General features: G+C 41.6%; 1 protein-coding gene across 1 annotated transcript; it reads left to right on the top strand.

The window, feature by feature from the left end:
• The first annotated feature begins 19184 nt into the window (after window positions 1-19184).
• On the top strand, window positions 19185-94181 carry ARNT2 (aryl-hydrocarbon receptor nuclear translocator 2). Its single transcript, XM_010074061.1, has 19 exons — window positions 19185-19294; window positions 25471-25518; window positions 31257-31470; window positions 33642-33855; window positions 54013-54115; window positions 56087-56152; window positions 56618-56703; window positions 65646-65722; window positions 67848-67982; window positions 68426-68500; window positions 72624-72775; window positions 79591-79663; window positions 79821-79944; window positions 84063-84162; window positions 86547-86685; window positions 88907-88985; window positions 89032-89127; window positions 91447-91583; window positions 93974-94181. Exons 1-19 carry the CDS (start codon window positions 19185-19187, stop codon window positions 94070-94072), a joined length of 2127 nt encoding a protein of 708 aa, XP_010072363.1. The 3' UTR covers window positions 94073-94181.
• The last annotated feature ends 22393 nt before the right edge of the window (window positions 94182-116574 follow it).

Genomic DNA, 116574 nt, shown 5'->3' with positions numbered 1-116574 from the left:
TAATGAATTAGAAGCTGTTTTCAAGATAGGTGTAACTCCCTTTTTGTACCCAAAGCACGCTGGCCTTCCTTGGGCAAAGCCATCTGCGCACAGAGAAAGGGAAGTGTTTCTAAGCTTTCTGCTTCCTCTCTTTTTTGTCGGCTTTTACTTCCATTTTGCCTATCTTTAGTATTTCTGTCCTATGGTTTCAATCCTGGTTTCCACTTGCTTGCCTCAACCTTTCCTACAACTCTTGTAAGTACTGTATGTGGACTCTGGTGCTATGCTGAGGTAGGTGTTGACATCTCAGTTACTGTTCTTTAAACGTAGATGAATCCTGACATTGTACTGGTGCTACTCCCGAGTCTTTCAACAGCTTATATAATTGGGATGCCATTCTATAGGTAGCATCTGAAGTCTCCCTTAAAGGAAAGCGGTACTTTTTCTGTTAGAAGTAGCAGCTGCGCTGCCTTCCATGTAACCCAGCAGGTACTGCAAGGTGTAATCAGTTGGCTCAAATTAGAAGCCTCTCTTAGCTTACATCTGCCCTAGATGTTTGTATGTTGCTGTTCTGTTCAAGGACATCTCATAACATTAATTTCAAATGTTTAGATTTGGGCTTTTGCAGTTTTTCTCATCTAAATGTCAACTGCATGTGACAAATAGAATAATATAAAATAATTATAATTTTTTCTCTAATTAAGCAAAAGGGATGTTGAATTGTTTAATTACTGGCTTTGCTAGCATGCAGATGGGAAGGCTTTTCAGGTGAGTTGCTCGTACAAAATGCCTGAAATGGATAGTAATTAACAACTGGCTCTTCATTGGTATGTTAATTACACTGCCATTTGTCCTGGTGCCTGTCCTTGTTTAAATGCTCAGTTACACTGAACCGAAGCATTCACTTCCTGGCAAGCACCGAATGTATCCGAACAGTTTGACTCTCAGATATATGCAAATATTTTATGGGAAGAGGCATGCTAGTAAATCACTGAGCTGCAAAGAACAAAAACACTGCATATTTGTATTCCTCGGAGGAAAAAGCAAAACCTGTTTCTGTGGAATATACAGGCCTGATTTTGAAAAATGGTCTCCGGTACTACCCAGTAATACTCAAGAACACAATTTCATGCAGGTCGATCATTTTAGGCACTTGTTACTGCTGGCTTTTTCTGTTGGTAAAGGTAGGTGGGCATCTGGGTGCTGTTAAATGCCCTTGCAATGCATATATTTTTAAAAAGTTATTGCCTGTAATATCTGGTTGGAAGATCAAACTGAACTGGAAATGCTTTTAAAACTTGGGATAAAAATGATTTTTTTTGAATGCAAGGAGAATTAAAGTAACTTTTTACGAGCAGATCCCGTCAGTAGTCTTAGATCTTATTTAATTTACAGTTTAATTTTTTGAAAATGCAGATTTTCTTCTGTTGTTTGGATGGTGCTTTGCGCAGTGCATCTCCAATCTCTGGATACTCCTGCAATAAATAAAACCAGACTGCAGCTGGCATGAGTCTCTAAGTTACTCAGTAATGTCCTGCAGAGGGGCAGGCTGGTAAAGTTATGTGGCTGACCAGCATGTCAGTATGAGGCTGGTATTTTAATTTGCTAAGCCTCTGTCACATGGAAGGTGGTTAATTGGCCCAGCGCAGTGACCCTCATCGTGTGGCAGAAGTCAACCCCTGAAATTAGGTGCTGTTGGTAACAGTAGCTGTGGGAAGTGGATTATAAATCATAAAATTAGCTATAAAATGGCACTAGCTGCTGTGTGTCACTGCCCTCTGAGTCATATTTGATCTGTTTATTGACCAAAGATTTTATTGCTGTTGGTACTGCAGGGCCGATACAGCCATGGACGAGCTGGATTTCCATTGTTTCATATCCAGCAGGCGAAGGTGCTAGCTCAATTTTGAGTCCAACGTTAAAGATTTAAAGTATTGTTAGCTAGAAAAGCTTGGTTTGGAAATGCTAAATTCTCGTGTTCCCAGCCCCTGAGAGGCAGCTCATTTAACAGCAGGCTGTGGAGGCTGGCCCTGTGAGAGCTCAGGAAAATAGAGGTCAGTCTGGTGACTGTTCCTGTGAGTCATGTTCATGTACATGGGGACAACGGTTTCCTCAGATTTATTTTTTTTAAGCATCTTTAAGAGATTGGCCTGGCCTTATGCATATAGCTCTTGTCACCCTGAGAATATTCTGCAGTTTCTGTAGTGAGTAGTGGTTTGACCAGTAGAAAACAAGGCTGTATAATGGAAGCTTCCCTTCATTTTTATGAGATTTTCAGCAGCCTTAGGAATACAATGGCAAATTATTGTAGCTGTGTAAAGGTTTTGGTGTTTCTGGGATAAATATTCCTCTGCTAATTTGTTTTGTTGATGTTTTCATGTAGGACAATTTTTCTGTTTTATGTAAAAAAAAAAAAAAGAAAAAAAATCAAAAGTTTAATTTGCTGTGCAGTGGGGTTTGTGGGAACCGCAATTGCATCTTAGCTGCATTGTATTTTTGCTTACCATAGAAGGTTTGAATTATGCATTTTCATTGTTGAAATTAAAGTAAATGAACCATCACTAAGAAAAATAGAGGAGCATTTTCAGACTCTCTTATGAGGGCTGGAAAATAAGAATGCTTTCTGAATGCATGGGCACATTTAAAAGGTGGACTAAAGTCCTAATAATTATTCATCACCCCCTTTCTTGCAGACATCTTATCAGACCAAAGTTTCTGTGAAGATAACTTGGGGGGTGTTTCTGAAGCAGAGTTTGGGTGGAAGGTGTCCCTCTGCGCTGCGGGAGGACCCAGCGCTGGCTCCTGCGGCGGGCTCGGGGGTTACCATCCATGGTGCTGAAGGGCCCAGGGCTCCGGTGGAGGTTGGAGGCTAATGGGCGTGGGCTGGGGCTGCATCCCTGAGTGATAACCCTTAGCAGTTGAGGTGTTGAGGACACGTACTGTTTTCCTGGCTTCTCTCATCGTGGCTCTCCAGCAAAGAGGACAATGAACTGCTGGAATGAAGAATGTCCTAAGTGAACATAACAATCTTGCCCAAATGCCACGTGTTGACACCTGCAGAATCCAAATTTTGCAGTTCTTACACAAGTCCTTAAAATGCGTAACATCTCCGCCAGCAACTCTCTGGATTTATGAGTTAAGGTTGTTCCCAGTGAAACTGTTTCTCTTTGTTACATAGGTGAGGCTGGACTGGATTCTCACTAAAAACAAAACGTGCTGCATCAGACTTGTGCTACATGGAACCCCTATCCAAAAATAGCCCATCACAGACATTTTAGGATAAAGTTTAAAATTTCTTAAAGAATAGGACAGCAATAGAGAATTTTCTTCCTTCTTTTTGTTGATGGGCATCATGAAGTGCTGAGGTTTATACAAGTCTTTGGAGATCCTTGTAGTTTATTCAAGCTTGAGACTTGGTTCTTGAATGATCACAGCTGTTGGTTTTATTTCTTCTAAATTAAACTGAGTGTTTCTGGACTTCGTGTACTCTGTGATGTCTTCCTGATACAACAAATGAACCCAGGCCTTTCTGAGATGTAATAGTCTTCTGGTTAAATATATATTGATGCTCTGTCACTCTTCAAACAGGCTAACATTGTACATTTCAAAATTGTTTCCTGACTCAAGAAGTAATCTTATGGTTTTTTAGTGGTGTCCTCCATAAGCCATTTTGTTCTGAACTGTAAATAGGACTGAGGCTTGTGATGGTTTTTAACATTTTAGTGGAAGCTACCGGTCTGAATAGCTTTTGGTCTGCAAAGTTTTCCCTTTCGTTACTTGTGTTTTTCCCTCCAGGTTCCGTGCATGTTATAAGAAAGGAGGCGATGTAAATATGTAAGTAATGTTTGAGGTTAGGCAGCTGTAGGATGGCACTGTAAAACACAATCCCAGTGCTGGGTACAGTAGCTGAATTAAAAGATGGGTGATTTTACTTGTTGGCATTTTGGTTGAGTAGAATCATTTGGAGATGTGTGAGTGGGTGGAAAGAACGTTAACATGAAGTTCATGCAGAATTATGTTTTGCTTGAGGAAAACTATTCATTAGTCTCATAGCTGGCACATGCCTTTTTATTCCTTCTCTAAAGTAGTATCTGACTACTTTGATGAAAAGGCTGATATGACATTAAGGAATTGGTTCTGCCTCATCTACTGATGATGTGCAAAAGTCTTTCTGCCCTTGGCAGAACTGAATAAGACATAGGCAGCGCGCCAGTCCTCGCTTTGCTCTAGGAAGGGCGTACATGTGGTAAATGTTTCAGGGTAGGCAGAGTCATGGCTCTGTCTCTTAGAGTGTTGTGTGTGAAGGTTAATAATGTTGTATCTGAGTTCAGCTCCAGAGCTCATTGTGTCTCCACCTAAAAGCCCTGTGTTGGTATTGGTTTTTCAAGATGGTCTTAAGGACAAAATGTTCTTTTATCATTGCTAAATTTAAAATGACTGTGGTAATTATGAGTAAGAATTTCAGAGACCAATAAATTCTCACTGTGCAGGAAAATTCTTGGCTGCTACAAGCTGCCTGCATTTTTCACTTTTATCGCTGGCTGGCTATCTCATGTCTGAGAACTGACCAGGGAAAGAAGACAGAAAGTCTTGTGGTACAGGCACTGGACGGGGTTCAAATTTACTACAGACTTCCTACTTACCCTCTGACAAGTAATATCCCTGTGTCATCTGATTTTTGTTTCCATTTATCTTACCTCCAGTTTGCATGTCCTGTTTATAAGACTGTGTGTTCTGGGATGCTTTTTTCTTGTGTGTCTGCTGTAAAATGACGTATTTGTAGGAGAGTGTGGAGTGCCTATCCTGGAGCAAGTGGAGGTTATTTTCTTTTTATAGAAATGTACTAATTCATAATGTTTTAATAACAAAGTTTTAATTCAATCTCATTTATGTTGGATTAGCAAAGAATTTTTCTTCCTTTGGGAAGAAGAGGAGATAAAAAAACAGAATATACAGCTTCTTTCTCCTTGGAAACTGCAGATATTATTTATTTCAGGCACATGAATAACCATTAATTTATATTTTCTTCGTATAGTAGGTGTGATGTTAGATAATGTGCTTTTTAAGTGTCTTGGCAAAATATACACATGAGCATAGATGGATAGCTATTTCAGAGCAGAACTACCAATGATCCACCTAGCTTTAAAGTCCTAACATAGGCTTTACAACTTATTTCTTGCTGTCTTGACTTATGCTTGCTTTTGTCACTTAATTTGCCTTTGAAAACACGTTAGTTCATTCTCAGCCAGTGACAGTTTGAGTTAAGATTGAGAGCAAAATATTAATTGCTTCAAACACAAAAGAAACGATCAAACTATATGATAAATACAGTTACACAGAGTGAAAATTGAGATAGTTTTCAAGTGTTTGTTGTATGTTGGAGAGTTGAATGTAAAAAGTAGGGAAATGCATTGTATGGGGGTCTTTGATTAGTACATTAACTCAAGCTGCTCTTTAAATCAACTCAATGAGCCGTCACTGGAAGTAAATACATTTTCAGAAATCAAATCATGAGTCTTTCTAATATTGAAATATAATGATAAAGTATTTGTAGTGATTTCTTGGTAACTGCATTTGGCTGCCACTAGCTGTTTGCTTTGTTGTGTAGAGTCCCTGTAGTAGCTGGAACCTGATCGTCAAGTTTGGCATTCAGGCCAATTTTCTGTGTCCTTTGTACTTGTCTGTGCTGCTCTTCAGTCAGCAAATGTCAAAGCAAAAGACGTAGTTTGGTCAATATTTACAGACAAATACTCACCTTGTTTTGACAAACATCCAGTTTGTGTAGAGTGAGTTGGTTTTTTTTTAGTATGGTTCTTCACCTCTGTATTTGATGTATCCACAGAACTGTCTGTGTACATTTGGAAACAAGTGGCTTGTAATGGATGTTTAATGTGAATATGAGGTCATGGAAAAAAAATGTTTTGCTATTAGATGTTTTCATTTGTTTAGTAGTTAATTCATAGAACATCGAGTAAATTCTTGTATTTTGTAATTCTGAAAAAGCAGTAAGAGCGTGGCCATTACAGCTGATCACTTCTTGAAAGCCTAGCAGGGTGTACCTGGAAACAGCATTGTCTCTTGTTTTAAAACGGCTAATTTTAAAAAGCAAAGTATGAGACTCAGGATTACAAAAGCTGCTCAGGAAATAGCTTTGTGAAGAAGTTAAGCAGAAAAAAGTGTTCCAAAATTAATGACAAATTCTTGGGTGTGTAGTAAACCTAAAGTAACACCAAGAAGTCTTCTGCAGCAGAGCAGAGCAATATTTTGTATTTGTTGTATGCGTATGAAGGTTTCCCCTGTGCCATAATGTTGGAGTGTTCTATTTGGAGAATTTGTGGGAATGAAAAAATCTAGAAGGTCGTGCAAAAAATGCAAATGCAGCTACCTTTGAACTTCCAAAAGCCTGTGGGCTTTTTAAAATTTTTTGTTGTTGGTGGTTTTTGCAGACATGAAAGATATAACGTGTGAAATTACCTAAAAGACAGAATGTTCTAAAAAACATAATTAACGATCCTGGGTCACTGAAAGGTAGACAAATCACTAAGACCTTTTTTTGTAACTTTTTTTTTGCTTGCAGAAGAATTCAGGTTTTGGGAAACTCATCTTCAAAGATAAGGGTAACTGCTAATATGGGCTGGTGTGTCAGAGCTGTTCAGGTGTCAGAGGATGTTCTGGAGGTTGTCCTCTGCGGGAGGTTAAACTGAACACACCCAGAGCTCTGTAGGTGCCAGCTGAAGGTTGTGGGAAGACTGGTGTGCTCTTTTCAGGTGGCTTTTCAAGGTCCAGTTTGATTTGAATCTGGAATTTTCTTATCCATAGCCCTGTTGTATGGTCTGAAGGTTAGACTGTAGTGCTTCATGAACTGGGCCTGGAGTTTGGAACAGTGCTCGTCTGGAGTGATAGATCACACAAGCAGTCTGTTCACTTGTGCGCCTCGTTTGAGTCATATGGAGTTTTTGATCCCTGTCACTGCTATTGGAAGGTGACGTTAGCTGGTTTTTTCCATTTCTAGAGAACAAAAATAAAAGAAATGTTAATCAGAAAATCTCCTTTGACTTCCTGGAAGTTCAATAAGAGATAAAATTAACTGAATATTTAATATGCAAGGCTCAGGCTGGGTTGTTGAGATGGAGTTAAATGTGGTTTTTTTCCCCCCACAATTTTTAGACAGAGAATGTTGCATTGAAAATTGTGAGGAAAGGGAGAAGGGCTAAACCACACCCTATCTTTAGAACATGTTTTGTGATGCATAGTGATATTCTTTTTAGGGTGTTCCACATAAATATTATTATTGTTGGTAATAATAGTTGGTAATAATCTTGGGATGTGGAAACACCTGAAAGGCCAATTAATTATCATAACATCAAATAAGCATCATTTGTTTGTTGATCAAGCGGAACTGAAGTCATTAGTGGTATCAATAAAATACTGTTTAATGAAAACAATAGCATTCTGATTACCCAACAGTACCCAAGGACACTGTAAACGTACTGATAATTAAGTATTTGGTAATGCAAGTTGCTGTTCTGAATGAAATTCAGAATTAACATACCCTTCTGAGGCACGCTTAAAAAAAATCTTTGTAGTAAATAATAAAGGCATTTGAAGGACACGAGTAAGTAATTTTCAGTGAATAATTTAAATTGGAGTGGTCTAAATTTTACATCTTTGTAGTCGGACTGTGCTGTTTCTGAGCTTTCTGCAGCTGGTGGGGAGTGGATGGCTTGAAGGGCACCTCATGGGCCACCACCAGAGCAGCAGTGGTGGGTTTGGTCTGATGTAGTTTGATGGTCACCACTTCCTCAGAAATACTTTGTACAGATCTTTCATGGTCTTCCTTACCAGCCCCTGCATGACCTGGCTCAATAAGATGACCACCAGATTTCTCCTGGTGACTGACCCATGCTCACTTGGAGTAGGCAGGTCAGGTGCAAGGTACCACTTCTGTCTCGGTCTGGCTCCTTGGATTTTCAAATTTTTAAATTTAGGATAAATTTTATAAATACTTTCACCTGTGAACTTGGACAATGCCTACTGTGCTTGTCCACCTCAATGAAAATGGATTATAAGAATATTTATGTGAAACAATTATAAGAGGAGACCAGGAATGAGTTAATTCACAAAAACATCTCCGGTCATTATTTAAGAAATATCTTGTCAGAGTTCTTCTAATGTGAACCAAAAGTTATAGTCATAATGCTCATGAAATCTGTCAGCTGACTTCTCTTGTAGTTAACAGAAATTATGAATAAGAATCAAGTGATGTTGGCTCTCAGGTCACATAAAATGACTAGTGAATTCTGCGAATTTCTCGGTCGAGGGGAAAAGGAAAATATTTGAGAGAAGGCTTTGCCTTCCTGGGAGAGCTCAGCTACCCCAATCTGCACTTGGTTAAGATCAATTTTAGTCAACATTGTAGGCAGATTTATTACCCGTTACCTTTATTTCATTGCACATTTACAGCTTCTCGGTATGCTTTATGTAGTTGACAGGAGTTCAGAGCACTGTCATCTGGTTATGATGGAAACTCTGGAGAACCACAGTATTGATCTTGGTGGGATTTTTCTTGTGTGTACCATTGTAAGTATTTTAATAGCAGTTTCAAAATAAATTGACTGTTGAACTTCTATATGAACAAAATACATTTGCAGTCAAGCACTGATATTTGTTTGAAGTCTAAACCAGTTTCTATTGCTGGAAAATGCTAGATAGATAGTAAGAAGCCAGACTTCTTGATAGAAGATAATAGAAATATTATTTTAAAATAAATAATTTGAAGATGGATGAATAAAAATGAAGTCTCAAATGATGATATAGTAAGTGCTTAATAGTTTATCTGCACTCGTTATTTATTCATCATAAAACTATTGCATAAAGGGACATTAGCTTTTAAACAGCTTTTGACATTTACCTTGTGGAACAGGGAAATGAAACAAGACGAGGAGTTTGGGGAAGGACAAATAGCAATGATATAAAGCTAGTAATCAGTGATCTAGAGCAAGGGCGTACTAAGGAAAAGGCATGATTTGATTGTTAGTGAAATAAATTAATAGTGATAGTTGGCTAAGTTCTTACCTTTGCAGAAGCAGCACACTTGAGAAATGTTGTGTCCCCTGCTCATGATGTAAAAACTGGCTGTCCTATTGCAAAAAAAAAGATTTTTTTTTTTTTTTATTTTCAAGCCCAGCATGAAAAATTCCAGCACTGGCACCAAAAGCATATGCTTGAAGGACTATAAAATCAGAGCAAGCATGTATGTATGGTGCTTCCCCTGAGTACCTTCCCACCCTCCAGCCGTGTGTGACTCAGAGGCTTCTTGAGCCAGGCGTGACATTTGTATTTTGCAGTACTCGGTGGATTTCTTTTCCACAGTTTTGGGCAGGTTTTACTAAAACCCAAATAAACTTCTAGCATCCACAGCTTCCCATTGCAGGGAGTTTGGGGCATCCAGAGATAGCCGTGACTGGTCAGGGAGGCTTGTCAAAAGTAGTAAGGGTGCAGGAAGATAAAAAAGGTGAAATGAGGCGAGTTGTGGGACAGTTTGATGGTAGCTGGAACAGTTTTGCATTTCCCTTGAGGAGTGAACGGGCTTGGGGGTGGCTCCCAAGAGGGGACAGGCAATGCAGTGGGAGAAGGAACCTAGGTTTGTCTGTTCTGTTTTATACATGTAGTCATCAGGATGGCCAGCAAGGGACATGACGGAGGAAGGCAGGAAATGAGGAATGGTTGCATGAGAGGATTTTTCTTTCTGTGTAGACAGAAGTCCAATCTCAGCAAGTTTCAGCAGTGCAGAGGCAGATGTGACAGAACTCAACCATAACTGGAGTCACAGTAAAACTGATGGTACGGTGTTGTGGGTTGTTTTTCTAACTTGCACTGGAACAAATTGAGAGTTACCCAGTTGAAACTTGCACTGGATCAAATTGAGGGTTACCCTGTGGACTCTTTGCTTTTCTACTGAGCAACAAATCGTACCAAGCCCTTTTAACAAACAGTGCTAATCTTGTGGTGCGGGGCCCTGTGCAGGTGTTTTGCCTTATTCAGTATTATTGTATGTGGCTTTTGTGTAGGTCTAGCTTGTCTTGCAGCTTCCACTTTACCTCCTGGTGTTTTACTGGATGAAATACAGCAAGTGTTCCATTTTAAAAAGGGAAAAAATGTCATGTACATGAATTTCTAATTGAATGCCAACCAAAACAAGCTAAATGAAACTGACTTGTTAAATGAAGAGTTAATGGACTGAGCGTGATCTGTGTCTGAGAAACTTGAAGGAAAGTCATTACACGTTATTATTTTTTCATCATGTTTGTTTGCCCAGGCTGGGCGTGTGCTTCTGCAGTTTTTTGTGAGTTCATTAATGGGTTAGCTTTGGCTACTTCTGCATCACAGAACAGCCATATATGGTATGTGCTAGTTCTGATGCTAAGTAAAAATTATGGAAAATAACTTTGAATGTTACCTTCTGTTTCTTGCACACAACTTATGATTATACAGTTACTTTTGGCAATTACAAAATGTCAGAGGAGGAGGGAGGATCACCATTCAATTCAAATGGAAATGATGCATAGTTTGGGGAGCCTCATTTTTTTTGTAATTTATTTAGTACTTTTGTCATGTGTCACTAGTATCAGCCAAAATAATGTAAATAAAACCAGGGCAAATTAAGGCAGAAAACAGTTAAGTGAAAAATTATGTTGTATCTGTGCATGATCATGTATGTAATGGTGTAAGACCAGGTAGGGTCACATTCAGACAGTGTAAATGATCCCGCTGCTGTTGACTGCAGTTTCATTGTGACCCTTCATGTAAGCGAAGGACCTGCCTCTCTTGTTTTAATAAAGGTTCCATCAATCCTGAAACAGCCTTTCAAAGCTAGATTTTCATCCTCTCTGCAAACTGGCCATTTACAGTAGCTGCCCTACTTCCCTGCCCGATTTGCATGTGCACTTTCCCACTTGTGACTATTTATACCTGAGAGACTTGCCAAGTGGTGGCAGCTTAGGTTGTGTTCTCAACGCAAGGCTAGTCCAGGTCCTTGGATTTGCTTCTGGCCCACTTTTTGGTGCACTTCCAGACTTCAGATGTGAGAAGTGCTTTTCTTCTAATGCATCCATCCATTGTAATGGTGACGGAGACCTAGGCTCAGTTCTGCTTGAGTTAAGGCCCCCACTTCTGTAGTAAGAAATATTTATCAAATTTTAGAGGCAGGCCAGGCACTTAGGTTCAGGTAACAGTCTTCAAGTTCCTTCTACAGTGCAGATACAAGCCTTGTTTTAATTCCGAAGGGGTTTATTGTTTTCCAAGACTAGAGAGACACTTTAAGAGCAAGACCCATTAAGGCCTCTTTTTTAATCTTCCCTCCTTATTTTGAATTCCAGCAACCTCTTTCTCTTGAGGGGAATGGTCATAGTTTGGCAGGACTTGTCAGCAGTTGGATGTATGGGCTTATTAGAGGGAGCACAAGAAATAGTTCATCTAAGCCAGAGGCTGAATAGGTTGAGAAGAGATAACAAGGAGTTATGAATGAGAAGTGGAAGAAGAGCCAGGGAAAAATGCATGGACATATCTGAGAAGGTGAATTGGTGCCATGCCATTTGTCGGGAAGATGAAGAAGCAGCTACCCTTTCCCTTCTTCCCAAACGAACCTTAGTTAGTAATGTGCGTCTTCTGTCTGTGCTTCAGGTTTAATTTTTAGTCGATAACAATCTCTGCAGTAGGTGCAGAGGTGTGACTCCAGGTCTTCTTCTGCGTCATGCTAAAGACCATTCTGTGTTTACTCAGTTTTATACGGGTTGTTGGTCATTCAGGCACAGAAGGCATAGGCTGTAAACATGAATGCGGTCCACATGCCTTTCTTATGCCCTTATGTCTGTGGAAATTGTTGTGCCTCGACCACAGGGTAGATCTGGATGAATGGAATTACCAGACATGACTGGAATGAACAAGGTGATTAGCATGAAAATTGGAAATAAAAATAAGATGTATTGTCAAAGTAGCATTCAAAATCACTTAGGAGTACTGCATGAAATAATTGTTACAGTAAAGTGTTACAGATCATAAGACTGACATTTCCACAACTTTTTTTTTTGGGTGCCATGCTTTCTGCATGCCTAGTTTTGGATGCTTCAGAGAGAACCCTGATTTTCAGTGTCGGCTGCTCATCATGCAGGGATCTGTCTCTCATTGTCCCTCAAGCTGAGCACTTAAAGCAAGAATTCCCCTAAAGTAGACCAAAGCTCTCTGTCAAGGTCTACTTCTAATTCTGTGTCTGCATCCCACGTTCTTTTGCACATCCCCATGGTGGTGTTGAACTACAGGGCACGCAGAAAAGCGTGGTTTGTACTGAGATTGCAGGATTCCACGAGTGGGTTGTCTGGACACAACAGTGAAGTGTGGAGGCACTGCAGAGGATTTCACCTCTTTGGCTTCAAAACCTGCTCTCCCAGTCTACTGATGGGACATATAGTAGATATCTCCTAGATCTGTTACGTTGCACTAACATTGGCGTCTCCCCCAGAGTCACAGCAGAAAAGGCAGTGGGCAAGATAACTGGGTCTGGCCTCTAGACCACCAGTTTGGCCACACTCTGAAATGGTTGGTCACTGTCTCTGCTGAACAGTCAGTCCCCTCAAAACAATCAGCTTAATCGCATCATCTCTCCCCCCTTCATGTATATTGAACATTCACCTGTGATTCAGATGGATGATAAAGCTCTGATTTTAATTTTAAAATCTAGTAACCATTTACAGTATGTCCTGATTTTTCTTCAAGATGATGGGGGGGGCACCCACCTCCCCCTCAAAGTACAGGACATCGTGGTGGAGGGGAAATTTTTAAATTAGGAAGGATTTATATGTTAGTCATAAAAGCCCTCCCTATCTTAGTAGCTCTTTCCAGAACCTAAATGGTTAAAGTAGAAAATGTTAGTAATTTTGCTGCAAATAAATTGATCAGTATGCAAGACGGTTGTCACCGGCTGAATCATGGTCCACAGTTAAGGTAAACAGATCTGTGATGACATTTTCTGAGCAGAATACCAATGCTGCTACATTTCTTCCCAGAGGTTTCTGACACTTCTTATATGCGGATAAAATTTCTCTCCGAGAAGGTTTTGTTCACAGGAAAGAAATAGCGTCTTTGCAAGAATCTTCCTTAAAGGTGGGATTTGTTATATTTCATTATTTATTTGTTGGTGTAATTCTGTTAAGAGCATGGAAAGGAGTGTTTTTGCTTTTCTGCATATCCTTTCTGTACTGTAGATCTTTCTGATGTGGAGTCTATTTAAAGTATCTGGCGATGGAATGCAAGTAAAACAGTATTAAGAGTGTTGTCAGCAGCAAGGAAAATGTTTTATTTTTGATATTCTCTGAGAGTGAGCTCTGTTTTATAATCTCTGTAGTTAACATGTAAAAGCAATGACTGAATATACAGCTAGATTTTTAGCATAGGTGTTTCTGTGAAATATTTTTGGCTACATGATGGCTTCATATTTTCGTTGGCATATTCTAAAGAGTTTATTCTTAAATTACTCTGTGCTAGGCAGAAAATCCCCTCTACAACTGACTGCAATCAAAACCTTTTTGCTGAGACACATCTAACTCTCGTATGACTTCAGGGCATGGAAAAATACAGTTTCCAAATAAGTTTTTGAAATCTGCTTTCTGAGAACATTTAAAATCTCTGTGTACGATGCTGTTCATGGGAGAGGGCACATCCGTAGTTCTGTATTTAGCCTTAAATCCACATTTATTTGGATGTGATTGATATCTCAGTCATTCTATGGATTAGTGGTTAGAAATCTGTCACATTTGTATTGATAAAAGTAGAATCTCATTTGTTTAATCAGATGGTTGTATCTGACTTTAATCCTGTTTATTACAGCAGATACTGAAGGATAAAAGCCCTACAGAGAGCATGTTCAGTGCTACCTGACATGTAACAGCAAACGTGGAACTGGTCATTAAAGTTCATGTCGGGGATTCAAAGTCTGTGGAAGTCATTGAAAGCATTTCTGCAGTAGGTTTCAGATTTAAACCTGCCCCTGTCCATGTCTGGTGTGTGTAGGTGATGCCCAAGTGGCTGAAAATAGTGTGGTTAACAGGATCTTTTGTAAGATGGACTTACAAAGTCTTGTCATGCACAGCGTCTGCTTGTATTTCAAAGCTCCGCAGCATGATGTAGGGCTGTGGTTTCTGGAGAGGAGCGGGCAGGAGATGCCATCTCCGGAGCTGTGGGATGCAGGCTGGGAAGGTGCCTGGCCAAAGGGCTGCTCTTCTCTGGGGGGTGTCCCAGCAAGTCGCAGGTTTGTGTCGGAAATTAGGGATGCATTTCAGGCGGTGGATCTGGGGTGGGGCTCGAGGTTTGAAGTTTGGGTTTAAGAGCCATTGGTTAATAATTCTCTGCCTAAAAAGAGAGGTCCAGGTTCATCCTGGTGTGTTGCACTGTCCATGAATTCTTGCCGTGACTGTGGTTGACGTGCACTTTCAAGGTATCCTTGTGCAGCATTTAGCTTGCTCTTTGTGTTTTGCTTTGCAAAGTGCACAGCAGCAGTTTTTTGTAGTGATCTCTATAACAAAGTTTGAGATGAACATGGAATATATTGGCAGTAAATTTTATCCCCGTATTTTTAATGTACATTTGCAGATTATCTTTTATGACTAAGTCACCCCTGAATATTTTAGGGATGACCTACATGTGGTGCTGGAGGAAGGTGTAATATCCAAGCTTGGAGTGTTCAGCAGTGAAGTTAATTCTGGACAGAAATGGAGAGACTGATTCTGCTGCTTTTATGTTGAGCACTGACGTTGTCCCTGGAGTATTGTGGCTCCTCAGCGATCCCCAAGATGAACATGAGTATTGGTGCCCAGGCATGACAGCAATAAGACAAGAGCTGTTAGGTGTCATGTAACTGGAAGAATATCCACTCAAGTTTGTGAGTGTTGTGCTGGGTTTTATTTTAATAGCGTTTCTGTGTTCTTTGGCAGATCTCTAGGTAACTTTCTAACTTTGAAATTAAATACTGCATGTATTTTTGCATCAGAAAAGTGATTTCTATTTGACACCAAGGAGCTTCTTTTAAACAGTTTTCTTCCAGAACACTGCCTTGATGGTTATAGATTATTTTCATGAACATTCAGCCTGACCTTGTTGTGCTTTCTGAACATTATACCCATATGCTCATGTTTTTCGATTTTGAGTAAAGTAAGCAACACCTGTTTTATTTCTGTTGGCAGAAGGAAAGTCCACTCTCAGAAGGTCCAGTCTCAGAAAGAGAACAGCTTGTTTCCTGATGTTCATTGCTGCTGAAACACTTCTGTGAACATCAGTGTTAACATCTGTCTGGACGTGCATGTAGATTAGCCTGGAAACGTGATCTTTGTGATTGTTGACCCAGAATGTCCTTTTTTTTTTAAAATATGTATAACCAACTTGACACCTGCTGTGCTGGGCTTTCGCACTAGTTTGTGCTACAACAGAACAGCTTCATTTACTTTCAAGGGGCTGCCCTAAGTTTATGTTGATGTACCTTCACACAATTGCAGGCTACCTTTCTGATTTTTTTGTATTTTTTTTCTTTTTCTTTCATTGTGTCCAATGCACACTCCTTTTTTTTTTTCATTCTTTTTTTTCTTCCTTTTTCTTTTTTTGTGGTAATAGCCTCTCTGGAGTACCTCTCTACCACAATATTTCTGTCTGAGATTCCAGTCTATGGGTGTCTTTTTTCTCCTGTCTCTCTTGTTTTCTTCCTGGAGCATGCACAGGCAGGTAACTTCTCGGGTGCTTAGTCAGAGAAGCAGCTGACTGTTCCATCAGATTTTTCTTCGGGCATTGCCTTCCCAGATTGACCCTCATTTTTTGAGATAGCGTGCTTCTACTTTTCTAACCAGCCCTTTTTTATAAATGTAAAACTATCATCAAAGATCTGGTCCTTTTAGGTGTTTGCAGATGAGTAGAGATGGAAGTCATTTGGGAAGCAGCTCAGATCCATCCCATCACCTCCCCAGAAGTTCTTGCAGCCTGCAGTAGGGAGCTGCTCTCTTTGTGAGTAGAGTTTTTACAGCCACAGTCCAGTGCTTGTGTTTCTGTCCAACCATCCAACTGCGATACAGCTTCCAACACCCAGCTGGCCGCAGCTGAGCCACGGGGTCATTTTGTCAGGTCTTCTCCCTGAAGTCCTCCTGTAATGCTCTGTTGTCACTGCTTGTCACACCTGTGAGAGGTGCTTTGCTGCTTCTCTGGCTGCTCTCGCTGAGGCAGGTCAGCTTTTGGGTGCTCCATCCTCCATGGTGGTGTTGCCCTTGGATGGCTTTCTTTGCTTTGTTTGCTATGTGGCTTGGCAGAGACCCAACCCTCTTGCTTTCTCCATCTGCAGAACTCTAGTTCTGTTGTGTCAGGAAAGAAATCTTGGAAATCTGGCTGCTTTTGTTAGCAGTGAATGTCCACCCTTGAGGGTCTTATGAAAGTTGCAGTAGGTCACACAATGGCTGGTGTCTCTTTGACATGGGAAAATCTGAAGTGGAAAGGTAAATTAGGTGTTGTACATATTGATGTTTGTGCAGGTCTGGCACACCTTCAGACTTGCATAATGGATGATTTGAAGGGCCTGAAGCTTTCCTTCCTCTTACTTGAGCTTTGTGGATTAATGTGTGTGGACCCCCTGATTTTTTTTTTTCCCCCTTCTTGTGCTTGTATCTTCAGAATTGAAATATTTTAAGACATCCTTTTAGAGCTTTCAGCTCAATGAGCTTGGTTTCATTCTCCCAGGACTGTGAAGACATTTGAAGGCTCTTTTGTGTAAGAGGTTACTTTCTTTATTGTGCTGTTTTTTGATGCGCCATTCTAGAGATTCAGGATACCTTCACAGTAACTCTTCAGCTTGTTCCCTGATAGACAGATGATCTATTTGTTGCAGAATGTTTTCTTTCAGGTAACTGATATAACTGAGCCTGTGGGTTGGCTATTCCTCTAGCCTTTGTTTCTTTCTTTTTTCTTATTAAAAATACACAGTTTCTGGTTTTACTTACTACTTGAAACTCGCTAACTACCCTTGCCTCTCATGTCTTCATACAATAAAGGCTGAACATAAGAGCAGAAATACAACTCATTCTGCCTAGCCACAACCCATACATTGGACATCTGATCAAAACTGTCTGTCTAGGTCTCCCTGAGTCATCAGTGGTGAGAACAAGGAACCTATAGAAAAAGGTTTACTCAGCCTATTTTGGCTGCACCTCTAAGCATGGGATGCATATCAGTGCGAGGATGGTGCTTTGTTTCCCTTTTAGTGATCTATAAAGTTTTCTTGAGTAATTAGCTTTGGCTTTTAGACTTTTAAGAGTAGATTAATCCAGCCCTTGGCCTGGTTTTTCATCATCTTCGTTTTAGGTTGAGGAAAATGAGGTTATAAGAATTTCTCAAAATTATTAAAAATACGATATTGTTTTTATTCTCTTAAAATACTGCTCAGAGTTGATCTGAAAATGTTTTACAGTTACTGCTTAAAAAAAATCTGATCTCCTTAATGATCTATATTGAAATGTGTTTCCAAGTGACAGGGACACTTCACAGATAGATTTGTTATAGTTTTTACCATCTGCTTTAAAAACCGAGTGAGCAGAGTGTTTCAGAATGACCTTCAGCTCCATCCATGAAATGTGAGCTTGAATCTTCCAAGTGAACCATTGGCATTAGACCACTAAGGGCACTTATTCTGGAAATAGTGATTTACCAGTTGTTTGGATGCTCATGTTTTTGTTTGTATGTAAATATACTCATATACATTAATGTAGAGTTTCCACACAGCAGCAGCTTTAGACACAGCGGGACTTTGAGGTGTGGTGTGGTAGGCAGAGGTCTCATTGTTTGTCCTTGAACACTTTGTTGAAAAATATTGGATGAGTACTTCATGCTGTTGCTTTTTAGTTGAAAAGGAGTTAATAAAACTAACATGTTCTAGAAGAAACTGATTAAATCGGTGAACAGATAAAATGTTATTGTTTGAAATGTATAATGTTGCATAATGGATTTATATAAAGTGTGGCAGAGATAAAGTGCTTTCCAGACTTAATGAAAGAACATGGACTCCTGTTTCCATAACTGAAGTTCTTTTGTACTTATCTGTTTGGAAAAAATAGCAGGATTTTTTAACGGGTTTCCTTTCCATTAGGAAATATATTTATTTGTAGTGCTAGATACTCCGCCAAGTTTTAAAAAAATGTTGGAAGGAGGATACGTTTTCTTTCAAGGTAATTAAATGTCGTGGCTGTAGATTTTGCCTCCAGAGTGAGTGAAGTATACATGCATTTAAAAAGTTTTAATTGCTTGCATAGCTTACAAGAGTTGCAGGGGCAAAACATGCTCAATCCATGGGATAGGAGGAAAGGGTATAAATACATTTTGTTCCGCTTTTCTTTTTTGAAGTGTAATTAACTGTTATTAATAAGTTGTAAAAGTACTTGCCATTAGCGGTCTGAAAATGTTGCATAAGGTGTGCTCTTGCTGTTCCTCAAATCAAAGTTTTGAGGTTGAAGATCTCATTAATCTGTGGCTATACCCAGAGCACTGGCAGAGGGATGAACATCAGTCTGGATTCTGGGGCCAGTCCTGCTCCTCAAGGCACCACACAGAAATACAGGCGGCCTTGGAGCTCTGCTAAGTTCAGTCTGGTCCTCTGAATGCCACCAGAATATAAATAATAAAAACCAGTGTCACCTAATAATTCATCCCTGCTCTAAACTCTTGACCTCCCTGGCAAACTGAGAAGTTTTTGAAGATTTATTTTTCTTGGTACCCTGGTGCTGTGATCTGCAGCTTCATTTGTCTTGGGAGTTCAGCTCTGCATTTCTCTACAGGGCAGTTTAACTATTGTAAAAGGTTGTTAGCCTTCATCTGACAGCTCCTCTGAGAAGTAATATTAAAACCGTTAGGTAAATTGAAATACAGAGGTACCTGCCTGTGATTATCTCTGTCTCCCGAGGCACTCGTAATTGCTATTGACAGAACTGGGCTTCTTTAAAGGGAGCAGTGAATCTGCTGGGCTTTGATACGAGAGCTTTACTTTTCCTTAGAAATAAAAAGGAAAGCTTTCTCTGCTTATATTTGAAAGCATCTTTCTCTAATGTTGTTATCACAGGTTTCTTCTTGAAGGTAATGGACTACAGGGTTATTTCTTTTTCTTCCTCTTCCCCTGCCGCTGCATTACAGAAATGGCATCAGATATTCCGGGCTCGGTGGCCTTACCAGTGGCACCCATGGCAAGTGGGCAAGTGAGAATGGCAGGATCCATGTCTTCCAGAGGAGGAAAGCGCCGCTCTGGGTAAGCTGTTTCTTTTTTTTTTCAGGTCTGAGACTGGAAATGACTGGTATTGAAAAACTGGAAATGTACCTATATGTGTATGTTTATTGTGTAATGTTTATGTTTGCAAACTACATTATGGCATTAGTCACCGGAGTTTTGTTTTTCTCTTCAATATATCTGCTCTTCCTGCAAGATCAAACTTGCTGTTAAGTGTATTGTTTGTTGTTTTACATGCTTCAAAAGACTTTCAGGTTTGGCAAAGCATCCAGAAACAGAATTTGGATCCTGTGGCTGTGGTACATGTAATTAATATGTACTGCCTACGTCTGTTTAATCTCAAAAGGATTTATCATGTGAATAAAGGTAGCAAGATGTGTTCTTACTTGCCCATGCAGACTTATCCAACTTCATCTGAAGTTTGGACTTGGACTCTCTCAAATAGAAGCCTTCCGTTAAGAATGTTTTCTTTATAGTCCCAAGTACAGAAATAGCACAAGCAGTCAGTCTTCAGGGATTGTAATCTACAGTATTCTAGGTCTCACGGGAAATGCAGCATAGTCTCTCTGATTCTGGGAGAAAGGCCATGAATCATGTTCAGCCCTTGCACTAGCTTGAGGGCTCTGCTAAAGAAGAAAATTTGTTTTATCCAACTACAGAGGTTGGTGTGGTGTAGAGATGGTTTTTCCACATCAGATTGCCCTTTGGAAACTGATACTAATCCTCTGTGTTAGAAGAGAAATGTATCAAGAACTGCAGAAAGGCAGAAAGCTACTCTCTAGTATTAAGAAAAAATACCAGTTTTTATCAAAGGTTGATCACAAATAACAGTCTTTAGGTGATGCCTTCTCAGAGATTGATCCGAGAGTGCCTGCAAAAGAGAGTGATAAGTCTTACATTTAGCCCTAAATATGACAGTGGTCAAGCTTAACAGAATCGATAGTGTGAGTAAAATCCACTGGTGGGCACCTAAGGAAAAGATGATATTCTTTGTGAGAGCTACTCTGGGGATTGCTTGCCGAGGTATGTTGCCCATTTTAGGTGTCTGCTCAAGTAACAGTGCTGGAGTCTCATCCTGGAGTGAATTAAGAAGGGAGAAAGTGGACCTTGCCGTGGACGTGGAGTCAAGTTGGTATGATGTGAACTCTCAGGACGGTTGTTCTGAGGGGGGTGCCTTCAGAAAGGACAATTTGGAGATTTACCATCACTGAGTGTGCTTCCATATGCTGAGCTAACTCTATGAAATTGAGAAGCTCCTGGAATCTGTCTTTGACAGGCATCACAGTTTTATTTTGAAACGCTTCAAAGAAAAAACCTTTTCAAACTTGCACTCTACGGAGAAGACAAACCATTAACATTTTTTCATTGCTACATAATATAGATAAACTTTTGTACTTTTGAGTTGCGGGATAATTGATCTCTTTTTTTGATCATGAACTGTGTCAACTGAAAAAACAGTTTGCAAATTACTGTTACCAAGGGTTCATGCTGCTGACTGTGAAATCTTCTGATTATATTAAATACTGACTTGATGTTAATTGAAAGCTACGCTTTATCCATTGCATTTTAAGTGTCACAGTCTATTTGCAAGAAAGTGGAGTGAGGGGAGGTTGGGAGAAACATAAAATCAAATGATTTTAAATGTATTTAACATGCAAATTCAGTGACTAAGATAGTATAGATTTCTCTTATACCCAGGCGGTGGTATTTCTTCTGTGCACCATAGCTCTAAACCTAATAGCCTTTCTCCAAATCTGAGCTGAGAGTGCTCTTTTTTTGCTTTTTGTTCAGTGTGTACGTATTCAGACCTTGAGGGAAAGAATGCCTGCTGTGTCTAATTCCTCCTAGCTTCTCTTTGAACAAAGTTGCAACTAACACTTGGTCCTTTCATTACTGTCCTGGCGTTACATCTTTGTACACCTAAATCCTTGGGCATTTTAGAAATGAATGCTATGTGTCAAACATAAAGGAATGTAGCTAGTGAATGCAGTCATCTTTTCCAGCTTCGATTATCTCAGAATATTGTTTCTTTTCTCATAATTGCTGAGGCAAGCTGGCAGAATAATTGCTGCATGGACTTGAATGTAGATCAGTTTAAACTCATTGGTTACCCAGAAGGTGTTTCTGCTGTGTAGGCATTCAGCTTCATTGGCAGCTTGGAAAAATATTTTTCCTTTCTATAAATTATACCAAGTACTTTGTAGAAAAAAGTGACAGCATAAGATAATGCACTGCAGTGGTCAATGACTATCTTAGGTTAATGCAATGTCAGTTCTTTATTTAATGTGGTTTTTCTTTAGGCTTTGTTGTATTAAAGGACACGGGGCTTTTTCACCTTCCTAGGTTATCTGTACTTGGGGAGGGAGGGTTGGTGGGTTTTTTGATCGATTGGTTTGCAGTTGCATTGGTTTTGTTTCAGTTCAGCGTGTAGTCTTGTCTTTTCTCTGACCCAAAACTGTAAGATCTGGGGAGATACGAGGAGGAAGAGACCTCAGACCACCAGCTTCCCTCCGCAGTTGTACCCCCCGATATTGTGCCGAACAAAAGGCTGTAGTACAGATCCCCATCTGCCTCTCAGCTGCGTCTGCTCCTGATCATTCTTGCCTGTCCACTTCCTATGCTGTATAATCATGGCAAGCTATCTTTTGACACTTCTTGTGAATTTTACATAATAATTTTGTTTGAATGTTCAAATCCTCTCCCATCTCAATTTTTCAGCCTGTGCAGGACCACCTTCTTGGAGGGGTTTTCTTTATATGAAAATGTTTCTAATTAAAAAGAAATAATTAAAAAAATATTTTTTTCACAGTATTTATGGTACCTCCACATCTTTTGAGGAAAATATATTCTAAGAAGTACCTCATACATCAGGCCTTTTCATGATTGACATGAATACTATGAAAGAGGAAAACAAGATTTATGCTGTCTCTTCAAAACAAAAGGGCATAGTGCAGCTCTTTTTTTAAAGTCTCTTTTTAATGGGAATTTTAAATGAAGATAAAAGGAACACTTTCTGAAACTTCTGAAATTATGTCATTTGTCTTCTTGGAGGCTCCTTCCACTGTTTTGCTAATGTGCAATATATTCTATCTGAACAGAAGATCTTATCTGTCAGGGTATGAGGAGCTGTTTGGAATATTATTTTTATGTGTTCTGCTGTGTTCTGCTAACGGTTACAACTGATTTATCTTTCACTCTGCTTTGCTGTAAAGCAGAGACGGTGGTTCAGGCTGGACATTGGAATCAATGACTTTATACTTGAGATTTTTTTTTCAGGTTTTGAAAGGGTTTTTCCATTTTGCACAGTGAAATATCAAATTAGGAAATGTGTTTATTAACAAAGATGGGGCAGAGATACATTTGCTGTTGCATTTTTCCAAGTATTCACATTTTTAATTAACTTTATGTTCAGTTTCTTTTTAATAATCTTGCATTTGGAATAAAGTCAAGGTTTTTAGGTAGTTTAACAAAGCCAAGACATTCAAAGATTTAGTCTGCTACAGTCTGATATTGCACCCTAGGCACTCAGATGAGCCCACTGTAAATGTGGATGGATATTAACCCATCGAGATCTTATGAGAAGCTGATATGCAGCCATCTAGGTAAATAGGTGTGTTAGTCCCACTTATTCCTTTGGAAGTAGGTGTACAGCTTGGGCAGCAGGATCGTCTTAAACTGTCATCAGCTTCTCTGTAAGTCTCTGTAGATTATTCCAGTAATATAAACTAGACTAGTTGCAGCAGAGGTAATATTTGATTTTGCAGGGAAAATCCATCTCTTAGCACTCAGCTGGAGTATTTGGCTGGAAGCTAAGAAAATCTACCACAGCATGGGATCTCAGTGTATTGGAAGGGAAGGAAAGGAGTTACAAAAATTAATCCATCCCAAATTAAAGCAATGTCTTATTAAATTCCTGAAGAAAAGGCTTTTCCCCATGGGCATATGTATTTTCTGAAAAAGTTCCCAGTGACACCAGTGAAGGATGTGTCCGATGTGATGCTTTTGCGAGTGGTTTCAGATGGAGTCAGCCCAGTGCTGGCCTGAGCGTGCCCTCCTCTTGTAAGCAGACAGCTCTCCTGTAACACTGCCTTTCACCTTTTTGGTGTAGGTATAAACTTTGCAATTTAAATAACTGGGAAGTTTGTTCTGGAATGTCACCTACGGGGACGTTGCTATAGGTGGGGAAGAAGCAGGTGTGTGAGAGAAGGCTTTCGGCTATAGGATAGTGCATACATACATGTTCGATTGCTGGGAGTATTGTATATGCAGTAGGTCTGGGGAAGTTCACGCTGCTGGTGCCAGCGGTGATGGCCACATTTGGGGTGACAGGCTGGGTCCTGGCTGAGCCGCAGGCCTGAGGCCCCCGCGAGGGCGCTGGCCGCCGGAGGTCGGTGTTGTTCTGCGCAAGGCAGCCGAGAGGCGCCGACTTTGAAACCGGATTCGGTGATAATTAGGTGAGCAGAAATGTAATTTATAGTGAAAATGATGATTGGATCAAACTTAAGTTAAATACACATCTTTTCTTAAGACTCTTTGGGGAAAATTATTTTCCTTTTGCTTCCTCCAGAAATGAATAATCACTATTACCATCTGGAAAATATCATTGTGACTTTTCTAATACTGTTTCCAATTCCAGTGCTTGTTTGCTGCCCTTGTCCTGATTGTACGCAGATTGCTGTGACTCGGGAAGATCTTTCATAGACCAGTCTGTCTTGGTTATCAAAGTTAGGAAGCAAGGTGGTATTGCTGGACTAACATTGATACTTTTCTGTGCTGATGTAGTTTTAAAGAGCATTTTTACGTCATTGCTGTCATACTCTGAATATACAAATCTCAGTTTTTAACTGGTAGGGTTTCTTTTGATACTGAGATAAAGATGGTCACTTTGAAGGGTTTTTGCCTTTAATATGACTTATATCTGTTGTTAATATGAAAAGTGTTAGAGACAGGGAGTCTGTAATTGTATAAATTTTCTTACACTGAAATGTTAGAAAGCTTAGAGTGTTAAAGAAACCCGACAAAATTGTTTGCAAAACTAAACTATGATTTCCTATCTAGACAAATTAAATTTATGTGACTGATCAAGGTCTGTATATCATACTAATGTATTTTCCTATTCAAATAAATACATTAATACAATAATTGTATATGATCACTTTATATGAGCTTGGTTCTTAATCTGCATTAATGGCAGAGTCACCTCCTTATAATTGGTATATGTATTTGTCCACCTCTTTTTAGAACTATAAAAATGTATAAAATGCTTTGGAAATTATACTGTTGCATGACTTTGTAGTGACTTAATATCAATGGGAAGGAGACAGTCAGGCTGCCTAACATAGGAACCTAATTTAGGTGGGCAATTTAGGAAGCTAATCTTCCTAGTCTCTCTGTGTAAGAAATGAAGAAAGAGGTTCCTGCTTTTTATGGTTCCCTGGAGGAGTCTAATTGGAAGGCTGGGATTTGACCCAAGGAAGAGCTCGTCTCTTCCATTAACTTAAGAAGAAGGTGTGGAACATAAACCAGGTAAGTCAGGGGCGTGGAAGACCCACAGGTCATTTTAGTAGTGACCGGAGAATACCACAAAGTAGTTGCCATTGTCAGCCTGGCTGGTAATTTGTGTGGAATGGTTGGTAATGTAGGGCAAGTCTAAAGCATGTACCACTGTTGCCGTCAATAGTGGTGATGTAGGTAATCCTCTTAGCAGGGAGGCTGGGAGTTTATTCTGCTCTGTCTTTAATGTGCTTTGTTTAGACTGGGGCAAAAATAGTGGCCTGGTGTTTGTTATGTGTACAGCTTTAGAACTTTATTTTCTTTAGTCTTAATTTCAGTCCTCTAACATAGAGTCCCCACTGATTCTGTAAACTTCTACCAGGCCTAGGAGATATTACTTCTCACCATCTCCCAAGAACTGCATTTGTTTAATATTTCCTTTTATTTGTTAATTTTAACAGTGCTGATTTCTGTGGAGAAGAACAGTGATGTATTACTTAACTTTTTTTTTTTAAGCTTACATTCTCTGGGTTACTGGCAGCTGATGAGCTACTTTTAGGGGGTCTGGAGAATATGAGCAAGACTGGAATCTACAGTCGTTAACACCTCCAGTCAAAATAGAAATCAAACAGGGTTGAGAACCGCTGGCTTGAATGTTCATTGCCAACGTCATGATTACTGATTTGGAAAACTTGCTTTTACAGAATGGACTTCGATGATGAAGATGGGGAGGGACCCAGCAAATTTTCAAGGTGAGCATTTACAAAGAGTTGGCCAAATCACTGACTTCTTTCAGTGGAGAAAGACTGCTGTCTCGCTGCTGATGTTTTCAAGTCGATATGCATATGGCTGAAGAACTTGTCAACAGCTTGACCTAAATTGTAGTTACTGTTTCTATCGGCTTCCTCTGCAAATTAGGCACCCTGGCAGAAATCTGCCTAATGTAGTTATTGGTTTACAAAGCTGACTCTGTGTGTGTGTTGTAATTTTTCTCTGCAGCATGTCAAATGAGAAAATTTGTGATTTTTAGCTTATTATTTCAACTGCTGTAGATGAACTTCGGTTATTTGACATTGCTGAAGTTGTCTTTCTGCCACTGAAAATGAATTTCATTTTGAATTTATTTCAGATGTTAACTGCTTGTTAAGACAATATGACAGATCCTAGAGGTGTGGATTGTTATTTTTAAGATTAAAGCTCATTATGTACTATTAGGTGTAACTGAATAATAAGAATTGCCAAAATAAATGTTCATTAACATGGAATATTCTAGGCTAGAAATAAAACAAACATTAAAACATCATTGCCATTTTTTCACTTTTCCTTTTTTTCTGATCCCACTGTTTGCATTTTTTCGTTAGAAACCAAGAAGCTGCAGTGAGGGGTAGATACTTTGAGACCTACAGATAACTGCTGATTATCCAAATGGTAACTACACCTCTAGAGCAGCAGCCATGTTGAACCACAGCTGTTACCATAGGGTTTTAACAAGATCTTCCTAGTCAGTCGGAAAGATAAGTATGCTGAAGATGCATTGTAACACTGTGTCATAACGTACAGGACAAGATCAGCAGCCACCCCTGTTTAGGTGAAGTCGTTTACAGAAAGGATATTCCAGTCTGTGGTGTTAAAGCTGGTGATGTGAGGGCTAGTCCTAATGTTTGCTAGAAGATATGTGTTAAGGGAACAAAAGTGGTGATGAATGGGACCTGATTTGTGCCCGCATAAGTGTCAGGGTTTCTAGGCACAGTATTGCATGTGTGTTGGACTATCTCCATCCTGGCTTCAACCTTCAAAGTTTGGTGGTAGGGGAAAGCCAATAGTTCCATTATTTTTATTGGAGAAGTATGCTGTGCTGTGCTTAGACTCAGTTAATTTTAGATGTCAGATCAAAATCTGATATTTAAATCTTAAATGCTATAAAACACCCAGATTGTTCTGCTTTTAGAGAAAAACAGTGCAGAGATGCCCAGGGCCAAGTTCAGACATCCTTCCTCTAGTTGTGTGCTTCTTTTAGGACTTTTCCTTTCTCCAGATTGATCATGTGACTGATTCCTAGCTTGTCTCGGTCAAAATTATTTGGTTAGCAAAGAACTGCTGTTTAAATGTTTAAGCTAACCCAGCTGGCTTTGACTGAAGTGCCTGAAGAAGCATGCACACAGAGAGGTCAACTGAGAGACTGGAAGGGAGAAAAGAGTAGTTGGGGGCAACAGCACCTTCAGCCCAGCCAACCAGACAAGGATGAGTAGACAAGTCCCAAGGTAATAGGAGCACAGGAGATAGTGGTGTCAGTACGGTACTCCATGGAGTTAACACACCTTGCTTCTCAGGGACTTCCAAGCCAGTTCAGGTATCTCTGCATGGCATCTCATCGTCACACGGAGGTGTACGCATTTACTTCTCACGTAACGGCATGTTGCCATTCTTCATTGAATCTGTGTTTTTGTTTAAAATTTTTGGGGCTCAGTGTGTTCTCTGGGCAGGGTCAAGTGGAAGAAAGTGGCCTTTTCACTTGAGTGTTTCGAGGGTGCTGGTGTTAAACACAAGGTAGAAAGAAAGTCTCACTCAAACTTTCTCTTCCGAGTTTGAATGAGTCATACTGGGAAAGGAAAATATGAAGCCTCATGGAGGAACTTGCACAGATGGGGTACTTAAAATTAGTTTTAATTCGTTTGAGAAGAAAAAAAGGAAAAAGTTAGTTATTAGTTTTTTAGAAGAAAAAAGATGCTTAATTATGCTGTATTACCTTGTTAGCTAATACATGGAAGCTTCATGGATTCATAGGCTCTCTATTGTAGTAAGTGACATCATTTTGCAAAAGCAAATTCTAGTACAAAATATCTCTTGACTATTCTCGAGCAGTAATAATCTTAGATTCTAGAAAAGCCATTACCTTTATTTTTTTATTTTTGAAAACCTACATTTTCTGGTTTGGAACAACCATTTTGGTTTCTCCAAAAGTAAGATATTTTTCAAAAAATGTGGGGTTTTGTAACTGTTCCAGCAAAATCTAATTTCAAAGGATTAGTATGTTTTTAGGAAAGGGAAAGGAGGAGCAGCATCTAAGTTTTTAGTAAAAGGTCACGTTGCTGCTTGTCTCTGTGACAACGCTTGAGAAACAGTGGGGCAGAAGTTCCATTGATCAGGATTTCGTCCGTAAAGTTGCCACCAGTACACTGCACATACCTGTTTGGGCATCTAAGCTCTGTTGATTTGGGTAGGAATGAGGTACCTGTTTACTTCTAGGGATTTAAGCCAGTGTTAATTTCATTTCTATTTACCCAGCAGTTTCATCTGCCTGGCTGACTTTTGCCAGTCTTCCCAACAGACGGCACAGTGTCTTTGCCTCCTAGAGCTTCTTTCTGAAGGCGTCCTTATATATTGCATTGCACTTAAGCGTGTGTCTCTGCCCTCCCATGTTATCTGTAGACCATCAGTGCCCTCTGCTGAATGGAGTGAGTTGTGGTTGCAATCTGGAAAAGATACAGCTCTTTCACTTCCAACACAGCAATGAATATTTCATGGGCTGCTGTCGATAAAAGCTCAGTGGTGTTTCTGTAATGGTGCTGGTTGTTAAGTTTCCCAAGCAGTGAGTGTATGTCAAAGTGTTTGCATAAATCCACTGAATGTGTCTCCAACTTTTCTAGATATACAAATGAAGCTTTTAAATCGGCATGGCTTGGAAGTTTCATCAGACTCTGTTTTCTTTGCTTTATTGTTCTCATGCCCTCATTATTCTTGCTGTTATTTGTAGTAGTTTGCAGTTGTGAACCTCTTTGCTTTCTGCTGTGTTGACTATCGTGCAATGCATAACCTTTGTGAATTTACTTACTATCTTTTGTTTCTAGGTATGATGCTGATCAAATATCTGGTGATAAGGAAAAGTTTGCAAGGTAGGCGTGTTCTGTGGAGCTCTTCTGCTGAGAAGAAAGAGTGGGATGGTCGTGTCCAAAACATCTCAGTACGTGTGCCTTAGCTTAGAGAGCGGGTTATTTTGTTTCTAGGTGGGACAATGATCAAAGTACTGCTGACACAGAAAGGATGGCCAGGTAGGAAAAAGGAAAATAAAATATGGTTTGCCCCCATTTTTATTTTATATGATGCCATTCTGACTGATCAAAACTCAGGAGGGTTGGATGATCCAAAAATGCTTGAAATCAGAAATACTAACCATGGACCAAAGTGGGTTTGGATCAGCTCCCACAGTCTCCCAAAATTTAACATCCCTCCAAAATTTCCACTTGAAAACAAAGTTAGAAATGACAGAATTAGGGCATCATTCTGTATTCATGTTTATGAATGCTAGGGTTCCAAGGGCAGACACTTTTGTTAGAGGAGCACAGCCCCTCTTTTTGTTTTAAGGGTTTAAATTTGAACTAGTTTCAGGAAAGTTTCAGGGTTTTGTTTGCTTGAATGTTTTTGTGGCCAGTTGATTAACATACTATTACTTTTTAGCTTTTATGATCATAAATGAAATGGACTGTTGGATATTCTTCTCTTTCTTCTCAGGAAGTTTTGCAATTTCTTTGTTTACTCTTTATAGTGGTTGTTTTTAATGTTCAGGAGTATTAAAATACTTTAGTGGCAGACAATGGAATATGTATTCATAAATGTAAATTATATGTTAAATATGTGTGTTCTTTGTCTCTTTTCTTGATCACCATTTCTGTGAAAATGCTGAACTTAGAGCAAGATTTCATCATGTAAAAATTAATTTTTCTTCCTCTTGTCCATATCTGTCTGCATGTATATGCTGACACATACATGTCTGCTGTCACACATGTATACGATCCAGATCCTGCAGGCACTGTTCTCTCCTATGTCTTTTCAGACACATACAAAGGCTGTTTACAAACCATTTGAAATGGAAAGGTTTGCTATTATGGTGTGATAGATAGTTAAGTAGGTAGTGACTTTGACCAAGGGGCTGATTGTAATTTACTGAACGACCATGTGCAATCATCCTAGGGACCCATAGCTGGATTTCCTGAATATCAGATAGTAAACACAGGCAGCAGTAGGAATAGTAACTCTGCCTGTAGCCCTAACAAGTGGTATTTCTGGAGACAATGCCTCATGCGTGTAACACCTATATGTGCAGAGCAGCATACACATTGTGAAGCAGGGCAAGCCCATGGATTCATCTATTTTGGGAAGCAGCATGCTACAACTTGGGTTCTTTCCTACATTTTTAAGAAAAGGCTCCATTATTAAAAGTAACCAAAAAGCATGCCAAGCCTAGCTTCTGCTTTCACGATCACTCTTCATAACAGTCAGCCCCAAAGAATGTTGCAGTTTCTTTTGATGTTGTGTTATTGAGCTGGTCAATGCTGGTGGACTCTCCAAGTGATCACCCTTCACATCTTCTTGGATCAGCCAGTGATCCCACAACAAAAGCCATGCACAGCTCATTGAAATCAATGGAAGATGCTGCTTTGACATCTGAAGCATCATGTACCTGTCGAGTACTTGTATTTATCTGCCACCTGACAGGTACAGTATGGGAAAAATAAGTAGGCACTGAAGTATTTTAGGTCCATTTGGACCATCTCAGATGTATATATTGGTGTAATTCCTTAACAGTGATTAAGCAATGGTGATTTACAGTGCGTGGAAACTAAACTCGTAGATCTTCAGTTCTGAAAGATTTTGGTGACTGTCCATTTTGAGAATTCTGAAATTTGACTCACCACCTCGGTCATATGTTTCCTATAAAGGATGAGAACATTGGAGCTCAGCCCAAAGTGTGGCAGCATCAAGTCCTGTCATTGTTCTTTCCTTGCTGTGCTAGATTGTTCTCAAACATAAATTCAAATCTATGTCTGACAAGCCAGATATTTACTTGCTGTCTTTCGTACTCATTTTATTTATTTACTGGGTTTTTTGTGTGTACTGTTATACCATACATGGTCCCAGTCCTGCAGTCTGAGCCTGTAGGCATGTAGTGTCCCCCTACAGGGATGCGGGACTTTCCACACAGCACTACGGGACTGGAGGTCTGTGCTGTCATTGGGTGGGTTTTTTTGTAACCCAGCACTGATACTTACTGCTGACCTGATCCAGCTGTTAGCGAGAGGTTTCCTCTAAAGGGACCTTTTATAAGCAGATTTAATGCCTTGAGCGAGGACTGGAAGCTGAGAGATGCGTGACAGCTCTGCAAATTTGGGAGTTTGGCTCAAGTTGGCAGTTGTCAGTTCCTCACATCTTTCTACTTCGTTTTTTGTCCTTAAACTGAAGGAGGTTAAACTGGTTAAGAGATTAAGGCCAGAAGCCAGTAGCTAGAAACATGGGTTCTTTTCACAGCTAGGGACGAATCATATTTATGCTTCTGTGGCCTGGATTTTGGGTTTATAAACTGAGGGATAATAGTACTTAGCTTTGTAGAGCAGTTTTCTCTCCTGGGTGCGAAGTATTATGATTCGTTACATCCAGTTGAGATACTTACGCTGTTCATGTCTGCTTTTCTGTTGGTCTTTCTTTAAATGTTCAGGGAGAATCATAGTGAAATTGAGAGACGCAGGAGAAATAAGATGACACAGTACATCACCGAACTGTCTGATATGGTACCCACTTGTAGCGCTTTGGCTCGTAAGCCTGACAAGCTGACAATTCTTCGGATGGCTGTTTCACACATGAAATCAATGAGGGGCACTGGAAACAAATCTACCGATGGAGCTTACAAGCCTTCGTTTCTTACGGAACAGGTAGATTTTTCACAGATGTCTGTTTTCTCTGGTTTATGGTCTTAAATGATGTGAGGAAATGCTGAGAGGAGTGGAGTCTTAGCTTGGAGAGGAGTAGAGTCTCAGCTTGATCCTTTGCTGTTGTGTAGTAACTGGTACAAGCTACATATCCAAGACATGAACATGGACAAATTTTTGTGACTGCTTGGACTTGATCTTAACTGTATGACAGATGTCTCTCTGTGAAGCAGCAAAATGGGTATTCTTGTCATTGAGGTCTGTCCATCTGAAAAGCAAGTCACTTACGGCCTCTCATCATTGGGAAGGAATTTTCACCTCCAGAACTGGGTTCTTCCCATCCTAACAAAGATTCTCAAAAATAGGTAAAGATGAATCTGGAAAGACCTGCCTATCCCTCCGGGGTTTAGAGGAAGGTTAAAAACATTGTTTAGTCTCAATGCCTAAGTTCCTGGCAGCTGAACTGGGCAGAGATGAATCCCATCTGTACTGGCTGAGGTGCTCTCGTTATGTTTTGGATGGAACAAGGAAGATGCACCCAGTGCTCGAAGCAACACCGTGTTTAACTGAGTGCACTAGAAGTTCCTACCACCTTCATTGTTTTTGAAGTCCTATGGGTGTATTGTGCATTTTTGTGGTCTGAACAATTTAAGCACTTACACATGTAAGTTATGGCTAGAGGCAATACTTCTTGCTGTTAGAGAAACAGCAGCTGCTGCTGACCTCTCAGTGTTCATACTTCTACTTATTCTGGCTGTCCTGAAGTGTGGTTCTGGAGTGACTGTGCCATTCCGCTCGTTGTTGGTAGAGCACCCAAGTCACTTCTCATTGCAACTTTTTGGGGTTTTTTTTGAACCTTGCAGAATGACAGAGTTCATCTTCATCTTTGTTAATAATGGGTGCAAAACTGGTCTCGTTATCCTCTGCAGCCAGCTATGCAGTGAGGTTTTTTATCTAGTTAGTGGTTCGGAATTGGTGTTCTTTCTCTACAATAAAGCCACAGAAGTTGACAGTCTGTTAAGTGTTTCTTGATTTGAGTTATCCATTTCTTTAGCAGAATATGTCAGATTGTGATCCTCACCTTATGAGCTAATTGCACAGCAGCTGTGCTGAGCTGTCTGACGTGGAATGGGACTCAGATTGTCCAGAACTGCATCTGGAGCTCAGAGAGCATCTTAGCAAGTACTGGTGGTCACTGGAGCCACCAAGCAAAGGCTGTTTGAGCTTGTTTCCCAGGAATTAAAGCAGTAGTTGTTGTCCTTTCCCGTGAGAGGTTTTCAAGCTCTGCTAAGCGAAGGTAGGGTTTTTGTGTGATGCGTGCAAACAGCTGTTTGCGCAGGCGGTTCAAGGAGTCTGAAAGTGAGGGACAGAAGCACCTTGCTTTAAAGGCCTACGGTCCCCCTTCCAGTCCCCAGGTGGGGCTGGGGCTCTGGATGCTGCATCTCAGGTGGGTGTGTGGGTATCTCAGGACAAAGTATCCAGGATGATGAGCAGGGAACCATGTAAAGAAAAAGCCAAAGGCAGGGGTGTTCCAAGCTCTTTGGATCTCTGAGGCTTCGTATTCACAGACTGGAAAAAGAAAGCAAGAAGTGATATAACCTTCTTGTGTAATGGCTCAGGCCCCCTGATGGGAGAGAAGGCTGCAGATTCCTGTCCTTGTTCCCATTACACTTTCTGCCTTTTATCCAGTGACTGTTTAATTTACAAACAGAGCTTATCCTGAGGGGAGAAAAAAAAAACCCAAAACAGAAAGACTTGTTGGTTTCTTTCCAATTAAATTATTCAAGACATTTAATTAAGGGATGAGTTGGTCATATGAGTTATAGCTGTTCATTTCCTCTGTTTGTACTCCGAAATAACTTTTTATTTTTTTAATGTTAGATGCCTATCACACAATATGCAGTGAGTTTTAGTTACTTAATTTTCCTAAAGTGCATTGAGATGATGAGATGAAAGGCAATAAAGGAAAACAAGATGATGTTTATTATTGAGATCAGCAATTTGTGACTTGCTGCCTTTGTTTGTGTTCTTATACCAATACTACAGTGAAAATTTCTGCCTAGGTTATGATCAGCTACTAAGATCACAAGAAAACAATATTCTTTGGCAGTGACAAATGTGTTATTTAATTCCCTTTTCTTGATGGCATTCTAATCAAATCCTTTCTTTGGAAGGAACTGAAACATCTTATCCTGGAGGCTGCAGATGGGTTCCTGTTTGTAGTTGCAGCTGAGACGGGAAGAGTGATCTACGTATCGGATTCTGTGACGCCTGTGCTGAACCAGCCACAGTCTGAATGGTTTGGCAGCACTTTGTATGAGCAGGTTCATCCAGACGACGTGGAGAAACTGCGAGAGCAACTATGTACATCTGAAAACTCTATGACAGGTCAGATATGTCTGATGTACAGTTCTGTGTGTTTATGGATCCCTGCAGAGTTTTTCTGACGTTCAAAATGCCTGGTTTAAAAATCCAGTAAAAAAGAAATTCAGCAAGATTAAAATGCCTTTTTCTTGCAGGCAGTCCAGTAAATCTTGTTTTGCATGACTACGTTTTGCTCCTATTTGTTTGACTTCAGTTAAACCACCTTCATGTAGTTCTGCATTCAAACTTCTGGCTTGGGTAGGTTTGGAATCTGGATTGTTTTCAGGCTTGGTCTGGAAATCTAGATTGTTTTCCTTTCATCCTCAATGAACTTGTGACTTCTTTACAAATATGTGTTTCTTTAGGGCAGTGTTTATTTTGAAGGCAAAAATCATGCTTTAGACTTTTCCATTTTCATAAAAGTTCCTTGTGGTTTGTTAACGGGAATCCTGGGGAAAAAGTCCAGTGTTTGGCAGATGAAAATCCAGTGGATTTTCAATGGGAGGCTTGCTCCTGTGGCAGTGGTGTAAATTAGCTGTGAGTTGTCTGCCTGTCATTTTGCACATAAAACTAAACCATATTCATATCTTCAGTATAACTCTGGCTTTTACAGTTATTTATGCTCAAGACTGTCAATAGGAGACTACTCTTGTCTTTAATAGATTACATATATGTTAGAGCTCTGAGAACTAGCTAGATCCTATTTTTAACTTGAACTTGGAAAGGAGGAAACCCAACTTCTCTTTTTGTTCTTCCACACAGTATGTTTATAGCTAAAGGAAAAGAATCTAGGGGAAAATATTTACAACAAAATCCTCTTCCATGCAAAAGTCACATAATTTCTCCTTGCTTTAGTAATTCAGAATTCTGACCTGGTTTGCTGGAAGTTTTGTTGTGTTTCATAACTCAAAGGACAGTGGTCCAGTTTTGAGTGAACCTGCACACTGTTTACAGCTTCCATGTCAAAGCAGTGCCAAATTCATGATTTCCTGTGGTTTGAGTGTGATGTGGTTTTGGCAGAGCTTTCGTGTATTCAAATTGGAAACTCAAAGCAAAATTCTGTGGTGAAAATCCAGATGGATCAAAACCAAGTGAACAGTTAGGGGAACCTGTGCAGAACAAAACAGCTGAGTGTCATACCACGAGACTTGCAAAAGAGCACAACCTCTGTTTTTATTATGTAGCATGTTATACCTTTTAATGTACGTACCATCTTCCTCCAAGAAGCAATTGCTTCAGAACCTCAGTGAACAGTCATACTTGGGCTTCCAAAAGTGCTCAGTTATGGGGCTTAACCTGCTCAAACTAGAGCAGGACAAGACAAACGCAGAGCACTTCTGAAAACCCAACTCTGTATTTTTTCCAGTTTTAAGTATGTGCTTTTCTTCTGCAGTGAATTCATCTGTAGCCAGTAGAGAGAGAAGTTCAAATAATGGTATTTATAGGGCTAAATCTTTTCCCTGCCTGAGTCTTTTGGGGTTGTCGGATTGACACAGAAGGCTCGTAAATCTGCTGACAACTGAACATTTTCCTAGGGTGAGGAAAGCATCAGCCTGTTTAGAGCCAGGGTAGCCTGCTTAGCAACACTCCTTAGGGTGCAGAGGGAGGCTGGATGGAGAAGGGTGCTTTTTAGGGACTAGAGAGTGTGTGTAGTTAAAACTGTTCCAAGCAAGTAGGAACAGTGCATAATTGGTCGTAGTGATATGGGGCACATTGTGCGTGTTTTCCTTTACAAAGTTATTGTGGTTACATGTACAGTGCAATTTTTTTGCCCAGCTGAACTTCTCACAAGCCATAAACACAATCATCAGTCTGCTTCTGAATCAAGCACAGACATATAGTTGTATGTACATCATGTCTCATAAGTTCATCACAGAACAGATTTTTAAGGTGTCTGCTGCATTTTTCTAACTTTTTAACAAAATTAGTGTAAAGTAGGTGACATCATGATATAGTCCTGCTTTTGGGGTAGTTTTGTTTTAAGTATGTGATTGGTGAAGTACATTTAGTTAGTAGTTTTGTCAGTCTGAGGAGCATATAGATAAACAGAAGGCTCTAGATTTGCTATATTAAACTTGCATTTTCTTGGTCCTGTAAGGTACCGTTAAATAAGAGAAGCAGTCTTTTATACGGACTATCAGTCCAACATCAGTTTGCAGCAGGACTTCAGCAGCATCACTCTCACTCTTTTGAGATACCTTTCTGGGACCAAGGTGATTCTAGAGTTGGTTCAACCAGTTACACTTTCCTTCCTGTAACACAAGCTGTATTGAGAGTAGCAGCTTTGTGACAGGTAGGAATAAAATGAAATATTGCAATGAACAGAAATAATTGGTGCCTTAGTGAGATTTTAAAAGAAGTCAAATAGACAAATGCATTTCCTTTGAGTCAGTGTTTATCAAACCATTTGGGCAGCCCTCAGGTCTCTCTTGGCTTTCTAGAGTTACATTTCGCGCAGAACAAAGGACAGTGAAGAGCTTGAAAGAGATGCAAACTGCAAGCCAACCAGCTGCATTTGACATTTTTCCTGCTCAAAGTGAAGGCAGCAGGAAAATCCTTATCTTTTAGTGACCTCTGGTTGTTGAGCACAGGATCTGGTTAGGAAAAAGAAGAGATTTGAAGTTGAAAGTATAATGAAATATTACAATTTTAAATTTTGCTCTCTTCCTCATCTTCTCAGGGACCATTTTCCCATCCCTATAACCTTCCCCTTCAACCTTTGAACTGGGGAAGCAGTGACAGCATCTTGACAAAGGAGAAACTTCACCTGCCTTGCATCAGACTAGAGCAACGTCCTTTGGTTGTATTTACTTGTGCTGTTACAAGTGCTGATGGTTAGCATTGCTTTGCTGGGATTTTCCCAGCACCTCTTAATGATCCTGCTACCCAGAGAAGCTGCTCCAGACCCCGAGGACTTGGGAGGCTGCCACAGCCAAAGGGGAGTGACAGAGAACAAGTCGGTGGAGAAAGCAGGCTCCCTCTCGCATTTCTGCCCCCAGGAATAAGATTCAGACTGGAGCTGTGGTTGCATGAGCGTTTCTTTGGCAGTCACTCGAGGTTATGCAATCCTCACCTCAGCTCACCCTCTCCTCCTTTGGCATTTATGTGGTACTACAATGAGTCACATCAAGGAGGCTGACCCAGCCGAAAGCTAAGCTAAGCAAAAAACCACTTGGTTTGGTAGAGAGAGCTCTTTGGCCCATCTTATCATAGGGTTGCTTGAACTCTTTGTGGTAGCACCAAGGAGAAACAGAGAGTGAATAGTAAAGGATAAGGAGAGGACAGGACTTCAGGAGCAGTAAAAGCATTATGCCAAATTGAAGTGGCTGTTTAAGGATGGCATCAGCCATGTAGTGTGTTTGGGAAGTTAATTGCTTGCTCTATTTTTAACTCTCAGGATATGGGAAAGGATGGATAGTTCCTATTCCATTTTATATCCTTGGAGATTTTATTCCCTGGAAATGGAACAATTGTCTGCTTGTTTATTGCACATTAATTGCTAACACATTGGAGCAACAGGAAAGCTGAACTGTGGAGTGTATGTATGGTTTGAAATGCTCTAGAAAAGACAGCAGCTGAGACTTGATGATAGCAACAAATAGTGCTCCCGAGAAGTCTTTATATGCGTCATGGGCACGATTAATCATAACGGGGCAGATATTCAGAGTAATAATTTATTTTCCCTCTTTGTGCTTGGAAATCTGTAGAAGGGAAAACAAATCACTTCAAATATGGATGATCAGATCCCCCAGTAGGATCCATTAGCAAACACCACTTTGCCCTTAGGATGCACTGGTGAAACTTGATGGATGTTGGGTTTCAGGTGCAGGTTCAGGGTTGGAAGTTGTGAGGGGCTGAATAACACACAGCGTGGTGGAATCCTAATGCAAGCGAGAGCCTCTGAACAGCTGCAGACAACAAATCTGTGATGGCGCAGAGAACAGATAGAACTTAAGTGCAAAAAAAAAAACCCCACTTTTGAAGAATACTTCTGCTACACTTACTCTCCAAAAAATGACTGAGCAAGTATTGCAGTAAACTGTCCTTCTGTTAAAATATAGTGTTCCAGAATACTGCCAGACTGATTTCTACCAATCTAATTCTCCATAAGCACTTAATGAGAGAGGAGAATGAGGAATATAGATACCTCCGTGCAGTTGCCTGGAAGATCTCCAAGTGATTCCATGATGTGTCTTAGATGTGCTTCTTAAGGCTGTGAGGTCCCTGTTCCTGCAGCCAGCGTCACCAGTGTTGCAAATGGGAAATGCCCAAGTTTATTATGTCCAATTCTGAGCTCCAAACAGAGCCTCACTCCAGCCTCCCTCCCTATAGCTAAGGTGAGGCAGGGAGCAGCATATGGAGCCCCATCTGTGGCACAAAGCCTCCGTGGGATGTTCAGGTTCAGAAAGAGTCCGTGCAGACTCTTTCAGCTGAGTAGTTAAGGGATGCTGAAACTGGACCTGTGACTGCAAGAAAATGTTGAGAACCAGAAACTCTACAGCTTTCATTTCCAAGGGATTTAAAAATGACTAGGTCAATTTACTTGCTAGCTGAAAGAGATTAATTGAGGTTACTTCTGGACAGAACTTGTATGCCAACTTTAATCTTGGCATGATATTTTATTGACATATTTTATAAGGACAAAAAAAAGTCGAACTTTATGATGGAAATTATGACTGACCACAGCAGAAGTTGAGCTGATAGGTACCTTTTTAGAAGAAAAGACCATTGTGTGACAAGTCACTATGGATCATGAATATTATGGAAACATCACTCCATGTTACACAAGCAGAGATTTGGATCGGGGAACCCGTCTCATGGAACCTTCAAATAATATGTTGTCTTGCAATGGTGGTTTCAGCATATGTGGTTTTCTGTCCAACTGCAAAGCTTTCTGTTACCAGTCAAAGTTTGCAGACACAGCCACAAAATCCAGATGCTGTAGATAGAGACAAATTGTCTGTAAAAATGAGAAAAATAGTGTTAAGCTCAGAAGAGGGCAGCGCCAGAGAGCAGCGGAGAAACAAAGTAAAGCCTTCCCCAGTACTGAACAGATGGTAGGCGCTCACCAAATGGTAAATAACTGTGTGAAAGAGATGATTAGGAATAAATTCTCTCTACAACAGATATTCTTCCTGAAAACGAGTGCAGGATTTTTTGTGTTGTGAGCTGTCTTACACTTCCATGTCAATTTTCCAACTCTGATTTTTGCATGAACTTTCTTAAAAGAAAGGGGATTCTTCTCATACGGACAGCCAGCCAGTGAATGCAAATGTGGCTCTTATTCGTGATCATGGTTTTAAACTGGCTGCTATGAATGATTTAGGAGAGACTCCAACTGATACGGAGGAGAGCTGGATGGAACTCCTATTTGGCTTCATGTGCAAATTTCTCTGAAGAAATTCAAAGACTAACTTGAGGCATGACCAGAAACTCGGCCCTGGCAAATATAATTCTGTTATGCCTTAAATGTCAACATCAGTAACGGTAAAATTCATGTCTAATGAAACAGTAACATATTATCAAGCTGAAAATTGGATCAGCCTATTTATTTAAAAAAAAAAGGGTAAAAAAAATTATTTTAGGTATTGATGCCAAAAATTTTATACCAAAAATATATTGTCAGATGCTCTGTCTTCCCTCTGTCTTTTGTGGAAATTAAGATACTTGCCAAAGATGGATGCTTTTCTGCCCAGAGCTCTTACCTCTCCTTGAAAAAAAAAAAAATCCCTTTTGTTCAGAGAAGCATGTCTTTGCTGAGATAGTCAACACAACAAGGAGCTGTAGTAGAGCTTTATTCTCTAGCCTTTGGTTCTGAAGAGCACATTTATCAGAGGTTTATGCAGCTGAAAGGTGCTCTGCATGTAGAGGGCTGTTTCAACTGACAGCACTTGATTTCTTTCTTTTTTTTAACTTCTGTCTGTGAACTCTTGTAAGAACTTGAACCCTAAAGAACCATCTCTTCCTGAAATGTGCCCAGCCCAGCAGCTTAGGAAGTCAGAGTACAGAGAATTAAAACCACATCTCGGTATTTTAGATTTTAACATCTTCGCACAGGATGACTGACCCAGTAAGACCACTAGCCTCTGGGCAGGTAGGAAGTAAGTTGTATAATTTTTTGTTTATAGAGAGTTAATAGCTACTTGTGCTTTTTATCCCAGGATTAAACAGTGGTTCATCATCAGCTGTTTTCACTGAATGTCCGTGAAACGTAACAACCTGTAGGACGAAGACAAGCAGGCATCCAGTAAACAACACACACCAAAGCAGGCAGGATGGGGAGGAGGGAAAGTTTCCATATACATGATATGAGGTGTTCTGAAATTTTTTATGTCTCTGCAGGACTGTCTGAAACTTGACTCTTAATATTTTATGGGATTTTTCCACCCACCCCTGTACACATACACCCCCCTCACTTTATTCCTTAGAAGGGTGGAGGCTGGAGACAGCTGTGCCAGGATTATTGCACCTGCAATGGAAGGAAACAGAGAGATTTTTGAAAATAGAAGCTTCAACACCGAGGTTGTCCCCTCTTTTTCAGGACATGAATTCTTGAACCATACTGCCATGTATAGAATATATACGAGTGATTCGTGTGAACAGAGTATTTCAGGTTTCAGTCTGGTTTTACTGGAGAAAAAGCCAATTTTGGCAAAGCATCTTTTCCTATTTTAAGTGTGAAATCTTGGAAGAGATTTGGCTCATTGCTGACAACTACCAAATCACCATGTGATACCTGTTTTTCAGCAAAGTTATGTGGTCCCACCGGCATTGCAGAGAGCAGAGAGGATGTTCCAGATGTAAGACTTTCCATACACACCAGCCTGTTGCTGTGCCATTGTTCCAAAGAAAAAATCTGCCCACATTTTTATGGACTGTTTGTTCTCATAGCTGAACGGTCACAGTACCAGCCAGAGGTGGCCTTTGAGCTTGGGCAGTGCCAAGCAGAGGAATTTGTGGGTTTTCGGCTTTAGTCTGTTCAGCTGGTAGAGTTTTTACATGTAGGATGGTGGAAATGAATGCTGTGCTTCCCCCATCCCTGTTCTGTTTGCAAACAAATGAATTGGTGCAGTAGATGCTTAGGAGCAAGAAACAAGGAAGCTGTGCCTGTGTTGCATCTGCATCTTGGCTGTCCTGTAGGGTGTGCTTAGAAGTGATGCTCAAAGCCTCCATGTCTTCAGCTTTTCTTCTGTTGTCGTTTGGTTGGATCAGGCACAGTTTGCTAATTCCGTGTGGCGAAATAAAAAAGCTTAGTGGGTAAGTGAGAGCCGTCCAAGTCTGTGAATGTGCTGGGCTCTCTGGAAGGAAGACAAGGAAAATTTGAAATATTCTGTGCATTAAATTACACGTATGGGACTTAGTGTTTCCGTTGCAAGTGGATTGCCCTGTTTTTCAGCTGAAGTGAATGAAACAAATCCTTCATTCAGTTGTGGCTGTGTGACCAGTGACTGTGGTCCCGTGATCTCACCAGGGTAATGTAGAGGGTGGAATTTGGCTTTTTGTGTTGTTTGTGTGAGAAAGAGGACTTTAAGGCCGTAAGAGGGCCATTCCTGCCCTTTGACACACTAGAGAATGCTACAAAAGTAAGAAAAACCCGGTCTGCTCTCAAAAAAATAGGTGCTTTCAAATAATCACGTTTTAAACGTATGGTACATTTAATCTCTCTAACTTATTCCAAGAGAATTTTGTTTTGCTTTGGTCTCTAGAGTTATGTCTGGGGGAAAAAAATCCCAGATACTGGGAGAAGCCAGCTATGTATAAGAGTTCATAAAGCAACTCCTACACAAACCCAGTGACCCAGTGGTCTCCCTGCTGCTGAGACACTCCATTTGGGTGGATAGTACTGGAAGGAAAACTAGTGATAATAAGTTGCATTTTTTTTTTTTAGATTAGTTTGGTAATTATAATGGTGATTTAAAGAGGTCAGTACATGTTTTTAGCAAAATAAGGAAGCAGCTTTAGACTGTTGCTCTGAGACAGACTTATTACACCTGATTAGCGTTGGGGAATGCTTTTAGGGTGGATTTTCAGGTGTTTGGGCATGCAAGAGCAAGTGAGTTTTTTGCGGTTGTTATTTCTCTTCAGTCTTCACCATGAGTTTCTTGCTTGGAAACTGCCACGTACTTGGGTCTGTTATCACAGATGTTTGACTGGATCACTTTCAGTTGCTGGGTTTCAAGAGTGGTGTTTTTTTTTAATGCTCAATATTTATCCAGCCTGCTCTGTTTTGTTAAACATGATGAAATATATGGAGTTAGTGATTTTTTTTTTTTTCCCTTTTAAAAAATACTAGTGTTTCACAAATACCTAATCAACTTCTTTGGTTAGCGCATTGCTAATAAAGCAGTCCGAGTGTGCCTCTCAGGACCTGTTGACACTGGCCCTGCTCACAACCCTCTGTAAATCTCAGATGCTTCACTGCTTCGGTGGGAGCTCCACAAATGCTGGGAGGGTGCAGTATCTTGATATCTGCCCTGTGGGGAACTAGCTTTTCCTTTGGCCTCGTTTGAATGTTGTGTTGTCTCAATGAAGTGAAGACAACGCACTAAAATATTTTATTATTACATGGTGAGCTGTAGCTACAGGCTAGGGAGGCAGAGGGAGGAGTGGTGCCTGGGCATGATAGTGTTCCACCCCGAGTATCTGCTTGCTTCAAAAGGGGAATAATTGACTTATCCCGTGCTGCTGTCATCTTTCTCTCCTTAGCTGAAGCTCTCCTATTTCATAGTACTGGAACTGGAAAGGCAGAACTTCCATGGTCTTCTCTTCCCTGGCTTCCCATCAGCTTGCTGGGACCACAGTCCCCACTTGCTCCTTACTGGTATCCTGCACAGAGCTGCATGGAGGGCAAAGCCTCCCGTATGGCAGCACGTAACCAGAGTGGTAACATAACCCACTGTCATTTTCCTGTGGTTTGATCTATTTTATTGTAGTGCCTTAGATTTGAACTTAGCTCTTCAGACATTTTTCTTTCTATTTTTGTAGTATGGAGACTTTTGTATGCAATTCGTGTTTTGTGTCTTGAGAAAAAGAATTAAAACCTATGATGTTGTTTCGCCCCACACACCTTATTTTAATTGAACTAAAGGAGTAGCCTGTAAAAACAACCGAACAGCATCCCTGGGCCTTTTGTTCTCCTCTTTCTCCTCCTCTTGTGTTTAAATTTAGTTATGTCCCCAGCAAATTATCTCACAAAGTCATCTTGCAGTCATTATGTATTTGCTCTAATGGACTGTTCCACGGTGTGTCACTGGCTCATGTGGAACAGACCACAGACAAATTTCAGAGCCAGATGACCCTAGTATTTACTAATAAAGCATATATCTCAGTTATTTGAGTTTGATAATTAAGTACAAGTAATACAGAATGCCAGGAGCTGAAGCTTTTTTTGGCAGGAGTGTTTTTTAGTAAAGCTTTCTGCTGAGCATTCAAGTGAAACAAATAGGTTAATTTAAAAGCTACTTACAACCTTTATGTCTTGATTTATTATGCAGCTGTCAATGCTAAAAGAAAAAAAAATTGGGTATTTTAGAGTCCTGTCATGGGAGTCTGCTGATGGTGCTTTGAAGTAACTGTTTCTGGAGCTTTCCATCCTTTTTCTACTTATAGAAAGTCTGCTCCGTCTTTTGAGGAGCTCTTTGTATCTTGGATCACTGGCAGGCATTGGTATGACAATTTTCTCCAGCTCAGGCTTTCCTTCTGATGCCTCTGATAGTTGTAACAGAAGTGCTACCCTAACTGCCCAGCTCACACAACCAGGAACTTGGTGATATTTGTTTAGTGACTGAGCCTGAACGTGCCTGCGGGGATCAGGATGCGGCTGTGGCAGGACTACACAAACCTACAGCAAGATAGAGTGTCTGCTGCAAAAGTTTAAATGGACAATACAAGGGTGAAAAAAGAGAGGATCATCATCTGACTTTACAGAGAAGGAACTGGAAATGGAGATAGATGCTGTTGTATTTGTGTCTGGGGAGAGCTTACACATCTGTATGGGCTTCTGTAAGCTGTTTTATTTAGTATGCTGAATGTTTCCCATACATAAGATAACCCTTGTTGAGATTGCAAAATACATTTAGTCCTTAAAATGTTTTTTATTTTTTTTAATGTTATAACTTGACTTTCAACATGTGCTTTTAATTATCTGCTTGGGTTTTTATGTTGTTTTTCCAGGTCCATCAGCGGAGAAACTTGCATGTGATGTGTAACACTATCCCTTCAGATAGCCCCTTAAAATTAACTCACTAGCAAGGCTCAAAAGCCCACATAGTTTCCTTTTTAATTTAATTAAAGTGATGCATATTTGCCCAACACTGTGGAGAATTTCATGATGCAGACTGGTTAGTCAAACATGAAGGCAGGCACAGCGGAGACCTTTTGGCCTCATGAGCATTTATAAGAACAAGTTGTATTAAGCAAACAGCTGTGTAACGTGAGGGGTTTCTTATTGAAAAACAAGAGGGGGTGAGAAAGCTTTTCGCTTCCCCCTTTGTGGGTTAGTGTCTCCAGTTGGTAAGTAGGGAACAGACAGATATTTAAAAATAGCTACATTTCAATTGCATTACTTCTTTTTTTTTATTTTTTAACTCTACTGTTGATTGGATCAACTCTTCATTCTATTGTAAGAATGTCATAACTTGACTCTAATGCTTATACAACGCCTTTTGCAATTAGATGATGCAAACCTTAACATATTTAGAGAGGTTCAAATAGTCCCCTTGAGGAGCTAGGCTAGTGAGGAGAGTGAGCTTTGATGGTTTATATTCGTAAGTGGGACATTAGCCATCAGTATGGGATAGGTAGTTCAGGAATTTTTTCATGAGTGAAGAGGGAAAAATGAGCAATAGAGAGCATGTCCTGGTTCTAAGTAGCATCATGAGAAGTGGAGCGTGGGATTCAAGTGAAATTTCTTTTCCTTATTTGGGCTAATTGTTTTCAGGTTCTGTACATCAAGAAGTTGTCACTGGATATAAAGAAAGAGCAATCAGCTGCCCATCCTATAGTCTCCTTTTGGAAGAATAATCATGTTTATTTCTTGTTTAAGCTGATTATGCCTTGATAAGCATATAGTTGTCATGAGATTTTTATGGACTTTCTGAAAATCACTTGGATTATATTATTGAGAATTTTTATCTACAGCTACAGTGTGTTGAGAACTTGTACTGCTTATATGAGCTTGGACCCTGTTTCTAGCTGCACTTTCACTGCTGGCTGACCACAGGCAAGAGAAATCATTCCTTTGGGCTTCAGTGTCGATCTTTAAAACAGGAGTAAAGGTGTGGACCTCCTCTGAAAGTTGCTTTAAGGTCTGCCAACAAGTACATGCTTAGAGGCAGTTATTTATTTTGTATACTGATGTATTTGTTTATCAGTGTATTAGTGATGCTTTGCAATGTGGTGGTATGTGTAGTGGGGTAGGGATATGGTGCTGCTTCCTTCGGTGTGATGAAACACGCACATGAGAGCTGTGAAGCCCCCAGCCTGTGAGAGCTGAAGCAGTCTCAGAACATTTGGGTGGAAGGCAGCGCCAGCTTTGGAGCAGGAGCGACTGCATTTTATCCCTGCCATCCCGCGAGCTTCTTGGTTGGTATGTGTGCAGAATAACAACAGCTGGGAAGTCCTGTGTGCTCCCTGATGTCGTTCCAGGCTGCATGATGCTGACTGATGTTACAGTTGTACTGTATTTTCAAGGGATGTTGGTATACCAATGTCCCCATGGCTTCATTCTTCTGGAGACATTGGGCTAGGGCACAAGATGCTGACAGCAGAGGACACAGGTATAAATGTTGGTTTGCTGTACAGCCTTGCTGCTAGGGTGCAGGCTCCTGTGGGGAGGTCCCATCCTCTCTGTATGGTCAGAGCAGCTGGGAAGCATGGGTGGGAGGTGTGCATGGAGAGACCTTGTTCCCACCTGCACTGCTACCCACCTCAAAGTCCTCCTGACCTGCTCTTTGAAAGATTTTGTAGGGTCATTATTTTAATATCAGGAAAAATTTTGAACATTGGCCATCTCCACACGACTGGGAACATGTTCCTCTCTGCCGTGTCCTGAGCTTCCCATGGATGAGGGTTTGAAGTTGTGATTACGGTCCATAAAGGCTGTGATACCAGTAAGGGGTGACCTGTGATACCAGTAAGGGATGGCCTGTGCTACCAGACACCTTCCAGGCAGAATCCAGGGGCTCCTGCACCTATAGGGGAGACAGTCTGCAGAACAGACCCTTTCCACATGTGAATTAAAACTAGGTGTGCACTGCTAACAGTGCAGCTGCGATACTGATTTTGTTAATGCGAAGTGTGAAAGAGAAAAGCCTGCTGCCTCTTAGGAGCCCATCTGCTCCGCATCACCGCGAGCCCTGGCAGCAGTCCCCGTGGCGGTGCCGTGTCTGGTGCAGGGAAAGGCGAGTATGTTAGGAGTGCCGGTGCCTGCATGCTGGGGTTGTTTGTGAACGATCAGGAGTTTTTGGTGAGTGAGTTAAGCATCACGAGTTAGCAAATTTGTCCTGTAAAAACAACCTCATCAACCTCTTACTTTCTAGAACCGTGCATTTTTTGTGGCCTCTTGGTGTGTTTTAAATGCTGTCAAGAATTGGTGTCTTTTTTGTTGTACATTTAAAAGATGATTAACTACTCAGTGAATATGAAGCAGTGCTGTCAAAAAAAACCCAACAGGTTAGTGGGCATTGCCTGTGCGAGCTGTGCTGTAACCTGATGTGAGCGAGAGGCACGCTGTAAAATCAGTGCTGGTTTTGGGTGTGCAGTGTGACTGGTGCCCGTCAAGTGGTTCTGCCCGTAGTTTGTGATTTGAAGTAACGATGATCTTAAGTCAACTTATGTTTTGAGTGTCCGGGCTATTCTTATTGCTCATATGTTCAGTTTCCCCTCAATGAGGGGCCAGAGAGATGCATTTTTTGTGGGTACAGTTTTATTAGGATTGTATTGTGTGATGCGTTCACTCCACATAGTTCCTGTCTTTGGTATTGTGATGCTGAAGGGATGCTTTGTTTTCAGAGAATACTTGGATGACCAGCAGCATATTTCTGTGCTATGGCAGTTGCTCTTGGTCTCACCAACCCTACTGTACACATCTTGTCAGGGCCTGGACTTGGGCTTTCAGGACAGGGACTGTATAATGTGTATGTATGTGGTAGATACATCTATGCTTTTATGAACTCTTTTATGTCTGTCCTTTCTGTAAACAATAAACCCCAGAATGCCAAGAGAAGAGCTGTGTGACCATAACTACTTTTAATGTGGATGTTGTTTTATTTGCACATTGTGAGCTCCTTCTGGTTTATGTAAATGTGAGTAAAATTGAGAGCAGCCCTAAAGAGAAGGACTTGGGGGTGTTGGTTGATGGGAAGCTTGACATGACCCAGCAATGTGCACTTGCAGCACAGAAAACCAACCGTATCCTGGATTGCATCAAAAGAAGGGTGACCAGTAGGTCAAAGGAGGCGATTCTCCCCCCAACTCCCCTCTCGTGAGACTCCACCTGCAGTCCTGCATCCAGCTCTGGGGTCCTCAGCACAGGAAAGACATGGACCTGTCGGAGCAAGTCCAGAGGAGAGCCACAGGATTAGATCTTAGGAAGAATTTTTTCCTGTGAGGGTGGTGAGACACTGGCCCAGGTTTCCCAGAGCAGCTGTGGATGCCCCATCCCTGGAGGGGTTCAAGGCCAGGCTGGATGAGGCTTTGAGCAACCTGGGCTAGTGGGAGGTGTCCCTGCCCATGGCAGGGGGGGGGGACTCGATGATCTTTAAGGGCCCCTCCAACCCAAACCATTCTGTGATTCTGTGAGTTCCTGGAAGGAGAGCCTTCAAATACTGTGTTTGCATTTCAGTTTTGATTCTTAATGTGTTCTCAGATCATCTGTATTTTTTTTTATATTGGGATCCACAGGGTGCTTGTATATTTATTAAACTTAATAGAGCTTAGAGCACTTGCTGAGCTGCATTAAACATGAGATAAGATTTTATCCCTTACAATTGTAAGGGTATACATTTTTAAAGGATTTTGTTTTCTTTTAATTGTTGAATTAATGCAGAATAATTGCTTTGCTCTGGCATGAGCTTATTAAGAGTCATTTAGTATAAATTGATCAAATTTAGGCTACTTAATCTTCTTATTGAAGACATTTTGTTTATGTATTCATAATGCATCAGGTTTTTTCAAGAGGAACTCTGCCAGTTGGATACCTCAGTTGGTGTAAAGCTGAACGTTCAGCTGTAGTTAGTGCATATGTGTAAACTGATAAATGAAAAATTTAAAAATAAGGGTTTCACTTTGTTTTCTGGAATTTTATGTTTATCCCAAGCAGTGACCTGTATCTTTTTTCTGTACAATCAGTTGTGGAGTCAGTGTCCAGCCACCAATGCTGTCTTCACACACATCTTTCATATCCCAAGGTACAGTAACAGAGTTGGCTTTTTGATGCTACACTCATGAGTGATAGAGACTTTTCTGTGCTGCCTCCCTATAAATGATAAATTGTTTGTTTGCAGGGCTGCACTTCTGTGTGATGGGCTGGCAGCTAGAAGTTTTATTTGAGAACACACATCTTTAAGCTGATCTCTGCTGATAATTTCTAAAAACGTAATGTACTAATAGAGAGCGTCACCATAGAAGAAGTCCTTTGTTGTTGGACCCTTCAGTTTGAGGGTCAGCTTACATTTGGAGCTGTGTCCAGAAGCGTCAGTACCTTGAGCATCACTTTGCTTTTCTTTTTAATTATTTCCTCTTGTTTTCCTGCATCCCTGTCTTGCTTTTTCCTTTTTTCTAGTAAGACAAAGATGTTTTTAGTTTTCAAAAGGATTTTTGGGTACAGTATTCCTGTGTTCTGTTTGTCTTCCGTGAGTAGCCTGTGGAGTATTTTTGATGAGCACAAAATCATCTTTTGTTATCTTGTCCAAACCAAACTTAGTTTATCCTCTATTTTATTTTGCCTGGAAAGAAATATGTAGACAAATCCAGTGGCTGAGAATAATTATGAAATATCTAACTTGTTCTTTGTAAGAAAGGACACTATCATCTACAGCACAAAGGTTGCTTGGTTGCTGAAGGTATTGAGGGCAGGGTGAAACTCCATCTATTCATTCAGACTGTTTCCTTATCAGATCCAAGATTCTGTGCAAGACAGCAGTCCATCTACTGATGAGTTAGAGCAAAATGGAAAATTGTATCATGTACTTTGCCAACAGTATTTTTGCCTGTGTGAGGCCAAAACCCAAATGTCTTCTGATCTTTGTAAGCAGGTAGTAGTCTTTTGTTGCAGAAGAGGGGTATTTTCATGCTGCAGACTGGATGTGAACTCCGTATGGTTGTTTTTAGAGAGAGCCATTTCAACTTGCACTGAAATTTTTCTTGAAGAATGCCCTTATGTAACAGCCCTGCTTTCTAATTACAGACTGTAGGGTTCTTGGGAGCTGGAAATCCAGCAGAGAAAGAATTTGTGGTAGAATTAGGTTTTGAAGCTTATGGAGTTCTGAACCCACCAAAAAAAAAAAAAAGAGCTGAACAAAGTAACAAAGAACAGACTGTGTGTGATTACCAAGCTATAAACCTTAACATGCAGTGCTTAAACATGGAGGAACAAATTTTCTAACAGGCTGGTGCTATTGTGTGAAGATGGATTTGAGCCAAACTCCCAGATTTGAAACCCCATGAACTTCAGTAGACCCCGGCCAGTCCTTGGCTTAGGTTCATCTCACACGTTGCAAGCACAGAAGCACTGTTTGAACGTTCACAGTAGCACCTGGAGATCCAGAAGGGGGAGGATTTCCCTATTTGCACATGCAAGGGGCGTGTAAGTGCCAATATATGAACATTTGTCCCCTTGATCATTATGAGAACGTTTTTAGAGCATCCTTGAAAACACACTGCAGCGTAATACGAAGGGAATGTTTCTGCCATGTATCCTCAGCACTTGAATCTGTTACTGACTGATCTCTTTAGTGGGAAAAGCTTTATATGGCTTCTCTAATTTTACGCAAATAATGAATCTCTTGCCCATTGTCCTCACCTCTGCGGTCCCCTCTGACAGCTGACATCAGCTTACTTGGTCGCATGGTGGGTTCCTGCTCAGAGGACAGCTGGTTTATTACAGGTTTAAGCAATACTGCCTTCTGAAGGGGGACTTTAGTGGGTAGATTTCAACAAATTATCAGTTATGCCCAGACCAACTGGAGAGATTTATGTGCTGGCTTTAATAAGCATTGTGTTCGTTTATTTGCTTTCCCTTTTGGAGCAGAGTAAACTCTGGTTTCCTCTGAGCTGTGCAGCTGCTGTAAAGGGTAATAAGGCAGCAGTGTCAGGCACAGTGGTGCGGTGATGGAGAGACACATCCCGCACTTGCTGTATCTGAGGGTTGTGTCTGGAGCTGGAGAGGGGAAGAGTTGAACACTAAAATGTGCTACATGCAATTAGCAGTTTATGGGGAAGCTCATAAGGGATCCAGCTGGTGCTGGCACCGGGTTGTTAAAACTGTCGTTCTGAAGAAACTGGAAGAAGAAATTTTAAAAAATGCGCGTGCAGTGTTCAGTTAGCAGAAGTTGTCAGAGCATTCTAGAATATTTCTTATTAATAAGAATATAATTGCCAGCTTTGGCATCAGATGTACTTTGTGTGCGTTTCCTGCGGAGAAACCTAAATGAACATTTATCACTGAGGTAGCAGCACCAGTGTAAAAAATGCAGGAACACATGGCTATATGAATATTTTATGGTTCTGTGACAGAGCTTTCATCAGAGCGTGCCATCTCCTTGAACTGAGCTGTCTGTATGACACGGGGTTGTGATTTATGCCCGTTCGCTTGACTGCCACGTGGGACCTGCCAGGGTCCATCCCATGAGCAGCTGCAGCGGGCTGTGCTTTATATTAAAGCAGGTGGAAGATGATTTTACGATTCTATGCTGGCAGAAGTGGAGTGGTGTGGGTCCATCCCCTTTTCAGAGTCAGATTGTGGAGTGGTGAGGAGCCTGGAGACAAACAGTGGTGACTTTTGTCTTGAGACTAGGTGACACTGTGTTGTCGTAGTTGCAGATTGTCACAGCAATAAGGAGTCATGACAAATACTGTGGTACAACTCCAGGTTGTCCCGACCTCACTGTTTTCTGTCTCTCTGCACTTCTTCAGAATTACCTGGTAAAAGCTAAATGCTGTAAGTCTAGATCTAGAAGTGAAGATGTTTTTTCGAGCAGTTAGTATGAAAATAAAAGGGGTAACGCTGTGTCCAGATTGCCATCCTTAAACAGGATAGCTCTCCAGACAGAAAACTCTTAGCGCTGTGCGTGCATGACGGCAGGCAGATGCAGGCTGCGAGGACTTGGGAGTATTACGCTGTTCCTTTTCCAAGCCTAGCGTTACCTGTGCTGCATGGCCACACTGGCTGCACACAAATCTCACAGTGGGTTGTTTCCCAGTTTACTCTCCCACATACACTCTATACGCTTGCCAACAGCAGTGTTATTAAGTCAAAAGCTCCAACAGAGATGAGAGCCCTGGTATGCCGTGTCGTAGGAGATCCCTCTTGTCCCAGAGAGTGCACTGACAAGCTTGTCTGAGCTAAATTGAAAGCTTTGTCCTTAGTCTGTTCACCTATAATTCTTCCTCTTTTTAATATAATTTGATCATAAGTTTCTAATTATATGTGAGACACAAAGTGCTTGTTCTATGTCAAAATCTGCACTATATTGTTAGAGTTCTACGAGGTTAACACACGCACAAGGGACTATTGAAACAAGCTGCTGAGAGAGCTTTGTTGTAATACCTATGTACCAAACATTTCTCTGACTCATGCCTCCTGCAGTGATTTTGTAAGTCAGAGCAAAATTTAGACTTATGTTTGTTGTCTGGTACATATTTCTCAAGGCATTGCCAAACAAAAAGCTAAATTTAAAAACTATGACTTTTGTTGTCAGGGGTTCCAGGCATGCCAAAGGAACATGTGCCAGCAATTTTAGGCTTAACGGCCACGTCATTGTGAAGTATAGTTGTTTTTATAGATGCTCTTGGATTATAAAACCTGAGAAACTTGTATTAGCTGAGTTACATGTACTGTCACTGCTTTTTGATTGTTAGTATCACTTTGAGAATTTGTATTGGAATTGGGGAAAAAGTGCACAGAAAACAACTCTTCTTTTGTTTGTGTGTATGACAAAGTTATTGTGTCCAAAGAGAAACATGCTTGTAATGGTTTGATTTGGCTTGCATGCTCATATGGACAGCCATTGGGTCCTGCACATAAATTCTGTCTTTATCTGCATTGTCATGTATTGCCTTCATTTGTGAGGCAGTCTGCCTCCTGCCTAATGATATTTTATTTCTCTGAGTTGTGTGATCAGTTGAGGGGATGACAAAAATGAGAGAGAGATGCAGACTCTCTGAAGCAGGGAGGGGGAGCATGTTTGATCCATCCTACATCATAGGGTCAGCGTAACTGAGCTGGGAAATACAGCGGTATAGTTTCTTCCTAGCTCACACCTGAATCATACATCAATATTAGTATATAGCCCAGGGCTTTGTATTGAAACATCTTTAGGAGTTGTTCCCAGCCTTGCTAACTTCTTAACCATCTGAGATACACCTTGGAGACAGACCGAATGACATCTGACCTTCTGTCAACACAGATAGCTTTCCTCCAGAAGTACTTATCTTGAGTATACCTTAAGAATAAAATGCTGCTGCCTAGTTCATTATCTAAGATACTAATCTTTGAACTGCTTTGTACCAATTTTATTCCCATTCACAGAGGGAGGTAAATATTTTCAGTTAAAGTAATTCTGAAGTTAATGTTTGGCAGAAGGATTATTTCAGAACTTAATTTTTGGACAGAGACTTTAAAGTAAGTCTGGTGAGGGAGACTTCGAATGTATTCTGCATGATTTCTTCAGTTTAGTACAGACAGTATGGTATCTTATTGCTGTAAACGTGACTAGTTATCTCAGAGTAAAGAGTTAGGCTTACATAGTTTCAGTTATTGAAAATATCCACCTTAGACATGGTTTGCTCATGGCCGTGTGTCATCAGCACTGGTGGCTGTCATTTAATTGTCTAGCGGCTGTTCCACTGCATTTCTCTTGCCCACTGTCACTTTTGTGGCTGTGTCCAGCCCTGAAGCATTGTGGATCTGGGCCAGTGATTAATTTCCAGTCTGTGTTACTAATGTGCAAGAATTTATAGTCATCTGTTAGCAATTGAGCTGTAGATGCGAAAGTCCATTCTGTAGGTTCTTTGGTGATAAACAATAGGATTCTGGGCGATATCCGGTACCCTTCCATCACTGATCTGAACCTATCTGTAGTAATCACTGCCTTCTGTTTGGTCTCAGGAGAATGGAAAGATTAAGCTGTTACTGCTTTGCCACTTTTGGTTTTTAATAAAGATCTCTCCCAATTTACCGTAGGAGTGTCAACTCAGTGCTCCCTCTGTCCTGTCCTCTCTTGAGATGACTTGGTAGCTGTCATCCCTCTTCAGTGCTGTGTCTGTGGGATGAGATTCTGAGGTTTGTAGTCAGCTTGTGCTGATCAGCAGGGTCTGGCCATGGACCTTGCGTAGACTCATGTTGCTGTGTAGTGAGTCAGATCTTCTCACTGATCTGGCTTAACTTTAAAAATATGCTGACATGTCAGGTTTTTATCAACTCTGAAAGGGCTGCATCAGAAGTGCTGCTGTGACATATCCTGTATCTCATCGTCAAGGAGAAAAGCTTGGTCTTATGTGTTCCTCACCATCAGTGCAGCTCTGAATATGTGAGGTGCTGTTATGGTGAGAGCATGCTGGAGAGACACGAGATCACAGGGATGGAGGAGCAGCTGTCAGGGGATGATTCATGTTGCTTTATCCACAGTTCTGGTAAAGAGTGGAGCGAGGAGATCCAGTCAAAAAGCTATGCTTGCTGTCATTGTCTTCTCTGCCTCCAGACATTTGACCCTGCCTTGGAAGTTGGTCTTGGGCCAACGGAGAAAAGAGCCATCACTGTTGTGACTCAGAGTCAGCTTTGCTGAAATCATTAGTAAAGCCAGCACATAACCAGTGTGAGACCAGAATCAAGATTTTTGTTGGTATTTTTTCCTCTAACTGGGCTAATGCTATTTGGCTTATGAACTTACTGTGATCTTAGTTTGTAGTAAATGGAATTAAATTTGTTTACTGAACATCAGTTGCTCTCCCTGGCTTTTCTAGGACGAATCCTGGACTTGAAGACTGGAACAGTAAAGAAAGAGGGTCAGCAGTCCTCAATGAGAATGTGCATGGGATCAAGGCGCTCTTTCATTTGCAGGATGAGGTACACGTTTACCTTGTATTCCTGTCATGGTTCCAGCCTCATCTCAGATTATACTTCAGACATTTTGTTGCACTAATTTGACCTTGCTTAAAAAACAAAGCTGTGATAACACACTCCTATTAAACATTTCCAGAATACTTGCTTTTGGAACTGGAGTAAAACTGAAACCTGTCTTTCTTTATGACTAATCACAGAACAGCACCTCATTTGTGTATTGCAGTTATTTTTATCAGTGTGGGGTGTAGGATGCTTTCCCCCCGAGAACTTCACGACAACTTCACCCCTGGAATGGAAGCCATTGTCTCTTCTAGTCAAATTATTCGAATCAGTATGTTGGGAACAAAGCTTTCGCAAGTGTAATGAAAGCCCAACTCTGTGTATTTTTTCAGCAAACCAATAATATTAAAAGAATCTTGAAGACAAACAGGAATTCAGTTGCAAACTTGCCAGCTATGTAGGAATTAACCTAAGCCTGGTATGAATTAACCAAATGTCAGCTGGTTGATGCTAGATAAATGAGTAATTGTTAGAGGGTTTTTATTTTGCAATTTTCCAACTTCTTCTGCATTGCCTGGGCTTCTTTAAAGAGATCTGCCTGCCCTGTGCTTCTGACCAGGGCTTGTGGGCACTTCTGTTATTGTAGTGCTAACAGGATAAAATGCCTGTTGCTATTGCAATAAGTTTCTCTCTGTGTGGTTTTGGGGAAAGTACATAATTGCATCTGCAGCCTATATCCAATATACGTGTTCAAAACAGATGACGCAAAATTTTTATGGAATGAAACGTGCAAAGCGAAATATTTGACACATTAAAACAGATCCCTGTACTTCGGTTATGTGGCAGAATTATTTCAGTCACACGAGGAAACTCAGTGTATGGCACTTGGGTGCCTTTCTAAGGGGTTTATGTACTTCATTCCTGCAAGATCGGACTTCAAAGCTGTAGCTCCTTTTTCCCTCTTAACTGGTGGGAAAGAAATATAGCCTGACAGAGAGACACTTGGGACATTGCTTTTCCTCCAAGCTGCACATAGTGGTCCTGTGAGGAAGGCTTGTGCAAATAAAACCAGGCCTAATGTCCTGTTTTCAGTTGTTACTCAGCTTTTAAAGCAACATCTCAGACTGCAGTTATTTCCTAGCACCCTGATTCTGTGAACTCTGGTGCATGAGAGTACTTTTATACATGTTTTTGTAATTCTAAATTTTAATTGTTCATTCCTTCTCCTTGGCAGTGAATAGTATTTAAAAAGAAAAAAAAGGGGGAAAAAAAAAGAATAATAATAATAATAATAATTAAAAAAACCTTGTGAGAAGAATGAGCCTCAAATAATGTGAACTTTCCTTGTGATTACTTCTTCCATTGTTATTGTTCTTTTTTCCATTGAAAATGAACTGGTTTTACCCTTCAAACTGTTTACTTAGCTTCAAATGGATTGTTACAATTATATAGTTAGGCATAGTTAGAAATATCACAAAATATACATGAACAAGTGTTAAACAAAGTTAATTGACAGTATAAATAGCCCCTTCTTGCAAATGTTAGATTAGTATCTACTAGCACTGTAGCTGGTGTTTGGCAGTCGAAATGCTCTGTCCAGGGGAGCTACTGGAACACCACGATTGTTTTGTGTGGATATTTGGGGGTCTGACTTAGATTCTTCTCTATTTTCCACCCTTGTTTCACCTTTAATATCTATTTTAAATAGTCTTTAGGTTTGGGGAGGCGGGAGGGAATCTTTTTATAATGTCTTCTATTTTTCTTTATAAAATAAAGAAAATATTTGTAGCACACCCAAAAAGCTCAGCCTGTGGAAGCAGAAAATTCTAAGAAAATGTGAATCTGGGACTTTCTGTCAGAAATAAATATCCATTATTGTCTACTTCTGTATAGTAATAGAGATCTTAGAATGCAGTTTCATATTGGATATTTATATTCATCTTTGAGCCATTTCAAATATGAATTTACTTTTAGGTGTGGAAATGCTCCTCTGGATCATTTACCTCTGAACAGAATAACCACCATGAGAAAAAGATACAGGTATTATTACTTAATTTGTCACAATTAGTTGTCATAAGCACTCTCATTTTCCACTGGGCTAGTGCTCACCCAAGGGGTACTAGCTGGATAAACATCTGCCCTAGCACACAGCGTAAAATAGCACCGAGTCGCAGAGGAGGAGAACTCGCCACTGAATTCACCTGTGGCGGAGTCACTGGATCTTTTTACAAACCTTGTGCAAGTCACTCAACTTGTTTGTCTTAAGCAGCTCCATCTCTGAAGTAAGCTTCAGTATGTTTATTGGAGAAATATTATGGAAAATAGGTACAGCTTGAATAGCATTGTAAAGGAGCTGACATTGTACAGAACTCTGGGTTGACACTTGATTGTTTCTAACATAACTTGCAAATATTGGTAAGTCATTAGTAGTCATAGTTTAAAAACATTTAAAAGCTATCCTGCATGTCAATCAATGTGATATTTTTGTGTTTCCTTCTCATTTAGGAATGGCCTTGGCCCAGTAAAAGAAGGCGAAGCCCAGTATGCTGTTGTCCACTGCACTGGCTACATCAAGGCTTGGCCACCAGCAGGTGCGTATCTGTCTCATTGGAAGGTGGTGTGTACTGCAAGACATTTGAAAACCTGGCTCAGGATCCTTTGCTGGTACAGAACCAGGCAGAATTTCAGGGGGGTAACCCATTCGGTCTCATATGGAGAAGCTTTTGTTATCAAAAACTCATCTGTTGTTATTCACTCAGGGCCTCCCTGTTTTTCCCTGTGAAACCCTTTTCAATTTATTTGGCGCAGAGAGCGGGGAGTTGGTGGTAATGTGGGATTACAGCAGCTGGGGCCATAAGTTTTCCATCTGATAAGCCGATATAAAAATGGCCTGATTTTATTAAGGTAAACATGAAGCATTTGTACCACTAGAAAAGGTCAACAAGTGCTTTTGTATTTAAGTACTGAGTTGCCAGCACCTATGTATGAAAATGTGTAATTTCAATGTCGGTGCATAGGGGTGGTATTAGTGGGGACTGATCAGTCTTTGTGATAAGTTCTGTTTTGAGGCTGTTTTTCTGGGAAACAAGGCTTGGCATATTGCTTTGAACTGCAGAGAAAAACATTTACCTACTGTAACTCAGTATTACATATGGGAATATTTACCTTTGAAAAATTCAAAGAGGAGGCAGTGGAGCTCATCCAGACATCATCATAAACTGGATTAGTTGACCTTGGCATTTGCAGTAGCTGAAGAGGCTGTTTGCAATACGACAGCGCCTGCTGGCATGAATCAAACCATGAGTTGTCCTGCCCTTTTGTGGTCATATGCCACAAGCATAAATCACATTTATGTGGGGATTATGAGTGCTAAGAGGTGGTTTGCACCAAGTCTGTACAGTGGTATGCAGACACCAGCATGTGGATGTGAACTTCTTGTAGTTTTTTGCAGTTTCGGAAGAAGAGGAAAATCTCCCCTCTTGTTGCTAATAGTATTTAATATACTTGGGTGTGCTGTAGGAGTTAAAATGTTTCAATTTCATTTCTGTCTCAAAAGAATGAGAGCACAGCGTGTGTACATTACTCTATAAAAATGAAAGAGTTCTTTTGGTTTTTTCCACAGGGATTAATTTTTCTATTGGTAATTTCAAACATAATTGAATTCAGTCTTGATATACTGGACGTCTCTTCAGAAAGGTGCAGGTCAAATGAGATTTCTTTTTTAACCCTTGCTTACCTTGGATTAAAAGCTTGCTGCATGTTATAGGATGTTTAAAAAGATCTAACCCTTCATGGGTATATGTTGCTGATGCAGAGCTTCAAATGCATGAACTGATGTCAGTGCTAGGTTACAACATCAGCAGTATATGACTTCCAGTCGCCATTTCTGCAGGGGAGCAGGCACTGCAGTGCAGGAGCGTGGGATGAAAAGGATCTTCTGGATCTTTGAATGCCCTATTGCCAGGTATCACATTCTAAGTTCCAGTTTACATTAGTGAGGTGTTTTCTCCATTTCCAGCTCTTCCAAAACTGCACTGCTCTCCCATGCTTAGCAACCTCTCTAATTTCCAGTCCTCTCTAGTTTATGGGAAGCTTATGCCAATGTATCCTTGGACTATATTACACTAAAGATCAGGCAGTTTTCCTAGTTTGTGTGTCTCTCCAGTGTTTTGCTGCATTTCCAGAAGGAGGTCATATCCTGCCAGCCTTGACTTTGCACAGCTAAATAAACCCACTTCTAATACCCACTCTCTCAGTGCATTCTCTTTTCTTTACCCTCATGTCTTTTCTCTGCACTTGTTCGTGTTTTCACTTAACTTTTCAAAATGTGGTTCGCCAGAACTCTACATTCTTGTCCAGATGAGATTGTATTGATGTATAATGAAAATGATATTTTCTATCTCGACTGGAATTATATGATGTGATATGTGATATGGCATACTTCTCTTTTGTATGGTGCATCCTGCTGGTATCCTTAATCATCTAATATACATATCAGGCTGCCTTTTTCTCAGTTGTCAACTCTAGGTCTTCCAGTTCATAGCAAAAAATAGCTTTGAGTTGTGTGATATTTCAATTAGTAATACAAATTTCTGCTGCTGTAGTTTATGACTGTTATTTGTCCCCAAGTGCATGCTTATGCATTTAGTAATGTTGAATTCCATCCCATTTCTATTACTCCACTCCTCAAAATCACATGATACCCCCTTATGATATCCCAGTGCTTCTACACAATGTTAATGCCTCCAAAATGTAGCACAATCCTAAGGCATATTCTTGGTTTTGACAGCCTTATGTGGAATTTCAGTGGTCCTTTATGTTACCATCCAAATTGTTACTCGTAGTAGTCATGCCTGAGGGCCTTTTTCAGGGCATATAGTACTGCATCGAGGCCTCTTTCATGAGTGTTTATTTGCCCTCGAAGTCTTCCCTGCTTTGTATTGGCGATTGTCATGTATCCATTGGCTTTCAGAGCTGAATGGGAATATCCATGGGCTGAATTGGTCTCCAGTACATTTGGGTTAATAAGTGGTAACATCAGTGCATTTGCTTTTATTTCCAGCGGTAATTCAACCATAATCTGCAAAGCAAATGAAATAACTGCAGCAGTAATTGAATTTGCTAAGGGTTTTCTACCCTGTAATAAAATTACTTTTGTTCAAATCAGGTAGAGAGTAGCAAGCCTGTGGCCTTTGCATCATCTCTGGATTCTTGGGAATAAATAGGTTTGTGCTAAATCACAGCTGTTTAAAAAGTCAGCTATGGAAAGGATCATTTTCATTTATTTTTCAATTGCCAAGTGGACACTCTAATGTAAACTCCATGCCCTTTTCTTTCAGAGCATGCACATGCATTATACAACTGCTATACAACTCATAAAACAGACTTTCATAAATTAAATAACAAATATTCAGCAAATGCACTTAATCTACACTTAATCTGTTTAGCATCTGATATTTTCTCTTTCTGGGTTGTATTGCATTGTCTGTGGCCAATGTGGGAATTTTTTTAGTCCCACACCAAGTATAACACAATCAGTATTGATACAGAAATATCAAGGCAAGAACTGCTCTGTGAGCATTATTAGTGTGATAGGCTATCAGGTTTGGCAATGCTGCTGCTGTGAATAGCCTATGCTAAATTTCTTAAGTAATTTGAGTACTTTAAACAAGTGAAAACAAATAAACTACAGACAGCTGGCATCAGTATGGTGGCATATTTTAAGGACTGGGTTTTTTCTTTCGAAGATGTAAAGTAGAATGGAAATTCTGTTATAGCTGAGGTCTGCAGTCAGCATGAGAACATTTTTTTCACATCTAGCCTGCCTTTTTTTTTTTTTTTTTTCTTTTTTCTCTTTTATGGAGCAGCAAGGCTTACTTACTGACAGACTGCCGTTAGCCCCCTTTTCACTGAGAAACAGGAGAGAAAACACAGGAAGCACCATGCCTCTTCCTCTGCCCAGAACTGAGCTCAGAGTGTGCAGGACCTGCAGGCAGCACCTGCTTCTCCCACGTTTCTTAGCAAAGCAGCCCCAGGAGTGCTGCAGCCTGTGCTCTCTCTGTGTTCCACTGGAAAAAGGACTGTTTGGCTGTTTCCTTCACACAGTGTGTTTGCCACAAGGAGACTGAGCCACTTTGAGGAGTGTGTCCATTGTTTGTTAATGGTCTGTTCATGTTCCTCCGTTGTGCCTGCAAGAGACAGGTAAAACTAAGCTCAAATGCAAAACCTGGCATATGATCCCTACGCGCTTTTATCCCCATAAATTATATGTTGGCCTCGAGTAATTGGGGTAAACTTTGTATAGAAGTCAAAGGAAAAAGGAGTTGGATATTCCAGACAGATATTCCAACCGGTTCTGTTGTTCATATCTCATGTGGAGGGTAGGTTAGATTAAATAATGACAGTGCAGTGTTGGGATTGTTTTGAATGAGGTAAAAAGACCCCTTGTTTGAAACTGAGTGAGCACCAATTCCAGCCTTTGTCCCTCTGTTCCCAGTGAAGCAGCTTGTGATCCTTAGCCTAGACAATGCTTCAAGTTCATAACCACTCACAAAAGTGAGAAGTGCTGACCTTCTCCTGATCATTCTGTTTTCAACTTAAGCAAGCATTTGCTTTTGTTTTGTTTTGTTTTGTTTTTTTCCCCTCTGAGCATCTCATTCCTGGAAGGAAATGAATCTTATGTGGTACATATCATGTTTTTCTAATAGTTTTTTTTAATGCCATAACAGTTGATGGAAAATATTTGTTGGAGAGAGAAGATGCAGTCTGTCAGGATGTTGCTAGTTTCTGTAAATCAAAGCCAGGACCTGCAGAAAAACACATAGTAAAGAGGAGGCTTAGATAGATACTTATTTCGAAAACTTCAAATAAAAAGTCCCAGAATAATGTAAATTCAAATAATGTTGAAATATTTTTTTTTCTCCTCAGTTTTTTATCTTAAAAAAGAAACACTTGAGTCTTCCAAGTCAGACTTACGGTAACGTCTTAACCACAGCATGCCAAAGCTGTTAGGTTATTTTAAAGTTTTGGCCAGAATCTGGACGTTTGTGCAAAGTACTCCCTCTTCCCATACAAAACAAAATAGTTGCTTGAATATTCTTTGCAGTGCTATCATTTTTAAGGCTTTATTTTTTTTTTTTTTAAAGAAGAATTTATTTTTTGTTGGGATTTTTCCTTGGTATGCTGTAAACATCCACAGCCTGTTTTGTGAAAGCTTTTTTCCATTGTTGTGTATGGGGGATAAAGTCACACAGTGCAGTTTCATGCACAGGCGTGTAACTGTTGGTAATGGTTCTGATGGAGACAGGCATTAACAGGGGATTGCAGCTCACCGCACTGACACTTAAATTACGTCCTTCTGAAGACTTATAAATAATTTGTTTTTGAGTGTTGTGAGGTAAAACCACAAATCTACTAACACTGTTCTGTGTCTCGCAGAAAATATGGGGCAGAAGGATAGAGAAAGAAGGCAGAAAATGAAGCTGTTCTGTTGTTAGAGCCAACTGGAAGCTCATTGGGAAAACTAAAAAGTTCCTTATGTCCATGCAAACACATGCCATTACCCTGTGGGAAACTGCTGGCATAAAGGACACTTGGAAATTAAATATAACCTCTAACGGCACAGCATTCTATTTGTGATGCTCAGTCGCAGGCATAGCTTTGCAAATTGTTGATAATAACTTGAACAAGCGTAGCACTGTATTTATTATTCAAGAGGAGCATATATTTGGCGTTGAGAAATAAAGCCTGTCTCAGGGTTACACGTAAAGAATGTGAATAACTGATGTATGTTTATTTTGTTGATGCCTCCTGAAGATCAGTTTCATGGTTGCTCTTCTGGAGGCTTTTGTGACTTTTTTTGGAAATACTGATGGCACTTGGTGATTGTAAGGACCAGTACTGCATCACGTTAGGAGCTGGACAAACCACTATTAAGTGCTGTGCATGTATCTTTACCTGTCCGTACTGGAGTATATTCAATGGGAAGTATGCTAAAGCATGCATCTACCAATGCATCCTCATATATAAGCTCACCCACAGTTGAATCTTTGTAACTGTCAGCAAAAGAATAAATAAAACAATTTCCCACTATGGAATGCTGTCAGTAATAGCACCTACGTTGCAGAGGAGCGGACAATCATTTTGGTGTATTTTTACTCTAGGCACTCTTAGGAAAGGGTTAACAATTCACTGGATCATGTATTGATTAATTCCAGGCAGATTGGTTTTTATTCATAGAGTGTCTTGTGGGATAACCCAACTAATACATTTTTCCAGTGTGTTATACAGACCAAATGTAATCCATCTTGGTGGGGAGGGGAAAAAAAAGGTGAAAATTAGAACAACAGCCTCTGTTGCCAACAGAGTGACATCAGAAATGGTGTTCCTTAGCTAGGTTTAATTTTGGAGATTTGTTTATGTTGCTTTGGGTTTATTTGGGCAGTAGCAAGCATGGACCAAGTTCCTAAAAAGGAAAGCGTTGTTGAAAGCTGCAGAAACAAGATGATGTGAAGTGGAAGCCATCCAGCTGAGTATCTGTGCTGTCCTCTGCAAGACACTGTGCTGCTAGGGGTTGAAAAAGCTTTTGATGTCAAGGGAAAATGCTTTACATTTGTCCTTCTCAAATGGAAAACTCCATCTAAAAGGGGTCTTTTGGTTGAGGTTATCCAACGATAATGCCTAAAATTATTTCCTTAAAACAGCACTTAGGTCCCTGTGTTTGAGTGGCCTAATTGTCAGAAGTACCAGGCATCCACCAAGAAAATCCTCTGAAGGTGATAGGACCTAGAATAACTCACCATCTTTGAAATCAGACCACGTGGACTGAGCTGTCTGAATGTAACTGTGATTGCTTCAGGCACCAGCTTTTAAAATATTTCATCTTTCAGCAGATGGTTGAACTTGCAGGTTTGCCCTGGTGCGGAGCTCAAGACTGAGGAATGAGAGACTCCTCATCCATCTCCTGAAGGGATGCAGTCCCTGCTGCCATCTTCCAGCCAAAGTGTTAGGTCAACTCTTCTGTTGCTCCAGGGCTTTCTTCCCTCCCGTGGTTGTTTCTGGACACTGCTGTGTATTTTTCGTAGCAGCGTCAGTGTCCCTGTGCTCCTTCCTAAACTGCTGCATCATTTCATTTGCTCTGCTCTTGGTTCACCCCTCCAGTCACAGCTTTGTAAGGTGAGACAATGCTGGCTTCCACTTCTCATCCTCTGCAAACTGCACACAGTTCTCAGTTAACCATTTTCTACCTATTTAAAATTAAAATTGCTTGTGTGGAGGAGTCTAGGTTTAGTTTTGGGAACTCAGCCTTCCCTGTACTCCACGTGTTTGTGAGCAGATAGTAGCCACGTGTCTGCCAAAATTTTGTCTTAAGTGGACACAATTTTGAGTAGATGTTTGCTGCTGCTTTTTCAGGGTAATTTTCTCTCTTTTTCTTAAGAGGCAGCCAAATTCAGTTCCTTTGCCTATTGGAGCTGTCATTAGCTAATTACTGAGTCTTGTATTGAAGAAATATCTGTGTGTAAACACAGCAAGGAAGAAAAACAAAATACTTCTGTAATGTGAATCTCTTAACTGTAGTTTCATGTCCGTGGTTTTTGCTCTCTGTGGTATGCTGGTGTCTTGGAGCATGGAACTTATTTGTGTTTGAGCTCTTGTTTGTAGTTTGCCTGGTGAGTAACAGAAAAGAGCCCAGAATGGCCGTGTGTGAAATACCAAAACAACAATGCTTTGTAATTTAACTGCTTGAAGGATAAACTGATCAACTGCAGGCAGTGCCAAACGGTTCCCCAGAGAGGGTAAATGCAGGTTGTCTTCATTTCAAGGGTGAAGGATCTTGGGTGGAAGTTTGGGTACCTAGTAACCCACAGAGGAACCTTTATTGGAAGCACAAAATAATATTTAATTGAAAAATAACACGTGTCAGATCCACCCAATGTTATTTTTAACTCATGTGTTTAATGATTGAGTTCTTAAAATGTACTCCTGAGGTCACAATACTGCCACCTTCATCTTCTCATGCAGCTTCTAAGAAAACATTTCAGAGGAGCATCCCAGTGTTTGGTGAGGAATGTCACATAGGTTTAGAAGCTACGGAGTTATTTAAGGCCAAATTAGTATCTCTGGATAGATCATTGTGTAGAAGAGAAGGGGGTTTTGCCCCACTCTTGTAGTGTGTGATGTTGAAATCCATACTGCACCTCAGTTTCCTGCTTGTTAGAAGGGACAATAATGCTCCTCCTTTGTAAAGCTCTTGAGATCCCCTAATAAAATCCTAGTTTTCTGTCAGGGGCTGCAAATGAAGTTAAACCCCCAAAATTGTGAATTCCATTGCAAATAAAGTTTGAATATATTTTACAAAAATATGACATTTTTCTTTCATACTTTGTATATTTTATTTATATTGCTCAATGGGAACTGAAAAATATCTGTAGAGTGCTATTTAGAAACTGATTGTCAGATAAGATTCAATTATTTTGATACAAAATAACTTCCTTCAGAGACTTACTTCATTCAGCAGCATTTACAGTCATTTTTCAGAGGCGTTAGTTAAGAAAGTTGTATGCTGTCATCCTCTGCACAGTACAAAGGTTAACTTACATTGGGAGTTATAAGTTTGGGGAATAATGTGGCTGTTGTTCCATAATTGATAGCTGCTTTGCAATTAATTTCATTAGTGCTTTAAAGTGCCTCTTAAATGATTCACTGCCTGTTGTGACTGAATTCCTTGAAAAGCCTTGTGAAAGAGTTTACAAATCACTTAGAATAAGTCAGCAGTGTCACTCTTGGAAGATTTTTGTTCAAGTGCTTCATAGGAAATTGGTATCTCAAAACTGGAGTTGGGAAATAGCCTTAAACTAAAGGCTTAGCCAGCTAGCAAGTAAACAGAGCTACTCTGTTCCTATTTGTGAAACACTGAGATGGAAAGCAGTACACATGTATGTTTTGAAATTATTCCTGTGTTTATAATAGTTACTCTTGTTACACAACTGCAGCAAGCACTGTTAGCAAAGCATCCGCATTTTTTTCAATCTTTCAATGTAACAACCCAGATTTAGTCCATTATAGAAAAAAGTAAAACCGGCTGTTAAATATGAGCACGAAGTGGATGAATAATCTGGCCTGTGCCTTGTCTTTAAGGCTCATTATAATACATTATTCACAAAGTAAACTGAACATGGTGTGCATTCACTGACCGTATTAAGTGACCACATGGTTCCAGTACCATGCTGTGGAGCAGCACTCATGGAAATGTTACTGTCCATCTCGTGTATAATGGAATTTTTGTATCTGCTTTGTCTTCAGCAGCCAAAATTGCTGCTGTGGGTACGGTATAAGGATGTGAGGTATGTAGGATCAAGCATAACAGAGAAAGATCATCTGATCTGAACCCAGAGATAGTGCCTGAATACTAGAGAAGAAAGTAATGTTATTTTGTATAATTTAGAGCATCTAAAGTAATATAGAACTAGGCCAGCAGCATATCTGCTCATCCAGATTTCCTAATCATAACAGTATTTGTTATTGTTTACTCCAGGAATGACTATACCAGAAGAAGATGCTGATGTGGGACAAGGTAGTAAATATTGCCTCGTGGCAATAGGAAGGCTTCAGGTAATGCCAGTCTTTCCTTATATAAACTACTTCTGAAAAGGTGCTCAGTCTTGTGCTTTAGTTCTGAAGGATTTGCACAAAGTTCTGGTAACAGCCTGTAACTGTTAATAGGCCTCCAAAATACAAAGCGCTTTGATGCTGATGTGCAGCCAGTGACTTCCAGAATCACAGAATGGTTTGGGTTGGAAGGGACCTTAAAGATCATCTAGTTCCAGCCTCCCTGCCGTGGGAAGGACTGTTTCAGACATGTCAGCAGAGCAAAATGAAAATGGGATTGTGGTGCATGTGTGTATTTAACCCAACGATAGCAGCAAAGATGCTTCTGGAGCACAAGAACGTACAGACCTGCTATTCTCTGTGGTGTGTAGGGCTGAGGTGCTCTCGATTGTGAGAAATGTGGGAGTACAGGTGCTTCAGATAGTAGGTCGAAGTGGCTCCCAAAGCCAGTGATATGGTCCCTGCTGTTCTTTCCTTCATTCTCTCTCTTTGGCGAATTAAGTACTTGAAAAACTGTGATTGCAGGGGTTTTTCTGAAAATGGTAAAGATAAGGCAGTCAAGAGGCCCTTCACAAATAATAGCTTTATTCTCAGTGTGTATTGTAATGTGCATTTGAATGTGATATAAGCCAAGAGAACTGTGAGAATAAAATTTTACTACCTTTTTGTCCAGACAGTTGCAATTGGTGTATTGTATTTTCTTCCTTTGTCCATTGCTGACAAGAGTTCTGAGCAGAAGCTAGAGCCATTGCGGTGAGTCTGCTTCACCGCAGCAGGGAGGCTAATTTTCATCTTCCCAGTCTGGGAATTCTGCCATGGGTGAAGGTATTTGAGCCTCCTGCATGATTTCCTGTTGGCCTGCACTTGTTGCCATCTGCTAGGATGGCATTGCTCCTTCTGACGAGGTAGAATGACCCTTTCGTTAGACCACACGTGCCAAACCCATCTCATCTGAGGTGAACGGCCTGCGCGTTACTGCAAGTGTCGGCACTTCTGCAGAGCATGTCTCCATTGTGATGGCAGAGCTACAGAAGTATTGCATGATTTTTTTTAGGTTAATCATGCATTTAGAATCAAGGGTAAGGAAATTATGAGGATTCATATGTTACAGCTGCTAAAGAAAGATGATTTCCGAGAAAATCACATTAGTAACATGTGGAGGGACAAAACATCTGTTACGTTAGAAGAGCCATCAGGGTATGTGCGGGAGGGCAAGAGGAGGATCTGGGGATGAGTTTAATCACAAAGGAGTAAAGGAACACAAGTTAAAAACTCCGTTCTGTAACAGCAAATTGAAATCTTGCATACAGTTAACTAGCTAATCTGCTTCAAGACAGCAAAAAAATGAGATTTTGCTTCTTTTGCATGGGGACTTTTTCAGAGCCATCTCTGTTAATAGTTGTAATAAAAGCAGTGGTCTCATTTGTAGCCCCAGGAGGAATGAATGGATATGAAGTAGCCTGGTTGCACAGGTTTTGGGCAAAGAGCTGGAAGTGCATCATTCTCTCTGATAAGCTTTGAGGAGCATTTACAGGAGAAGTGTGGGGTTTTGTTATGAGCAGGCACTTGATGGTCCAATATCATCAGCTACCTCACTGTCTGGAGAACTTTGTTCAGGTTCTCTGGATGTTCTTAGGTGAACCTCACCTGAAAGCTGAGTGTTTAGTCTGAGCTAGTCCAATTGGATATGTTTATAGATAATGAGTTGTCATCTTATAGAGGTTGACCTTCCCATCCTAAAATGAGTGGGTTGAATTGTCCTCTGGAAGTCTCTTATTCTTAGTTGACAAGGGTAGGAACCAAGATGCCAAACTTGTGGTCCCACAGAGTGAGATGAATCCAGCCATACTTACATCCTTACTGTATCCCTCCTTGTTGGGAACTTGTGATGTATTTGCTGTCCTGCTCTGCTGTTAAGCCTAGGTAGGCACCACGGGGTGAAATATTTGCACTGCAAACTAGACTAAAGGCTGTTCAATATCATTTATTGATGCCTGATGTCATTTATTATTGCTTTATTTATTACTTCCTTCAGTAGCTTGTCTTCCAACAGATTTTATTCTTTAAGCAACTTTGACTTAAGGTGGCTGTTCTGTGGACTAAACGCTAGGGACTTCGTTGGTCCTAGGTAACCAGCTCTCCTGTGTGCATGGACATGAACGGCATGTCAGTCCCAACGGAGTTCTTGTCTAGGCACAACTCTGATGGAGTCATCACCTTCGTCGACCCAAGGTGCATCAGTGTCATTGGCTACCAGCCCCAGGTCAGTGATTCACAGTAAATGTGGAGACTGGTTAGAGCTAACGAAGAAAATTCTATTTGTGTATTAAAAACAAAAGCTGCAGAACATGAAATATTTGTAGCTTGATAATTCATCCACTAAATGCTGTTTATTTTTCTTTGCTGTCCATGCCTCTGTAAAATTTACAGTTTTCCCATTTGTTATGTGGGATATCTTTTTATAACTTTTGGATCCAATTAGAATTCTAAGAGCAAGATTCTTTAAACCTTGCTCAGCTTTCCAGTAAAGACATATAATGTGGGACATGATGCCCACAAACCTTGTATGTATGATTCATCCGCAATTAACCAAGTAGTCCTATTAAGATTGGTAGATCTAGTGTCTGCAAGGATTACTTGCAGATCTGCACACGTGGATTTGTGTTTTGGTCTGGGTTTTTTACACAGCTTTATGTTTTATTCTAGGACCTTCTGGGGAAGGATATTTTAGAATTCTGCCATCCTGAAGATCAAAGCCATTTGAGGGAGAGTTTCCAACAGGTGCTGCATCCTACTCCTTTTCTTCTGCCATTTAATTATTATTTTTGTTGTTATTTTGTTCAGAGAAGTAGCTGTTATTTTTCACTTCAGGGTATTTTTGTTATGCAGGAGTAGCAAGATACAAAACAATTTGTTCATTGGTTACTAATCAGTTAAGCTGCATAAATGGTAGCTTAAACTGCAGCATCTGTTTGCTGTGTTTTCAGAAATAAGTCACCTGGATATAATTTTAATTCTTTTTACAAAAAAATAAAATGAGTGTTCACTGCACAGTTAGAGCTGTTTTGAAGATGCCTGTATAGATCCCACTATGTTAAGTGGTAACCAAAAGTCATTTAGCTTCCAGGTTGATTTGAAAGCAGTTACACCCCATTGTAATGCTGGGTTGTTTATGACCTAAATTCTCTGCTAGCGTAGATGACACACTTCATACTTTAGTGGAGTTACACCACTTTACAGCAGTAGAGAATTTGGCCCTTCTTTCTATTGGGAATTGAAATGCAGACAGATGTAACAAAAGAAATACAACATATGGAAAGAGTTACTGATCTGGATTCATTTTTACATTGGGCCATGTTTACATCAGCTCTATCAAAGGCATTTATTCCATTGTAGAGCTTATTGTTTCAAATTGATCTGGGATATACAGTAGGAGTGCTTTCCCCAAGCCTTCTGCTTGTTGCTGGTCTTTTCAGCACCTTGCCTGCTGTACCAGAAAGCATGGCATAGTATGTTTAACCAATTGCTGACATTCAGATTGTCTGAGTGGTTCAGGATTTACTGACAACAGCCTATAGCTCAACCAAGTTTTGTTGATCCATCTTGCATTGGATGCCGAGATGTATTTTCAGCTGTGCAACATGGATATGAAGTGACTTCTAAAATAATTCATCTTGCTAACTATTTATTCAGGCATGGCATGCAAAAGCAGAGCTTGAGAAGCCTCTCTGGGGAAAACAACTAAATGTGTCTATAGAATAGGTTGTGAAACTGAGGGTATGTTCTCTACAGAAGTGTTTGAGATGGTGTAAGATATCAGTACTCTTGAGCTATTTCTTGCCATGCCCTCCCTCAAGTGAAGACTACCACCCCCCCTGCTGAGCTAGCAGAAAAGACTGTGTTAGGACTGTGCATCCTCTTCATTGTCCCTTGAACAGATCGAGCTCAAACAGCAGCTAAAGGCCTTTTAAATTACAAATGTTGATTCACAGGCAGGAGCCTGTGAAAGTCAGATGCTTGAAATAGACCACCATAGCCAGTCATCTCCTTTGCCTCACCTTGGTTGGGGGTGCGATGCTGCAGCTGAACCTACCTGATAGTTAGCTGTCACCAGCAGTCAGGTCTTACTCCCACTTCTTCTCTCCCCCTGACCTCTTCCCCAGCCTTCCTGCTGTCCTAATATAAGCCCAGATGGACTTGCGAGATAGACTAGCTAAGGGACTAGTCGCTTTTGCATGGGACTAGCTTTCGGCTGGTTCAGCTCCCTGAACTTGTGCCTGATCGCATCACTGGTGCAAGAAAAGATGCAAGAACGCTTATGCTGTCTTTCACTAATGCCCAAAATGATTGATTCCACTAATTCATCCAAGAGGCAATGACAGAGAGCTGCTGGATAATAACACAACAAACATCCGTCTCTGAAGTGACTGCCTGGGGCTCAGAAGGGCTGACTAACTAACATGTGAGTTAATGACCGGATCCTACTGTGTTCACTGAGAGTGAGATCAGGCCATGGGGGGCTGCTGGTGTATCCCTGAACTCCATTGCTGGGGACGTCACTGTCACTACTCACCATTTGGCACTACTCACCATTTGGCATGTGCATAAATGATTTGCTGGATCAGGGACCTACATGATTTCCTTAAGGCCATACAAAAAGGCATCAGGGAAAAACTGCAGATTAGAAGTGAAGGTTCCTGTTCACTCGACCTGTGTCCAATCTATGAAAATATTGTGCTGTTTCTTTAGTAGGCAATTCCTTTTTCAGTGTATTTTTGTTCTATACAGTAGCAGTGTGATTTGGGCTGTTATTTCAATCATGCAATAAAAGACTGGAGTACACAGTTAAGCTATGCACCAGGTGGTTTTTATTTCCAAAGAATGTAAAAAAGTAAAGGTTAAACATAGCTCAAAAAAAATTCAAAGCTAATCTTGTTTGTATGCACTGTTTTAAGACAGTTCAGGATTTTCCCACCAGTGATCTCTATGCTTTATATATTATTACAGAATTAGTGTTTGCTTAATTCAGACTTCAGGACAATAGATCATGGCAGTTTGTTTTATTATTGTTAGTTTGACCTTAGAAATATTTTCATTAAAAAGGTAACTGTGACTTCCAATAAACTTTTTTTTCTAAAACCTTCTGAAAATTTGACATTTCTAACTTGCTGACAGTATCAGAAACAGGTTGGTGCATAACAGAGGGAGGGAGGGTTTTGCAATTTTTGGTCAATTGCCAGTATCCATGTCAAAGCTTTTACTTCCTTGGGAAGATAAATTTGTTCATCAGGGTGGGAAAATCAGGCCAGAATAAGATAGTCTCAAGGCCAAGATCAACAAATAAAGTTTAGTATCAAAGGATCCAGAATACAGCTATGTGATATCCAGTAGGATGCTATTCAGATTGGACACTTTTACACAAGCTCTGTGGTTTTTACCCTGGGTGTGGTAGTAGAAAATTGCTGATAAAAGAATGTTGCTCACTGAACTCAGGCTACAAAAGCATTGAAAAAAAAATATACATTTACTGCGGTATTAATTTGAGTTTTCCTGGGCATTGCTAAAGGTTTTTGTGAGTTCCACTTGCATTCTTTCCATGTAATCCTGTATCTATTTGATCAATTTGAAATGCAGACCTTTGGAAGAAACAGGACTGGAGTGTTTGTCCTAATCCAGTTGCTTGTCGACAAAGACAGAGGGTAAATACTGGGTTTTCAAATTTTAGAGAAAACAGGCTGCAAGTAGCTAATAAAAAACAAATTCCAGTGGATAAGGATTAAGAATCCGCAACAAGATGTGGCATTTATTTGCAGTAGACCTTCCCTTTCCTTCCCTGAAGCACCCCCGAGATAGCTTAGTGGAAAAGCAATAAAAAATAAACACAGATAGCCCAGGTGAGTGCCAGCTGAAACCATAGAAGTTTTCTTCTGACTTTAACCAAGATTATTAGATAAAACATAAAATGCAGTTAAGTGCCAGTGTGCAAGTATTGTTTTGAGCATACATACTTCTTTAGCTGGCTGCTTCTTACTTCTCACTTGATTTCAGCTACCAAAGACAGAATTTGAACTGAATATTGCCAGACATCTGAATTCTTAGTCATAAACAAATAGGCTGTCCAAGCAAAGAATCTACTCTCAGTTTTCATTAATAATATTAAATGGGCAGTGGCTTATTGGTGTTCTCTCCATGCAAAGACTGGTTCACTCTTTCTTGTTTTGAAAGCCAGAAGCAAGAGTTTCTTGTTAGCACTTTGCCATCATAGATGGTCTGATCGTCTTATAATGTGTTTGGGAAAAAAACAAAACAACCATGGATGGTTTCTGGAAGAAAAAAAAAAAAAAAAAAAAAAAAAAAGAAGCCATCTTTCTTAAATATTACCCTAAATTTTTATACTGATGTGTGATTTGGTATATCACATCTATGAATGGTATAGCCAGGTATCTAGGTATCTAAGCAGAAATGCAGATAGTCAACCTCAAAATGTTTTTTCTTGTGGGCTTTTGTTTCAGCTGCAATGTTGAGTTTGTGGTTTACGTGTAAACATTTAAAAGATCCTCCATTTGGTTTCTGTCAATCTCTCTTGATAAGCATTCCACATTAAAACCTTGTTAAAGCTTCCCTGTTGGGATAACAGTACAACCTGTTGGTTATCCTGAATCTGTATTCTTTTATGCAGGCTGAAAAATGGCATTTTGTGCAACTAAACGTGAGGGTTTCATTCTGAAGGAAATAGCTGCAAACATGAATCACATTTTGCTTATTCTCTTCAAATTAATAATCTCCCTGCTGTCTGTAGTTTTCTGTAATTCAAGTTTAAAACACACCAGTTACTGCTGTTTACTATTCATTTGCCCATCAGGTAGCAATCTCCTTTTATTAACCTTTCCAAATGGTTTTGCAGGTTGTGAAACTGAAGGGTCAAGTCCTGTCTGTGATGTATCGTTTTCGTACCAAAAACCGGGAATGGATGCTGATCAGAACCAGCAGCTTCACATTTCAGAATCCTTATTCTGATGAGATTGAATACATCATCTGCACCAACACTAATGTAAAGTATGTGCCTTTCCAGATGTTTTCACACGTGGTTTGTAAAGAATTTAAGCATTGCTTTTTGCTGTAAAGCGCATTCTGATTTTTTTGGTAGCCTGTTCCTAGCTACATTTATTTTTCTATAACAGTGAAGTCTGTAACAGGGATTTTCTGCATCATGAGAGCTCACAGCATAGCTGTTTCTCTGTCATTATCCTGCGATGCTTCCAGGGCCTGGCTGCAGAGGGGGAGAAACGTCACTTATCTGTTATGTCATTAGACAAGCCCATTGATCTCAGTCCAGGCTGCCTTAAACTAGCACAGAGCTTCCAGCAGCAGACCAGCTGTCCTGATACTGGAGGAAGATTAGCCTAATTCCTAAGCCAAAGAGAAAACTGCATGTCTGTGTTCATTGTGATCATACCATTCCATAATCCTGGGCATCTTCTCCTTGGACCGTGTATACTCTTATGGCCTATGAAAGCTGGCAAAATTATTTCCTAGCGGGCTTGAGTGGGAAGGGTTCCTGTTACTCAGTTAAGATGTGATGGAATTATCCCCAGGTATGGGGACAGATCCAAACCCTTATTTTAAGAGCAGAATTAAATCATCCTGTCGTTGAATTAATATTAAAAAAAAAATAATCTGTCACTGGACCTCTTAGGAGGAGGTCACCCTAGGAGTATAGTGGAGGTTTGTCCCCGTGTAACTGAGCAGAGAAGCTTTTGGAGCCTCTTGAGTTCTGAGCCAGTAACTGCAGAACCTAATCTGGCCTTGCTAAAGTTATTGCTTTATAGTGTGGGGTGTTTTTATAAATAATTTTTCTTTCCAATGTAAACTTAGTCTATTTCTAACACAAAATCTGCTTCTGGTCTAACCAAAGATTTTTTTCCTAATTTTTATCTCAGAGGAAATAATTGGTTTTAAGATCTCAACCTGTTGGACTGTGTATTGGAAATGCTGAACGAGCAGTCTGCTAGTAGAGATGCATGCTGAGAGCTCCACTTGCACTACCAAACCCCTGGGGCTTTGGCATTTGAACTTAGAAAGCTACTAAGTGTCTCTGGGTGTTCCTTGACTTGCTCCTTTGGACATGACACCTAACTGGGCTTTCACTCACTTGAAACCGAGCATCGCAATTGTTTTGGTCTTTTCTGCATACCCAAGAAGTCAGGCTTAAACAACCGAATAGTTAAGCTCATTGAAAACAAGCAAATGTGTCTTGAAATCAGGCAGGTAAATATCTCCCTGTCTGCACTGTGCATGAAAATAGATATTTCCACATTTCTGCTGTCCCATACTTCTTTTCCAAATAATTTGTATATGCAAAACCAGGCCTGCAAAATAAAAAGCGACTTCTGAAATCTGTCCCAGGCTGGCTTAGTTATGCTTTGTTCCTAAGAGTCCTCAGATCAAAAAGTGGGACTGTAGACGTATGTTGTGTTGGCTCCGGGAATGTTTTTTTCCGAGCCTCCACTATACTGTTCAGCTTGGCATCGCAGCACTTACTGAGATGAATAGGACTGTGCCAGCTTCTGGCTCTTGTTACATCTCTCTTGCTAGATTTGAATAACAACCCAGAAATGTTGACCTAATATGGAAGCTGCCTGCTGCTACTTTGACAGAGGATGTTCCCTCTTTCCTGTCATGTTGAAAATGTTACAGTCTTACAGCAAGATACAGCCCATTATACCTCTGCTTCTGAATAGTAGAAAGAATACATTATTCAAACTGTTTTCTGTTTTTCCTCCGTTCTTTCTCACTTAGACAGATTTCCAAAGAGGACTTACTGTAATGTGGGGCTGTTCCTGCCTGTTTCTGGATTTATTTATTTTTTTTCCCGCATTTGAGGTCGTGCTTTGACTTTGGATTTCCTAGATGCCTTGGGGAGATATACGTCATGGTAACTGTTGGTTTCCACCTCCTCATAAAAGTCCTGCTGGGACTGATTGTTCCCAGTGTGCATGGCCATCTTTACGTGTCAGTGGAAGTATCAGAGGCTGTGGGTCCAGCAAAGTGCTTCACATGGAGACCAAGCAGGGGTGCCTTCTGCTGGGCAGTTTGTAGACAAATCGTGTCTATCTCCGTGATAACCTAGCCAGCTCCATCAAATACAGGTTTGAGGCAGTTAAAAATTCAGCATGAAATTAAACAGACAATGTAGCCAAAGCATCTAGGTTTAAATCAGTTTTTAACTTAGGATATTTTAAAGTCACAGTACATACATCAGTGAACAGCATTTTCCCAAAAGACTGTAGAGGGCAGTGGTTGTTCCAGTTGTGGAGGTTATTAATTGATATTTTTGTTGTTGTTGTTGTTAGTTTGGTTTGTTTGGTTTAGTTTGTTCCTTTTTTTTCTTTTAATGAAGATACTCCTTTGGAGCTTCAAACAGTCAACTTTCCAAACTTGCTTTTGGTGTGGAAGGATAATGAAACATTGGGTTCAAATGTTCACTTAGTTCCTTGCAAAAAAAGAAAAGCAAACTTCTCTCAGTTTCACTTGGGTGTAGTCATCCAAAAGAAACTTCCTGGAGAAATGAAGCATTTAACGTTTAGCATTTGTGCTGTGTTCGGCTGAAAAGAAGAGTCCCCTGTTTGACCACATCTTCCTGTGTAATTGGGACTGTTTGATTTCCAAAAAGAAATAATAATTGTGATCAATGCTTATTTAACATACACATAGAGCAGCGCTTGAATAAAATAATCTTTCATGGTGACAGATAAAACTGTATAAAAGTCTTTATATATGTGTGTGTATATATATATATATATATATGAAAGAAAGATATCTTTGTGACCTTTATAGAAATTCTGATGTTTCATTTTTGTAAGCTTCAAAGCCCTATGTTGTGCTGCTTGCATTTGTGAATCCTACAGCTGTCCTGAGTCTCAAGACTTTGTGTCTCGCAGTGAGCTGGCACAGGGCACTGCTGGAGGCAGCCCGAGGGATGAATCAGCCCGCGCTTGTGGGAGAGATGCTTTCTGTTTCCGATTCTCATGGGCCAAAATACTAAAGAGATCAACTGTTCGGATAAAATTCTGGTCTGTGGTAGTGGTGCTAAAGACTGACTTTCTCATGATCTCTGTGCCATCTGAGGGCTATCTGATCCCTCCAGGTGGGTGTTAGACAGACCCCTTCACTGGGATGAGTTGAAGCTGTAGGCTAAAAGAGGGAGTTTTTGAGAGTTTCTGAAAGAGGATTTTACAACAGCAGCCTCAAGGCTTTTATTACTCCCTTTTTGTCCAACCCAGACACAGGAAGCGTGTGTGCCTGTATTACATAAAAATAGCTGTAGGGATACGGTAGTATTGTTTCTCTCCCACCATAGAGACTGTTAATTTTAAAGTTCAGATCCTTTTTTGGTTACTCTTGATGCCTGGAAAAGGAACGGGTGACTTCAGTGTTCATAGAGAGAGATTAATTCAGCTGAAATCCTCTCCGGTGTCAAAGGAACTTTCCCAGAATCTTCCCTTTTCCTCCAAATACATTCACTGAAGTACGTTTGAATTAACTATCAAAACCTTCAGATTCGCTGAACCATTCCCTGTTCAAGCCAAGGGCTTTCCCAGTTTCATACCAAACCTGATGGTGAGCCAGGAATTCCTGCAGTACAGACAGAATCTTCTGCTGACCCAGACGATACCTTGCTTGCCCTGTTGGGTATCCTGTGAAACTGAAATTGAAACCAAGGATAGTTTGGGTTTCGGTTTCAAAGTCAGAAGGCGGTGTGAGTTTTGCCCAAACTGATAATGATCTCTTACTCTCTGTCATCTTTACAAAAACAATCTAGCAATTGGATGATGGAAGGGACCTGCATGTGTTGACCCTTCAGTTGAGAAGGCTGGTTAGATGGCAGGGTGAGAAGGAACCATGGCAGCAGTGCTCAGCTCTCCTTGGTCGGCTGGTCCATGAATTGCTGCACAGTTTCTTTCAGGTTTCAAGCGTCATTTGAACTTTTATACAGTAGCAACAAACAACAGCAGAAGATGCCAACCTGGCTTTGCATTCAATCTTAAGTGCAGCATAGCACTGAATTTGAGTTCAGTGAAGATACACTGAAGTATTTGGTTTTTATAGGAAATGGATTTGTGAGGTTGTTCCCAAAGCTCAGTGCTGTTAACACAGTGTGGTATTCATATTACACGGCAGCTTAACGAGTATTAGAGATGAAAGATAGAGAAGAGCGAAGGAATATTAACTTAGAGAAGTGCCTAGAAAACAAATAACTAGTAAGTACGCTGTTTTGTTTGGCTCATTTGTATGTATATGGCTGAATCAAGAAAACATACTTTATACGGAACAGAAGAGACCTAATGTGCTGTTTATTGACACACGCACCAAGTCGTTGGTAATAAAAACAAATGAAACAGTGTAATTAGCTTTCACATTACCAACAGGATTTAATGGGTGTTTATTGTCCACAAAGTGGTATTTAGAAAAACTTCCCCATAGATTTGCCGTGATTAAATTACCTCCCATAGTTCTGTTGGAAAAGTATGCATTTTATGCTTGCGAACAAAGAATTTATTTGCATTCCAGAGGTAATTTTCAGGAATTTTCTGTTGACTAAAATAATGTGGAAAATCCATGGCTCTCTAGTGACCTGGAGGACTGACTTTTTTTTGCACGTTACTCATGGGACAAAAGTGATCCTGTGTATTATGTGTTCTTACACCGTAAACTTAGCAGAAGGCTTTTGGCCATCTACTCCAATCTTCTGTTTGTTGCAGGTCACAGATTTTTGTCCAGTTTGCCATGGAGCCTCATAACTGGTGTCTGAGCAAAGTGTCTTCTGGAAAAGCATCAAGGGATGGAATAATCTGTTAGTTACTTCAGTAGCTTGTTTGAGTGGTCCCCCACATTCCCATCAGCTTGTGCCTAATTTGTCCTTTGACTTTCTGCGACATCTGTCTCTCAGTCCCTTGACATTTGGATCTATCTAGTTTAAAATTTTAAGGAAGATTTGGATAAAAATCTAAAATTCAAGCCTGTAGACAAAAATGTATCCTAATTTTCCAGAGTTTCAAATACATAATCTTGCTATTTTGTAAAATCTCATCTATTACCACCTGTCACATTATATTATCTCTCTGGGGGAAAACCTGTGACGTGTAATTCCTGTCCCTTAGGTGATTTTTCCTTCAGAAAGAGGCCAGAAGCGTACAGAAGTTTTGACCGCTGTCAAGAATCATTTGAAAGTATCAAGCTTATTTTCTTGTCTGTCCAACTCCAAGTTTATCCTAATCTCTGAGATTTGGCATAATATGAGGAGTTTTACATCTTCTTTGCTAACTGAGCAAAGAGCTCCACAGAGAGAGGATGCTACCTGCGCATCCTCAGGCCAGACGTAATCTTCCTAATTGTGACCAAGTGACAGAAAGCAACTGTCGATGGAAGGTGCAAAACATTCAGATAATTTCCAGCTGCCGAGGTTTTTGTGGTTACACAGGCAGTGTTTCCTGAGGCGCTGCAGTGCCAGCAGGACAAGTGAGGTTCCTAGTGACCCAACGGAGGGATGGTATCAGTCCAAACAAGAAAGCTTAAGTTTACATTTTAATGGTAAAATTATGGTCTTAATGCATCAGTAGCACTCTTGCCTTTCATGTCAAAAGGATTGGGGTTTATTTCTGATAAACTGTACTGCAGAGTGGCTTTTTGTGTAGAAGTTGTTTTGTTACAGTAACTTCAAAATTTCTGATAGCAGCAATTAATATAGCTGTCACTGATTTTTTTTTTTAATTGGGAGCTATGAATTTGTGTCCTTTCAGAATTAAAAAAGCAAGTGAAGAAATTAATTCAGATCATTGCTGTGCTAGATACATTGCAATTATAGAAAAGATCTGTACATTTTTATAAATAGGCAATATTTGCACCACCTGTCAGTTAATTCTCATGACTTCCAATGATTTTATCTGTTGATGTCGGCTTCACAGTTAAGTTTGAAGGCCTGACACTAAACACAAATTAAGGGCATCTCAAGGATCTACAGAGTTTTCAACACTGAAGTTCTTCATCCTGGCATACGGCCCCTAATGTTTATTGCCTCTGGCAGTTTCTTCTGAAGTATTTTTCTATTGCTGCTGCACATTTAATTTTTCCTAAACTCATATAATTGGATTAAGGCTATTACTTCCAGTGATTTTTATCTCATTTAAACAACACATATGTTCAGTTCTGATTAGTGTGAAAAAGAGACTTGTGTTTTCTGTAGCATTTGTCAACACAAATTGATTTTTATGTAATGTCTTGATTTTATATAGAAGCACAAGCAATTTATTTCTGGACATTCACTGCCTTAAAAGCTTTCAAAAATTGAATAGAATCTGGACATGGATCCTGAGGAGAGTAGAACCAAAGCATGTTAAATAGGTTTTATTACAAAGAAGGATTTATATGCAATTCTTTCTAGCTCAACGGGTTGTTCCATTTGGTCTGACACACTTCAGACAGAGCTCTGATCACTTTTTCTTACCGACTGACATATTTCTGTGTTAATGTTAATGGAGGTTTCCTGTTTACCTCAGCAGGATCAGTGAAGGGCTCTGGTATATTCATCGCTAACATGAGGAAGACATTCTTGGTATCTTAATAGTGAATTCTTAAATCCTTTATAAGGAGGTTGTATTCCATCCTCCATTACTTAACCACCTACATTTCCGTGCTATTACAGCAAAACTATTCGTGTGCCCTGTTACATTCCTTTCCTCACAGAGAAACCTTTAAAAATTTACTAAATCATCTGAGACACGTTTTGTTCAAAGTATAAAATAGGAGACCATGGCTGTTCTTTTTTGTACCTTAATTGTTTTTGTAATGAAGTCATTTTGTCTCCTTTGCAGGCAACTTCAGCAACAGCAAGCAGAACTTGAGGTACATCAAAGAGATGGGCTGTCATCCTATGACTTATCTCAGGTGAAATTTCTCAAGTTTTTATTTTTGTGCCTCTGATCTCTTAAAATGTAAAACAGTGGCAGATTTCAGCAAAATTAAAAATACATTGTGACTGTCCCTGAGTTCCTTTTTGTCAAATCTGATGGAGGGAATTACCTTCCTCTGTGTATCTCCACAGGTGCCTGTTCCGAGTATATCAACTAACGTTCATGAGGGTGGAAAGTCTGTGGAAAAGCCTGATGCTATCTTCTCCCAGGAGAGAGATCCTAGATTTGCTGAGATGTTTGCTGGAATAACTGCTTGTAAGTGAATGTCTCTGATGTTTAATTTTTAATACTGTGTTAAGCTTGGTTACATGATGTGGAGCAGAGCTTCGAGAGAATGAAGAGAAACTACTATGTAGCAGAGAAATTTCCAACCAACCATCAGTCTTGAGGAGATTTCCTAGAATTTGCCTTTATTTGGTATTTCTCCTAAAGATGACGAGGAGTAAATTCAAGGAGGGAAGGACAGCTTTCGTGTCACCAGAGCTACCTATTTTTTATTCTCTTTTCATTGCCCAAGAGCACCTTAAGCAGTGTTTGTAGATACTGAACATACTGAGCAGAACTTGTCGTTTCTATTTTCTTTCTTGAACAGCAGATGTGAATTCATCTCTCTAAACAGACAGGGATTACGAAAGTTACCATATAGGCATAAGATAGGCCTGCAGTTTTTATCAAATCACCAGCTTTTGTATATATGCTTTCAGAGGCATATGCTGCCTTGAAGTGTAATAATATACTTGTTTTCTGGTCAGTTGAGGCATCTCCAGTCACGTGGATCCTTGTGCTTTTTCCCACAACTTTTGAGCTTGTTGGCCAGTTCTTATAAGAGTGATAGAGATCTCAGAAGTAGTATGTTCTTCTATGTTTTGTGAAGATTCCTGTGAAGACAGAGTCCTTGCTGAGTGCCCTCACCAAAGGATTTCCCAGCACTGTTCCAAGAGGTAGCAACCAACTTGTCAGATGGACAGATGCAGGTGACTCAAACTAGCCCCAACCTGTGCTGCCTGTTGCCCTGAGACAGAAGTCATTGAGAAGACTGGCAGCTGAAGGGTCATACGAAATATATCTGTAGGAAGCCAGGCTCATTAATTCCACTGCTCATGGAAGAACTCGTTAATTGTTTATTGTTCTTAACCGTCCTCACTGAAAAAGAGGAGTTTTTACATTTGTTTTAAATAAATCAACATGTAAATGTCACGCAGTGCATGAAGGAAATGACCCACAGGGTTTGACTGCAGGGGTCCTGGGAGATGACCTCACTGCATTGGTTTCTTGTGTCTGGCTTGGCCTTTTCAAATGGAGGAGGCATTGTAACTGCAGGATAGACTTGATATTTTGTCCTCCTGTTGCTAGGACTTCTCTGTTATTCCTGTTCATCCTTGTCTGTCTACTCTAACAGTGAAGTCAACAGCTGAGGCCATAAAAAGGGTCCATTAGAAGGTAGCAAGACTCCAACCCTACACACCAGAATATGTTTTTCCAAGCAAGAACATCTTGCTTTTTGGCTGCCTTATTGGCTCTTTTTCAGGCAGCTCTGAACTGTTTGTGGGGAAGGGTTAGGGTTAAGGGTCTAGCAAGCTGTGAGGTAGCTGGGAGGTTATGTTCTTGGAAATGCCATTTCTCTTTTCATTCTTATCAATTTACAGGCTATGTTTTTTTTGGGACGTTCACCCTGTCTGAATTTCTCATGGGAGCTGTGATCAAGGTCTTCTCTGAATGATAAAAAGAGATGGTTCACAGTTAGAGATGAGATATGCTGTCCAAAACCAATATTGACAAACCTGCATGCTGCCTGCAAGACATTTGCATTATCTGGATACCCGATCTCATTCTCTGCTACATTCTGTAACAATACAGGTTTGACATAGGGAGATTGTTGCCATAATTGCATACAGCGGCCACACATAATTACAAAACAAAACTGGGGAGAGGAAGTCTGGCTTCACTGATTCATCCAAATGACTTGAAGAATGGGATGATGTGGTTCTTACAGAAAACTTCATTCTACAGGCAGAATCACAGGTCCTGCTGGGAGAAGGGCATATCACTGACCAGTACAGTGATGGGGTTTAGAAAGAAACAGGTCTGAGGGTGCAGGTAAAACACCAAAACAAAACAGGTTTTCAGTGCTGGACCAAAGGTGAGAGCAGAGAAGTAGTGCATAAAGTCCTGAGTGGGAATACAGCTGGGAGAGATGTGGGCCAGATTCAGAGGCTAAAGAGCACTCAATGTAACTCAGAGATTTTAAAGCCAGTTTAGCTGCTTGCGATTAGTTTAGCTGTTCCCTTTGTCTTGGCTTCATCCTGCGGCACAGACCCTGGTAGCTGCCGTGGCAACTCTGTTCCATTTGAGGAATTCCAGTTCATTTAGGGCACTCTCAATTTTGCTGGTGAGTTGTTCTCGTACGTCTAGAGTACCCACAGTCTCAGTCTCTTCTAACCCTGAGAGTTTGGTATCCCTGTAAAGGGTGGCCTTAGGAAATGGGAGATCTCATGCAGGAATGACATTACTGCAAAAAAGGCAGAATCATCTGGTCTCTTTCTCAGAGATATCCCAACCAGTTCTCAATTCTTTCTACTCCATACACAACCCTTTTCTAGACCTTGTCTCCGTTTCTCCTTGGTTTATTTTGTGTTAGAGCATAGGCTTGCAGCCCAGACTTGGTGTCTGTGCTGGGCAATGTGTAGCCAGTGAGGAATTTCTACAAATTTCTACAATTACAGAGGAAAAGCAATGACAGCTTGCATAAGTGACCTACGTGCTCCTTCTCCAAGGCTCCTGTAAGGTAATTTGAGGTGACCTTTTTATTTAGGAAGGTGAGATTGGATTCTTGTTAGGAATATAACATAATAAGAGCTTATGTAACAGAGAAGAGCTGGTGTGTGATGGAGGCCTACACTCACAAGGTCTCTAAAACCTAGGGAAAACTAAAAAAATACTTCTGTTACTTGTGATTTGAGTGGGCCTTTTATCCAGGAGAGTATCTTGTGAAATGAGTGGGAATCTGAAAAGAGCAAAGGGGAAAATGGGGAGGCAGGCTTGATTTCCAGGCTTGTCAGAAGTGCACAGCGACAAATGGTTGCAAAGCCATCAGCAAGCTGCGGGGTGTTTTGCACTTGGAGGTAGTAAGGGAAGATGCAGCAAGTGAATAAAAGGGGGTGGAGCAAACCTTTAAATTATTTTAAGAAAAGTAGTAGTAGTGAGGCTTCCCTGGGCTTTGGAATAATCCAGCGCCAGAAAATTAACTTAAGGGACCACATGGGACTGTTCACCCAGTTTCGTCTCATTCAATTAGAGATTGATCTCCAGTTGCCACATTAAGAGTAGACTATAAAAGTTAATGGCATCTCCATGTGTGTGCTATTCACTACACTACTCTGTCTTACACCCCACTGGGATGCTTGCATCCTATCTCATGGCTCCCTCAAGCCACGCAGAGGACAGCAAAATCCATGAAAAACCAGTGTTTTGCTGTGTCACAACTCAGGTGCACAAGTCTTGCAGACACTCGGAACAAAGTGCCCCCAGCCACCTGTGAGACCGAAATGCAGACAGGGGCTGTGGGGTCACCCAGGTTTGCAGGTGGTCACCCTGAGATCTGCAGGCGTGCCACCAAGCTGCTTGGGACAGTTGGGTACTCCTCTCCAGCTGTTACGGAGGGAAGCAGGCTGTCAGCTGATTGGGACAGGGGCTCTTTGACACCATTGCTGGGGATGTTTAACCCAGCAGGGGGTGGGCCCTCAGCTCCTAAGAGGCTGGAATAACAGCAGCATCCCTGGAGGGCTGCTTCTGGAGCCAGAAACGTACCCTTGCCTGCAGCCATTCCCAGGTAAGCCACAGAGGTGCACCTGCATCAGACCTTCTTCTGACCAGGCTTGTTTCATGCTGCATTCCTCCATTCCCCTGGGCAGACTCTCCCATCTTTCTTCCAGAAAATCTTTCTTTCCAGTCTGTAGCTGGGACCCATGCACCCATCACTCCCTGCCTCAGCCAGAGCCACTCTGTCTCCCATTCCCCTCCTGCCTGATGGTCCGGAGGAGCAGCTTCCAGCAGGCACAGAGAAGGTCTGGGCTGCATGGCTGGAGGGCACATACCAGTGTTATGTTCCGTGCAAACAATAGCATTAATGAGGTTTTTTTTTAAGAGCGTATGAAGTAGACACAAACCAGCTGTGCCTCTTTTTTTCGTACTGAATTGTCATATAGCTCTTTTGTGTCATTCTTAATGTGCTCCACGGGGCTTCTTCATAAATCTTTAAGAAGGAAAGAAAAGTTCCTGCTGCACATATATATTTCAATTCTCATGAAATCATTTTGCCTTCATTTTCTTGTCCCTAAACTTTTCTCTTTCTGTGATTTGTTTTGCTTTTGTAGCAGATAAAAAAATGATGGCCTCGGCATCCACAGCAGGAAACCAGCAACTTTACTCACAGGGAAGCCCATTTCAGCCAGGACATTCGGGAAAGACATTCAGGTACTGTAACGTATCAGTCCAGATCCTGAATGTATCAGTTTCTGTCTGAGCATGGGAGACTGTTCCCCTTCAATCTGGTGGAAACAAAACCAACCTAATGTGAAAGGGCTTTCTTTACATGAATGAACTTTGCTTTGTGTACACTTCACTCCTATGTGATGTCTCAGCACTTGGACAAGGCTTACAAGCTGAGAAGATTGGGATATCTCTGTTAAAAATACTGGCTGGTGAGTAAGATACTTGTTGCTGTGATGATGTAATTGGACAAAGGGAAGAAGCAGCAACAGATCACGAAGGGAAATAACTGTGAGAGGTGATGGGGCAGGCTCAGAGATTGGAGGAGCATTCAACCAGGTCCGAACATTTGTTTTACACTTAGAGCTGCTGATGCTTCTGCAGGCTGCCTTGGAGGGCATCAGTCTGGATGCCTTATTAAAGCATTTCATATTCTGGGACCATGATGCTGAAGTTTCATTCTCCTGTTTTAGACCAACCAAGGTTTTGAAAGTGAAGGAATAGCCATTTGGAGGCTGTCAGTTCCAGGAATTAGCAAACATCTGCAAACTTATGATTTTATTTAAACCAATGTGTTCTTAAAGTTATAATTGCTAATAATGTCAGTGGGGAGAAATAAAATCCCTGTGCATGTGTTTTGTCAAATTAAAACCAAGAATAACGTGGGGGGTGGGGGGGGATATGACAGTAGATTAAAGTGTCTTTTAATTGGATATTGTATATTACTGAATAGTTGACTTGCCATCTTGGGGTTTGGCATGTGTTTGGTTTGTTCCCTTTGTTAGTTCCTGATGTTTTAACTGTAGCTTTTTTCCTACTGCTATTCGATTACATCAAGTAATGACACATCTGCGGGCATTTCCACCCTCAGTGGAGTGTCCTCCCTGAATGCTCTCCAGGCTGGTCCATTCGGTCACTGAACCTGGACAGCCTTTAGGCTCTTTTTTGCAGATTCCTGGTTTCAAAGTATGTTTTCAAGGTGCAGCCCAAGCCCCTTAGATGATGGCACTTGCCAGTCCAGGGGGGAAGGTGTGGGCAGTAGGGCCAGCCCTCCCCAGCAGCTGTTGTGTGCTTCTGAATTCAGCCAGATTTAGATGGAATTTCTGGTCCACTTTCCCTCTTTGGAGACCCCGTGGTAGTAAAAGATGAAAATAAAATTTTAAAATAAAAAATAAAAAAAAAAGAAACTCTACAAAGAATTTCTAAACTTTTAGGCAGCTTAAGAAAGACAGAAAACAAGTCCCATATTCAAATGCCTGCCACGTTTTGCTTACCACTCTGGAAGGGATTTTGTCAGCCTTAGAGGATTCTGATTCCTGCTTCCTCTCTACTCAGCCTTGTTTACTGTTTTTTCCCAATCATCTACTCTCTTCTTTCTCTGTAAGATTGTGAAAAGAGACAATAGGGAAGGGATTGCAGAAGAGCGGAAGCTGTTTCAGTTAACGCATAAAAGCTTTTTTATATGTTGTGTCTTCATTTATATACATGTATATCATAGAATCATTACATTTATATATGACACATAAAATAGTAAATACATATTTATACGTATAAAAATAGATAAAAGCACATTCACAGTGTGTGGTTATATAGATTCAGTCGTTCAAGACTTCCATGAAAATAAAATGGTAAAGTGGAGCAGTCCTTCATAAAATTTTCCTTCTAATTAGGAATTTCTGGGAAATGTCTCTGTAGTGAAATTCAGTAATTAGGAAGCATCCAACATATAAACAAGCTCCTTTGGAAATACTTTTTCTTTTATTCCAAAGCTATTACGTTAGTTTATGGTTTTTTTTCTTAATTATTCTTTTGCTTGGATATATAACTGCATGCTCTTTTTTTAGCATCAGTTGGTGGAAAAAAGGAATTAAAAGTTCAAATTTTTAATATATAACACACACTTCTTCATTTCCCAGGCAGGAAACAAATAAAGAGGTATTTATAAGTATCATCATCTCATGCATCTTCATTTGGGATGGCATTTAAGCAAGTGTTTAAATATTGTTGACTTTAAGCACAAATTTAAAATCAAGTACCTGCTTGACTACTCTGCAAGCAGGCTATTTTAATGCATTAAATGCTAAACTAATGTGGAGCTAAGTGTTTCTGCACTGTGTATTAGACTAATTTTATTCTTGCAAGCGCTTTCAGAGAGATGATAGAAGTCTAATTCAAAATTATTTTGGCCTTTGTATCTGTTTGAACTGACATTTTAGAATGCTGTTTCCTGGTTTTGTTTCAAGTCATTGTTTATTAAGATAGATTGTGAACTTTTAGTTTTAATGACATTGACAAAATTTCCATATCTGGAGTACTGTTCGTGCATAGAGAATACATCCTACAAATGAGCACTGTTTCTGTTCCTTTAGTTCATCTGTGGTACACGTTCCTGGTGTGAACGACATCCAGTCGTCTTCGTCAACAGGCCAGAACCTGACACAGATATCTCGCCAGCTAAACCAGAGCCAGGTTGCCTGGACAGGAAATCGCCCACCATTTCCAGGACAGGTATTGATTAAAGGTGTTTTGTTTTCATGGTCATCAAAGATTTGCAATCTCTGTGCTTTTTACGAAACAATTGGTGAACCCCATTTATAAGGTGATTAAATGTACTTTGTCATTATCATTTGTGGTTGGTGAGAAACCAGTTCCCCCACTTCTATTCCTTGGCAGGTTATCATAATTTGAGGCAGCGGCCCTGTGCAGAACTGCATTTAGTTTATAATAGCGTTCATAATTGTGGCAGTCGCTACGCTGATATAAATCCCAGTGGAAGGTGTCAGTCCTGTACTTATTTTTCTATGTGCGCTGACTGAAATAAAAGATGACAGCTGTTATGCTTCAGTATTAAGCCCGTGGATTGAATCTTTCTTGGACCAAGGTCTTGCACCCAGCGATGTTACCCCAGTTAGCAAGGTTATCAGAAGGGGCACATACAAATCCAGGCATGAATTCAGAGCAGAGGCCACTTTGCCTGTTGCCCCTCCGTTAGCACTGCCCAGTGCAGCTCGCACTGGGTCACAAGCTGGAGGAAACAGCACATCTCTCCAGTAGATGCCCTGTGCTTGACAGCGTTAGCCCAGAAATCACCTCTTGTTCTGTGTCACAAGAAAAAAAATGTTTTGAAACTCTGTTAAAGACAAAGAATATGAAATAATCATGTTTGATCTATCACTAATGCTGCTGTTAATCGCTCTTGACTTTCTATTGTTTGGTAGGCTAGAATGGCATGTTGGGGCAGGCACTAAATAATTTTTCAGTTACTGGATTGTTTGCCCATTAGTCACAGATGCTTCTCAGCCCTTGATGTGCCATGGTTATTCTGTCACACCTGTTTAATTAAATCCAGTCGCAACATTAACTTTTTTTATTTTTTCAATGATGTGGAGGATGCTAAAAATTACTAAAAAAAACTTGCTCATCCCTCCTACTGTCCAAATTCTGTCCAAGTCAGAGTTGTTATGTGAGTGCTGGGAAGTTGAAATTCATTCATGTCATAAAAAGTACAATAGAGTTAAGCCTTGCAGAATTGACATGTCATGCTCTTGCTGTCATTGTGGAAACCTTTAGAAATGTATGATTGCATAGCTTGGAACTGATCTGAAGATTTAATAGCATCTTCATCATGTTACATGCCAGCTGGGATCTGTGTTCCTCCCCAGCTCCCCTGCATTTGTCTAAGAGAATAGCTTCACTTGGGTGCATGGAGTGGCAATAACTGTGCGCATCATTAGAAGTATCCAAACATGTAATCACCTTTAAATTCTATTCACTAACTGTGCGCATCATTAGAAGTATCCAAAGATGTAATCACCTTTAAATTCTGTTCATGGAATTGGTTAGGCACTGAGTTTTTCTTGGAACTGCTGAATTAGTTCATCGTGTGGGAAATGGTTTCAAAGCAGATTCTGGCTGTAGCATTAGACATTGCTGTAGCACATGACTTTGGATGAGACACTTCACCTCCCTTAGTCTCAGTGTACATGTTGCGCATGTCTCAAAGCAGTCTTGCAGTGTTTAGTCGTTTGTGTAACATTCTTGGAGATCCTATGACGAAGCCATTATGTAGATGAAAATGACAGCAAGTTGGTTTTTAATACCCTTGGATTAACTCAGCTACCCAGTTAAAGCAAAGTTAGACTGTTTCTTCCCTCCTCCCAGGGCTGGTGATTCACACTCTCTCCCAAGCCTTTTACAAGTCAAAATAACTCTTCTGCCTGTACTACGTAGGCAGGGAGAGAAAGCAGCTCATTAGCTTTGAAACTTCTTTGACCATTTACCCCCAAGCACTGGAGACTGTGGTCATCTGAGAACTGCATAAATTCTGCAAGACATACAGATAACCGTGATTTTAATGTGGCATTGCAAAATCAAAACACCTGGCAAATAAAGGTGAATTCTGTATACTTTCTGTATACCTCTCAAACCTTCAGTGTGAGGTTAACCCTTGTAATAGAGGTGAAGGAAATAATGTTTTGCCAGATAGCTTTGATGTTGACTACATGTGAGTTAATCAGCAGAAGAGCTGTAAGTGTTGGTTTATAGAGTGTTGTGTTCATTATGCAGAAATAAGTTGTCTTTGACAGAGATGAAATACGGCTGAGACCAGAATAACATGCCTTTTCGCATCTGCAGAGTTTACTTATCCTTTACATTGTTAAAAAGTGAGTCTGCTGTGCTGTTCCTCAACAATAAATCTCGTTCCTTTCTTTTACCCCTTATTCCTCAGCAAATTCCATCTCAGTCTGGCAAGGCTCAGTCATCTCCCTTTGGGATTGGAACAAGTCACACCTACCCAGTCTGGCAAGGCTCAGTCATCTCCCTTTGGGATCGAAAAAACTCCCCCCCCCCCAGCCGATCCATCGTCATACAGCCCCCTTTCCAGCCCAGCCACCTCCTCTCCGAGCGGGAATGCCTACTCTAGCTTAGCAAACCGAAGTGCAGGGTTTGGTAAGTTTTAAATGATGTAACACAGATATGCACATAAAAATGAAACTCTCCAGCATTAACTTCATTATAAATCCTCCAACCTGTTATTCTGGGGGGTCCGTTGGGAAGCCCAGGGGCTGAAAGGGTTTTGCTTTCTCCCACTGAGCAAGGTTCAATTTCTTTTCACTTCTCAGAAGAATGCTTAAGTGGCACAAATTTACATTCTTTTCATTTTTCGACTTCCCTGACTGCACAGTGATGTCCTGTTGCCCAGAGATGGCTTATTGGAGTTTGGCTGGAGACAGGTTTTTCTTGTACCCACACTGCTACTAACCTAATCAGAGTAGGTGCCATGTTTTTTCCTATTACACGCTAATTTAGTGGCTTTCAGACCATGACCCAGTGGGTGACCCCTTGGTAAATTTTCTGCACTCCCCCAGCAGAATAATATTCAAGAGTAAAAAACAATGTGCCATTTCAAAAAGCATAAGTAGCAGTGTGTTAATATGTGTCATTTTTCTCTTATCCCTTGAGAATAAAATCGGCGCAGATCCGTTGCAGAGCAGCCTCACGAGGCGCAGCCTGTGCTGCGTTGCCCAGAAGGGCTGCATTGAAAGGGAGCTCTTCCCACAGAGCTTATTCATCCCTCCATTTCCATTTCCACCAGGCTTTGTACATTTGTTTACGAGGCAGCGTCGCGTTTCAGGCCTAAGCTGCTTGGCAAGAACCCTTCCACCTAATGAGAAACATTTCCTGACCTACATCAGTTTGGATGCTATTAATAACACAGCCTTCACAGAGACGAGTGTCTTGAACCTCCGGCTGGCAGTAACCGTTTTGCTGAAAAGAAGCATCATTTGCCTCACTGAGTTAATTTCAGTGTATTGTTCTGAGAATAATAATAATAATAAAAAAAAAATTTGCAGCTTCCTTTCAAAGGGTAACTTAGATGAATTTCGTTTTGTCCCATAAAATAGCTCCAGGGTTTCTGAGTCAGCTGAATTATTGGTTGTGGTTATGTCAGTAAGGGAAGAGCTGTAATTATCTACTTCAGATGTGACAGAAACGCGTCACTACAGCCTGTTTACTTTCCTGTAAAATGTTCACTTTATCTGCTTTGCATGGTTTAGCTGGTAGCCAGAAGGATTGGGTTAAGCACGTGTTTCTGTGTTTTCTGAAGCCGTGACTACGAGCAGGGACTGACTTGATATGATCGAGTCTGGTTATCAGAGATCTGACATAGCACACACATGGAAATTTGGCATCCTTGGTAGAGGGCAGATTACTGGGGAGAACCAGATCTACCCAGCTTAGTTCTCTGCAGTGAGGGGAAAACAGGCAAAAATAGTAGGAGTATTTATATAGAAAAAAGAAAAAAAAAAAAGGATAAAATGTTTGGAGGAAAAGCATAAGCCTGGTGACAAGCTTTCTAAAATGCAAATTCTTAGAAGGAAGCATTGTAAACAAAAATTATCCAAAAATTTTATACCTTTGGGGCCAGTCTGTAGAAATAGGGTAAAATGAGTCCAGATCAAGTGTGAGCTGTGACTGTACTCATGGAAAGCGTATGTGTAATAGGTGACCAAATTAATGTGTGTGGCATCATGTTTTTTCCCGCTAGACTATTTCAGAGAAATCCATCTCCCTGAAATCATCATTTTAAGTGTATTTACCATAAAACCTTGCTGTTCACGTTAGTCTGTGAAATTTAAATGGCCTCAGACTTTTGAGAAACCATCACCATATGAACAGGATAATAATTTGCTGTAAGCTGCATGTTAAATAAATAATTTTGCAGCTGTAATATTGGAGGACAAGGTAGTCCAGCAAACAGCACTCTGCATTTAATACACCAAGGCTGTTGTCTGTTGATATTACTGCTTTTACATCTGCTTACAAAATCTAAAGTGTTTTTCTTAGATGAGTAGGTAACTGTGCCCCACTGCTCTGCAAGATTTACTCTTTTAAAGAAAAAGAGCATTCGGATGATGCAGTTCGGTTTTGAAGTGAAATGGCAAATATTCTTTATTCGTGATTAAAAAGCGGTGGGGGGATGCTTTAAAATTGTCTTCCTGTGCCTGGCTTGTGGTATCACTGTGCGTTTTGCTTTGAGCAATTCACTTGCTGTGTTTGTGCAGCGTGTCAATGAGCTGTGCCGTGGGGGTCGCCCCCACCCTGCAATCAGCTGCCTTCGGCTTCCACCCTGCAGGGGCTGGGTGTCACTCAGGGTCTTCTTTCTAAATCTCTTTTGCAAACAGAGCATTGATGGATGAAGCCTCAAAAGCAGGCAGGTTTTGAAGGAGCTGCTCTCTGACTTGTGCTCTTTCTCCCCCTGGCCAGCTGAAGGTGGCCAGAGCAGCGGCCAGTTCCAGGGGAGACCTTCTGAAGTCTGGTCCCAGTGGCAGAGCCAACATCACAACCAGCAAAGCGGCGACCAGCATTCGCACCCGCAGCCCAGTCAGACCGAAGTGTTCCAGGTGAGGGGAGTTCAGCGAGCCCTAAGTCCTTCTGACAGCTTCTCACTGCTGAGTTGAAGAACCATGGCCCTGGATGACTGGGGTGCTGGCAGGGCTTGGAGCAGTTGTGTGCTGCCGTGGGTTTGCACTGCTGTTAACTGACATTAGCTACGGCTCAGATGGTTTAGTTTTCTGCCAAAGAACAGCATCTTTTGCTTTGCATCCTGTACTTAGGGCTTATGTGTTTTACAGGGAGGCCATGAAATAGTCCCAGATAGAGGGTCCTTCTTATCCTGGTGCTGGCCTCTGACATCCCAGTCAAATCCCATCAGACATCAGTGTAATTCTCTTTGATAGTTCAAGCAGGAAAGGAGTCTCATAGTGCATAGACGATAGTGGCAAATAATTTTTTTAAGGTTAAACCCAGTCAGATATCAGATAGCTGGTAAACAATCCTCATCACCTACTTAATTTTGTAATATTAAGTATCATTTTGGGCCTTTGCTAGAGATGGAGTGGGACTTTGTAAGTTAACTAATGAGGTCTCCGTCCTTGTATAACTTGTTTTGAAATTAGATCAAGAAGACAGTTTGCAACAAAACAATGCAGATAAATGCAGAAAAGACAGTTCAAGCCCCAAGCAAGGTTTAGAAGTGGGGCACCTCATTATCTTTTAGAAAGTAAGTTCACCTGCAAGACCGGGCTCGTGCTCAGTTGCTCGCAGGAACGCTGCAGAAGAGACATTAGCCTGAAAATATGCCTGTGTGAGTGAACCATTGCCTCACACAGGAATAAATAACATCCCTACATCTGGAATAACTACCTGTCTGCATGCTCTTACCCCCTGGCCCAGGCAAAATTAATCTTTTGCATCTCTCTCTATAAGCAAAGTTTAATTGCTTTGCATTTACTTTAACCCAAAAGCATATTCAGGGTAATTCCAGTGGAGCCGATGGCAGCATGGTTCAATGGCCCACAGAGACCTGGGGCTCCAAGCAGCGTCTTGCTTGTGTCTCAGGCAAGTGCTGTGTCTCAGCAAACATGAAATTAGTGGGAAGGAGGGCCACGGGAGAAAGGGAGAGCTGGGCTCACCTGCCGAGCTCTTGGAGGTGACTGAGCATTTGGAGGGAGTTAGGGTAATAGCTGGATGTGATGAGCTCAGTTCAAAGGCCTCCAAGAAGTTGCTTGGACTGTCTGTGCCTAAAGCCCTGGGTTAGCTGGACATACCGAGAGAGAGAGATGCAAGAGGGGAGCTACCCTGTACCTGAGGAGACCTTGCCTCCCCAGCTGCAGAAATGCCGCCAGGGACAGAAACTTAAACAGGCAGGGCAGCTCCAACTGCCCCTTGGCTGGGGAGGAGTGTGGGGAAACATAAAATAAGCGCAAGTTTGAGTCAGAAAATGAAGGCTGACCCTGGCAGCTGAGTAACGGCCCGTTGTGTTCACAGCCTCTTTCACCACCATCGACAGGGATGCTACGGAGACCTCAGATGGATTTTGATCTGTCTTTTATCTGTCTCTTCTCAATACACGGCAGCTCTCAGTAGTTACTCCTTCACAGAGGAGATCCTTTGAGCTTTCTTATTTGCTCTTTAGGTTTTGTTTTATTGCAAGGATAATGAGCCATCCCTGGCAAACCTTGGCTTTGCGGTAAGAGCTTGTTATTGTAAGGACTGACAGGAAAAGCAAGCATAAACTCTGGTTTTCTCAGAAGGGATATCTTTTCCCTGTGGCTTTGGTCTCCAGCTGAGAGGAAAGGTTGAGTATTTTTGAAGCCTCATGCAGGGACCTCACTTGGCTCAAGACACGTGGGAGCAATGACCATGAAATCTCATTTCTCCTGAGAAGTTCCTCCTATTTCCTCTGCCTCTGTACATGCATGAAGGCTGCTTGGGCATCTTGTTAGCTGGGGTGGATGTCCAGTCTTTGGTGTTTTAAGAGGATGATGAGCAGTAATACATTCACTGACAGATGCTGGTGAGGAGGGGAGACCCTCCCCAAGCCCATGCTTGAACAGCAGGAGCTCCTTTCTGTAGGGTGCAGGAGTGTATGAGATGTGGAATACTTCCCATATAAGTAAAACCAGAGTTTGCTTCTCTGCATATGTAGTTACCCATCCCAAGGGGAGCTGTTTCAGCCTGGGAGGAGTGTGGGGCAGCTCAGATGTGCCTTATTCAGAAGAGCAATCCCTAATTTCTGCCCTGCTAAAGTCCCATCTCCTGTTCAGAAATGCTGCAGTAAAACATAAGCAGCTCATAAAGCTCAGCCCAGCCCCCTGCACAGGTCTGGTTTTCACCTTATTTATCTAACCTTTGGCCTTTTCTGGTTTTACACTGAGAAGATGAACAGGAAACAGTTTGTGTCTGGATAACATGTTAGCAAGTGACACTTTGATTTTTCCTTATCGTGCAGGACATGCTGCCAATGCCGGGGGATCCGACGCAGGGTACTGGCAATTACAACATTGAAGATTTTGCTGACCTGGGCATGTTTCCACCATTCTCTGAGTAGCTTGTGAAGCAGAAATGGAAGTTCTTCTCCAAGGCCATTTCAGTGTAATTTTGGCTCTGCTTTCTCTGTGTTGCATTTCTGTAGAAGCTACTAAACCAGAAGACACATTTCTCATGTTTCAGATAGTGGTGTAGGGCTTGCTCTCTCCTCTTTGGGGTGTGTCAGTGCTGACAGAGGAGCTCCAGCACTTGTTAGTGTTCATTGACAGCTCCATTTTTATTTTATTTTACTGTCATCTACCTCAGAGATGAAAAACTTTGATTCATTTAAAAAAAAAAAAATCTCTGAGTCTTAAATATTTGAATGTGAATGATACCTAATATTTCCTTTGAATGGTAATTTTTAAATAGATAACGAAGTAACAAAGACTAACAGTGAAAAGGTAAGGTCATGTCTTGTTACAGTGCCTACCGCTCAATTTTGATGCCTTGCTTTAAGCTTATGTTTCTGGAAGCAGACACAATATTCTGTTTTCTTTGATTCTTGTAGTTTTTAGGTCATTTCAAATGTGAGCTTAAGCAACATAATGTAGGCCTCTCTCATCAGAAGATTCAGCTCCGCCTTTTCTAACTTAAACTTGAATGTGTGTACATTTTGGTACTTTCTGTATATCTTGTGCTGTATGGAGTGATTTCCTGTACTGGTTTCTTTCGCCTTTGCAAAGGGTCTGTTCTGGAGTGTACTGAAAAGGTTGACGATATATGTGGAGGATTTAGATATCGTGGGAGTCTCCATCACTTCACATAGGTGTTCTTACTTTTAATTCAGGTGGTTCTCTATTCAGAACAAACATTTACTTATATAAGCTATTAGTCTGTTTTTTGCACTGAATTGAGGCCTATAACTATACATTTCTCACTGACTGCTTTAATTTCTATTGTTCTTGCTTTCCCAAAAATATTGCCTCATAAAAAATGACTGTAAACACATCAAGATTGCATTTTCTATATCAGCTGCATTTTCTTTCTGTGGAGTAACTTTTTTATACTGTGAAACCTCACATTTTAACAGTGCAAGGTGGTGGCCTGTTACTAGGAAATAATTCAAGCTCATTTGCTGCAAGCAGTGAGATGGTTTTGTAGTGTATAATTTTTTTAGAGTGAGTTGGTAATAGATATCAGTTGGACTATTGTCCACTACGTACACAGTGATAACTTGAATTTTTGCTTGGATTCCCAAGCAATCACTTCTGTTAAACCCTGTTAACCCTATTCTCCCTATTCTGTTAAATATGGGATTTTCAGCTTGCCAAGTGTGTTGAGGACTGTTGACTATTCTGAATGCTTTTCTGCAGAGGTAAGTTAGTCACCTTCCTCTTGGGCGAGTCACCTACCGTATGTCTTAATCAGAAATGTGGTAAGAAGTGTTTTATTCAGTATTTCATACACATGATGAGTTACAAAGGTTGGGTTGTAACATCAGCTTTTTTATCTAGAACATTTTTCCTGGGATAGGAGGGGAAGGAATGGCTCACAAAGGACAAGGAGCCCAGAGTTCCCACATGCAGGTCATTCATAACCTTTGAGGTCGGAGGGTGGTAGCCAGCCTTTGCAGAGGAGAGGGGCAGCTTCCCTCAGCCTTTGCATAGTCAGGGGCCATCGTGGACCTTGAAACAGCAACCCCAGGGCATAGCAGTCCACAGCAGTTCTTAGACCTCCCAGCAGTAAGATCTGCCTTCTCATAGCTCCTCGGGAATTCTGGGGAGCCTCTGATGGGAGGCACCATGCACATCACTACAGTTCATTTTGTCAGGATAATGTCTGGAGAAGCGGGCAGGGCCCTGTCCTGCAGCCTGCTCTGCCCACACAGGTTTCACGCTGACAAGCAAGGCAAGCAGCTGGGCTGCAGCGAACGCGACCCAGGGACGCGGCTTTAGCAGTGGACCTTGTGGTGGTGTTCCCATCTGACTTGGCTTTCCTGGCCTTCTCTGAGAACAGCGTGTAGTTTTCAATATCCAGGAAGTTTTCAGTATCCAGAACCCTTCCTACTGTTTCTCTCGCTAAATCTGGGACCAATCTCTTACCCTACCTGCAAGAGGGGCTAGGGACTCTTTCTTTAGGGAATTTTTTTATCTCTAGATGCAGTACTGATCTGTAAAGATCAGTAAAGATCTCCTGCTTTGTACTTGCCTCACCAAAATCAGGCTGAAAACAAACATCTTGTATCTCTTCTCTCCCAGAGATCAGGAAAATACTTTTTCAGGTGAGCAAGCTATGCTCTTACGCACTATTCTTTTAAATCCACGGATGTTTGTTCTCTTGGAGCCTTCTCCCTTTCTGCTCATGCTGCTCAGATGAATGACTGCTCATTGAATTAGCTGGGCAAAGCTCTGCTCTCCCAGAGGGAAATTCGTTGATGTCTGTGAAAGGTGCCTAGATGCTGCGGCAGCTGGAATGAGGCAGTCGGCATCTGTACGGTGGGGTGTGCTTTTAAACGGGGCTAATCATGAGAGAGAGTGAGAGATGAGCAGTTTATAGCTGTGCACAGAAGAGGCTTGACATGATAAACGTCACTTCTTCTAAAATTCTTAAAAAACATTTCTCTGTAAAGTGAAAAAATAGAGAGGAACAGCATTTTTTCAACTTTTATTTTACCCAGCAACTGCTTGAAGTATATTTATAATCAACTTTTGTTCCTGAATTCAATCTAAAAATCAGGTTTTTGAAGTAATTTTCTTTCTCCTGACATCAGCGATGATAACTTCCTTAGTGTGTCATGGGTTTTATACTACTGTAGGAGCCTTCTCATGTACAGAATTTGGTTGTGCAGTTAGAAGTGCACTGTTAGCAGAATTCCAAGCACATCTCTCTTTTTTTGTTGTTTTTTAAATACAGTATTGTGTTTTTGACGCCAGTATGCCTGAGGCATCTCCTCACCTTGTAGACCACTCCTGCCTTTCTTCTTGGGAAGGGATGGCTGCTCTGGTAAGGGGCAGTCTGGACAGTGCCAGGTTTGGGTTTTCCCTGGGAGCCATCATCATCCCCTGTTTCTGTTCTGCCATCCCAGTGCTTTCTTCTCGGCATTTCCACCCTTCCTTACCTCCCCTCCCGTTCCCGGCCATCCCATCTCTGCAGCACGTTCCCACGCCCATGTTGGAGGCGTTGGGTTGCTGTTCCCAAGCCAGTGAGGAGGGAGCATTTAATGAGCTTAAAGTTTGGCAACTTTGTGCTTCTGACCGAGCAAACGAACAAATTCAGCACTTGCTGCCGCTGCTGGGCATCCTGCGCTGCCCTCGCCGTGTGCTGCCGTCGTGTCAGTGGCTTGCTCGTCTGAAACAGCCTCGTCCCAGGTCTTGTGGCTGGAAATGCTGCGTGGCGTTGGCTGTGCTGTATCTTTTTGTCACGTGTTTCGTTACTAAAGCAACTTACTTATTCTATAGCTGAAGTTATAAAGTGCATTTGGAATGCTAACATTTTTATTACGTGCTGTTTGTGTAGCTTTGCTGGCACTTTGGCTGCTGGTTTCCAGCATTTCACAGGTGGTGAATTTCTTGTTTCTTTTGTGTTTTTTAAGCTGGAAATAAAGCTGTGATTTTTGATCAAACTGTGTTGCAAACACACAGGGTTTCTTGAAATGGAATCTTTTGGGTTTTAAACTGATGGAGCAAGAAACTGCAAATAGTAATGGGCTGGGTGAGTTATTTCAATGAGCGAGCATGTAGACTGAGAGGATTTTAGATACTAAAATATTTACGTTCATTTATTCAGTCAAGCAATCCTGTTTAACAAGAGGGACTCCATCACATTACTTGTTACAAGTGCTACTGGTGATGCTTTAACCAGATAGTTCCATTTGTAGCTTTGTTGCCTTTTTTTAATTTGAAGTACAGCATGAAACTGTAAATACTTCTTGCAGTACTGCCTTTTTAACTCTTAATTACTTCTGGCACAGTGTTAAATAGTGTTGGATTTACCCAATTGCTATGACATATATTTTTATACATAGGTGTACTCTTTTTTCGAGAATAATACAGCCATTTGGTCATTAATGCCTTATCAGTGTCATACTGCTGTTGCTCTTTGTTTGCAAGGTATCGAGTGGACTAATTTCTAGTTCAGATATTTTCACTTTTCCTGGCAGTGCTCAAGTCTGGCTTCAGGTGATTTTTGCCAGAGTCCCATTTTTCACAGTTGTTAGCTGTGAGAAGAGGAGAATGTGGGCTTTGCTTTGTTTCTATTAGTGGAGCAAAGAAAAGGTGATGGCGTCTGATTGTCTTTAAAAGGTCAGTCTTTTCCTACTCCAAACCAGAGTGCATTTCTTGGACTGATGACTGTGGGCACTGATTGCTTTCTGTCGATTAATGGTCTTTAAAAAGAGAAAAAAAGAAGAAAAGAAAAAAAAATAAAACAACTCCAAAAATGGGCTTCTGTCATTGTTAGGCACTTGGTTACTTATCTGTTTAAACTCTTCATATTGATGTGAAATTGTGCTGTGGATAAAGTGTATTTTGTACTTCTGAATGTTCTATATTTATGACTAACAAGTACAGAATCAGTTGTGTGTATGTATAACTAATAACTGCCTTTTTAAATTTCATTAAAATAAAAATGTCACGAGCTGTTGTTAATTCCTGTCTTTCTGTAAATAAAACATGACGTTGGGAATCATCAAGTAGGAAATAACCCTGAATGATAAGATTAAAAATCAGAAGATTAGGCATTGATGTTTGTCTTTGAAATCTCCTTCTGTGCTGTGTGGTCATGGATGGGAAGTTCCCCTTTTATCTGTCTCGTATAAAGGCTGTCCAGGGGGAGCGGGAGAGGAATGATAGTTTGAGATCTCAGCTTTTAAAAGAAGTTCCAGAAAAACATTCATTAACAGCCCTGTTCTGCTGATGATGCTGAGGTGTGTGAACTGGTATCTGTATTGTAGGGGGGTTCATTAGAGCACAATCGATTTAGAATTAATTCCTAGTCTGTGGCAAATTCTATTCACTCCCTGGGGTGGTAACACAGTGGGTTCTTTGTCCACCTTTTGGTCTCATTGTTCAAAGTTTAAAAAATACTTGTATCCTTCCCACAAACATCCTGGTGACCTTTTCCAACTTTCTTATGTAAAGTGCATTTGCCTTTCACGGTGGTTCTTTATTGTTTTTATACTGTACTTCTCTGTTGACTTGATAGTTTGTGAGCAGGATTTATCTTGCTAATAAATCCAAAAAACTGATGACTGGACCATGGCAGGAGCTGAAGATACTTTTTTTTCCTGGTACAGGGTAGGTGGTGTTTTTGCAGCCCACGCTCCATTTTCAGGGCTCTGCCTGCAGAGAACAGACACGGGCTGTGCTGGGACCTGACGGGAAACCCGCTGGGTTGAGCTTAAGCAGATGCAGCCACCAGCCCCACCTGCTCTGTCGAGCTCTGCTGGCTAAGTGCTCACCCCAAAGAGGTCGGTCAGTGAAGATGTTCCATTTGTGCTGTTTTGTTGGAAAAAATGGGTTTTCAACAAAGTGATGTTCTTTTGGCATTTCTCCAGATGCTTGTGAAAACTGTGATGAATGGATATGCCCCAGACCGTGAACCCCATTTGGAAACGCAGCGTACCTGCATCGTGGCAGCTGTTTGGTGCTTTTTCAGTGCATTTAACAGCTCTTAGTTGCTTCTGAAGAACATCATCCGAACAGGGAGGTGCGCACAGGACGGGTGGTGCACTGCCACTGAGCATGGTGTGGCTGGGCTGTTCCAGGATCCCTCCTAGCACTCCTCTTAGATCGGTCGTCATTGACCTGTGCTCTCATGCTAAATAAAGCGTACTTCTGGGCACCAGGGTGACAACTGGGTGTGGAAGTGCTGGGAGCTATTAATTTTGGTGTGGAATCTGGGTTTGGGAGATCCTGGATGTGAAATGGAGTCATGTTTGGTGACCAGTAGTCGCTGCAGCTCAGTGTGTTAGGACACCGTGGGAGAAAACCACACACAAAGGCGAAAGAAAAGCAGTTGAGGCTCCCTGTGTCCCTACACTTATCATCTTTGGCTCTATAAACTGGCACTAATAACTAACTGCAACAGCTTAAGTCTTCATTTTGGTGATAGAAATATATTTTTCTTAATTTTCCATGGGAGGTAATTCTTAGCCACATTTCCATCAATATACCATCATAGTTCAGGAAGTATTACTCATTTAATTTTCCCAATTTCTCTCCAAGTTGGATGTAACAGGGACAGATACAGGGATTAATTCTTCCATCCTTTCTCACCACGTTTCAGCATATTCCTGATTGGAAATGCTTGGCAGCATCGTTCTTCAAGCTTCTTGGTTTGTCCCACATAAAATGGAAACACTTGAACTGTTTTAATGGATATGGGTTCAGATCCAGAGGTTGCTAGGGCATCTTTTCATTAGCCCTGGAAAAAATTATCTTCTAATTATAGACTAGCACTAAATCCTAATATACAAACTGTGCCATTTGGGACCCAACTGAAAAAAAATGTCAACCCAAGGCTCACACATGGAAGATGCAGCAGTGCTTTGGTGCAATTACCATGGCTCTTGCAGAGAAAAATACAACAGCTGTGCACACATTGCTGCTGTAATTACAAATATGCAGGCACAACTCTGAGGGACAGAAGACAGCCACAGCTTTGAACCCTGCCCCAGCACACGCACTCTAGGAGAGAAAACTAAATCACCCAACGCTTTGGCGTGCTGCTGTCTCTTACAAACAGCAGGTTCCTCCTCTTAGCTGAGAAGGTGAGGTTTTAAATACTCAAAATGCTTTTGAAAACAGGACTTGGAGCATAGAAGCTGTGCAAGGTTGAACTACTTTGGTGCACCCTATCATCCCAAACGCGTTTTGGGTGGCTCATAGAGCCTCCCCCTGGACACTGCCCATCCTTGGCTGCTGCGGCTAATGACCCTTCCCTTGGAGCTCATCTGTGGGTGGCCTGGACGGGAGGCAGCTTCAGCCTGCAGAATAAAATCACAGTAAGTTATTTTCCACTTAATGCTGGAATTATTGGCCAGATAGTCAGACCCCTTGTCACCAAGGAGTGAAGATTTTGAAGGCTTAAGTTGCTGCTTTGCTTTGTAGTTTTGGGACCTCCACTTTGCTAAATAAACACCCGAGAGAAAATGCTGCCCTGGCACATGTACACACAACCCACGCTGACTCCTCCTCGGTGCATGTAGCGGGAGGCAGAGGCTGGATCGTCATACTTTCCACTTAGCGATGGAATTTGTACTGTGGGGTCTGTCTCAAAAGCAGCCTTCCTCTCCCTTGATCTCCCTCGTTGCGTGCAATTTCTGCAGGTCCTGGGCCAAATGTGCGTGAAGGCCCAGGATGAGGGAGACCAAAGCATGACTCACGGAGGAGATGTAAATGCTGTGGGATTCCTTCCTGCGTGTAAATCACACTCTTCCAAACAAATGATACGACTTTGTTCCTTGTTCACATAACTGTGAGCAAAAGACGTCAGGAGGCAACACTGGACAGTGCTGGTGACTGAAGACTTTATATATATTTATTTTTAAAAGTGATTCTCGATGGGTACATCACATCCTTCCTCTGTTACCTGCTGCCGCCTTTTCCAGCCACCAAGAGAGCGCAGAGTACTCGGTGTGAGAATTTAGAGCTGCTTGAGGTGATCCGGGCTGGTCTGTGGATATGAGGGGAAGATGCAGTCTTCTCGCCCCGCACAGTCTGCTGTGGGAAGCATGAGTGCACATGGAGCATCCTTTCCTCATAAAAGAGATACTGAGAAAAAACAGGTCCTGACCCCCCTTGCAGTGTCCCTTTGGCACCAGCTTGCAGACCTGGGCTCACCTTCCTCTTCCCCCAGTGCTCTCCAGTATGTGACTGCTCAGCCCCCCAGAGCTCCTGCAGGGCTCTTCAAAACGGAACAAATTATGCGACAGTAAAATAAAGTCTGGGTTTGGACATTGATTTTATACAGCACCAACTACTCACAGCCTCTTCCTTTAATACCAAGATCATGTGTCATCGTGGTTGTCTTGTGTGGAGTCAGGAAAAGTTCTTGCCCGATGATTTATTCAGTGACATAGGAAGGGGCCTTTGTCATTGTACCCGTGGAGCTCCAGTACTGAATGCTTGCATCTAGCCTGATATGGTGTGGAAAAATATCAAACCCTTAACTGAAAAATGTGTTGATTTTATTCTGCACAACCCCGAAGCTAGATGGTTACAACTTTATGAAGAATTTGCAGAACGGATACTTGGTGTGAAGTTAAGTGCTTGTCTTTTCTGTTGTCTGTTAAAAAAAAAAAAAATGCATTTGGTGGGGTTGAGGAAAAAAAAAAAAAAAAAGGTATGCATTGAAATCTGTGAAATTCCTATGAAAAGTTTTAATTATTGAGAAATTTATAAAGTGTTCCTTTGAGTTATATTGATGCCCACGCTGCACAGAGATGTTTAATCTAAAAGGGTTCTGTATTTGGAGTTTATTTGGATTCTTAACATATTTTTTGTGACCTCCATGATTTAAGGTCAGAGACCTCAGCGGGGAGTCACTGGAAGTTGTCACTTTAATCATTTTAGTTCTAAAGATTCATCAAACTTATGCAAATTGACCTCAATTTTCCGATCCTGCTGAGGGAGTGGGCTTCTGCACTAACTTACCGAGGCTGACCTGGATATATCACCTGGTAATGAAATACTGGAGCAAACCCACTTGAAGCAAGTGTCAATTATATAAATAAGGCTACTCAGAGACGAAAGCCCTAATTCAGTAAATGGTAATATTTGATATTTATAGATCACTGTAGATATGCATGACACTTCCTTGCAGACTGTACACCCACTCCAAGCTCAGGCAACAGCTTTCCTTTGACAGGTTTGTAAAAATCCTCGTTTTATCCCTCGTACCGCTGTGTCAGTAAAGGGTGGGCGAGTCGATTTTTTGTACCAATGTTAATAAGGCATTAAGGCAATTTTACAAGACTGTTTTAAAACCAACCAAGACTTCAGCATTGAGAAAAGAACTTTATTACAGGGGTGGGAATATCAACTACCAGATTCCTGTTTTTCTCTTATTTTCATGCCCGTTCTCCCCATCAGGAGTCTGTTTCACACCCATTTAAAACACTGGAGCTCAGCTTCCAGCAACAAGTCCATTAATAACTCCTTTTTTTCAGGAGGTTCTAAAATTGGGTTAAAGATGCCCTGAAGGCTCAAATTTCTTTGCTGTTAAAGTCTGCCATCCAGAAAGGGAAAAAAAAAAGAAAAAAAAAAAAAGCTTTCTGCTTCTTTTCAGTTGTTTCTCATGAAGAGAACGTGCACTAAATGCTGCGTTACCTCAGCAGTAATAGAGGAGATCTGATTCCTGAACCGCAGGTTGCAGCCAGGCTTTGCAGCCACAGCCTGTGGCACAGGAGGTTCAGTTTGGACATTTGGAAAAACTTCTCTCAGGGAGCTTGTGCAGCGTGGGAACAGGCTGCCGAGAGGTCCAGCTGTCTCCATCCTTGGCTGGACAGAGCCTTGGTTGAGCAGGTATGAAGCTGGGGATGAAGGAGGTGATGAGGTGGCCTCCGTGGGTCCTGGACCTCCTGCTCCTGGGATTCAGTGGGGCCAGCTCCAGCCCTCAGCACAACCGCGGAATCAGAGGAGGCACCAAGACCCTTACATGGATGCAAACCCTGAGCCAGTGAAAAAGTCCAGCTGGCGTCCTCATCAGCTCAGAGCAGCCCAGGACTGAACAGACATGGTAGCGAGATTCCTTGTGCTGCGGCTGCCCCCAGCTCTGTCTCCTTCACGCCTCGACACATCCTTTCCCTGTATCCAGAAGCCCTGAGAAAGTGCTTGGTACCACGCTGCCTGGCTGTTCCACACCCATCCTCCTTTGCAGAAATTTGCTTTACACAGAGCAGACCAGTCCTCTCGGATGACTCAGGCTGTTGACAAAAATCCCCTCGAGCTGCTGACAAAACCCCAGAGATACAGTCTATCAGCAAGGCCAGTCCCTGGGTTTTGCAAGAAACTTTTCCTTTTTATTACAGGCTCTGAGAAACTGAAAAAGGGAAGAAAGGAAACAGAGTGAAGCAACAGAATAGCTATTGCCTGATTTGGAGTGTTTTTTGCTGGATGATTTCCAATATTCCATCAAATAAAACCCTTATTAACAGCAGAGTGAAACGCAAACACGGCAGTTACCAGACGTAACAACAGTGGGAGAAGTAAACAACGAGGATATTTAATGGGTAAGATCACAATTTAGCTACCAGCTAAAATATCTTCCTGTGGGATTGTTTCCATCATCGCCACCCAGAAATGACATGGATTGGTGTGCATGATTTTCTAGGTCAAATGCGAAGTCTACTCAGTAATCTTGATGCTATGGCAAAAGTATCCTGAACTGAAGGAATCTAAGAAGGAAAGCTGTAATCTGAAGGTGTCAGCGTGTAGGCCCTCATTCTATATCAGTTATTCGATTTTTAACTGAGAACTAGAGCCAGTCATTTCATGGTACTTAAAATCCCATCACTATGTAAGCTCCTGTTCAGATGTACTATTTGGTACGTTGATCTGCTTTTTGGAAACTGATGCTTTTTAATCATTAATGTTCCTGGACTGAAAGTCAGCCCTGCTGCTTGTTCACTTCACCAAGGCTCTGCAAAGCTGTGGTGGTCTCACCAAGAAGGCTTGTGTTCCTTCCCTGCTAGGAACAGTGACAAACTGATGCAGCGTGCTCATGGAGGATGTCAATTTGGAGCAGAAAGATTTGCACCAGACCATGTCGGATGCATCATTTCTGATTCAGAGGCTGGCTAACCCAAACCCATGAGAGGTGAAGACAGAGAAGAAAGCTGGGGCCATCGCACCCCTCCACAGTCTTTATTGGGGTGGTTGTGACCATAGGTACCACATCAGGACCTAGTCCTCTCCCGCCCCAGGATTAACCATTGATCCTCAACACCAAGCTGTGATGAGGAGATGTCTTTTTGGGATGCTGAGGCACACGGGTTAAATGACTCGGTCTGTGCACCAAAGCAAATCACCAAAGTGACCCAAAATTACAACGTGGGAGTTCCTGACTCCTAGGCCCATACTCATTCCAGTAGACCACACTGCCTCCTGAGAAAATATGTTTTAATGGTATCTGGCCAGCTGTGTAAACATGTCAAGAGACAACCATGTAAAACTGAACGGCTCTTATTATGTAAGTTGTAGTCTATTTTATTTGTAAGCACAAATCCTAAATATCTCCTCCAAAATGATGTTTTTGCAAACAAAAAATAGAGAGTGATGAAAACCAAAATAACTCCAGAAAATTGTGATGTTTGGGACTACAGATGACACAAGCAAGTTCATTTCCCCTTGAACAGTGAGCCTCTTCCCCTCTACTGGACTCTACTTTCCAACCTGGCTTCTTGTTTGAGAGCTAGTTCAGGGACAGATGGACTGATGTTGATCTGGCAGATGGGGAAGGCACCTCTCTTTTCACCTTATGAGGTTTCCTCAGCCATTGAACAACAACCTCTCCCCTGCTTGAAAATATGTTGCTGTAAGAATCAAAGCTATCAATTAATGAGTCCTGAAACTCTTAAAGAATAATGAGGTCTGAGTGTCCTCAATGCTCAGTATTAAGCTTTTCTCATTTTACCTGTATTATAGGAAGACAAAACTTTGCCTGGAGTAGGACACATTCAACCACCCAACGAGACATCTTTATTATTTTATTAAAATCTCCCTTTTCTGCCTGAGCATTGGAGGGTACAGAAGCACAAGTGATGTGTTTAATGCCAACGTGACCCATCCTCCCAAACGCAGCTGTAGCAACATTTGATGAAATGAATTTTTGCTGGGTTTTGTTATAAAAACCAGAGGATGGGTCACCATTTATCAGCACTGTAAGAGGATCAACAGCAGTGGTTTTGGGTAAGTAAAGTGCCCTAGCACTTGAGCTGATTCCTCTCTGACAAAATGTTTCAGTCTTGTGGGACTCCTGTATGTCCTAGAAGAAAAATTACTGTTGTACTTTTTTCCTAGTGCACCATTAAGGGCCTTTCTCTTGGCTGTGTAGGTGGCACAAGCAGTCCAAGACTCAAATCACTTCCCTTTGCTCCAGCGTGTGGGCACAGCTGCATCAAAAATAGTGACATTTCTCACTTCCAAACAGTTTGGTTTGGGTTCTGGTGTTAATGCAGTTGCTAAGTGACAGCATTTCCCTGATCCCACCGCTCTGTGCTCTGCCCCACAGCAGCAGAAAGCCTCATCCACCGGAGCAGACTGGGACAGCATCTTTCAGCTCCCAGCTTTGCTCTCAGGCATGTGTCATGTTGTTTCTGCAGCATTCACCAGCAGAATTTTCTCTGTTCCTCTCCAGCAGTTACATGCAGAGCTGAGTTCCCAGGGGAGATCCACCCGTGCAGGGCTGGAGATCCACCACGCTGATGGCACAGTGACCACGTGGAAGAGAAAAGTTTACTTTCTGTGTCACCTGCAGCAAGCTTACCCCATGGGGTCTTCAAGGTCCACAGAAATCTTCTGGGGCTGGAGCCTGACAGCAGTAAGTCATGAGCAGAGCACTGAAAAAAAGCGCAGCGGGGCCGGCTCCGCTCCGGCTATTGCTCTGGTTATTGGTAACGTGTTCATTTATTCTTTGTTCACTGGGATTGCGTTGGAGCCTGCGAGCTCCGCTCATGCTAGCATCATGTTAGGCAGTGGGTAGTAAAAATAAAAAGGCAGCTGCTGTCCCAGTGAAGTAAATGAGAGATGGTTCAGAAATCCCCGGTGTGCTAAGGAAGCAGCAGTGGCTAGTACAGGCAGGGAGAAAGTTTGAGTGTTGGATGCTAAAGAAAACGCCTGTGTTGGCAAGGCTGAGAGCAGGTATTTCCCACAGAGCAGATCACGGCTAGGAAGATTTCATGGCTTATTTCTTATCTCGGTTTCCTGCTGGGACCATGACTTCCATGATTTTCCCTTGCTGCCTTGCCCTCCCCTTTCCCATCCCCAGCCCTTTCTGGTCTGGATTTGTCTCCCGGGGGTAACCCCACCCGATGGGTGAGAAAATGCCTCTCTGGATGCGCTGAGTGTGTCATATGCCCCGTGTAACATCATTTGGAGCTGACTTGGGCTGTGCTGGGCCCCAGCAGCAGTGATGCAGATGTCACCTCTTCTCTGCCGTGGTACCTTGGTAGAGTCATTCAGCCGGGTGGGCAGCTCTGGCCTCTCCTGTATGTTACCAGAACAAAGACGAGCTTTACTGGGTTCATCAGGAGATGCCATTTGCTTCCCCAGCCCTGTCCCCACTGGGCACCCGTGGGCAGCTGCATGGTGTGGCTGGTGGGTCTGTTGGACCTGGCTTCCTCACGCGAGGCTGGAGGAAGAGCACCCAGCTGCCTTGTAAGCTGTCCGAGGTGATGGACAGGCTCTGAATTTTGCTGACGGGGGCTGCGGTGGATGGAGGGTTTTTGTTGAGGCCCCAACTCAGGGCAGGGTTTTAGCAGGTGTTGAGGTCTCCCTGAGGCCAGTTTCCAGCAGACTGAAAGCAGCCTTTCAGTGCTACCAGTGATGACATTGGATGAGAAAACATTATTTTTTAAATAGTATTCTTCAAAGCAAGATGTAAAGAGCAAAAAGTCCTTCTAAAAATGAGAATTTGCTTCCTAGAGTAGAGCACCGAAAACTAATGAAAGCCAGATGCCTTTGCCTGTCCCAGGAACAGGAAAGGGAAGAAAAGCTGACTGCAGCAGCCTGCAAATCTACAGTCACAGGAACCTGCTCCTGGACCCGGGGTCTCCCAAGCAATAAAGGAGTCCAGGAAGGGCATGCATTTGTGACACCAAAACATGGCATGTGCAGGCAGCAGAGGGGACCGGCACTGCTGACACCTAATGAAGCAGCTTCCAGGGGCTGGACTGCATTGAGGATCTGCCTGGAGGGGAAGGAGGGTGCTGAAACCTGCTGCAGGGCACCCAGGGCTCCCCTGCACTGAACAAAGCCCCAGCAAGCTGAGAGCCTGGCCTGAAGACCCACTGTTGCAAAAGCTGTGTAGGTGTTTAGATTCCTTCCTGGATGGAAACAGCAGTTAGAAGCTGAGCTGTGAAGTGCTGCGTTAACACAACTGTCAAAGACGAGCCCAGCTTGGCCACCCATTGCCCCCCGCTTCCATGTCGTGGTGCCGGTGTGTAAGGCAGCGCCAGGCTATGCTCCCGTGGTGTGTCCATCCCACCCTTCTGCATCTCATTTTGCAGGAAAGGAGGTGGGAGCTGCACGTTTGTTGATGGAAATGTATGAGCTTGGCAGAGATGAGTCTGAGGCACTTTCTGAGGGGCCAAAGTCACCATACGTGTGTGTATGTCCAGGAATAGATGTCTAAAGTAGGTGTGTGTGCATGTATAAATGTATATGTGTGTCTGTATCTAGACACTCACACAAAACATATATAGGCTGGAAAAAACCTGAAAGGACTATGAATAATAGGTATGGTGACAAGAGAAGAAAGTTTCCCCCTTTCCCTGGGCTCCTGCAGCCATCCCACCTCTGCCAAAGACAATGTCAGGAAGACAAAGGGAAAGAAAGGGAATGGGGGGAGCTGAACCAGGCTGGGCTTCCTCTATTTCACACTGAAAGTAGGTAAATTTGGAGGCTTAAGTCTTTTGTTCATGAATGTTTCATTTGGGCTCAAAGGGCTTGTACAAGCCACGCTCACTAGCCATGCCCCTGGGCTCATATGCAGACCTCAGGCTGCGGATTTCATCCAGTCCTGCTGATTTTTATGGGTGGGGATGAAACACCGATTTCCTGTCAGGAAAGCTCATCTCTTCCTGGGAATGGTTGAATAGTGCTGACTGTGCGTGTACCTTCTGGGAGAAACAAGAGAGGAACAAACCCAGCCAGTTCCAGGTTTTGCAAGTGGTGCAGACATCGGAGAATGATCTTTAGTGATGAGAGACTGATAAGCACTTTGTTACAGCCACTCGATGCATGTGCCAGACTGATCCTGGGTCAGATATTTCTGCCCTGGTCTCCTGGTTCAGACCGGAGAAGGATGCAGATCCAGGCAGCTGCAAGTCTCCATGTGCTCTGGATCTGGCCCATGCTGACGCTGCCCGCAGAGGTGGATCAACACAGGCAGCATGTGGCATGGGCAGAGCCTCTGCGAACTCCTCCGCCTGTCCCAGCCGACTCTCTTCACCGCACCGTCCTGGGCTCAGCTGTCAGGTTTTGATTAATGATTGATCCTCACCAACACTGCGCAGGTCCTCCAGCTACAGCTGACTTTGAAATGGCACATAGTCCTGTAGACACCTATATGTTATTAGCATTGCAAGTCCAGCAGAGCAAGCAGCTCTTCATGCTATACACTTTCGCCAAGATATTATAGCACAGTTTCCACTTGCTGGCAATTAACTCAGTCTTTCCCATTCAATATCAAGCAACACTATGTTCACAGAGAGATGGGTCTGCAGAGTTTGGGAGCTTCCTATTCCGATTTGGAACCCACAGAAAATTACTATGGCAAAACCTTTTTTTCCTGTCATTTAAACACAAGGAAAAAGACTTCAGGAATATTCTATAAGTGGTTAGTTTATTTCCCCTCTGTCTTCTTCCTCCTTATCACTCCTAAATATAACACAAGCCTAGCATCACCCAAGCCAAGCATGTACCAATGACTTTCAAATTAAATAAAAGTGGGATTGGTTATTGATGGTATCAATGGATATCTGACAAAGCCTCTCTGTATATCTATTTTTTTGCCTTTTTTTTTGGTAAATGAGGTACCAACTTAAGATATTGCTTTAGATGGAGAGATGAAATGGAACTGAACCTCTGCTGGAAAACAGTCTTGGGTACACTTGTACAGGTTTGAGGGGTATAAAAGATAAGAGGGGGAAGATCTAGCAGAATCTAAATCAAAACTCTTTTCTTTGCCTCGTATCTCTGTAGGAGAGTCACTGGAGCAGATGCCTGGATTTAATGGGAAATTTTTTTTAAGCCTTTGAGGAAGCTGCCAGGAGCACAGCTACAGTCCAATAACTCATTGCAATGCCATCATTACCAGCAACAGGTATTTATTGAAAAATAGAGTGAACCCTTTTCTAAATACATAAGTAAAAGACTTGCAGGCTGGCAGAGCATGAGAAGTGGTGCTGCTCAGCTGGCTGGGTGCAGGACTGAGCTTCAGCTGAGCTGGGTTCAGTGCTGGGGACCGGCACCCTGCGACCCTGGGTTAAGGTCCTCTCACCCAGCCCAGCTGTTTGTCTGGCTTTGTTATCTGAGGGAATTACTAAAGATGGTGAGGCTAAGCATCAAAACCATAAATCAAATGAGGAGCTATTGGGGAGGGAAAGGAGGGCTGCAGGTGCTGGGTTTCCTCCAGCTTTGCTGCTGTCCTTCCAGGCACTGCCTGCGCTGGGCAGGCTGCACAGACACAGTGATCCCTGGGGCCCTGGCTGGATGGGAAGAGCCAAGTCCCTTCGCTGTGGGGCGGCTGGGGGGCCAGGACCTATTGATTCATGTAGGTGGGTTCAATTGCAAAAGTCTTTGCGGCCAGGACTGTTTTCGATCTGGTGGCTGTGCCCAGAATAACAGAAGCAGGATGTCAGTGGGAGCCTCCAGAGCTGCTGCAGCACACATACTGATCAGTCCCTAACAGATAATGTTTCCTGTCTCCAGCTTTTAAGAGAGCCTCGTGGGCCAAGGGAATGGAAATCTTCCTCTCTGTTTTACTGGCTGCGGTCTCCAGTGCAGTAGGTAGAACAGGGAAGCGCCTGTTTGCTGCTCCCTCAGCTCTGGATGATCTCCAGATGCCACTGGGGAGACCTGGTGGCTCCTGAGAAAGAAAATAATGCCCGTGAAGGCTCACTCGAGTGATTACTGGCTATCCCACACCTTGGGAAGCCAGTGCTATCTGTGGCTCTGCCCAGAGGAAACTAGGTACCGGCTGGATAACAGCCAGCCCTGGGCAAAGCGGCCGGGCAGAGCGACAAGGGAGCGGGAGGAAGGAAATGAAGTCAGCCCTGTGATCCACACCAGATGCGTGCTCATGCTTTGAGATGAGCTCCTCACCCCTGCCCAGGTGCTGCCCTGATCTGCAGCTCCTTCGGCTAAAGGAGTGACACAGAAACCTCCCATGGTCAGTGTCAAAGCACAGTGATTTGTAGGGACCGATATGATCCCTCCCGGGCTGGCATGGTGGCTGATGGGTGGCCAGGGCTGAAAACGTTGGGTGGGTAGCGATCACAGAAAATATTTGCATTCTTTGTCAGGACAGGAAAAGTCATGGGGTTTAAAGGATATATCCACTGAGTACAACCAGTAAGTGGTTGCTTAAGACAGCCTGCTGCTGGGACAACCAAATGACGGCCTCAGGGCAAAGCGGGGAGAAGATCCTGTTCCCCACAGCTCTGCTGGCAGCAGCCCTGGCTCTGTCCCCGGCTCCCACAGGACTGGGATCACCACGGCTCCGATCCCGGCGGCCACGGCCAAGGGGAGAGGAGGTGAGCTTGGAGAGGTGGCTCTGTGGGAGCTTCTGACACCAGATGAGGTGAAAAAGCTGGAGCTTGGCCTTTTTGCAACTCTTAGTAGCACTGATTTGTTTGAAGAAGTAGCAGTTGGAAGGAGCGGAGCAGACGCAGCTGTGGGGTAGGAGGCCAGAGGAGACAGAGGCAAGGCGAGGGAAGGCCACTGCTCGGAGATTCATCCAGCCAAGCCAGCTGCAGATCTCGTGGTGTGCATTTTTGGTTTTTTTTTTTTAATTGATTTTTATACTAACAGACAATTAAACTGATCTATTTATTTTTTTGATGTTTTCTCTGAGTCATTTCCTGGGGGGGTGGGGAGAAAATAACATTTTTCTCAAAGTTTCAAAACAATGTTTTAGGGTTTGGGTTGAAGATTCTTTCTTTGTTTGTTTCTTTGCTTTCTTTCAATGAAACAGCTACACTTGAAAAAAGCATGAAAACAAAAATGAGAGTTTGACAACCCCATAACTTCTGCCAGTGTTGCTCTTTGCTCACAGGAATGGGCGTCCGTAGTGTACACAGCCCAAAGCAGCGTCCAGGGTGAAGGATGAGCCCTGCCAAGCAGCCAAGCACCAGACTGCCTGGTCACCATATCCACCCGCAGAAGTTGATGCTTTTTCCAGCTCCTACACACGTCACTGGTGCCGGTGCCTGTCTGCAGCATGCTGACCTTTCTTCTGGTTTACACATCAAAACAGCCTGTTCTGGCAGTGGTTTCCAGTCCAGTAAGCCACATGCCTTTGCGCTGTAGTGGACGTAGGGCAAAGGCGGCTACAGCCCCCAAAGCTCATGTGTCAGTAAGTGCTGTTGGTCTGGAGAAGCCTAGTGTGAAACAGTGGTGAGTCTGGAGCTTTTTTTTTGCCAGAAAGCTACAAGTCCAATGCGTTAGTTAGATCTTTGACTAATAAAAGTGGATGGCTGCAATCAAGATAATTTTCTAGAGATTAGAGCCCAATTAAAGCCCAAGAAGCAAAGGGGCTGCTGGCCTCAGAGCTAAGTGCACACACAGAGCAGCACACATTGGCAACGATGAGATGCTCGGGCTTTTTGAAAATAAACAGCAGTCAGCCACCTTGAAGGTGAAGTCACACCACCCACGAAGATCCCAAGCACCAACTTCTCTCCATCGTGTCTTGCCTGTGGATTGGGGACAGAACCATTGGCCATAGTGGAACAAACAGCAAAATCTTCCATTGACATCAATGGGTCCTGAACTCATCTCGTGGACTTTTTTTTGTTTGTTACACACATCCTGTAGTACTTGGTGTCCAGAATGTTTTATGCATAGTTTCTCAGTGGAGAAGGAAGAAAATATACACTTCCAGAGTTACTGCTTGTACGTCATGCAGCTGGCATGAGAGGGACCATTGCTCCTGGTTGAGCATTGGTGTCATTAAGCTGGAAGTCAAACAGAGTCAGTGCAGGTACCTCAGGTCCAGAGAGGCTTATCTCACTGCAGTATCCAGTGAGATTCAGAGTATTTATCACTCACTAAATAGTATGCCATGAAGCCAGTAGTGGGAGAAAACTTTTAAAGGTGTGTTCATTGACCCAGTCAATATGTCAGGAAACCGCAAAAGGTATGTCGGGACCATGCACAAAGCAAACTGCCTCTACCCCCGTTTTCTCATGTCTTTCTTTCGTGGTGCTGATGCTTGTGAGGACCCTCAGCACCGTGTGATGTGCAGTAACACCTGGATTTAAGTGCTAGCCTGAAGCACTAACCCCTGGAATTCAACAGGCACATGGTCAGCATGAAGCGCTTGTAAAATACAGCCTGTCTGTTGAAAACAGCTTGGTTTCTTATTCACAACAGATTGCATTAACCCATTCTCAACTGAACTGGCGAGGGGCAGTGATTTCACCTTTTAAAACAAAAGGAAGCAAGAGGATACTGGTGAGTAATTTCCTCCAAACAACGTCATGTGGGTCATTTTCCTCATATGTTGTTTGTTTTGCTGATTAGTCTTTAGGTAGATATTCATATATCAACTATTATTTTCCGCTGTGAATTGTGGTTTTCTGCCCGGCAGCAAGTCGAGTTTCCAGGGTAATTGGGAAGCCAACTCCTTTCTAACTACGCAAAAGATGAACTGTGTTTCCTGCAACTTTAACGTCTCTCATGTCAGTGGTTGAGTAACAGCCGGACACAACAGTGTCTTCTGGAAGGAAATATGCCAATAGTTGTTGCTTAGAAGTGAATAAAACTTACTTGTTTTAAAATTAAAAAAAAAACAAAAGTGTTTTGAATGATTTGAAGCTGCAATAACAGTCCTTTCCAGGCAAAGCTTACTCTTCCCAACAACAGGATGCATTGCCCTATTTCAGCAAGTAATAATATTGGTTTTAGTCACTGCACGTGCTTCACTTCCTGTTGGGGGTATTGCACAGAAAACTAATTCATTGCGCATCAGATAACTAATTTATTGCGCATTTACAGATTTTTACATACAGAGATGTTTTCTAATACCATCTGTGTGTAAAGAAGATATATCTTTGCAATAGGCTAGCGTGATTTGTTTATTGGCTGTATGAGCTACAACCAAAGTAAGGAAAGCAGCCTCTAAAAGGCTGTGTTGCTCTGTCAGCATTAGCAAAGCCGTGTCTATTTAGGGTCTCAATGCTTCTGACTTACGGTCAGAAAAATTTACTGTCATAAAACATTCATTCTGGTTGTACAAGACCTTTCACCTAAAAACTCCCAGTTGCTTAAAAGGCAATTACTGGGAGCAATGGGAAGGTTTAGCCTCAGGACTTCTGCATTTGCCCCCTGCTAATGATCTGCTGGGATTCTGTCATGTCCCAAAACATTAGCAGGAATTCTGATGGCTGTCATTGCTTCCTTACTTATATTAGCAGTTTATTTCATGGCTGACTTCCCATCTTGCTATGTTAGCTTCTCGATGTCAGGCTGTGCTAATGAACAGAGAACAGATTTTGAACTCGCTCACTCTCTTCCAGGGTAAAACCCACACGCTCGGCTGAAATCAGCGGAGTTGGTCTGCTCTGACCCCGGCTAAGGAGGATCCTCGTCTGCCTTCAGGTAAATGCCCTGGGGCTTTTCTTTCAGCCAGGCAAGTGCTGCTGCTGACATTCTGCTCGAAGCAATTAACATTTCAATCATCCTTGTACTTCAGCAATGCAGCTCCTGTCATAGTGCTGTAGCAACAAGACATGACAGGCAATAGCCATAATGAGATCCTGGGAACTCCCCGTAGGGTGGGGGACAGGCTGGATCCCTGCACTGCGCATTGGTGAGGTGCTGGGGAAGGAAGCACGAATCAAACCTCAAAAGTGACAACTTTGTGCATATGGAAATGAAGGGAGTGCTGGAGTCTCCATTTTTTAATAGAAATATAGAAATTTGTTTTATCTATCTATGTCAGTGAAGGGTTTTTAATCAGAAAACTATCAACATTTGCAGATCCAGGGTTTTGCTCTTCATCTGAAGTCAGCCTGAACATCTGCCAGCCCTGACAATTGTTTTAACATTTTTTCTGCCAAGCTCTCCACTGCTAGAAAGGGGAAGAGGGTGTTAAACTAGCATCTAACCCTGAGGGCCAAGTTTCCTTGTCAGTGCAAACCGGGAGCCTCCTTTCAGCCCAGCAGAGTTAGAAACAAAACCATGATGAGAATGGACCATGCTTTTCCCCAATGCCAACAGCCAAAAGTGGAACTTGCTCACACTGAACAGCGCTCACAAAAGGAAAAGAGGCGTGAGGGGAACCTTGTCATTGAACATCACCTTTATCCTCTTGCCACATGAATTACGGTCCCTGAGCACTTCAGCTCAAGCTGTGTTTAGCTCCTTTATCACTTAGACCCATTTTCCATCCTGTTTGTTCCTCTGGCCAGATCTTTCACTGCAGTTAATTGACCTGGTTTCACCAATTCCTGTGAAGACTGGCCAAGCCTCCCAAGCTGGAGAAGTGGGTCACTGTGCGTTGCGTATGCTGGACCTTTGTGGGAAGGTTGTCTTGACTGTCTCGTAACTGAGGAGCCTCCCTGCTGACCCATGAAGAGGCATTTTCACCTCTATTTCACACACCTATGACTGGGTTCTGTAGAAGGAACGCCTGGGAAGTGGTGTGAGGAAAAGGAGGGTCTGGTGAGTCAACATCTGTGCGAGCCATGCGTATGTTGGTTCAGATAAAATTAACTCAGGGCTTACTCTGTTTTAAAAGCTTCAGACAGAAAACAAAACCAGCAGATTGTGACTCCCCAATGAGGGGGTTCTTGCCAAATGGATGCACTGCATCGAGCGCTTACAAAAAACAACTGTATCCAAGGGGGAGAAATAATCCTTCTGTTAAAAATCACTGCAAACAAAACTGAAAATGTTGCCATCATGGTTGAAATGTGAACTGTGACAGAGTGTCATTTCCATCCCTCCAAAAATTTCATTTTTGCCCAAAGTGGGAAGCAGAAAGCTTTCTTTAAACCAAAAAAACAAAACAAAAAACCCCCCCAAAACCCCCCACAAACAAAAAAAACCCAAAGCAAACAAACAAACAAAACAAAAACAAAAAGGACCCCAGAAACCACAGGATCTACCCTTTAAACCCACTTTCCTTTTAGACTAAGCTAAAATTATGCTTAGAGCTGTGTTTATGAAGCTAAATTATCAGCTCTAAAAAGACCCAGTCCAGAAAAACAGGAACGTAGCTTAGCAGATGTAGATGATTTTATTCATTTCAATGGAAGTACTGGACTATTTCAAGTTAAACACCAGATTAAGTACTTAATCAGTTCAGGGCCAAAATTCATCCAATTTCTGTAAGAAAAAAGCCAATCCCATCTCAGTACAACTAAAGAAGTGCATTGTACTTTAAACAGTTTCCCTTTTGAAATGTAGAGAGTAATAGCAACTTGTGCAAACAGACACCTCCCAGGCTGAATCACAAAGATGCTTGGAAATGAACAGGTAGTGACATTTGCTGTAAAACAAAAGAGCCCCACTCTACCGTAGTACTCCCATATTCTACTGTAAAGCTACTCCCTAGAGTACAGTTGCAAGGGTTTTTCTTAGCACAGAGTGAATGACTCAGCCCTAAAGGGTTTCTTCCTCTGCTCCCCCCCCC

Source organism: Pterocles gutturalis, unplaced genomic scaffold (assembly GCF_000699245.1).
Source record: "Pterocles gutturalis isolate BGI_N339 unplaced genomic scaffold, ASM69924v1 scaffold4727, whole genome shotgun sequence".
Lineage (NCBI taxonomy): Eukaryota > Metazoa > Chordata > Aves > Pterocliformes > Pteroclidae > Pterocles > Pterocles gutturalis.
This window is presented reverse-complemented; position numbering and strand designations above follow the sequence as displayed.

Bases quoted from the DNA above. Each gene is read 5' to 3' on its own strand.
- ARNT2 (XM_010074061.1), top strand. From the start codon at position 19,185: ATGGCATCAGATATTCCGGGCTCGGTGGCCTTACCAGTGGCACCCATG. The intron at 19,295-25,470 runs GTAAGCTGTTTC...TTGCTTTTACAG, and splicing joins GGAGGAAAGCGCCGCTCTGG to AATGGACTTCGATGATGAAG. The intron at 89,128-91,446 runs GTAAGTTTTAAA...CCCCCTGGCCAG, and splicing joins AAACCGAAGTGCAGGGTTTG to CTGAAGGTGGCCAGAGCAGC.